The 121,896-nt window shown below is 44.2% G+C and overlaps 1 protein-coding gene and 1 non-coding gene across 3 annotated transcripts; both read right to left on the minus strand.

Annotated features, from left to right (window-relative positions):
- Positions 1-24,073: 24,073 nt before the first annotated feature.
- On the minus strand, positions 24,074-120,491 carry Dcaf5 (DDB1 and CUL4 associated factor 5). Of its 2 annotated transcripts, none has more exons than XM_051148388.1 (9): positions 120,209-120,491; positions 93,629-93,772; positions 89,743-89,779; positions 88,542-88,678; positions 86,649-86,778; positions 67,853-68,066; positions 49,133-49,199; positions 33,878-34,005; positions 24,074-25,942 (listed from the first exon to the last, which is right to left on the minus strand). In XM_051148388.1, the coding sequence occupies exons 1-9, from the start codon at positions 120,420-120,422 to the stop codon at positions 24,194-24,196; spliced, it is 2,820 nt and encodes a 939-aa protein (XP_051004345.1). In that variant the 5' UTR covers positions 120,423-120,491; the 3' UTR covers positions 24,074-24,193. The 2 variants fall into 2 exon arrangements, with proteins under 2 accessions (XP_051004345.1, XP_051004338.1); XM_051148381.1 differs by having other exon boundaries at positions 88,542-88,681; positions 120,209-120,488.
- Positions 78,629-78,767, minus strand: LOC127197596 (small Cajal body-specific RNA 3). Its single transcript, XR_007831699.1, has one exon. It is a non-coding gene; the product is annotated as a small Cajal body-specific RNA 3 (non-coding RNA).
- Positions 120,492-121,896: the final 1,405 nt, after the last annotated feature.

The following is a 121,896-nucleotide window of genomic DNA, read 5'->3' on the forward strand; positions in this document are numbered from 1 at the left end:
GATGATAGCTCAGTGTTTTCTTCCATGTTTGACACCTGCTGGGCATGGTGGTGCACGCCTGTAATCCCAGCACTCGGGGAGGAAGAGGTGGGCAGATCTCTGTGAGTTCGGAGCCAGCCTGGTCTACAAAGCAAGTGCAGGACAGACAAGGCTACACAGAGAAACCCTGTTTCAAAAAACAAAAGATTCAAAAAACAAAACCCTGCAGATATTAATGCAGACCATACAGACACTGAAAACAGAGAAGACAGAAAGGAAGCACAAATGCCTTGAACTATATAAACACCAACGCTTACCCAAGAAGGGACAGAAAAGCCACAGAGCTCAATATCTATTGGAGCGACTGAGCTTGTGGTTAAAACTATTTCTGGAGAAGCTCACACTTGTACCCTCAAATCCGCAAGCATTGCTCAAAGAAATTAAAGAACACTAAGATGACTGGAAAGCTCTCCATGTCCAGGGTGTAAAGAGCTATTGCTGCTCAGTTCACAGTGCTTCCAGAGCCATTTACAGCTCTAGTGTTCCACCCAAGTCACAATGGCCCTTTTGGGCCATTGGGCATTTGGGACAGGATGATCCTCAAAGTCCACATTTAAATGCAAAGGAATCAGAAAAAAAAAAAAAATGCTTCAATTTTGAGGAAAAAGTACAAAGTTGGAAGTAAATACTTACTGAGTTTGAAACTTGGTCTAAAGCAACATATTAGGGGGGTGGGCATGGGAGGAGGTGGATGGAGGAGTGGGAGCAGCTATGACCAGATACATTATATGCATCCATGAAATGCTCAATTTTTTTTTAAACGATCAAAAACCAAAAAAAAAAAAGTAATTTGGCAGGGCATGATGGCACACGCCTTTAATCCCAGCACTTGGGAGGCAGAGGTATCAGATTTCTAGGCCAGTTAGGGCAACACAGAGAGACCTTGTCTCAAAACAAAACAGAGGGAAATCCATACAGGGCAGTCAGTTGTTAACTGTTGTTATCAACTCATCCAAAGAGGTGTTGGGGGATCAGGTGAGGAGGGGTTGGGGGAAGGAACCTGAAAAGTGGCTCAGCTGGTAACAGTGCTTGCCACCAAAACCTGAAATGTGAGTTCATGCTCAGGACACACAAGGTGGCAGGAGAGAATTGTCCTCTGATGCGCGCCCAGTGTGGCACATGCATGCCCACATACAGGAAAAGAAACAAATGTAATTCTCTCTCTCTCTCTCTCTCTCTCTCTCTCTCTCTCTCTGTGTGTGTGTGTGTGTGTGTGTGTGTGTATGTGTGTGTGTGTGTGTTAGCCTTGGCTGTCCTGGAATTGCTTTGTAGACCAGGCTGGCCTCGAAATCACAGCGATCCGCCTGCCTCTGCCTCCTGAGTGCTGAGATTAAAGGTGTGCACCACTGCCACCATCCCACCACGCTACCAGCCAAAATTCCATTCTGTTTTAAAATTTTGCTTACTCTACTTTGTTTATGTGTGGGCATGCAACACACTACAGTGTACATGTGGAGGTCAGAGGACAACTGCTAGAAGTCGTATCTCTGCTTCTAGCATGTGTGTCCCAGGTGTCCAATTCGGGTATTCAGGGTTAGCAGCACATGCCTTCACCCACTGACCCATCTCCATGACCCATAAAGCCATAACATTCATAGCACAAAACATAGGCAATATATTTTTGTGAAATGGGCTAAACTTGTGATATTGGGCTACACTACCCATATGGATATCAGGGTTGTTTTGTTTTAAAAATAGTTTATTCTTTCACAATTATTTGTATGTAAATGAGGTTTTTGCCTGAGTGTTTTGCCTGCATGTACGCCTGTGTATTACATGTGTGCTTTGTGCCCTTGGAGATCAGAAGAGGGTGTTGGAAACTCTGCAACTGGAGTTACAGATGGTTGTGAACCATTTGGGTGGGTGCTGGGAGCTGAACCTGCATCCGCTACAAGAGCGGGAAGCGCTCTTAACCACTGAGCCATCTCTCCAGCCCTAGCCAACAGGGATTTTTGTTGTTGTTGTTGTTTGTTTTTGTTTTTTCGAGACAGGGTCTCTCTGTGTAGCCTTAGCTGTCCTGGACTTGCTTTGTAGACCAGGCTGGCCTCAAAATCACAGTGATCCACCTGCCTCTGCCTCTCAAGTGCTGGGATTAAAGAACTTAGGGGGCCAGGAACCCTAACTATGGGGGAAGTAAAATAAAGTTGGGGATGTAGCTCAGTTGGCAGGTTGTTTTCGTAGCACACACAAGGCTTTCCTGGCACTTTGGTGCTACAGAGGCCTGCAGTCCCAGCTCTTGAGAGGTGGAGGAGAAAGACCAGGAGGTCAAGATCATCTTCAGCTTGACAGAGAGTTTCCCAGGGCCTGGGGTACATGAGGCCCTGCCTCAAAAAAATCAAATCTACCCACCAGTTTGAACAAAGTATTTACAATCGTGCATCTATTAAGGGTCTAGTGTTCGCAATACAGAAGAGCTCAAACAATTCAACCATAAAAGACAAACAGCCCATAGAAAACTGAGCAAAGGGGCTGGAGAGATGGCTCAGAAGTTAAGAGCACTGACTGTTCTTCCAGAGGTCCTGAGTTCAATTCCCAGCAACCACATGGTGGCTCATAACCATCTATAATGTGATCTGATGCCCTCTTCTGACATGCAGACACAGCATTGTACACATAATAAATAAATAAATAAATAAATAAATAATTTTTAAAAATAAAAAATAAAACTGAGCAAAGAAGGTGGGTGAAGTTCCTGCTAAGCGTACCCAGAGCCCTGGGTTCTATCTCAGCACCACAGAGACCAGGTACGACAGGCATGTCTGTAATCCTAGTCCCAGAACTTGGAAGGTGGAAGCAGGAACATCAGAAATCCAAGGTCAACAACTACATAACAAGTTCAAAGCCAGCCTGAGCTACAGGACATACTGTCTGAAAAAACTACTATCACCACTACAAAAACAAAATACAAAACAAAATTGTAAAAACCCACAAACCAAACTTCAGGAAAGAATTTGCATAGATGTTACTCCAAAGAAGATATAAAATAAGCATAACAGGCAAATAAGAAGAGGCTCGGCGACACTGGTCATTACATTAGAGGCATGCAACTAAAAGCCACAGTGCCACACCATTCCACACACAGGAAAATAACCACAGGGCACATACATGGAGTCAGAGTTTTGATATAGAACCCAGCCTGGCCTTTAAGTTGGGATCTGCCTGCCTCTGCCTCTCAAGTGCTGAGAGCTATAATTTATTGAAAGGAAGAAAACAGTGGCTAAGTGATTAAGAGCACTTCCTGCTCCCTCAGAGAACCTGAGTTTGGTTCCCAGCATGCATGCTGTGTGGCTCACAACCATTGGTAATGCCAGCTCCAGGGCATCTGATGCCTTCTTGGGGCCTCCTCAGGGGCGTGCACGCGCGCACACACACACACACACACATGTGCGCACACACATATACACATAAATAAGAAAAGAAATCTTTTAATACAGACAAGTTAAACACAGAGTTATCATATGTGGAATTCCACTTCTTGGTATACATCCAAAACAAATGAAGTCACACAAAAAGTTATATAAAATGCCCATGGTGGCATTATTTATAAGAGACAAAAACAGAAAGAGTTCTAGTTTTCACCAGCTGATGAACAAAGATGCCACGTGTGGGCTATTCACTTACCGAAATATTAGTCAGCAATGCAGGAATGAGGTATCGATGTATGCCACACAGGGATGGGCCTTGCATAACACTGAGTGAAGGAAGCCAGACCCAAGAGCCCCACACCCTGTGTGACTTCCACAGAGGCAGAGTGTTTCACTGGGAGTTGGAGAGATGTGAAGCTTCTTTCTGGCGTGATGGGAATAGATAATGGTGACAGCCAAGCAACAGCATAAGTCTAGTAAAAAACAGAACAAACCTCTGAAGTGGTTAAAATAATGGCTTTTGTGTTATATGAAATTTATTTCAGTTAAAAAAAAAGGTTGTCAGCTGGTGGTGGTGCACGCCTTTAATGCCGGCACTTGGGAGGCAGAGATAGACGGATCTCTTGTGAGTTGGAGGTCAATTTGGTCTCCAGAACTAGCTCTAGGATAGATACGGCAATGCAAAGAAACTCTGTTTCAAAAAATAAACAAAAAGCTGGATATGGTGGCACATGCTTCTAATCCTAGCACTCGGGAGACACAGGCAGGTGGATTGCTGTGAGTCTGAGGCCAGCCTGGTCTACAAAGCAAGTTCAGGACAGCCAGGGCTACCCAGAGAAACCTTGTCTAGAAAAACCAATAAAATAAAATAAAATAAACAAAAAAAGCTTAACTTAATTAAAAAATTAGTCTTCCCTCAGGATTGGAAAGATGGATAAGTGGTTAAGAGCACTGGGTACTCTTCCAAAGGATCTGGGTTCAAGTCCCAGCACCCACATGGCAGCTCACAACTGACTGTAACTCCAGATCCAGGAGCTCTGATACCCTCACACACACACAGTCAAGCAGGCAGAACATCAATGTACATAAAATAAAAATAAAAAAATCATTCAAAAAAAATGTTTTCCCTCAAAGAAAGCTCCAAGTCTATCTGGCTTCAGTGGTAATGTCCACCTAAACATAAGAAAGAAATAGGATCGAAGTCCTTCAGACAACAGAAAGGAACATGGTATGTCTGGTCTCATCTTAAAGGCTAGCCTTCTGTGAATACCCAAATCAGACTAAGCATGTGATTATACAATGACAAGAACAAGTCAGTCTGTAATGAACACAGACACAGGCTACTTAACCACATTTCAGCTAATCAAATTCAGCGTTGGAGAGAAAGGGAAATGAGGCACTACCAAGTCAGGTTTACACTGAGCAGGGATCCTGGTTCACCATGGAGAGTAAGCCATCAGAACTGGCCAGAACGGCACAAGCCTTACAGGCTGTATAACCATCTCATTAGAGCTATGTTAAAAAAAAAAAAAAAAAAAAAAAAAAAGGACCTGACACAATTCACAATTTAAAAGCCCCTCAGCAAACTAAATATAGAAGGGGTTTTATAACCTGCCAAAAGCGTGCTATAACATAATACCTATTACTTTCCCTAAAGACTGAGAAAAGAGAAAGGTAATATATGCCTTTCTTACTTCTTGTCGATTTTTTTTTTTTTTTTAAGACAGGGTTGCTTTGTGTAGCCTTGGCTCTCCTGGACTCTCTTTGTAGACTAGGCTAGCTTGGAACTCAGACATCCACCTGCCTCTGCTTCCCCAAGTGCCCCAGCACTTACAGGAGTGGGCCACCTTGCCCAGCTCTTCTTGTCAATTTGTTGTTGTTGTTGTTTTTGAGACAGGGTTTCTCTGTGTAGTCTTGGCTGTCCTGGACTCACTTTGTAAACCAGGCTGGCCTTGAACTCACAGCAATCTGCCTGCCTCTGTCTCCCGAGTGCTGGGATTAAAGGCGTGCACCACCATGGTCAATTTTTGCTTTTAATGTGCATTGGTGTTTTGCCTGGATGTATGTTTGTATTGGGGTGTTGGATCCCCTGGAGCTGGAATTGAACCTAGGTCCTCTGGAAGATCAGCCAGTGCTCTTAACCGCCGAGTCATCTCTCCAGTCCCTCCTGTCAATATTTTACTGCCATCTCTGATAGCACAAAGGCATAGAAAAGAAACAAAAGATGAAGGAACTGGGGCTGGAGAGATGGCTCAGCGGTTAAGAGCACTGTCTTGCTCTTCCAAAGGTCCTGAGTTCAATTCCCAGCAACCACATGGTGGCTCATAACTATCTATAATGTGATCTGATCCCCTCTTCTGACGGACAGGTGTACATGCAGATAGAGCACTCATATACAAATAAATATTTCAAAAAAAGGGGAAAAAAAAGAGGTGAACAAACTGGAAAGGGAGGTGAGTGAAGAGGTACACGCCTGTCATTCTAACATTTGAGAGCCTAAGGCAGGAGGGTTGTGAGTGCAAGGCTAGCTGAGGCCAGAGCTCTGAGAGAGAAGAGTGTGGGACAGAGAGACTCGCACTAAGTAGCCCTGGCTGGCCTTGACCTAACTTTGTAGACCGAACTATCCTTAAACTCACAGAGATATGCCCACCTCCGCCTGCCTGTCTTGGTTAGGGTTTCTATTGCTGTGAAGAGAAACCATGGCCTTGGCAAGTCTTAGAAAGGGAAGCTTTTAATTGGGGTTGGCTTCCGGTTTCCTGCAGGAGTTGACAGTTCTCCATCTTGATCCACAGGCGGCAGGAGGAGACTGTGTTCCACACTGGGTGTAGCTTGAGCATAGGAGACCTCAAAGACTTCCCAGAGTGACACACCTTCTCCAACAAGGCCACACCCACCCCAACAAGGCCACACCTCCTAATAGAGCCACTCCCCACGGGCCAAGCATTCAAATCGCGAGTGTATGGGGCCATTCCTGTTCAAACCACCACACAGCCTAATGCTGGCATTAAAGGTGTGCACCACCAAGCACAGAAACTTTTTGATTTTTATTGGTATATAAGCACAAACATACTCCATAGTGGGCTTCCTTAGTCACTGTGCCTTGCTCGTGTTTGTCCTTTCCAGGTGCTCAGACTCGGCAGCAAGTGCTCTGAGCTGTCTTCCAGGCCCCTTGGTTTTTGTTTCAATAAAGTTTGAGCAAACTCATTGCTGAGAAGATATATGGAAGAGAAGTATGGGCAAAGATCCTCAGACTCAGTAGACATCAGGAAAACAGTAAATTATAACCACAAGACAGACCACTACCCACCTACTAGAAGCTACCAGCAGCACAAGTTTGGGCAAAGATATGATGCTAGCAGACACAGGAAGTGGTACGGCCACTTCCAAAAAAAAAAAAAAAAAAAAAAAAAGATTTGCAGTTTTCCCATGTGACTTGACAATCCACTGGTACACATTGATCTCAGCGGAAGGGAAGTGTGGGTCCCACTTGTAGCTCTGGATTTAGATTTACTCATAGAAGGCCAAAGTGTAAACACGCAAGGTGCCCATCAACAGACGAGCAGACAAAAAGTGGGATACGTCCGGGTAATGGACAGTAATAAGGACAGAACACTACATATGCTTCTGAAGAAAATCACAATGAGAGAAAGAAGAGAGACAGAGAGGTGCTTATATGGGTGCTCCAACTTACGTCGAACCCCAGAAAAGATAGATCTAACTGAGCAACACGGTGGCAGAGCTAGTAGCTGTACACGTGAGATCCATTGGGAGTACAGGGAGCCCTCCTTCTGGGGTGACGAGGATGCTCCATATTGTGATTGTGCTGGTAGCATGCGTCTACAGGCTCAGAGTCACCGTGCATGGAAGACTGGGCCACACACGTACACCAAGAGCAGGATGCCTGTGTAGCAGGCACAAGGCCGGGTTTAGCCCCCAACACTGAAAAAGCAAAACGAAGTGAAACCAGAGGAATGAATGGATGAATGGATGATGGATGGATGGATGGATGGATGAATTCAATTAAAGTGTTTAAAATGGATCAGAGCACATGCTTAGCAGTGCAGAGCCCTAGGTCCAATCTCCAGTATACACATACATGCACATATACTGAACCCCCTAAAAGTAACATTATTATAGACAACTTAGAAGTTACAGAAACACAAAAGGAAAGGAGAGAGAAAATATAGTACTCATGTATGACATTTTCAAAAAAAAAAAAATCTTAAAAGAAAAGACAGCTCCAGCAAATAGTCTGGGTAGTATTGTTATTATTGCATCATGCTGGAGAACATTTAACTGTGAACGTTTAGGGTGGGCTGGATATGCACGCCTGGTGGAGTGCTAAGTGTTTTGCACCAGGGAACCTCTGACCACACTGTTATTATCTTCAGCGGGGCCTGGAAGCCATTGAGGTATTAGCATCTTTGCCTCCAAATTCACCCACTGCACATACGGTGCAAAGGGACGATAGTGTTTACAGGCAATAGCGCATGTCAAACTCTCTTACATAGTGTTTCCATTACACAAGGCAGACACTATTTCTCTTTTGTGGCAGAAATCTTAGGGTCCCTCAGGGTAAGACTGAAGGGCACAGGGGCTGGGGAGATGGCTCCGTGGTTAAGAGCACTGACTGCTCTTCCAGAGGACCTGGGTTCAATTCCCGGCACCCTCATGGTGGTTTACAATAATATCTAACTCCAGTTTCAAGGGATCTGACACCCTCTTCTGACTTCCCCCACAGGCAATAGGCATGGTGCACATCCACACACACAGGCAAAGCATGCACAGAAAACAGATCTAAAAAAAATTCTTTTAGAGCCAGGTGTGGTGGCACATGCCTGTAATCCCAGCACTTGGGAGGCAGAGGCAGGAGGATCTCTGTGAGTTCGAGGCCAACCTGGTCTACAAAGTGAGTCCAGGACAGCCAAGGCTACACAGGGAAACCCTGTCTCAAAAAGCAGAAAAAAAATTTTTTAAAGAAGATTGAAGGATACAGAATCATAGTTGTTGGTTCAAATTGTAGGTCTATCACTTTCTACTGTTGGTCTAACTCTTGCTATAGGACTTTGGACATGTTACTTAAACTCCTGTGTATTTGAACAATATCTGACAAACAGGACCTATGAAGATTTGTTAAGAGAATTTTCCCCTGAGACAGGGCCTTGTGTAGATTTCACTGTGTAGTTGATCCTCTTTTTTCCATGTCCCAAATCCTGGAATTACAGGCACACACTGCCACGCTTAGCATATTCAACTTTAAGTGCTTTACTAGGTACACAGTGAGCCCTCAATAAATAAAAGCTGCAATTAAAGTAGCGAAGAGGCTGTATCAAGGCCTTTCAGGGGTTCCCAGACAACTTCAGGCCCCTTACTTTGAAGAAGATGACGGTGCTACGGGCCTTTAGTCAGAAACCATTGTAACCTACCCGGATGAGCAGTTCCTGGGCTGCTCCCCTTACAGGATCTGGGAATTTATTATGGTAAGGTAATGGTTCCTTCTGCTTTTATGGCACTTGTGGGATTATAAAGCACTTTGTGTAACTTCTGAAAAAGCTTTCATTATAATGCCAGTTTAGTGAAGAAGACACTGGGAGGGGCGGGAGTGGGGCTGAAGGATGTTTCACAGCTAGTGGAAGACTGAGCTTCTGTGTTCAGTGCTCAGTATGTAAGGGAGGGAGGCCTGGCAGGCCAGGCTCAAGGTCAAGGAAGGCCTTGGTATATATCATCAATATCAGTGGGGACGCTGGTCTCACCAGGCGGTGTCCTTGGGAAGCTCTTGTCTGCACCTCAGGTCGTACTGGGCTCACCTGACCTTAGAGCACAGGGAAGGAGGCTCACATTCTTAGAGAACAGGCTGAAGAACGCTGGCACTGGACATCAGGGCAGAGCCACACTTGCCTGGCAGGCTGGGGTGGGGTGCCAGGTAGGGGCAGGAAAGGACACACGCAGTGCCTTGGCGTGGCAGGAGTGCTCCATGTCTTGGCTTGGTTTCCACAGGCTTGTGATGTAAAAATCACCGGAATTTTTGCTAGAATTCATTGCTAAAGATCATATAGGCTACAACTCCATTTTTGAGCATTCCAGAGAGAGAAACAGGAAGATGACCACAAGTTCAAGGCCAATCTGGTCCATGTAGGGAATTGCAGGCCAGCCAGAGATATATAGTGAGATTCTCTCTCAAAAAGGAAAAGGAGAAAAAAAAAAAAAAATACTATAGCACAAAAACAAACCAAAAGCCACACTTTCTCCAAAGTATCTTCTTGTGTTTTAACTCCAAAGTAAAGAATGTAGCTTTGTTGGGGTGTGGTGGTGCTCGCCTTTAGTCCCAGCACTCAGGAGGCAGAGGCAGGTGGATCTCTGAGTTCAAAGCCAGCCTGGTCTATAGAGTGTGTTCCAGGAATGGCCAGAGCTGCACGGAGGAACCTGTCTCAAAACAAAACAAAACTATAGCTTACACTGACATGAGGACTTAGGGGGGTGGGTGAGTAGGCACAGTGCAGGGAGCCTGGAAACTTCCTGTGTCTCCTGAGTAAAGGGATCTCGCCCCATGGTGTGAAGGGAACTATGCTGTGAGTCCTGAAAGTTCCAGGTGACACTGGTTCCCCCCTCCCCCCACTCCCGATGATGGGTTCAGGCCTATAGTTCTCTTCAGCAAAGGCTGAGACACCGTTTTCTTACTTTCCCTTCCTTGCTGAGGGCTGGTGGTTTTGAGACCAGCACTCTTCGGGCTCTGTTCCCAATCTACAGGTAAATAGGAAGCAGGTTTCCATCAGCAGGTCTGAGGATGAAAGGGGCTTCTCTCTGCATCTATTTCTAAGTGTTCAACAACAACCAGCCTGGAAGCATCCATAAACCTGTGCACCTCGAATAAATAGTGGCTAATAACAGATGACAAAATTCACTAAAAATACAAGGCTAGGTTTGGGGGTGCAAGCCTTTATGGGTTTCAGGCTAGCCTGGTCTACATAAGCACATTCCTGGCCAGATGGGGATACATAATGAGATCAGTTTTGTTTTTGTTTTTTGTTTTTTGAATTTTTCTTGAGACAGGGTTTCTCTGTGTAACTGCTCTGGCTGTCTTGGACTCACTTTTGTTAGACCAGGCTGGTCTTGAACTCACAGAGATCCACCTGCCTCTGCCTCCTGAGTGCTGGGACTAAAGGTTGTCTTTTATTTTGTCGCTGTGACAAAACACCAGAGGAAATAGCTTGAGGGAAGAAAGGTTTGTCTTGGCTCAGAGCTTCAGAGGTCACACACTGGTCAACCAGCTGCATTGTTCCAGGGCCTGTGCCAACACAGAGCATAGTGGAGGGAGGCCAAGGTGGGACAGCAATTCACATAACAGCAGAGAGCAGGAAGAAATATGCTCAGTCCTCTTCTTCCTTCCTATTGAATGGAGGCCCCACAGGATGGGTCTGCCTTTCTTTTTTTTTTTTTTGTTTTTCGAGACAGGGTTTCTCTGTGTAGCCTTGGCCATCCTGGACTCACTTTGTAAACCAGGCTGGCCTCAAACTCACAGCGATCCGCCTGCCTCTGCCTCCCGAGTGCTGGGATTAAAGGTGTGCGCCACCATGCCCGGCTGGGTCTGCCTTTCTTAATCTCCTTGGGAAACACTCTGGCACACACACAGTGAAGTGTGTTTCGCTCATCTCTTATTTATCTTTCAATTCCCATCAAAATGGCAAGGTTAACCATACCAGCCTAATACAGCGTCACACTGTGTAACAGCTGTTACACTGTGCTGTTCGGGGAGTAACAACAAGGGAAGGACGTTGTGAGATTCAGCGGAGATGCACTTGCTTTTTCGGTCTTCAGCTGGCTCAATTAAAGAACGTGGAAATTCCATGTATAAACACGTAATTGTATATGGAAATTAGGGCAAAGTGCTTACCTGGCATTCATGGAGCCCTGGGTTTGATTCCCAGCATCAAATGAAAGCAGACATAAATGATACTCACCTGTAATGCCAGGGCCCAGGAGGCCAGTCTGGGTTACATGAAGCTCTATTAAAAAAAAAAAAAAAAAAAAAAGAGGGGGTCGTGGAGAGGAAGGGGAGCAGGAGGGGGAAGGAAAGAAAAGAAAACAGCAAGAAGCACAGTTAATTCTTGGCTAGAAGAAAAAAATCTGAACTAAAAAGTTACCTAGAAAAAAAGCCGCAGCTGATGTTTTCATCATTTGTTCACTTATCCATTTACCCAACAGGCACGTCTCAAACGCTCCCCCTGTTCCTGGAATTTTGAGAGGTAAAGAGATTCACAGCTGTGCCCACAAAGCTTGCACACTCTTATGACACCTACAGGCAAAACTGGCATCCTCCTCTGTCGGGGTGGTGAGACTTAGGTAGTTGTGGATGAGGCACGGCGGCCAGTACAACCAGAGAGGAAAATCTAGCGCTCAGGAAGAGGGGAGTCAGTGCCCCTCCACCTCAGTCCTGGAGCCTCTGACCTGACTCCAGGCTCAGAGTACAGGGGGCGGGAAGCAGGAGTAGGGGCTGAGTTCTGGCCCATCCCTTGCAAGCATTCAAAGAGGGGTTCAGAGAGGGGTGGGGCTGTCCAGAAACCTAACGTAGGTCACAACTTGGGGGACCCTGGTGGCCTCTGGTGCTAGGCAGCTCCCCCGGGAGCCACTTCATACTCAGGGTTTTTTTTTTTTTTTTTTTTGCTGTTTGTTTGTTTGTTTGTTTGTTTGTTTTGAGGGCAGGGGTTGGTTTTGAGACAGGGTTTCTTTGTGTAACAGCCTTGGCTGTCCTGGACTCAATTTGTAGACCAGGGTGGCCTGGAACTCAGGGAGATTCACCTGTCTCTGCCTCCCTGAGTGCTGGGATTAAAGGCGTGTGCCTGCAAAACTAGCCATCAGCATTTGAGAGGCAGAAGTAGGATCTTGAGTTTAAGGCAAGCCTGGGCTACCTAATAAGTTCAAGGCTAACTGGGATCCATAATGAGAGTGTCTTAAAAATTGGACGAATAGCCCCCTACAAACAACCAAGCTGCCCAAAGATATATATCCATTCAAATAGAGGTAGGTTCCTGTGGCAAGAGAGACCCTTAGCCAAGAGTAGCAGTTTCAACATTAATCCAGAACACCCCTAAGGGGATGCTAAGGTCCCCAGCATTATCCCTTACACACAGTAGGCACTCAGTTACTGACAGCTACTAGTCTAATAAAGACTTAGGTTATTTGGGGCGTGGAGGGAAGGTACAGTGGTTAAGAGCACTGGTCGCTCTTCCAAAGGGCCTGGATTCCCAGCACCTACATGGTGGCTCACAACCATATGTAACTTCAGTCCCAGGGGATCCAATGCCCCCTTCCGGCTTCCACATGTACTGCATGCACATGGCATACAAATAAACATGCTAGCCAAATACCCATGCTCATAAAATTAATTTAAAAAATACTTAACTTACTTATTCAGAAATTGAATTGGAAGCTGAATTTCCCTGTAGGCTGGGCTCTGGAGAGCTCTCCGGGGCTGGCCTGTGGGAACCATAGGAAATCTGTTCATAATGGGGTTCTGTGGAAACTTAGCTAGCCCTTCCTTCTATCCAATTAACAGGCCCAGCGGACACGAGGGAATTGGTTTCTTCCTGAGCCTGGACGCTGCCATTCCTCATCCCTTGGAAATGAGATTATGGGGAGGGCAGGGCCAGGGAGGAAACTGACCTAACTCAATTATCAGCTCTGGTTTGTCCATTTTTAGCCTGGGAATAGGAAAGGAGGAGGTGAGAGCAGAAGGAGAAGCCAGAGCCTCCCAGGAAATGACAAATCTGAAAACATGGCCAGTATAAGCCTACCTCAACTTCCTTGAGGCCCGTCCTGGAATTAACAGGCTCATCTCTGGCTATTCTTAACAAGTACTGGTTGCAAAGGCCCCAGTTGTCCCTTGGAGATCAATGGGGGCGCCCCTTTTATAGCTACAAAGACTCCATCTGCTTTAGCCCTGTCTCCCTCATAATGGGGTGGCGGTTACCAGTCAAGACCTTCGGTGACATTATTGAGAAAGGCAGCTGACTACACTGTTGCTAAGACTGGGAACAGCTGGTCTTGGATTTGTCATAAACCCGATATTGAACTTTGGGAAGTACTTGGCGCCAGTCTCACCTGTAAGTGAGATTTATGGCCCTGTGGTAGACATGGAGGCTGTGTTCTTGGCATCCATTGCTCTTCTGCATGGCAAGTCACCAACTCCAGGTGGGTTGTCACCAGCTCCTGTCAGTCTTGCCTCTTGCCCTCCTAGCCTTGGGAGCTGAAGCCTTGTCCTGGCTGTAGTGGTCCAGGCAGAGCCACCCTCAGACTCAAGAAGGGACTTTAGAAAGTTTCTCTGTCTTGTCCCCAGAACAAGGCAGTGTGTTGTCCAGAATGACAGTGACAGCTATCACAACCCCTCAGAAGAGGCCAGCCAGAGAGCCACAAAGGAAGAGGTAGCACCCTGGGATATGTTGGGGCCACTCCATTCTGGACATTTTCAGCAATAGTGGCAGGAAATAACTCTCCATCATCTTCATGTAGTTTGTGAAAGAAAAGAGAAATAAAACAGAAAAGGAGCAGGGCATGGTGGCGCACGCCTTTAATCCTAGCACTTGGGAGGCAGAAGCAGGCAGATTGCTGTGAGTTCGAGGCCAGCCTGGTCTACAAAGTGAGTCGAGGACAGCCAAGGCTACACAGCGAACCCCTGTCTCAAACAACAACAACAACAAAAACCAGAAAAGGATATGACTAGTCCCAGGTATGGTAGAGGAGAAGGTTTATTGTGTATAAAAGGGAGACATAGCCAGGAGCAGGGACATCTGGGAGAGTCCAGAGTGAACACGACCCTGAGCTGGGTCATGTGAGGAAAGGGGAGAACAGAGCTGAGAGCCAGACCAAGAGGCCAGGAGGGCGAAGGGTAGACGAAAGAGCCAAAAGGACTGTAACAAAACATCTGGAATATATAGGGAAGGGCAGCCCAGCCCCTTGGCTGGAGAAGTTTAGGGTTGTGGGCAGGGTATGCCAGCCATACCCTGTAACAGGTAGGGACTGAGGGATTCAGGAAGAACCTGGCAGCCAGGTCCACTTTCATATGTCAATGGGCTCCTCAGCAAGCCATTTGTCCTGGGTTCCAGCCCTATCCGTTTGCACAGGCATTTTCTGTCACCTGTCATCACCAGCATCTTCATGAAGCAAGATTTCATTCAGACTTCAAAGGCTCCTGAAGGGAAATTGGCTCCTGCTGTCTCTACCCAGAGACTTACAGCTGCACCCCTGGGTGGCACATGGCCACGCCCACTCTGTTTGCACAGGAAGGGTGGTCAGGAATCTTATGGAGCATCTTCTCATCTCTGCTTATGTCAGTAAGTTGCAAAAGATGAGCATTATTGTAGGCTGGATGAAAGAAGCCCATCTACAGATACACCGGGGGAGGCGGGGCCCGTCAGGCAACTGTCAGCGAGCGGCTTCATTTCCTGGCTGACCCCCAGGGTTAAACTGGGTTCCATTCTCTTGGACCCAGGACAGCTGACTCAGAACCATTGTGTTCATCTTTGTTTCTCAGCACCCGTCTCTGAGATACAGGAAGATTTCAACTATGGCTATGAATTTACTTCCATCTTAACCCTTCTGCCTACTTCCCCAAACTCAAGATTGTGTATTTTTGGCTGCCTGCTTTGAGGGGCAGGCGAGGTTGGGGATCCAGCGAACAGCTAGCGGGTTCTATCTATGGGATAGGGATGGTGCTGAGAGTTTTCATGTGCATTTTCTTACTTCCTATCCAAATTGCTCCTGGTGTTTTGTACCCACTTCCTAAAAGGAACAGAGTCACCAAGTGTTCTAAAATCACCCAACCAGTATTGGTGCTGACAAGAAAAAAAAAACATGTGTCTTCTTCCAGATACCACTGACGAACTACTGGCCAGGTGTCTCTGGTGTCTCTCTCTTGTTCCACTGTGATGCCTGCTGAGGCTGGTACGGTCATAAGATCCATCCATAGGCAGTTGAGGAAGTGTTCTGAGAGCAGATGATAGAGGTTGCTAACCAGTACCCCTGCTTCCAGTTCTGAGTTCCTTCCAGGAACCCTTAGCCAGTCTGGTTTTCCCAGGCCTGAAAAGGCCAGAGGCAACCATGTGCCACTGGAGTACAGTGGCCCTTAGGCAGGGTTAACCCAGGTGAACTTTGCGCAGTTCCTGCTTGAAACCAGAAGCGTAAGGAGGAAGTAGCCAAGGCCAGTTCACAGGAGCTTTTTCTTTCCCTTTTGATTTTTCCTTTTAAACATTTTTAGCGATAGCTTGTGTGCCCTGAAATTTACCCATCCAAGGTACACAATTCAGTATTTTGTAGTGCTTTTAATCAGCTATGCTATTTGTATGATGCCCTTTTAAAACTTTTTTTTTTTTTTAAGACAAGATCTCTCTGTGTAGACTTGACTGTCCTGGACTTGCTTTGTAGACCAGGCTGGCCTCGAACTCACAGCAAACCGCCTGCCTCTGCCTCCCAAGTGCTGGGATTATAGGTGTGTGCTACCACCACCCGGTGTCTTTTTTATTCTTGTTCTTTTTTTTATTTTTCAAGACAGTGTTTCTCTGTGCAGTCCTGGCTGTCCTGGAACACTCTGTAGGCCAGGCTGGCCTTGAACTCAGAGATCTACCTACCTCTGCCTCTCTAGTGCTGGGATGTGTGTGCTATAACTGCCAGGTGCTATGGTGCTTTCTTTCTTTCTTTTTTTTTGGTTTTTCGAGACAGTGTTTCTCTATGTAGCCCTGGCTGTGCTGGACTCACATTGTAGGCCAGGCTGGCTTCAAACTCACAGAGATCTGCTTTTCTCTGCTTGGATTAATGGCATGTGCCACCACACTCGGCTCCCCATGGTGCCTCTTTAAAGGCACGCCTTTAATCCCAGCACTCGGGAGCCAGAGGCAGGCAGATCGCTGTGAGTTTTAGGCCAGCCAGGTCTACAAAGCAAGTCCAGGACAGCCAAGGATCCATAGAGAAACCATGTCTTGAAAAACCAAAAAAAAAAAACAAAAAACAAAACAAAAACCCAAACAAAACCAACAAAAAACAAAAGGCAGAAGAGTGTTGCAGAAGTCTTAGAGAATCCACGTGTGTGATGTGTATGGCTTTGTCCTCGTTTTGCTCTCCTCGTAATAGGCTCTTTTTAAAGTGAAAGCAACAACCCTGCTTGACAGACGCCAGCCCTAAGTGAACAGTCGGTCAGTCCTCGGCAATGGCACTGGAGGTCTGCTGGCAGCTGGGGATGGGAGAGTAGCAGCTACGGTGCCTAGGGCTCCCCCAAAGCTGCTGCCATTTCATTCCTTTCAAAGCTTCTGGTTTTCTAGATGCTTCTGTGGCTCGCTTTACTCCGAAGTGTTCAGGAAAAGAAGGGGGCCCTAGCTTTGCAACACTGAACTTCATTTGCGTATGTGCTCCAGTGCATGCTGAGAATAAAGATTGAGACATGACATTTTTAGAGAGTCCACAGGGCACTCTACCTCTATTTCTGGTCAGCATTTTGCTTTATAGCAGTGTCATGGATGATGGTCAACAGGTCATTAGACCTGAAGGAAGACAGGTTTGTGAGCACAAGAAAGGTGGATTTCATAACCAGAGAAGCCTAGGACTACAGTGCTGGAATCCCAACTAGAGCAGATGAGCTGGTATTTTTAAAATGTATTTAATTTTATGTGCATTGGTGTCAAGAGCCCTTGGAACTGGAATTACAGATAGTTGTGAGCTGTCATGTGGGTGCTGGGAATTGAACCTAGGTCCTTTAGAAGAGCAGACAGTGCTCTTAACTACTGAGCCAAAAAAAAAAAAAAAAAAAAAAAAGCTTGACTCCCTCCATCCCCAAATACAGTGTTTCTCTGTGTAGTCCTTGCTGCCCTGGAACTCACTCTGTAGACCAGGCTGGCCTTGAACTCAGAGTTTCACCTGTCTCTGCCTTCCAAGTGCTGGCATTAAAGGTGTGCACTAGCACTGTCTGGCTTTTTTTTTTTTTTTTTTTTTTTTTTTTTTTTTTTTGTGGTGGTGGTGGTGGTGGTAGGGCATTGTTTATTTTAAGACAAGGTCTCACTATGTAGCATTGGCTTTGCACTCCCCATCCCTGCGCCTCCGCCTCCCAGGTGCTGAGATTACAGCACCATCCTAGCTGGGCTTTGTAAACCTGATCCCCAGCAATTTCAGTGTTTTGGGTAAGTCTGACTCTTGTTTAGAAGCTCCTATTGTCTCCCCAGCATCAGCCCAGCCTACCCTTCCTTCACTCCAAGTGGAACCCAAGAGCTTACCTTCTTCTGGATTCCTGGAGGGTGAAGAGGGGTTCATGCAGTGTTTAGCAGGGCTAAACTGTCCCCTCAGGAATAATTTAATCCCCCTGCCTTATGACGCGCTTGTCTACTGGACTTGAAACCCGGGGAAGAGAAGCAGTAGACAGACTGCAGGTGACTAGGCTTAACCATGTTCCTGAGCGACACAAGCAGCACCCCACCGAATCTGTAGGAACTCAAATGATGACATCTTGGTAGGTCTCTCCATGGGAGGTCCAAGCTGGGCAACTGGTGATCCAGGCACTGACCTCTGCCAGCCAGCTGTTTCCCAAGAGATAATCATGTGCAGAATCAGATAAAGCTGAGATCAGCTGCCTGAGTTCAAGCCTCAGCACCACAAAACAAGCAAATCCACCCCAGACCCAGAGGAGGCATGAACTCCAAACTGCTTGTCCCTGCTAGTTGCAGAAGGGAACGATTTGGCTTGCAGTTGGAAGATTCCACTTGAAAGATGCTTTTCCTCATGGGGCCCTTTTGAGTCAGGGTCATTCTATACAGCCTCGGCTGTCCTGGAACTCACTGTGTAGGCCTCCAAAGTGCTGGGATTAAAGGTGTACACCACTACACATAGCTACTAGGACCTTTCTTGAACTTAAGCCCATGCATGCTTTAAACCTGACCAATCAGGCTCTCCCTTACTATTGCTGTATGTTGTGATCCAGCCCCAGTCACACTTGGTAGAGTGAGGCTGTAAGGAACTTCATGAAGGAAGCCAAGCCCCAGGAAGCACATTCAGGAAGCCCTGCAACTGGAACTTGATTTTCCATTTTCATAATGGGACAAAAGCAGCTGGTGAGGGCCTTTCCCCTTATGCTGTATGGTCAGCTCCAAAGCACTGTTGCTGCTGCTGCTGCTGGTCCTCCATTTTTTGTTTTGGCTTTTGTTTTGGCCTACACAGTGAGTTTCTCTGTGTGTAACAGGCCAGGCTGTGCTGGAACTTAGAGATCTCCCTGCCTCTGCCTCCCAAGTGCTAGGATTAAAGGCTTGCACCCGGCTTCCAATGTGCTTTTTAGGCTTTGGCTCTTCGGGGTTTTGTCTGACCCATGATGCTCTGTTCTAGCCTCCTTTCAGGCAGATGTACTTTACTTGGAACCACTTCACCTTTAGTCTAATTCCATTGCCTCTTTGCCACCACCAATGCAAACCCCTCCCCTCTCACATTTCTCTGCCCAACCCGAGAACCACAACCATGTCCCTGTATTGTTAAGTCGGCTCCTTTAATGAGGCAGGTGGTGAACTTCACCTTTCCTTCCTTGGCTAGTCAGACTTCCTTGTTGGTTTAGCTTCTTTTTGGAGGAGCTACTGTGTTATTTTTAATTATTAATATTATTAGTATTATCAGTGTGCCCGGCTAGCAATCAATCAAGACACAAACACCTGTTATATTTTAAAATAGCCTTAGTTAACCTGGGGCAGGGCAGACATTAGTCCTCTAAACTACTTCCCATGGTGGGGCAGGTATGGATACCTGCCCCAATCCCATGACATCTGCTTCTAATAATTTCTACCAAGCTACCTCCCATCCATAATCCCAAATACTTGCTGTTTTCCATCTGGGCCAAATCTCCATCCACACCAGCCACGTGCTTCAGCCATGGCAGCTTTCTCCTCCTCCTCAGTCTTTCTTCTTTCTTCCTCCTCCTTCTTCCCAGGATTCCTCTCTGTCTCCCTCTAAGCCTCGACACCTTAGTTACACCTCTATCTCATTTGCCCTGCCCAGGTGTGTGGCCTTCTATTAATCAAAAAAAGGGGGGGGGGGTTTCACAGAGACAGCAAGTAGTAATTAGCATCAAAATACATCAGACCATCCCCCAACAATAAAGAACACACACACACACACCCTGCATGGAGAACTGGTTAACCCTTCTTTGGCATATGCAGCACTTTTCCATGGCTTTCCCCTTTCCAGGTTCTCTTAGGGTTGGCCCAGAACCAGGTCCAAAAACTCCGCAGAACCCTTCCATACATTATAACGTGAGCTGAGGGACTCCTCCTGCTCTACGTTTCCATTCCAAAAAGCATCTTACCTACTAGCAATAAAATACAATTAGAGTTCAGATGGGTCAGATTATAATTTATACTGTTAGACACAATGGATCTTTGAAGACAATGAAAATTACGTTGTTTATTCAGACTCATGTTTTCTTTTCTTTTTTCCTTTGCAAGATAGGGTTTCTCTGTGTGGCCCTGGCTGTCCTGAAACTCACTTTGTAGACCAGGCTGGCCTTGAACTCATTTGCAGATCCGCCTGTGGGAAAGAATAAGCCTTGTCACAGGTGGGAGCAGTCTTGGCGGGCTTTACCCTTGGGGCACCCCATGAATACCTTGTGACAGACTGAGTGGAGTCATCCTGGGTCTGGAATTCAGGAAGCAGACCTGGGAACCCCACCTGGACTATTGTCTTTCTAATTGACCCTCACCAGGAGAAGGAGATGGTCTTTCCCACGTGACTCAGGGAGTTGGGGAAGAGAGAACAACAGTCAGCTGGGCGAGAGAGCGCGGGGAGAGCAGTGGACCAGCTGGACCAGCACGCAGGCCAGAGAGACACCTAAGGACCCGTCCCATGGTCCCATGGAACGGCTACCGGAAGGTTCACTCTTTTGTCCCTTTAACCTTTTTCCTTCTTGTATAAGCTAGTTGGGTTGTATAATAAAGTTTTATTGTAAAAAAACAGCCAACATCCGCCTGCCTCTGCCTCCTGAGTGCTGGGATTAAAGGACAAATTGATCAAATGCTCAAGGACAAATGACTATTCTGACTGGAATAACCCTACTGGAGAGAGCCACACAGCTTACCAAAGGCCATTACCCTAGAGTTAGGTATGATGGTGTGTGTGTCTGTGTCCATCTGCAATTCTAGTACCCTGGCTGAAGCAGGATTATAAGCTACTTAGTGAATCCCTGTCCTAAAAAGAAAAAAAAAAAGAAAAAAAAAAAAAAAAGATACAGGCGGGAATGGTAGTTTACATTAGCAGCTGAAGGCAGGAGGACTGTCAGTTGAGGACTAGCCTGGGCTATACCACGAGACTGTGATTGTTTTGAAGCAAAACACAATAAATAGAAATAAAACATCTACCGCCCCACCCCCACCCTAAATACCAAACCTAAACTTCCCAACAAAAACCAAGGCCATTATCCAGGGCTCTGGAGTGTGACTGCACCTTAGTGTCTCTCATGGCATACTACACAGTTGTACTCGGGTTGTACGGAAAGAACAGGCTTCCTCTGAAGGGTGTTTTTCTGACAAGCCTTGGTGGGTAGGAATGTTTCAGTTACACATATTTATCAGTCTTATAGGAATGACACGTGTTCTGCTATTTTTTACTCCCCTCTCTCAGTTTTTTTGAGACAGTTTCTCTGTGTAGCCTTGGCTGTCCTGGAACTTATAGAGACCTGCCTGTCTCTGCCTCCCAAGTGCTGGGATCAAAGGCCTGAGCCACGACGCCTGGCCTCTGTTCTCTTTTTAAAGTTTGCAATGGACCTAAGATGTCATGAAAAGCATCATGGTGTTTGGAAGCACCAGAAAACATCTGCTGGGGGATGCTGGGGGTGGTACTTCACTGCAATGTGAAATTCCAACTAACAAAAATGCCAGTTCCAGGATCTCATCATCTTGAGTCCCTGAGTCTGGAGAAGGAGACCAAGTGGACACAGCCTTTCATTGCCAGATGTGACCTTTGTCTCAAAACCTAGAAGTGACATGACCACTGTCAGACATGGTATTTGTCTTCTAGCCTTTAGTGTGGCTTTAACTCAAGTTTTCAACTGGACAGGAATGAAAACGGCCAAGAAATAAAGGAAGAGGGTGTCTAAGCAACCAAGTCTTCCCAGGAAGAGAGGAGGGAGCCGGGGAGAAGTGGTTAATAGGTTTATTTGCATATACACAGAGGAGAGTCAGCATTGCTGGGTGAGAAGAGGCAGGGCTGTGAGGAGGTAAGGCTTCAGCAGAGGAAGGCACCTTGACAGACAACACGAGACTCCTATTAAATCAGCACAGTTGCAAACTTCATTTGCCTCAAGCCAACAACTCACTGGACTCATTTATCGGTTGAGAATCATTTACAAAACCAGGTGAGAAATAAAGGGAGGAGAAAGTTTCACTACCTGGACCTGCCACTTCAACATTATGTACAGGATGCAGGAAGAAAGATGCTTAAGAGGCACTTCCAGGAGGCCTTGGCCTCATCAGTGCCCCGCCTGCAAGGAAAACACCACCATGAAGAATCTAGCACATAGGAGGCCTGGATTCTACAATGGTCTAAGCAAAGGGACCTTTGCAGTTGTTCCTGGCCCTCTGGAAAGGTGTGGAGTGGCTAAAATAAGCGCCCCTTTCTCTTTTGCTCTGGTGGTAATTTCGGGGCCCAGCTCCTGACAACCTGAACCTACGGCGCTGGAGTCTCTTGCAAAGATGGAACACATCCCCCAAAGGGGGACCTTTCTCAGCATCTCCAGTTACAGACCAAATGAACTCAGACTTTCCAATGTTTTTTGAGGACCCACATGAGACAGACAGCTTTTAGCATAGAAGACCACACTTGGCACTTGGAAACTAATTATCAATAGCTAATTTTGTTTTCTTCTTCCTCCAGGAAGATACTGTCAATCTGATTAAAGTAAAACAGAACAGAAGAACCAGGTATGCTGACTAAGGGCAAGAGAGACACACACTGAGTAGTTATAACTTTTTTGTATATAAAGGATTAAAAATTCCAATTTAATAATCTTGGGAAAGCAAATGTAAAATGACTTGGGCTTATAAAACCGGAATTTACAATTATCTGTAAATAGTCAAAAGATAAATCATAGAACCATTTTGATTACAAATCTAAAGTAATTCTAACATTGGTTACAGAAGCACTGTCCCACTCCCCAGGGAGAGTCCAGCTGCTGACTGTATGTGTCCCCACCCTACACAGGCGCCTTCCTCTCCTTCCCAAACCGTGCATGCACACCTCAGCCACATCACTCATCTCCTCTCCACAAGGCTCGGAAAGAGGACATATCTGCCTTTTACCAACCACCTTCCTTTTCTAAGAACCCTGGCTCCCAGCACTGAGCATCATCCATTCTTCAGACTCCACAGGTGGTGGTCTCTTGTTCTGGTCCAGCAGGACAGGTCCTCCTTAGAAAGGAACGCTGGGTCAGTGAGGCCACAGTTGCCGTGTGTAAGTCCTCCCTATGCCAGGTCAGCCAGGCTCCAGCTGTCTAGCACCTTTGCATCCAAAGTCCCACTGTTTTCTTTTCCTCCTGCTTTTAACATCTATACCAACAAGACATCTGGGCATCCGTAGGTCTTCCTGTCTTGTACTACCTTTCACTGACAACTCAGGGACTACAATCACCACTACACACTGGAATTTGATATTTTCTTCTCTCCATTGTTACCTACATCAACAGAACAGAATGTCTTCCAGGAGCCAGGAGACAAACCAGAGTCTTGTCTCTCCACACTGCCTAACAGACATCACTACTCTGTGAAGTTCAGGGGAACTCCACAGCCTCTGACAACTGCAAGCCTAGGGAAGGTGCCAGCCCCAATGGCTGATGGACTAGCACTGGACTAAAATACAGTACCACACTCTGCTCTTCACTACGACTCCTTAGCAGTCCTCCACCAGCCATTTCATTAGAGTACAAAGCCCTCCCAAGAGGTCTTTTCTTCTTTCAGCATGCCTGGACTCCATTACCTGGAGCCAAGGAAGCACCTGCTGGCCTGTTAGGAGCCCTGCACGTAGGTGGTTAAAGTGTGTTGTCCACTAGTCATTGGACGGCACCTCACAGCTCTGCCCCTTCTGCAGTGACACAATCAGGGTCTGAGCTCTAGTGTCAACCTCTCATTAGCATGGACAGTGTTCCACTCAGAGCCACAGTGAATGCCCAGTGATGTGTTAGTTGGAAAAAACATGGAACATTTAAGAAAGGAGCCATGTATTCCTCTTCAGCACGGCCAATGAGCCAAAGGAAGGCCTCTTTCCGCTCACCTCTCCTTCCTGTTAGCATAAATCTACAACTCACCGCAGCACAACCTGACCTAAGAGACACTCTTTGTTAGGACCAGGACACCATGTCATGTGAACAATGAACAGGTGAGATAGCAGAAGCCACAGACCGACAGGCCTTTGCTGATGGACAATTAAAAGAAAGGTCTCCTAAGACAACAAACCCACATGTGCCAGTGGGCACACACACACACACAAGAACAAACTGACTATCCCAAGACGGGCTCACTGTCACAGAACCTGCACCGGAATGCTATGCTCACATCTCACTAGAGAAGGACCATTAGGAGTCTGCCCCACACGGCAGAGCACAAGGCAGTGCCAGCTGCACATTCCAACCACTGGTGAGTGGGGGACAGAAGGGAGCAGCAGCAGACACGTTTCAGGCCCTGGTTTTATGTGCCTTTAATACTTTTTCCTTTCCTCTGTGTTCACTAAACAAGAAAAATTATTTTGTAAGGCTACTTTTTTTGTAGCTTTTTGTTTTCCCTTTGTGTTTATCATGTTTTTAATTTCTTCTCTGAGGAGGAATTCTCAGAATCTGTGTCTTCCAATTCAATTCGGTGCCTTTTGAGGGCACTGTGGCCATGAACAACCTTGCTGCTGTCCGTGGCTGAGGGGTCAGTGGGGTCCTCTCTCATTCCAGCACTTGGGGTCTCACAGGCCACTTCAGACCCACAACAATCTTTGTGTACAAGTGTCCCTGTCAGAGATAGGTTATCATGGTCAGTGTCTGGGTGTCCTGCGGAAGAGTAGGCCACTGTCTCCAGCTCCCCAGAGTTCTGCCCATTGTTGTGGGGGTGAAGGGATCGGGGGTGCAAGCGTCCATTGTTGTGGTTGGCACAGAGGGGTTCAAGGCTCCTCTCCTCACTGTCATCAGACTGGGTCCTGGGACAGTTGCTGGATGCACTGTTGAGAGTGGAACCAGATGGCTTGGGGACAGGAGAGGGTGGCTCCTCAGCCCGACTGCTCAGGGCCTTTCCATTAAGCTTCTTGGTTTCAAAAGAGTGTTCTAGAGGCCCACTGTTAGTGTCCTGAGAGTCACCCTCTGCCGCCTCTGCCCACGGATGGTCACTGTGCTCATGGCTAGTGCCACTGCTGGGATTTCTGGTAGACGTCCCTTCTTTATAGGCATCTCTGCTGCAGCCTTCAGGGGGCAGGTCCTGGTCCCTCTGGGCTGTGTCCATGAGACAGGCTTCCTTACTGGAAGACGGGGCGGGGCTGTCTTTGTGGCTGGTTCCCGCTCTTCCTTCATCTGCCTCCCCTGTCACTAAGGAGGGCTCTCCATCTTTGTTACCTGAGTAAGAGATATAGGAGCAGCGGAGCCATTTGTAAGCTTTATAAATCTTTCGCTCAACTGACTCCATGTTGGCAGCTGGTGGTGCCCGGCTTGGCTGAACATCCAGAGTGGAAGCGCTCCGCTCTGGGGAGGAGTTTGGGGAGGAGGAGAGGTCATCCACCTTGATCTGGGGGTAGTCGTAATTGTCCTCTCCAATGTAGGTATTAGCAGGCTTGACTGGAGCATTGGGTCGCTCTTCCCGGGCTGTCTTCTGTCGCCTCCGCATAGCATTTCGCTGCCGGGTGGTGGCTCGGCGTTGGTTCAGTTCTTCTTCATCCTCGGAACTGCTGGAGCTGCTGGAGCTGCTAGATCCATCCTCAGGGCTGGGTGACCGAGGCCGAGGGAAGAGATCTGTGTCCAGTTCGGCCTCACAGGCATTCTCCTCAGAATCAGACTCATTGGACAAGGCCAGGAGGCGCTTGTCCTGGTAGCGACGCAGAGCAGATAGGCGCTGCTGTCGAGAGCCTGCATCCTCACAAGTGGGTGTTGCTGGGGTTGATACCACTGCATTTGTGGCAGTGACACGTAGAGGCCCCAGGTGGAAGGCGTTGTCAGCAGACTCGTCTACTGTGGGAGGTGGGGAGCGGGGCAGTGAGGCTGAGGATTCGGAGTCAGTGTAGCCAGAGCGTTCACTAACCCCCGCATGTAGCTGAAGGATAGTGCTCTCACTGAGGTCACTGTCTGAGTCGGAGCTCCAGCCCTCAATTTCGCGTCGCACCAAAGAGTCAAAGAAAGCCATCATCCGGGGGTCTTCCTGTACTGACTGGTTAGCATAGTCGTGGGACAGGCCACTCCCACTGTTCAATACAAGGCTGATGTACTCTTCGTGGGTGTAGAGGCAGCGGGAATCATCTTCAATTCGACCATCAAGGTCTCCTGTGCATCCTGGCTGCTTGTATGGGCTCCAGATCTACACAGAAGACGAAAAACAAAGCAACCAGGATTGAGTGGGAAGCGTTTGATAGCTGGCCATGGCAAAGACCACTAAAGAGCTCCTCCCAGATGCCCTGTCATTTTAAAGTCACAAGCAACTTTAAAAGTATTTTCTTTCCAGGTCCAATGGCAGTCTTGTAATACCAGTGCCTGGGAGGCTGAGAAAGGAGGGTCACACAAGGCCAACCTGAGCTATATAGTCAGAACTTGTCTAAAAACAAAACAAACCCCCAGGCCCCCCACTTCTCCCCCCAAACCAACTAAAGCTCTCTAGTAGACTGGCTCTTAATAAATGTCTATCAAAAGTGAGGCTTTTGCAGGTGGGTCAGAGCATAGAATTTGGCATAGAATTAGACTTGTGCCGGGCGTGGTGGCGCACGCTTTTAATCCCAGCACTTGGGAGGCAGAGGCAGGCGGATCGCTGTGAGTTCGAGGCCAGCCTGGTCTACAAAGTGAGTCCAGGATGGCCAAGGCTACACAGAGAAACCCTGTCTCGAAAAACCAAAAAAAAAAAAAAAAAAAAAAAAAAAGAATTAGACTTGTATCCAGAGACCTAAGGACGTCTTTAGGCCAAGGATCTCTTTCCCCTCAAATTTTCTTCTAGTATTTTGGAAATTATAACATTAATCTAAGAGGCAGGATGGAAGATGACTTGAATATTAGGCAATGTGATTTTAAAACTCTCAGAAAATTGAACCTATGCACAGAGTGAAAACACACCTTGCCAGGCATGGTGGTGCACTTGGGAGGCAGAGGCAGGCAGGTCTCTGTGAGTTCAAGGCCAGTCTGCGCTACACAGGGCTACATTGTGAGACCCTGCCTAAAAAACAAAACCAACCAACCACACACCCTAAAAACATTTTAGCCTATAGCTCCACTTCTCCCAAACAGCAATATGCTATTTTTAACCAATAAGAATTACTCACTGGCGCTTGATAAGAATAGATAACTGCCTACACTGCACTTCCCTCTTGGACATGCAGCGTCAGTTACCCAGGAAACCGTGTTCTCTTAAGCAGGGAGTTGCTGGCTTGCTCCAGGAAGAGTTGAGGCACAATGTCCCCAAAGGGGTGACTGCAGTTCCATCCTTTACAGGTCTCGTATCATGTCCCCGCAAGTTTAAAGTCAAGTGTTTCTGACTCAAAAGCTGAGCTGTACAGTCCTGTTAACTTATGCAAATGAGAACAAGTAACTCTGCCTGACTGCCAGACAGGTGCACAAAGCAGCATGATTCAGTTACAAGGCCAGCCCACAGCCATGGCATCTTTATGAAAGTCCAGCCATCGTCCTGCCTAACAGGGTGGTGCCTATCTTTAGATGGTACCCAACTTAGAAAACACTAAGAACAAATTCACGTCCTGAGGCCTACTCCTGACACACAGTCCTTGGTGATCCCCAAGTGGTGGTCTCTCTAAAAGATTCCCAGTTCACAGGAGGCTGACGACACCTAAGGCTAACGCTTCTCCTCAGTCAACCCAGTCAACCCCTTCTTTCAGTTTGTTTCCTGTCTACACTTCTCCAAGTATCCTCCTCTCTCTAGCTTCAGACTCTCGCTCAGGAACTTGAAAGGAAGAGTCTTAAACTTTGGTGTGCCCTCCAGAGGAGGGCTGGCTCTGAAGCCCAACTCTTAAGAGACTATGACTCGTTAAGTCACAGATTACAAGATCATGCATTGTTAACAAGCACTCAAAGGGGTCAGCAGAGGTCAGACAGGTTTAGCAACATATAGTAACATACAATATACGTAAAACAAGTAGCAGGAAGCAAAGGTTTTGTTTGAGGGACACTCAAATTCTTTGTGACAGCCAATGGTTGGAAAACACTTGGGCAGTACAAGGCTCCAACCACAGACAATCATCTGTGCAAACAGATTTCTGAGGAAATAAGAGTTTGGTGTCTTAGGAAGGGAGCTTAAGAGTTCAAAAGCTAATCAGCTTAGGATACTTTCTCAGGTCTTATTCTTAATTCTGAGCCAAGTGTTTCATTTTCCCAGTTTACAAATAACAAAATGCTATTAGCCATCTTCCCTAATATGAAAACAAATCTATCCTTCATAGAAATCCACTCTAATAGAAATGGCTTAACAACTTCACAAGCCACTTTAAAATTAAAATTTTTCTTTTATGTATATGAGTGTTTTGCCCACCTTGGAGGCCAGAAGAGGTAGTCAGGTCCCCTGAAATTGGAGTTACAGAAAGTTAGAGGCCACGATATGGGTGCTTGGAATTGATCCCAGGTCCTTCCAGTGCTCTTAATCACTGACCCATTTCTGCATTAAAGGTCAGTTTTATTTTGGCTCAGGAATGTGTCAAGTTGAGCAGAACTGTATATTCCTGAAGGTTGGGGCAATAGAATAAGACTGGATCAAGAGGCAGGAGACTAGCCAGGCGGTGGTGGCACACGCCTTTAATCCCAGCACTCGGGAGCCAGCGGTAGGTAGATCTCTGTGAGTTCGAGGCCAGTCTGATCTATAAAGTAAGACCAGGACAGCCAAGGCTACACAGAGAAACCTTCTGGGGGTAGGGGAGAAGACCTTCTGGGGGTAGGGGAGAAGAGGCAGGAGTCTTGGGAGTGTAGACTCTGTGCTAACTGGTGACCCTGGGTGAGGCGTAGCTCCTTCATCTAAACAGTCAATTAGATGGCCCCTAATGTAGCCCTAAGATTCAGAGTAAAACAAAGCTTTTTCCTAGAAGTCAATGTTTGCAGGAGCCCAAGTCCCATGACTTCCCACAGTCCTAGGCAAATGTCTTCACCGTGGAAAGCCTCCACTTTTTTTTTTTGATTGTTTTGTTTTGTTTTTGTTTTTTGAGACAGGGTTTCTCTGAGTAGCCTTGGCTGTCCTGGACTAACTTTGTAGACCAGGCTGGCCTCGAACTCACAGTGATCCGCCTGCCTCTGCCTCTTGTGTGCTGGGGTTAAAGGCATGCACCACCATGCCCGGCACCTAAGCCTCCATTTTTCAACCACAGTTGTGAGAGTGATAAAATGACCTATGCCACAATTGCGCACCAACAGGCATGCTGTTTCTCTTTAATTTGGTGGCTGAACCCCACAGTCAGAAAGCTTTATGATCAAAGTGCTTTAGCTGGCCATCGGAATTACTGACTCCCTATTGTCCTGGTACTGAACCATTTCAAACAGTTGTGAAACTATCCATTTCTTTACCCCAAAGTCAACAATTCAAAATTGCAGCAGAGCTGGAGCTAGAGAGATGGCTCAGTGGCTAAGAGCACTTGATGCTCTTCCAGAGGGCCCACGTTTGATTCCTAGCACCCACATGACAGCTCACAAACATCTGTAACTCCAGATCCAGGTAATTCAATGTCCTTCTCTTCTGACCTCTGCAGGCACCAGGAATGCATGTAGTGTGCAAACATACGTGCACGTAAAATGCTTGAACACATAATATATATAAATGTTAAAAATTTTAATTAAGTTAGCTGTGAGGGCTGGAGAGATGGCTCAGAGGTTAAGAGCACTGTCTGCTCTTCCAGAGGTCCTGAGTTCAATTCCCAGTTACCACATGATGGCTCACAACCATCTATAATGTGATCTGATGCTCTCTTCTGATGTGCAGGTATACATGGAGATAGAACACTCATAAACATGAAAAAAATACATATATAAAAGAAAATTGTCTTAATTTTTTTAAATTTAAAGACTTAACAGAGAGTTAATGTAGAAGTCATCAAGGAAAAGTGAGAAAAGAAGTGGGGGGGGGGGTGGCTCTGGAGGTGCCTCCTCTGCCCTTCTCTTTAAGTCTATCATTCTTCCAAATCTAGCTCAGACAGTAACCTCTATTGAGATTATCCCAAAGGAGAAAAATTCCTCTTTCTAAAGTGTTTTCTCAGCTGGTTAGTGGTGGCACACACCTTTAATCCTATCACTCAGCTGAGGATTCTCTGTGAGTTCAAGGCCAGCCTGGTCTACACAGAAAAACCATGTCTTGAAAAAACAAAAACAAAAAACTTTTGTCTCTGTGTCTTGGGAACATTTTTATCTTTATTTCTTCTCTCTCCTCCTGGGTCATCAATTCCTAGGGAGATGTGTGAAATCTTTATCCTTACGTCCCTCATAGGGCCAACCATGAACAGCAGGACACAGTAGGTTTATCTCAATAGAGCTTTGAGGGGAAGAAAAGAATCTGCCCCATCCCCTCATGGTTTATCTATAAAACAAATGCCTTCTTTTGCTATGTGTAGGTCTTCAGGGAAGCGAAGGACCTGTTAGAGGTGGGAAGAGGTCAGCTCTCTCCAAGGAGACTGTTTGCCAAGCTGAAAAGGTGACAAAGGATGAGGACAGGAAGGGGGGAGTAGAGAGGAAATCAGCTCTGATGGAGCCACTGATGTGACTCTGAACAAGCAGTAAGCAGCAAAGTGACATTTCATTAAACAGTAACTGTCAGGTCCAGGTAAACCCCAAGGCAAAGCGGGCAGGCCCTCACTTACAAACAGGAGACACACAGACTGCTGCAAATTAGGGGTCTTCTGGGATGCTGTGGGCTCAACAGAGGATTGTGGCCAGCACTTAGTTTCAACCTTCCCACTGCCTCTCCCACACTTATTTTTCCTTTTTTTTTTTTTTTTTCTTGAGACAAAGTCTCACTGTGTAGCTCAGGCTGACCTGTGAATTGTTATCTTCCTGCCTCAGCCTCTTGAGTGCATACCACCAATCCAACCTATAATGCTTTGCATTCTGTGCTATTCCCAGGCAGATGGCAAATGGAGAAATATCTATGAGAAGCCAAAGCAGAGAGCCCCTTTGTGCTTCTCTCTCACTGTGCACACTTAAGGTTTACAGGGCCAAGTGCGCCTCTCTGTCCCTATGGGAACCTGGGGGCAGTGAGTTCCACTGCTCAGTCTGGATAACCTCACAGAGAAAACATTCTCTTCTCTTTCTTGAGAACTTGGCCAGTTTCCAACCTATGACCTTTAGCGTTAGGACTTCAGTTGACTAAACAGTATCTGGGGAGACTCAGCACAGAAGCATCCAAGTACATGCCAGACAGGAATTTCTCTTCTAAAGGAGATGCCCAAGCAGAGAGCTCTCTGAAGAGAATGACGTCAGCAGGCCTATAAAGGGCACATTACAGTGCCAACCTATTAACCATAGGGCAAAGGAGAGGGGAAAGCACTGTGAGGGACAGGGCTATTTCAGTGACTGTCCAAACGAAAGGTGACTGAAATGGTCCAGTCAGCTGTCTACTCCCTTCCCACTAGCAAGTGAATGTGGTGAGTTAAGGCTCCTACCTGGCTCTCCACACATTAAACATGTGACAGCAATTTGTGATTAAATGTCATCATCTGCAGATATAGGGGACTGCAGAGGACTCTGCCAAATGATGCATCTATATCCTCTCCCTTCTAAAGCTCAGGGATCACTGCAGACAGGGACACTGTAAGATGCAGAGGGGATGGATGATTACAGCAAAACTGCTTCCTGGACACAGCAGGGCAGCGGCACATATGAACTCACAGTCAAAGCCACACAAAATCCTAGTGTGGACAGGGAGTTAGGCACGAAGTCCCAACCCCTACGGCATCTGGTTTCTGATGCAGAAAGTTCTGTTTCATTCAGAGACAGAACACAGGAAGCTACAGCCCCACACACCCCCTCATACACACGCCCTACAGCCCCCCATACACACACTCTACACCTCCCCATACACCTCCCATACACACACTCTACACCTCCCCATACACGCCCCCTACATCTCCCCACACACATGCTGAAAGCACTAAGTGGATTAAGTGGACTTAAAAAAATACAAGGCACTAGAGTGGGAGGGGATAAAAGTGGGAACAGGGATGGATCGTAGGGAGTGAATTTGATCAAAATACACTATATGCATGTGTGAAGCTCTCAAACGAGGAGGGGGCTACAATTGGGATGTAAAATGAACAAATATTTTTAAAATCTCAAACAATAAAATACTAAATCATCACAAATAGTTTTACTTTTCCTCTGAGAATTCTTTCAGGTTTTACTGTTATTTAAAACAAACAAACAAAAAATTCAGCCAAGTGTGGTGGCATACGCCTTTAATCCCAGCACTTGGGAGGCAGAGGCAGGTGGATCACTGTGAGTTCGAGGCCAGCCTGGTCTACAAAGTCAGTCTAGGACAGTCAAGGATATACAGAGAAACACTGTCTTCAAAAATAAAAAAAACAAAAACAAAAAACATTGAGAATTTTAAACTATTGTGGGAAGAATAATCTCTCCTTATTTAAAAGTCAAGTTATCATGCGTCCTAAAGAATTTATCATTTTTAGGGGGCAGGAAGCACTTGCCCATACTTACAAGGCCCTTGTATAATCCCTAGTACTGGGTGAGGTGAGGAGGGAGGGAAACATTTTATACTTTTCCCAAACCTTTATGTCCTCAACATGGAAAAGGGGTATGAGCAGTAGGTTACCCTTCTGCGGCAAGCCAGGCTGCTTCCCTTTGTGTCAGCCACACAAATATTCCTTAGCCAAGGTGAGTCTGTTCAGATGGCATGGTTAGAAGTCACCTCAGTCAAAGCCACATGCCGGTTTTTGTTTTTAAAATGTACTGTGAGACAATTTAGCCATGATTCTGACAACTTTCACTAAACCTGTACTAACCCTGGACACAACAGGTAACAGAAGAGACCATGTTTCTCCCAATCACAAGGTGAAATGGAAAGCAGAACTTACAAGCCAGGACCAGAAGCCAGTACAACACTACAGCAAAGTAGTGCCCAGAATCTCTTTGGGCTTCAGAGCTTGCTGACTGTTTTAAAAGTGGATCTGGAGGTATAGCTCAAGGTCAAAGGGAAGTCAGGGGATGTTGGGCCAGGAGCCCAAAAGTTTGGTTTAAGGTCATAAAATCTAGGCTGAGATGTACATAGGTTCTCCATAGAAACAAGCATGTTTGTTTAGTAGTTACTGAGAAGCACATGAAGGGATATTTATGGAACATATATAATATAGAAGTACATCGGACACATACAAACTAATCAGTTATCTTTATGGAATTATATAACACATATAAGTACAGACAAACAAACAAACAAGCATATAAAAACACGCGTGCACACACACACTTTTTTCTTTTCTTGAAACAGGGTCTCTAGTCCAGGCTGGCCTTGTACTCCCTGGCAGTCAAGCATAACCCTGAACTTCTGATCCTCTTGCCTGTACCTAAGTATTTACACTTAATTAGAGGTGTGTGCCATCACACCCAAACAAATGTACATTTCTGGTAAAAATGAACACATGTTAAACACAGTTTTATAAGTATACTGGTTTGGCCCACCTTTGATCCCAGCACTCGGAGTCAGAGGCGGGCAGATCAGTGAGAGTTCAGAGCCAGCCTGGTCTACCAAGAGAGTCCAGGACAGCCAGAGCTGTCTCAAAAAACCAACAAAACAAGTTTATGATTTATTAATAAACACACTACAATGATTCTTAAAAACAAACAAACAAGAAACCAGGCTTAGTGTGTAGCCCTGCCTGGCCTGGATTCGCTATGTAGACTATGTTATCTTTGGGGTTTTGTTTTGTTTCCTTTTTGTTTTTTTGAGACAGGGTTTCTCTGTGTAGCCTTGGATGTCATGGACTCCCTTTGTAGACCAGGCTAGCCTAGAACTCACAAAGATCTGCCTGCTTCTGCCTCCTGAGAGCAGGGATTAAAAACACGTACCCCCATGCCCTACCTACTTAAAAAATATCAACTTGTAATATTTTAATCCCCTTTAAAGCCAGAGTCTTGGCTCTGCAGCATAGATAGCTTTGGGCTTGTGATTCTCCTAACCTCAGTTTTAAGTGTTAAGATTACAGGTATATACCATCATTCCTGGCACTCACTAAGAATTTTGATAACTATTCAACATATTTAGATAAATCCCTACAAACATTTCCCTAAAAGGACAGAAGGGGAAGTGCCTCACCTTGATAATCTTCTCTACCCCCGAAGAGCAGATCATGTAGGTGTGAGGGTTAAACCGAACCTGGTTAACAATGGACCGATGCCCTTTCAGCACCATGAAGGCTCCATTGACCACCCTGCCAATGCCACCTGGGAAGACAGAAGGAAACAAAATCAAATAATCAGGCAAGGTCCAGTAATGACATATAAACATCTCTGAACAGGAGACAAGTCTTTTTATCAATTGTAGGAGAGCAGAATGCATACTCTTTAGACAGTTGCTATGGGAGAGGGACAGAACACCTCCCAGCATATGTGCTCTTACCAAGAGCCTGTATTTAGCTGTAAGTGATGCCCACACCCACCCACAGCAATTCCACTGTCAATGACCCAAGGCTACTTAAAACTTCAAGCTTCTGGTCTCCAAGTTTGAATCTAAATGTTATATTAGAAAAAGCAACAGAGCAAAATGAGATCAAATGCTTGGGACAAGTCAGAATGCTAAGCCAGGAGCATGCAAAACCAGCACACGTGACGATTTGAATACACAAGATATCTTTAATCTGTTTGGTTTTTGATTTATATGAAGATGACATTAGAGGAACAGAATAATAATGCCAAAAGTCCTTTTTCTGCCCTTGGATAGCACGGAGAGCTGAAGACAAAGGGGATAGGATCACAATCATAATAAGAAAGTGTGAAGAGTTGGAAGAAGGGCCAGGGAGCATGGTGGATAAAAGCACTTGCTGCCAGCTTGACAACCTGAGTTCAATCCTTGGGCCTCATAACCATGGAGGGAGTTGTCCTCTGACTGCCTACAAGCTGTGGCACACGGTTTTCCCTCCCCAAAGTAAATAGATAAGTAAATGTAATTAAAGTAATTTTTAAAAATTGAACTACAGAGTGGACCTTAAAACAACAGGCCAGTGGGCATGGTGGCACACACTTGTAATTCCAGCACTCAGAGGGGCAGAGGCAGGCAGATCTCTGAGTTCAAGGCCAGCCTGGTCTACAAGGTGAGTACAGGACAGCCAGAGCTACACAGAGAAACCCTGTCTGGAAAAACCATAAAACGGCAACAAGCACAACAAAAACCAACCAACCAAACAAACAAAAAACCCACAAAAGGCCACTGCTAGAAAGCTGTCTTAGGGAACATTTTGCAGGCATTCTGTAGAGGATGAGTAAAGTACCAGGGGCCTGGGTTTGTGTTCACAGAGTAAAGGGATTGTCATGAATGAACCTGGGACAGACGCAGAGGCTCAGTACTCTGGCAATGGCATTACACCCACACAAAACATATGCACTGCATTTTGAACAAGGTTGCTCAGAGCAGTCACTCATAACTGAATACACATGAGGTTAATAATGCAGAGTGTGAGGCATCCAAACACATACCAAAGAGTGTTATTCAACCACTGAACACTTTCTTTGTGCCTCTACCATGGAGGCAAAGGACCATTAAGTACTGTGACTGTTCTTTCCCATTCCCAGAAATAACTTTGATCAAAACTCATTCTCAACATTTCCCAGTATTTCAGTGAAGGAATGATGACTACAACAATATGGCTTCCCCAAATTAATCTCTTTCTAAAAAATTTTCCACACTTGACTTCTTGGATAAAGTAGACCAAGACAGTGAAGAATTCTAGGTGTGCCTGACCTGTAACCCATGAGATGCACACATTCCTGGATAAAAGCCTAACACATCATGTCACAGTGTCGAGTACCTGCGGGTGGGATGGAAGGAGGGAAAGATGGCTTGGACCTAGGGACAGGAGAAGGATCCATAGGAACCTAAGGCATACAACAGCTGTCTAGATACAGGGTCACAGCATCCCTCAGGAGCACCCTTTTAGTTTTACCTCAGCTGCTGTGACTTAGGGGAGAAAGGGTTTATGTTAGCTGTGAATTCCACATTATAGTCCATCACTGAGGCAAGTACTGGAGCAGGACATGAGCCATTTGGTCCTAGCACATCCATAGTCAAGAACAGAGAGAATGCAGGTATACATGGTATTCAGCTAGGTTTCACTGGTTTATAGACCAGGGCCCAAATGGTGCTATCCACTTTCAGGTTGGGTCTTCTACATCGATTAAGGTTAAGTAGTCTTCCAGGAGGATGAATCTCTAGGGATTCAAGGCCAGTCTGATTTAAATAGTGAGTTCCAGGAACCAAGGGTCCAAAGTGAGACTGTCTCAAAACAAACAAACAAAACAAAATACAAAACAAAACAAAACAAAAAACTCCCAGGGGAATGTCCACAGGCCAGTCTTATCAGACAGTCCTTCACTTGACTCTTCCTAGGAAATTCTAGGTTGACAAAAACACTAACTAGCATGAGTAGCTGTGTGACTTTCTTTTGTAGAAAAGGTTGGTTTGGTAAGGAGCATATAGTCATGGTTCTTTGAATTCTACTTTTTAAAATCCTGTTCTTGCCCCTACCCCTAAATTGCGGTGGTCACTAGCAAATACAATGGATTAAAGCTAGTGTCAATCTTCTGTTTAATCTTACTGTGGTGGCTTTTTTTTCCCCTCCTTCCTATCCAAACTGGTATCCAGTGATCTGAAGGTCAATAGAGTCAAGGTTCTGATGGTAAAACAGGTAAAACAGGAAGCACTTGTGCCATTTGTCAGTGCAACCAAAGCTGTGTTCCCAGAACCACAACAATGACGGGCAGTCTACGCACTTCCAGTACTTTCCTGAGCACACACATATCAACTTAGCATCAGCATATCTTGGGATTGTATTGGGCTAAAAGGTGTGACTCCAAAACTTGCTGTTATGAATTGCTAACTTGAGTTTCATAAAAAAAATTGTTAAATGATTTTTGCTTGGGATTAGGCCCAACAATTTCTCAGACAGCCCTAAATATAGTCTGCCACTTTATACTTTACATATTTATGTGAAGCAGCATGTTCAACATTGATGATTACAGAATCAAAATATCTATGAGCGCTGGATGATGTCAAAGGTGCTCTCTGTGGACAGCTGGGTGCAGCTCAATGGTGCCCAAAGCCCGGGCCAGTCCCACCTACCACATTAGGATATGAATTTGTTTTTTTTCATACATGCTAAAATTATATGGATACCAAATAATTGTTTAAAGTTTTTATCATTTATTGTCAGTAATTATGTGACCTGTTTACCTATTTGATATGCCTGTATACCCAGGGAAGGTGAAAAAGGACTGCAAGTGGGAAAAGCTCACGATGCCCTGATGTGCAGTATGGCTCTCAGGTTTTACGTGCCTGGATCTAGGTGTGACTTGTAAGGTTTACGTAAATATCTGTTGAGCCAAGTCATGACCTAATTGCTAATAATGACTGTCAACAAATAAACTAGCACATACTCAGGAAAAAGGGCCTGTCTTCCAAAGCTGTTATTTGTTCACAGTTCTGTTAAAATAATCCTATTTTGGCACCATCTGCTCTGGTTGGCTTTGCCAACACGACAGCACTGGTTTATTGTTTGGGAGATGACAGAGATGGTTCAGCGGTTAAGAGCACCTGCTGCTCCTGTGGAGGACCTAGGTTCAGTTCCCAGCACCCGTGTGGTAGGAAACAATAAACAAAGTAAGACCTTGTCTCAAACAAGGTGGAAGGTGAAGACTGACACCTGAGGTTGTCCTGACTCCTACATGTGTATACGTACACACACACACACACACACACACACACACACACACACACACACACACACAAACAGTAAGGTCAGAGTTGAAGTTCTAGTGTAGCCATCTTTCATGAAGTAAGGATGCTAGCGGTGGGAAAGTCTACAAATCCTCTCATCTGTTCTATTAAATACCAGGAAAGAAAGTAAGAGTGGATTATCTCATAGAATCCCATAAATGTTAATTACTCACTACCTTAGGAAACACTGGGATCCAAGTAACTCAGACAAAACCTTTCTAAAATGCTCTGGTAGTTGGTATATTGGGGTCTAAGCCCATAATCCTGGTCCTTGGAAGGTGTAGGCATGACAATTGATACAAGTTTGATGCTAGTCTGGGCTACACAGTGAATTTCAGGCCAGCTAGAACCTTGTCTAAAATAACCAACCAAACAACTGGGCTGTGTGGGAGCAAACTCAGTCACTGGTGTGGCTGAGGCAAGATGATTACAAGCTCAAGGCCAGTCTAGGCAATGTAATGAGACTCTGCTTCAAAATGATATATATGTGGCTGAGGATGTAGCTAAGTGGTAGAGCATTTGCCTAATTCAATTCCTACAACTACAGGAAGGAAGGAAGGAAGGAAGGAAGGAAGGAAGGAAGGAAGGAAGGAAGGAAGGAAGGAGTCAAATTGGCTTTTCCCTCCAAATTGGCCCAAATGTTCCTACAGAGGAGACAATGCGCTAAACATTAAAGCCCTAATCTCTCTCCTCTCTTCTACTTATTCTCTTTTCATGACATGCAGGTAAGTCTCTCAACAGTCAGGCATTACTCTCACTTGTCAGCTTCAGCTACTTGTCTCTTGCCAATGTCATTGGTTTCACAGTCCTTCAGGAACGACTATGCTTTCAATTTAAAAGCTAAAAGCAATGGGGTCAAAATTCCCCCCCCCCCAACCCCACAGGGTTTCTCTGCATAGCCTTGGCTCGAACTCACAGTGGCCCGCCTGCCTCTGCCTCCAGAGTGCTGAGATTAAAGTGCGGGTCAAGATTTCTTGATGCCTTCATCTAGTAGCACCTAATTAGTTACACATAGAAAAAAAATCTGTATTTTGTACCAAAATCAATCCAAAATGGAACCTCATTAAATGCCATTACTGGAACAGGAGAGACGGGGGCTCAGTGATTAAGAACAACGAATGCTTTTCTAGGACCTGGGTTCAATTCCCAGCACCCACATGACAGCTCGCACTTGCCTGTAACTCCAGTTCCAGGGGATCCAACACCCTCCCACGGACACATATGCAGGCAAAACACCAATGCACATAAAATAAAAATAAATACACACTGAGAAAAGATGTCTAAATGGCGTTATTGGTTTTCTTGTTGGAATCTTTGGACTTTTTCCTCTTTTCCAAGAACTCATTAATAGGTAGGCCAAACACCTTTGTGAGAAAAGGAAGGAAGGCCAATTAAATTAACACTAAGATTAGGAAGGCAAAAGTATTGAAACAGTACTGACGGACAGAGACCAGATGACTGGAGGAGGGTGACGGCAAGTTAAGACAGCAGGCTGAGTGTAGCGGTGCAGGCCTGTCGTCCCAGTTCTCAGCAGGCTGATGCAGGAAGGTTCAGAGCTTGAGGCCATGGGCTTTATAGTGAGCCTTTCCTCCAAAACAACAACAAAACAAACTAAAAAGATTAAGGCAGAAAAAAAAAAAAAAATCCGCACTTCCAAGTGAGAGCACAGGCCTCCATGAAGAGAAAAAGAACTTGGATTTTTCAAATTTAGATGCTGATGTACCCAAGAAAGACAGAGCCAGGGACTTACGATGAACGTAACAGGTAACTGCCAGATGAAAATCAGTGAAGAACAACTGTTAGGAGTGGTGCATAACTCCACACTCAGGCAAAATAGATGCTGAATAGAAAATGTTTTAAACAATCACAGAAGAACCTATCACTTTAAATTGACACATCAAAATTCTGCAAAGCATAGCTATGAGCAAATACAAGCAAAGTGACACTATGTTTTAGAAGTTGAAGTATCAGGTAATTCCAATGACACAAGAGATATTAAAAACGTTAAAATTGTTTTCTTGCACTTTGGCAATTCTAGCATAAGACAGCATGTGACACTGTCAAAGAGTCCAATGGTTAAGTCTTCAACCCAACTGATCTTATTTGACTTATGTGAGTCAACACAACCTACTTCATTTTTTTCTCAAGAATTCCTTCTGTCTTTTCTTTCCCCTTCTCTCGCTCTTTTCCTTCTCTTCCTTTCTGCCTCCCCCGCTTCCCTCCCAGCACAGGCTTTCACCATATAATCTGGTCTGGCCATGAATTCATTTTACCTTAGCTACCTGGCAGAGATCACAGGCAACACCAGCACATCTGGACATGGATTACAGGCACACACCAGCACACCTGGCAGGCATCACGGGCTCACACCAGCACACTTGGACATGGATTACAGGCATACACCAGCACACCTGGCAGCGATCACAGGCATACACCAGCACACCTGGCAGCGATCACAGGCATACACCAGCACACCTGGCAGGGATCACAGGCACACACCAGCACACTTGGACATGGATTACAGGCATACACCAGCACACCTGGCAGCGATCACAGGCATACACCAGCACACCTGGCAGGGATCACAGGCACACACCAGCACACCTGGCAGAGATCACAGGCACACACCAGCGCACTTGGCAGGGATCACAGGCGCACACCAGCACACCTGGCAGGGATCACAGGCACACACCAGCACACTTGGACATGGATTACAGGCACACACCAGCACACCTGACAGGGACCACAGGCACACACCAGCACACTTAGGCATGGTCATTCTTTCTTGGTCACTCAAGAAATCCTAATGGTTTTACTTTCTACACGTATTTCTCATCTAACTTTAGGGCCTTGGTTCAAACTACCACCATTCCTCACATGTCTCATGAGACACACAGTAGTTCTCCCCAGTTCTCTCTCCTTGACAGCCCTACTGCTGCCACACACCTTAACTCAGCAGCCAGAGCAGTCCTCTTCACGTAGGCCGTATCACGTCTCCCCTGTTCACTGTGTTCTGACAGCTCCCCCGCTACTCCGTCCATTGGCACAGATGAATATACATCCTCCTTTCTACTTACCTTGTAGCTCATTTCCCGCTGTGTATCCCCTTTGACACCCTTGCTATGTCTGCCTCAATCCATTAGCTTCCGTGTGTGTCAAATCCACCAGGCCTCACACCTGCTATAAGATGTTCCTGCAGGCTCCCTGAAACGTCCTTCCCCACCTATGTCTCTTACCCTCTGAGGTTTTTGCTCAAGTGTGACCTTGTCAATGAAGGCTCTAATGATACCCAGTCAAAAATTGCATCTATTGACTCCTCAAGCCCCACCAATGCCATTCCTACACCTCTTGCTCTGTTCTACTGTTTTCCATTGCACAACTAGACATTCTGTGCTATCCATGTCTACTGTTCCCTCCTTAACAGCAGACTCTGTGAAGGCAGGACCATTTGTCTCTGCGGTGTCTCCAGTCTCTAGAACATGGCCTAGCAGCATGTTTTCAATAAATATCTGATGACCAAACTGAAACATGAATATATTAGACTGTAGAATATAAAGGGAGAAAAAGCTCCACTGGTGGGCTCTATTACCCAGCATATGGATTTAACCAGATGTTTCTTTGTCTCTATGTTCCTGTTACTAATTTTGGATGTTTCTTCTATAGCATTTTCTACTCTAATAAGAGCAAAGAAACAAAAGTAGTTAAAACTCCCACCTATCCTTCATGATGATTTAAAATGTCAAGTCCATGAAAATTTCACCAAAGTCCTGAAGTCTATTCATACTCCTCTTAATAATTATCTTTTTACAGACCTTGGAATCCTCACATGTCTTGAGATACCAATCCAGAATCCACTTTAGGTTGAGTATGTGCACATACAGGCAATACCCCATTGCTTACCCTTCTTATCACAGAAATTCTTATAAGTCAAGAAAGTATTTATTGGCTGGGAATATGGCTCAGTGGTACAGCATTTGCTTGGTATATTCAAGGCCCTGGGCTAAGCTCTGCCAGCACCATAAAGGAAAGGAAATTTTTTCATGATTTGTCCAAACAACTTTGCAATAATGTCTTCTCTAAGATACTCAGTAAGGGAACAAATTCAAGTAAAGCCCCTTGCCATACTCTCTGGAGCAAAGTATGAAAAAGAAAGGTAGAACTATACCCTGCAAAGCTTCAGCTTGGTGAAGAGCTGCAGAGAAAATCAGCCTACTTCCCTCTTGACTCCACCGGAAGAATCAAGAGTTTACAAATACGGATCTAACAGAGCGAGATCCAGGGTGACCAATGCTACACAGAGAAACTCTGTCTCGAAAAACCAAAAAGTTTATGAATATGAAGGGCAAAAGACATTTCTCTTCCTGGCATACTTACAAGAGATGCTCAAAGAAACCTTAACATTTCCAAAAGGCCAGAAGCAGCAGTTGCAGGCTGTAAGTCACAGAGAAGCACAATCAAGGGTACTGACAAGACAGAGGCAGCGGTGGCTCCTGGGGAACACGTAACCACTTAAGAGATGAGAGAAGCCAGATGAGGACAACAGTGCTGTCAGCACAGCTCTGGGACCCGCAGGCAGCAATCCTTAATTTTACAGAGACAATTACCTCAAACTCTTCCTTCATATGTACTTCACATGTGTCTGCAACCAACTACATGTGACCAACTGAAAACAGTTGTTTTTTCCAGTTGTAAGGAAGGAAAAAACCAGATGCTTAAGCCTAACTCACTGAGAGCAAATGTACATCTAGGAATAGGAAGAGAGGGCCAGAGAGATGGCTCGGCAGGTGCAGGCAGCCCCCAAGCCTGGAGGGCAGAGTTTGATCGCTGGGACCCACACAGTAGGAGGAGATAACCAACTTCTGCAGGTTGACCTCTGACCTTTGTGCACATGCACACAAGCACATGTGCTCTCTCTGTCCTCTCTCTGTGTCACCCCCCCCCCACACGTTAAATATAGAAAAAAGGAGCAATACCATCTACACATATATGTAGGTTGACAAATACACCTTACAGCTAGCTGATTCTAGCCTATGCCTGTGGGGTGGCTTATGTGACTTAATCGTGAAATGCATGGTTTTTCCTTCCATTCAGCAAAGAGTTTCTCAAAAAGGGAATCCTTTAGATGATTCCAGTGGTCTTCACATAAGACCACTAGGTCAGTCACTCATGAGGATACGAAGGACAATGTCTCCATCCTGCCTCCCCCAGCCCCACTCTGAGACACAGTTTCTCTGTGCAGCCCTGGCTATCCTCAAACTCAGAGAGGCTCCAGACTCAGCTGGTATTAAGGGTGTGAGCCTTGAGACATGTCCTCAGACTGCTCTTTGACTGTGGCAGCACTGGATCTCAGGCCTGTTGCTCCTTTCCCTGGCTCGCTTTGCCTTATGTTCAGGATTAATACACACAACAGACACCTTTCCTTCCACTCCAGAGGTGTAGGCATTCTCACAAGTGGTTTTTTTTGCCACAGCAAAACTCCAGTTCTATTCCTTCCTCTGACTTGTTCTCAGGGATTTTGGAAGTAAGTTCTATCAACTTAAAAAGGCAACCTACCCCTGCTAGGTAGGAAGTTTGATAGGGGTTTGGGTCTTACAATAGAAATGTTCTCCTCACCCAAGCTCATCTTACATGAATTACCGGCCAAACCATTACATCAGGATTATTTGCATTAAAAAATTTAATTTATTTAGGATTTGTATAGCATTAAAAAAGAAATCACAGGTTCGCGAGATGGCTCAGCAGTTAAGAGCGCTGTCTGCTCTTCCAGAGGTCCTGAGTTTGATTCCCAGCACCCACATGGTGGGTCACAACCCTCTGTACTGAGATATGGTGCCCTCTTCTGGCATGCAGGTGCACATTCAGATAGAGCGCTCATACATAAAATAAATAAAATCTTTTTAAAAAGAAAGAAATCATAGTCAAAACACCCAAAAAGAAAGGTGAGGGGGGAAAAAATGCTCCTGAATGGCTCACGCTCAGGTCTCTCTCAGCATTTGGTCACCACTGTAAAGGACACAGCAGGCATTCAATTTATGTTGATTACTTGCCATTTAGAGTCAGGTATTAATTGTGCCATTAAGATGCATAATATTAAGTCAGCTCCCCTTATTAGCTTATGTTAGCATCTTATATTCAACAAGTATGACTAGAGGGGGAAACTATGCCTTAGTGGAGACTCATCAGTTAATTTAAAAAAGGAGGAGGGCCAGGTGTGGTGGTGTATGCCTTTTTTTTTTTTTTTTTAATTAATTTATTCTTGTTACATCTCAATGTTTATCCCATCCCTTGTATCCTCCCATTCTTCCCTCCCCCCCCCCCCCATTTTCCCATTATTCCCCTCCCCTATGACTGTTCCTGAGGGGGATTACTTCCCCCATGGTGGTGCATGCCTTTAATCCCAGCACTTGGGAGGCAGAGGCAGGTGGATCTCTGTGAATTCGAGGCCAGCCTGGTCTACAAGAGTCCAGGACAGCCAAGATAACACAGAAAAACCCTGTCTCAAAAAACCAAAAGGAAAAAAAAAAAAAATGCAGGAGGATGGATGAGGTCATTTCTCATTGACACAGTCAAAACAAAAACTCAAGGGCCACATTTAGCCCTCGATGTGCTGTTTGCTTCACTGAAACTTCCTGTTGTGTGTGTGTGTGTGTAATATATACATACACACACACATATAAATACATACACACACACACACATACATACATGCTGGAGGTGGAATGTATGTATGTATAAATTTGTTTTTGTTGTTGTTGTTGTTTTTGAGACAGGGTTTCTCTGTGTAGCCTTTGGCTGTCCTGGAACTCAGAAATCTGCCTGCCTCTGCCTCCCAAGTGCTGGGATTAAAGGTGTGCATCCCTTCCCTCTCTCCCAGGGCTGGATATACATGTTTTAAACTTGTGAATTAACTGCTAGCATTTAAAGATTGGAGGGCCAGAAGGATGACTCTGAGAGTAAAGGAATCTGTTGCAAAGTTGGGACCACCTGAATTCAGTCCTGAGGAACCATACAGTAGGAGAGAACAATCTCCCAAAAGTTGTCCCCTGATCTCTACATGTGCACCCAGGCACACGGGTTTGTGTGCTTGAGATGCACATGCATACATAAGTGTGCGGGCACACACATGTGCACACACAGCAAATATAATTTTTAAAAGTAGAGCTATTACATATAAAGAAGAGATGTCAGCATGATGGCACACACCTTTAATCCAGCACTTGGGGGGCAGAGGCAGGTGGATCTCTGTGAGTTCAAGACCAATCTGGTCTACAAAGCAAGTTCAGGACAGCCAAGGCTACACAGAACAACCCTGTTTCAGGGGTGGAAAAGGAGAGAGGGGTGTTGAAGCATTTCTGAAGCCAGTCTGAACAAAGGCGTTACATACCTCTCTGGAGCCTACTTGCTAGGAACCATATACCCTGAATAAACTGAGGTGGGGTGTTATTACTTATGGTGACCTGAAAAGGCTTCACTATGGGGACATAAGCTGGAGGTGGAATTAAAGTAAAATCCAGATCTGGAAGAACCATAGCTCCAGTCTGTTGTACGGCTCTTACAGTCAAGTTTTTTAATTTGTATGTCTTGTTTTATTTTATTTTGTGTGTGCTCCAGTGTGTATGTAACTCTGCACACAAATGTATGATTAAGTGTGGACTTACTCTTGTCACAGCACTCTAGGTAGAAAGGTCAGAAGAAAATTCTGTCTCCTGCCATCTTGTGGGGTCTGAGGATTGAATGCAGGCTTCAGACCTATACACAAGCATATCAGCTGGGCCATCGTGCTGTCCATTGTACTGTGTTTTAATTGTCTAGCAAACAGCTTCCATACAGAAGAATCAAGATACAGAGCAAATTCCAGGCCAGCCAGTTTTATATAGTGAGATCCTGTCTTAAACATAAAAAAGTATGCCTGGCAGTGGGGGCACACGCTTTTAATCCCACCACTCATGAGGCAGAGGCAGGTGGAGCTCTGAGTTTTGAGGCCAGCCTGATCTACAGAGCCAGTTCCAAGACAGCCAGGGCAACACAGAGAAACCCTATCTTGAAAAAAACCAAAACCAAATCCTAATCACCCCCCCAAAACCCAACAACAACAACAAAATTAAATGAACAAATAAATTATAAACTGTTATAGAGCAAGTTCTAAATAATTATTTGAGTTAAAAATTACACACACATAAAAATAACTTAATTACAATAATAGTAGAAGTAGAAAAAAAGTATGCTCAGAAAGAAAAGGAAAGTTCACACATAAAATAAGAGATGTAAGTGGGTTCTATCAGAGTAGTGGCAGCAAGGCTGATTTCCAAATGAGTCAAGGCTTGCTAAAAATAACTGCAAAAGGTACTTTCATTATATGCAGGACCAAGATGTGATTAAAGGAACTGCCTTTCTCTGACATGATGTAATGCTGGAGGGACATACAGAGAAAGCAAAGTTGGTCTCAGCTTCTGAGATCAAAAAGAAGGAAACCATATGGCTCTGCCCTTGAAAACAGAGAAACCCAGACACAGAGGCCAGCCACAGCGGATATGAAACTTGCTATATTTTCTGGTTTGTTGTTATTAATTTTTAAAATGGAGTCTTACTTTTTAATTCTGGTTGATCTGTCTCCCCATTACCACATAGGGCATTTTAAAAGCAACAGGGCAAAGACTTTCACCCAGTCTGACTACATCTGTGGAATTCACTAGTTGGATTAACTGTCACACAGAGGCAGGACAGACTCAGAGTGAAAGCAGCGCAGCAGAAGAGGCAACCTCAGGTCCTTGAGGAAGTACAGAATAAACCATCTCTGAAGACCGTCTCGAAGGGCAGGTGAGATCTACCCTGCTAGAAGAGGAAGACATATCAGGAGCACATGTGCAGAGAGAAGTGGGGACCAAGGAAAAAGATCACCCTCAAGTCAAAGAAAGAAACACAATCTACCTGACCTGTCAGCTTTCAGAAATATGAGGGAATACATCTATGGGGTTTTTGTTTGCTTGCTTTTGTTTTTTGAGATAGGGTCTCTTTATATAGCCCAGACTGTCCTGGAACTATGTACATTAGGCTGACATTGAACTCTACCTCCCGAATGCTGGGATTAAAAGCAAGAGCCACTATGCCTGGCTTTAAAATTTGTATCTTTTAATCCACCTAGCTTGTGCTATTCTGGTATTGCAGTGCTGGTAACTAAGAGGCTCATACCCCAAGGCAGTGCACAGTGCACTTAGGGGGATACCCTGACACAAAGCAAACAGCAGCAAAATCTCCCAAACAAACACAAACCCTCTCACTCTGCTGCTACTTCTCATTTTTCATTATACAAGTGTGAAGAGAGTGTAGATAACAGTTCCAGAAAGCGGAAGGAGTGGGCTACTTTCTACTCTAAAAGGTCCATTGGCTTAATAATCAGAAACACTGCAAGTCCAGGTAAAAGGTATAATTACACCCAAAGGTTACTTCTCAGCTCATCAATCTATGGTCTGTGAGGTGGGAAACCTGAGTTGGAGTCACACTGTTATCCTCTGCTCCGGCAGACTCGCTGCCAGAGAGGGAGCTGCTTCTCCACAAGCCCCAGAAGGGAAGAACTTTATAACTTATTTAGTAACCAGGCTACAGCACCTGGACACACCCACCACCAACGCCACCGGTTCAAAATTTTGGTAGTTACGTTATTCATTCAGCGACAGACAAAGCCTTTTAAAAAATGTCTCAACTCAGCTGGGCACACACCTTTAACCCCAGCACTGGAGGCAGAGAAAGGCAGATTTCTGTGATTTTGAGACCAGTCTGGTTTACAGAGCAGAGTTCCAGGATGGCCAGGGATACACAGAGAAACTTTGTCTTGAAAAACTAAAAAAAAAGTCTCAACTCTGAGTAGTAGACGTGCTCTGTGTGTGTGTGTCTCTCTCTCTCTCTCTCTCTCACACACACACACACACACACACACACACACACACACACAGAGTCCTCTGTGTTCTGATGGCAATGTTCTAGTTTGATGCCATCCATGTATCACCGCGGCAGCAGATGGCTGAGCTGAGCTGTCCGCAAGGAAGTTCTTCTACAAGTAGGTAATATTAAATAGGTAAAGACATTATTGTTTAAAAAATGAGGTTTGCTCAGCAGTTAAGAGCACCTGTTGCTCTTGTAAAACAGAATTCAACATAATGAATAAATCCTAAACAATGAGATGACTTAGACCCAAATTTATAGAAAATACAGGCTTTTGTCAGAACCTATCTAGAGCAGGAGCAGAAATGGTTATTTCATGTCTAGGGTTGTCAAACCTCAAGGAACACACCTGTCCATCAACAGAGAAGCCCTCCTTTAGCTAACATCACCAAGGAGTCCAGCAGAAGGCAAGGCCAATCACATATAAAACAATAAGCAAGATATGTGATGGATAAGGTAAAGGATTTAACAGCAAAAACAAACAAACAAAACACCCTCTAGAGCTGGAGAGAGTTAAGAGCATTTCCTGTTCTTATAGAGGGCTAGAGGTCAGTTCCCAGCCCATATGCTCTCAGCTCCAACAGATCCAAGGCCTCTGGCCTCCTGGGCTACAGACACTCATTTGCGAGCGAGCGAGCGCACACACACCCCTACACACACACACACACACACACACACACACACACACACACACTCACACCCCCCTACACACACACACACACACACACAACTACATATACACAAATACATACATATAGTTTAAGATAAAAAAACTTAAGTATCTTGAGAAAATCCTTTGAAATAAGATATAAAGAAGATTTCTAGGGTCTAAAGAAAAATATTTAGGAATAGGGTGTAGTAGCACACACTTAGAATCTCAGCAATTTGGAAGTTGAGTCAGGAAGATCCAGAAGTAGTCTAGAGCACACAGTGAAACCCTATTTCTAGGAGCTGCCTCCAATCTCTCTCATAAAGAGGGAATGAAAGTAGGAAAGGTTCTGGGACTGAGACGTGGCTTGGGGGGGAAGGACTCTTACTGTCAAGATGGACAACCTGAGTTCATGCCCCTGGTCCTACAAAATACAAAGAGAAAACTGACTCTGGCACATTAATTATTTGCTAACCTCCACACGTGCACCATGGCTAAAGTGCATGCATACAGACTTAAATAAATAAATGTAAACTAAACCTTTAAAAGAGGAGATTCTTAGGAGGAAAATATATTATTTATGCTGGATAAAGATGATGTGTAATCCTTATTTTAAAAATCCCCTTGACACTTTTCTGATAAACTGCTTATATTAAAAGAAAGAAGTATAGGGTACCAGAGAGAAGGCTCAGCAATTAAGAGTACAGTTACTGTTGCTGAGGACCCAGGATTGGCTCCCAGAACACACATGGTGGCTCACAACCATTTGTAACTCCAGTTCCAGGGGATTTCACACCCTAGAGGGTACCAGACATACATTTGGCACATATATATTTATAAACAGGTAAAATATACATACATATAAGATAAAAATCTAAAAAATAATTTCTTAAAGAAGCATATTCATGTCTTGTAACAGTGTTCTCTCAAGGAACTACATGCCACCAGCAAAGAGAGTCACCCAGAGTTGTACATCCACACTGGGACATACTCACCTGCTTCTGGATCTGCAGGAATCTTCCACATATACAGGTTGAAGTCATCAGAGCCGGAAAGGATATACTGTTGGAACAAAAGAGACATTTTATATATTATTTTCTAATTGGAGAGACAATTGTTCAATTACACTTACAATTCAATATATATAACCTTGTGATATCATTTTGTAAAGAGAAATTTTATGAAGAACAGGGCCAGTGAGATGGCTCAGTGGGTAAAAGCAATTGCTGTGTAAGCCTGATGATCTGTGTTTGATGATCCCTAGATCCTACAATAGAGGGAAAGAACAGATCCTGTGCACTGTCGTACTTACACACACACACACACACACACACACACACACACACACACTTTTAAAAACAGTATAAATTATCATATATTTAAGGTGCAAAATATTTATAGATCACAAGGCTTGGCAGCTGAAACTGAGCAACAACAACAAAACTAAATCTTAAAAAATGAGAAAAGGGCTAGGCGATAGGGAGGCAGAGGCAGGTGGAGCTCAGAGTTTGAGGCCAGCCTGGTCTACAAATTGAATCCAGGATAGCCAGAGCAACACAGAGAAAGCTTGTCTCAAACCAACAACAACAACACCACCCCCAAGACCAAGTATGGTGCAGGGTGTGGAGAAAGTGTACTTCTGTTTGCGCTGCTAGTGGGAAGGCAGTTTGTTGCAGGCTGAGGAAAATATTCTGTCAATTCCTCAAAAAGGCAACACACAACTACAAGGCAGCAGTTCTAGTACAAGACGTCTAAGAACTAAACACAAGCACCAACAAACCCCTGTACATGCACAGTCATAGCTGCGAAAAAGTGGAAGCAACCCACGGGCCTGCTCACAAGGGATGGGCAGACAAAGCATGGCGGCACACATAAAGGAAATCACTCAGCCTCTGAAGGGAAGAGATCCTGACACACCGCAGCGTGAATGAACCCCCAAGACAGCTAAGGCAAAATGAGGCAGACACAAAAGAAATGGCAAGTAGAACAGTGTTGCCAGGCTTGGGTAATGAAGAGCTGGCACTTCATGGCTTTTAGGGGTAAGATAAAAACAGCAGTAATAGCTAGACAATGAAAAAGAACAAAATGACACTGACCTGTACACTTAAAAGATTTGTTTGTGCTTACATGTGTGTTACACATCCCAAAGTGTGAGTTATGAGGCATTGTGGGACGCATGGCCTCTGATCCTTATGGTTGTGCAGCAAATACTCTTAGCTACTGAGGTACCTCTCCAGGTACAACTGTACATTTAAAGGGGTTTTTTTAAAAAACCTTTTTATTTATTTATTCTGTGTAACATGCATACCATGTACTTGTGTGGAGGTCAGAACACAACTTGGGGGTGTCTCTTTTACCATGTGGGTCCTGAGGATACCTCAGGACATCAACTTTGGCAGCAACTACCTTTACCTACAGAGACATCTCAACAGCCCTACAACTGCACATGTTTAAATTAAAGGTTTAAGGGACACTGAGTGTTGAACCTAGGGCCTTGTACATGTGACAGATGATACTGAATTACACCCCAGCTCCCTCTGTGTGTGGGGCTGGTGTGGGTGAAATTGGGTATTACGAGGCACCAAGGCTGGCCTCAATCTTGTAATCCTCCTGTCTTACTTTCCTGAGTATTGAGATTACAGGCATGTATGTCTACACCCACCTCAAACCTACTAGTTTTACATGGCAAATCTTAGGTGCTATTTGTTACAATTTTTAAAAGCACAGAAAATAAAAAATAGACTCTTCATAGGGATCTTCTTTGAGGCTAAGCATCCTCAACTTCTCTGCATCTCCCTGACATCCCGGTGCAGCAGACGATTGACAATCCAACCGTGACTCAGCACTGTGGGCATAAGCAATGTCTTTTTATGTGGTAAGGCACCTGGTCTGAAAGAGGCCATTATTGTTAGATCTATTCTAATTCATTAGAATTAGATGTGCTTATGAGTAAACAGCAATAAGTAGAAACTTTAGCAGCTCATTTATTTCCAGATGCTGATAAAAATGTTTTACTGTAACTCGTGGTCAAAGAGATCCTCCTGCCTCTGCCTCTCTGCGTGCTAGGATTACAGGCGTGCACCACTACTATGCCCAGCTTAGAAAATGATTTTTTTTTTTTTTTTGAGACAAGGTTTCTCTATCTGCTCATTTTTTTCCAGAAAAAAAAAAAAAAAAAAGAGGGCCTACCAAATAAATAAATAAAAGGCTTATAGTTTTCTGACAACATTGTGAACTTCTAAATCAATTTAAGTCCAATGGACACACAATTATTTTGGAACCACTTAAAAATCAATGGACAGGGTTGGGATATAGCTCAGTGGTAGAAAGCTTGGTTAGTCTATGAGTCAAGGTTCAATAGGCATCATGGCTTTAAAAAAATCATTTATTAGCTGGGTGCAGCAGCCCATGCCTGTAATCTCAGCACTCTGGAGAGGCTGAGGCAGAGGCCAGCCTGGTCTACAAAGCAAGTCCAGGACAGCCCAGGTTACACAGAGAAACCTTCTCTCTCTCTCCAAAAAAAAAAAAAAAAAATCATTTACTAAGCTGGGCGTGGTGGTGGTGCATGCCTGTAATCCCAGCACTCAGAGAGGCAGAGGCAGGAGGATCTCTTTGAATTCAAGCCGTGTGTGTGTGTGTGTGTGTGTGTGTGTGTGTGTGTGTGTGTGTGTACACGCGTGCGCCCGCGCCACATTTACTAGCCTTCAAAAAACTTAAGGAGCATGAGTGGGAGGCAAAGGTAGGAAATTTTCCTTTTTGGGTTTTTGAGACAGGGTTTCTTTGTGTGACAGCTCTGGCTGTCCTAGAACTCCCACTGTAGACCAGGTTGGCCTTAAACTCACAAAAAAATCTGCCTGCCTCTGCCTCTCAGAGCCGGAGTTAAAGGCGTGCAACACCACCACCTGGCTCAAAAGTAGGAAATTTACAATGACTCTATGTTGTCTTCAAGGGCTAAGGCACTGCAGAGAAAGCACCCACTTACTATCTTCACCTGCTCAGTGACAGAGCCAGGCTGATTGCTGTGCAAGAATGAATGGTGGAACCCAGGCGAGACTTTGACGTTTCTAATCTGCCATCAAAGTGGTCAGAAAATCACCATAAATTTGCTCAGGACCAGGAAACTCAAAGGCAGCATGTTACACTCCAATTGAAAAGTCTGCAGCTTAGAAGCTGGAATTCAGGAGCCCAGGAATTTCACAACAAGTTTAACAGATTTACTCACTATATACTAACCCAGAGCTCAGTTGATATGCTAGCTCTTCTCCTGTTTACAAAGGCACATAAAATGACACCTGGACTTCCAAGGGCTTACAAGTTGAAAATGTAAAACATGTAGGTATACAAGCTGCTAGGTTCCATTCAGAAAACACAGGGCTTGGCAGTTCCCAGAAGAGTCAAGACAAGATCAGTGTGAGAACTAAGCTAACAAGAAAAAGTCATGAGGGCCAAAGACACAGCGATGGATCTCCTGTAGCTACGATTCAACCGGCATAGCTCCCTAGCCTTTGGGCCGCCTTCTGCCTGACTGACAACTACTGAGCACCACATCTCTTTGCCAGAGGCTTTTTCCAGAGTCTGACTGCAGATTGCTCCAAGAAATAAGTGTTTCACAGGGGCAGTCCTCAGCCAAACACTGCTGTGAGCAGCCCTAAGAGCCAGCCCAGCTTCCTGTCCTGACAGGACACTGTTGTTTGTGCTCTACAACTGCTGGCAGCCATGGGCATTGCTATAGTCTTTTCTCCCCTTAGACTTCTCCCCTCTGCTGTTGTTCATTGCATTTCCAAAGAATTAGTTGCACCTGAAAACTGAACCTCTATTAAAACAGAGGGAGCCAGAACACAAAAGAATCATCCACTGATTAGATGAGCGTATGTATGTATGCATGGAATAAAACTTATGAGCCGATACCTCGTTGTTTCATATTCTGTTTAGAAGAGGCTGTAAACCTGACATAGGATCCTGCTTCCCTCCCTCCACAAAACCCCCCAAACTAAATAAACAAGAAATGCATACTAAAAGAAGTGCTGCAAGGCTATACTTATTGGAAGTCTTCCTTACTGAAGGATCAGTACTTTCCTACTTGCTTACAACTCACTGGGACAGAGCACGGGAACGTTAAAGGGGCAGGCAGGCTGTCCCGACAGAACGCTGACTCAGAAGACAGCCTTAGAAGGAAGAAAATGCTCCCTCAGAGTTAAGCCTGTTGGCTTCAATATGGTAGCTTCTCAAACACACAGAAAATGCTTAGAATGCTTTAAATGCTTTTGGGGATAAGGCAAGTTCTGATAGTTCTTCCCCTTAAAACTTCTCTTCCATCTAGCAGGAAAGAACTACTTGGGATAATTTCCAGGGAGGGGGTCTCGGCCCCCCAGCATCTAGTCAGACTGTGTAAGTGCTCACCAACACTGGAATTACAAGATACCCTGAGGAATTCATTTATGGCAGTTAGTGGTTGTCTGCTGGACTCCAGCCAACATTAACAGTTGGCTGCCTGGGATACTGTTAACTGTGAGAGCCTGAAATAAAAATGAGTTCATTCTTTTATTCTTTGAACAAATATTTATCAAATGTCTACTATGTGTTGAGCACTGCCCCAGGGGAGGAAATACAGAAATGGCAAAGAGAGACCTTGTCTCTGCCATCATAGAACTATCATCTTATTGAATGGGGAAAATTATATACATATATAATGTGGGGAAGGAAAACAATGTTAGGAACAAGAAACAGGAAGTCCATACATGATGTTCCCAGTGTGAGTAAACGTTAAATGAAAAGCGAATCATCTGGATAGAGAATCTAGGGAGTGGTGGGCATAGTTTGTTTCCATTTATGTGGAGTGGTCACAGAAGGCCTCTCTGATAAAATGGCATTTTGAGCAAAGCCTTGAAGGAAATGAGGGAGCAAATTATGTGGATATCTGGGAAAAGACTATTCCAGAAAAGGCCAGAGAATGCTAGGATATTTCAAAATATAAAGTGGCCAACAGTGTGTAATGACTCAAACCTGAAGCGTAAGTATTCAGAAGGCTTTGAGGCAAAGGGCTGAATGAGGAAGAGCCTAGCCTCAACTTCACAGAGATCCAGGCCAGCCTGGGCTACACAGTAAGATCTTGTCACAAGAGGAACCAAAATAGCCTCCGAGAACAGGGCTGGGTGAAGCCTCAGGCTGAGTGAGGCCTGCCAGTTGCTGGTGCTCAAGACTGACGTCCTGGTGGGCTCTCTAAAGCATTCTGCCATGGAAACCGAACAAGAAACAAAGACAGAAGAGCTCTAATGCCAATCACTACCAAGAGAAAGCTATAGTACATGATCTCACTAACATTCATAAAACAATCATTTGTACTGAACTTAAGCGGTGAGAACAGAGGTGTAATTTGTCTCTCTTTTCTTGGTATTGGCATCTTTTTCCTATCGATGGGATTACAAGCCTGGGCCACCATGATCCACTTTTCCACGTGGGTGCTGGAGGCTGTGTGTGGGGTGGATAGGGTGGGGTAGCATGTTGAAATCAAGTCCTTGTGCTTACAAGGCATTCTCCTTTATCTTTATACCTAATTTCAATTGAGTTTTTAAAAATTATTTTGGTTTGGTGTATTTTTAAAGAAAGAGTCTTATATACTCCAGGATGCCTGCCTGCAACTTAAAAACAGCCTTTCCCTCCTCATCTTATCTTTATTTAGCCCATCCCTTTTCCCTGACTACCCTCTTCTCCTCACCTGCTGTTTCCCTCTCTCTCCCCGCAGTTTGAGACTGGGTATCCCTACATAGCCTAGACTGGCTTGGAACTCTCAGATCTCCTGCCTCACTCCTCTTGTAGAACTTGACAGTAATTTATGGGACTTTTTCGCAGTGATGTTTATTTATATATTCAAGTGGGGGTGGGATGGTGACCTGTGTCATGGAAGGAGTGTGGAACTCAGAGGAGAACCTCTGGAGAAGGTCATCTCCCTTTATGATGTGGATCAAAGGAGTAGAACACAGGTTGGCAGCCTTGGTAAGCCATGGTGAGCCATGTCACCAGCCTCACAGTGCTGTTTAAAATGTGAACACTTGTTGCAAAGTCCTAAATCATAATAGGGAATGGACACGTTAAACATAGGAATCTGGGGTAACTACTCACGTGCCAAACTTATTGCTACCTAGATCAGAAGTCCCTTACTGTGAATCAGTTTTACATAAAATGGGTTCTCTGGGGTGAGAATGCATAGATGCTGTTTGAAATTAGGTATCAAACTGGGTGTGGTGGCACATGCCACTAATCACAGCACTTTGGGAGATCCAGGCAGGAAAACTGGATGCTTCAGGGAAGTCTTGGCTACAGAATAAGACTGTCTCAAAAAAATAAAAATAAAAATAAAAAAAAGAAGAGTGGAGCAAAGAACTGGACTTTATTAAGGTAAATTTCTTATTTAACCTCATTCAAAACAAATTAAAAACCCAGCTCCAGCCAGGCACAGTGGTACATGCATTTACTCCTAGAATTCAAGAGGCAGAGGCAGGCAGATTTCCATGGGTCTGAGGCCAGCCTAGTCTACATAGAGAATTCCAGGACAACTGGGGCTACAAAGAGAGATCTTGTCTCAAAACAAACAACAAAACCCAAAAATCTTAGTTATTAGGAACCCTAACCTTGTGCAGTGGAGCAGAACAAGGAGATGCCAAAGGAGGAAGACTTCCCACTACTACTGTGTAGGCAGCAGTGACCCCATCTCCCCAAATACTCAGAGCTGAGGAAAGGCAGGAGAACCATACACTACCTTGGTCAAAGAAGACATTGCGTTTGGCTTTTGGGCAAGAATTTTTAAACAAATTTATGTAGTGTTGCTTGGAATCTCAGAGCTGTTTTGATTTGCATTTCCCTGATGACTAAGGACATTGAGCATTTCTTTAAGTGTTTCTCAGCCATTCGATATTCCTCTGTTGAGAATTCTCTGTTTAGTTCTGAACCCCATTTCTCAATTGGGCTATTTGGTTTGGTGGAGTTTAGTTTCTTGAGTTCTTTAGATATTTTGGATATTAGACCTTTGTCAGATGTAGGGTTGGTGAAGATCTTTTCCCAGTCTGTAGGCTGTGGCTTTGTTCTCTTGACAGTGTCTCCTGCCTTACAGAAGCTTCTCAGCCTCATGAGGTCCCATTTATTAATTGTTGACCTTAAGGCCTGGGCTGTTGGTGTTCTGTTCAGGAAGTTGTCACCTGTGCCAATTGTTCCAGGCTCTTCCCCATTTTTTCTTCTAACCGATTTAGTATCTCTGGTTTTATGTTGAGGTCCACATGCTGGGGGGAATGCAAACTAGTACAACCACTTTGGAAATCTATCTGGCACTATCTCAGAAAACTGAGAATAAAGCTTCCTCCAGACCCAGCTATTCCACTCCTTGGAATATACCCAGAAGTTGCTCCAGCACACAATAAGGACATATGCTCAACCATGTTCATAGCGGCCTTATTCATAATGGCCAGAATATGGAAACAGTCTAAGTGTCCCTCAGTAGAAGAATGGATAAAGAAACTGCGGTACATTTACACTATGAAATACTACTTAGCTACTAAAAACAAGGAATTTCTGAAATTTGTGGACAAATGGATTGAACTAGAAATGATCATAATGAGTGAGTTAACCTAGAAGTAGAAAGAGTCAAATAGTATATATTCACTTATATCTGGACACTAGCCCAAGGGGCATGTCCCATGAAAGTCTTCACTTACCAGGAAAGTGGAACAGAGGGAAGGACATCCTATTGGGACTCTAGGTGAGAGAAGCATGGGAGAATGGGGAAATAGAAGGATCCAGAAGGTCCTAGAAACCTACAAGAAGAACATTATGATGGGCAGATCTGGGCCCAGGGGTCCTGCTCAAACTATGGCACCAGCCAAGGACTATACGTGCAGTAAACATCGAACCCCTACCCAGATCTAGCCAATGGACAGGACATTCTCCACAGTTGAGTGTAGAGTGGGGACTGACTTTCACATGAACTCTGGTGTCCCATATCTGACCACGTCCCCTGGATGGGGAGACCTGGTGGCACTTAGAAGAAGGATAGCAGGCTACCAAGAAGAGACTTGATACCCTATGAGCATATACAGGGGGAGGAGGTACTCCTCAGTCACAGTCATAGGGGAGGGGAGTAGGGGGAAAGTGGAGGGAGGGAGGAATGGGAGAATACACGGGATGGGATAACAATTGAGATGTAATATGAATAAATTAATAATATATATATATATTAATTAAAAAGGAAAAAAGAAAAAATGTATACAAATGTTTTACCTGCATGTATGTAAGCACACCACGTACATGGACCTGATCCCCTGGAAGTGAAGTCACAGATGCCTATAGAGCTACCACATGGCTGCTGGGACACAAACCTGGGTCCTGTGCAAGAGCAGTAAGTGCTCTTAACCACTGAGTTATTACTGGTGGTTTGAACAGGAAGAGCCTCCATAGGCTCATATATTTGAACACTTGGTCCCCAGTTGGTATAACTGTTTGGTAAAGATTCAGACGTGTGGCCTTTTTGAAGGAAGTGTGTCACTGTGGGCTTTTTGCACACTCTCTCCCTGCCTCTACTATTTTGTAGATTAGGATGTGAGCTCTCAGCTGTCCCTTCACAACGTCATCATGAACTCTAAGCCTCTGAGACTGTAAGCCAAACTAATCTTTCTTTTATAAATTACCTTTGGTCATGATGTTTTAGTACAGCAATAGAAAAGTAAAAAATGTTCTTCTTCCTCCTTCTCTCTCCTCCCCCCCCCCCCCTTCTCACCCCCCCACCTCGTTGTCCTGGACTCACTTTGTGGACCAGGCTGGCCTCACAGAGATCTTTGTCCTTTCGAGTGCTAGGATTAAAGGTGTGTGCTATAGAGCCCGACTCTTCTACATCTCTAAATACTTTCTCTAGAAATATCTCTTTCCTTTTGCAAGGTGCTTTTACTAGCTGAGAAACTCACCTAAGAATCATAGAAGTCACACATGCCTGTACACACAGGTATGCACATGCATACATACAATTTAGGGACCTGAATGCTCAAAGAAAGATCTAAATTAGGCCTACTACACAAAGGTGACTTCAAATGACTATCTGGAATACAGGCAAATTTCTGGCAACTACACTGTAAATTTTATATAACCTTAGAAATATAATTATCAACAAAAATGACCTATTTGAGCAAAATAAATAAATAAATAAAAAGCAAAAGGTACAAGCCGCCCACCAGACGTAGTCCAATTAATACTTGGAATAGGTCTTAACAGGCCCTTTGGGAAGAGAAAAATCTCTTGCTGCTTTCTTGACAGCTATGTAGATGGATGAATGGAAAGATGAGAGAGAGAGAGAGTGAGTGTGTGTGTGTGTGTGTGTGTGTGTGTGTCAGAGAGAGGGGGGATGTCTGCATGGCTTTCAATACCCTCCAACATCTACTGAAGGAAACATCAATTATTTACTACTCATTGTCTGATCAACTTAAGAGTTCTCTCCAAAGGCTCCTTCCATAGTAATTGATTATTCTCCAGTAAATGGCATGTCTATCTAATTAACTGTATTGACCAGGTTAGAAAAACCAGATGGCTTTGTGGCCAGGACCAGTAATAGAAGAAAAACAGCTCCTTTTATTTAATTAAACATAGCTCTTTAGTTACCCTGACCTTTGTCAGAGGGGAAAAAATAAGATAGTACAATTTTCTGACAGACTCTTTAGAGATCATTTCTAGAAAAAGGTTTGCAAGCTGTATAACATTTGATTATGCCATTTATTCTATTACCTGGCATACATATTATCTAAAGCAATAGAGCAAAATTTCTCCCAAAATGGGCAAGCCACAGATTGAAGTGGACAAACAGAATTGCACTGGCTTAGAATGAAAACATACACATAAGCACACGCAGAGGATGGCAGCACGTGCACTTGTACATCTAGAGAAAGAGTGCATGTGCATGTGCATTCCCATAAGAATAGTACTAGTTCTGCCTGTAACGTTAGATTACTCTTGCTGTTTTGGATCACTTGCCATTTCAGCTCTATTAAGCTCTTGAAATTCTTTGGTTTATTAATAACCAAACTTAATGAGGTCTGAGTAGGGAAAATATGTTAATAAAGAAATATTCCATAACAGCAGCCAGTAATATTCAAATAATCAGTAGGAAAGAAAAATCTTACAAAGCTCTGTCCAAATCACCATCAGCTGCTAATAAGCAAGTAGCCTTCCTTACTTGAAGGCAAGAAATTGTGGAAATTCATTTTAGAAACCCAGCTTTGGGCAGAAGAGTCATTAACCAAATGGCATCAGTACCCAGCCTTCCCTCCACAGGCCTCAGTTTTTATATCTGAGGACTGGATTGTCTCATTCCAAGTATATTCATTATTCAAGGAAAAGCTCTGAGCATCCTTTTTAATTACTTTTTGTTTTTGTCGAGACAGGGTTTCTCCATGTAGCCTTGGCTGTCCTGGACTCACTTTGTAGACCAGGCTGGCTTCAAAATCTCAGCAATCCACCTGCCTCTGCCTCCAAAGTACTGGGATCACAGGCATGTGCCACTGTGTTCAGCTCTAAGCATTCTTAAGGAGATGATTTTCAGTTTTCTTCAAAGTTTAAAGAAGTGTGAAAAAGAGGCAAAGGCACTGGCTGCGCCGTCTGCTGAAGGAGGCTGGGCAGGCTAGCCAAGTGGGCTCCTACTCCTACCTAGGGCTGTGAATTAAAGGAGAACTGTCATATCATGTTACCAGGTCACAGCAATTCTATTTGTTCCTAATCTAAGAATAAATCCAGGTTACCTTGTGTTACTTTTCAGTCAAATAGTTATTAACCTGACCACCTCTAGCTGGCTTTCCAGATTTGTAAGCCCCCCCACCCCAAGACAGAGTTTCTCTCTCTGTAGCCCTGGCTGTCCTGGAACTCTCTTTGTAGAGCAGGCTGGCCTTGTACTCACAGAGAACCATCTGTCTCTGCCTCCCTTGTGCTGGAATTAAAGGCTGTGCCATCACGCCTGGCTATAATTTCTAAGTTCTTAAAACTCAGTGTGTCTGTAAATGAACCTCATCCAACAGAAAAATTCTTTGTTGGAGTTTAGTAGTAGCCTCCAGGTTCCAGGAGTCCTGTAAACCCTTATGATTATCTGCAACACTGAGTGGTTATATGTACTTTCTGACAGTGTTCAGGGCTTCCAGATTTTTTTTTAAAGGCCTAAGGTTCAAAAGAATTCAAAACAGCTAATTTAACATACAGGTCCTCTTCATATACCCTTGGTAGAGAGGTTGAGTCTTACAGCCTCACATATGGAGGGCAAGCACGCCACCGCTGAGCTACACCTTTTCCTGGTCCTCCTCTAGCTTTTCATTTGGGGACGGCAGGATCCTCCTGCCACAGTGTCTGCAGCGGCTACAGCTTCAGGTCTTTACCACTAGACCTGGTTAAAACAAAATCCACTAAAATAGCCATTCATTGGCTGGCACACACCATCATCATCATCATCATCATCATCATCATCATCATCATCACCACCACCACATGCCTTTAATCAGAGGCAAATGGTTCTCTAAGTTTTAGGCCAGCCTAGTCTATAAAGCCAGTTCCGGGTCTCATGGCTACACAATTAAGACCTTGTTTCAAGAAAACAAAACAAACTAACAAATTTATAAAATATTTACTCCTTAGTGGCTAGAAAGATGGCTCAGTGGGTAAAAGCACTTGCCATGCAAGCCTGGTGACTTGAGTTTGAGTCTCCAGCACCCACTTAAAAAGTCACCTGTAATACCCAGTACTCCCCTAGAGGGAGCGGGGAAGTGGAGGCAGAAGACTCCCCTGTCTGAAACTTACAGAGTGAGGATCTATCCCAAACAAGGTGGGAAGGTGAGGAATAACACCTGAAGGTTGTCCACAAATGTGCTCAGGCACATGAGCACACACATAAAAACAAAATTCCTTTCAAGATTCACTCCTTAAGCAATACATACAAGGAATCCATAGGCCATTCGCCATGTATGAGCTTTTCTCATTGGCCCACAAAGGCCACTTCATCTTAGTAACACAGAAGGCAGTGTGCTTATGAAAAAAGGGCACAACCACAGGCAAGGAAGTGAGTTTAATCCCGGGTTAGTCCCACTACTGACACTATCAGCCATTTCAAATCACACTGGGCCTCACTTTCAAGGAGGTTGAAATCAATTACATCTATAGGTCACTATGCAGATTCAAATACACGAGAAGAAAATGAAAGCAAGGAAGTGGAAAAAAGTAACCAAAAGCCAGAACACAAACCAAAGGATGGAACTCGAGAGTTACACTTTCCTGTAAAAAGTGTTTTTATTTCATATGAAAGAGCACATCATATTCAAGGTCCTCAAATGAGTGTCAGCAGTGGGGAACAGTCATAGAAAGGAGTTTTACAGGGCAATTCTGTTTGGTAAATTCATTCCTTCTTTTTTTCCTTCCTTCCTTCCTTTATTTTTCAAACAGGGTTTCTCTGTGTAGCCCAGGCAAGCTTCGAACTCAGAGATCTGCCTGCCTCTGCCTCCTGAGTGCTGGCATTAAAGATGTGCACCACCACTGCCTAGCAGTAAATTTACACAAACATTCTTGCTGCTCACCCTACATACACAGCATCAACAGAGAGAGGGTAAATAGTGATGTCATGTGTAAGGAAAGGCCCCATCTTTAAGGTCATTTTGTTGGATTCATGGATTCATTCACAAAACATGACTTTGGGGGTCCTTGCCAACTGTCAAACCCGCAAGAAAGAGGACCCAATGCTCAGTCACCCTGTTGCCCATCCTTTTCAGGAACACTTGGTTATATTTGTCTTTCCTTCCCCTTCCTCTTTTTAACAAGATGGAGACAAGCAGGCCTCACATTAATTGAGATTTGTAAATATTTAGAATGTCCACTTCTTGGTACACAAGTTGTCAGCATGAAAGATTGGCTTCTGAGAAGCCTGAACATCCTGCTGGACCCAGGGCAGGACAAGAACCACTCAAGGAATCATAAAAGGAGGAATAAAAGGCAAGTGTGTACCAGAAAGCCAGCAGGTAGAATACTAATATTCTTTTTAATATGTTAAGAGCTTTGCTCGCCTGCCCAGCATATACACAGGACTATAAAGCTTAGCAGACAAGATGTAACCACTCCAGCTTCTGGAAGAGAAAACAAAATGTAAGGATGAGTCAAAGAAGAGAGGAGAACTCTTGAGGTCAGGCGGCTTCTCCAGGAGAAATGCTGTTTTGCCGTAAGTCACTCACTAGACTCTAGGATAGAGGCGTACACGTTCGAGGATGGGGCAAGGCCTGTAGCCACACTGCTCAAAGGAGGAAGCTGAAGCTGGGGCTCACTTTAGACCAAAGGTCATGGTCAGCCTGGGCCATAGTGAGACTATGCCTCAAAAGCTCAAATCTTTTGTTAGGGTTTTGTTTCTCCTGATATTCAGCCAACTAAATGCTACTGTCGCTTAATTTAGCAGTGAATACTATTAAATTTGGATAATTCAAATATAATAAAGATAAACAAATCATACAGCACTGGGAGCCTAAAGCAGGGAATGCAGACTACAGAGAGCTTTGAATGAAAACCAAACCATGCAAGGTCATGTGAACTGGTCCACCATAGCATCTGGAGTACAATAAATGTTCAAACACCTGCTTTTTTATTTTAAAAGGCATGAGGTTAGGAAAGATTGTTCTCATTCACCCACTAACACAACACACCATGGGACCAAACGAGCTGAATACCCTGCGGAGTGAGATGGAGAGGTCTCATGGTGGTTACATCAGAATTCAGATAGTACACTGATTCGCTCTATTACTACATCAGAATCAACTTGTTACAGTAATTAAGCACAAGATTTCACAGAAAATCTACCTTTTTTTTTTTTTTTAAAAGCCAGATACTTGGCAACCCAGAGGCTGTCATGGTGGTGAAGGATGAAACAGGCGTGGAAGCTAGCCCACTCTGACAGAATACAAGCTTTGCAGTTAACTAGTTTCCACCGCTCCTTGTTGTATACTCCAGACAAATTCACTCATTTTTACAGTCTGTCTTGCTTCTAAGATCTGAGTTCTTGTCCTTGCTCAGCTATAAATATGCACATGGCGATCTGGGAACCTTTCCTTTCTGAACCTCAGCTTTCTCAAAAGGAAGAGATGGTTTGAATGATCTCACACAGTTCTGGTTAGAACTTAAGACACACTGTGGGCTCAGCATTATTTCATACTTTATTCCTTCAGTCTAATTTATCAAAATATTAATTTCATTTTGAGACAAATAAACTATCTAGTGAACCTAGGATGGTAAGAATTAAAAATAAGAATAAATGCAGGCCCTCTGGCACAGTATCTAGATCCATCCATAGGTCCTGACTAATCTCCTTGTAGTAGAAGCCTTCTAGAAGGCACTCTCAGACAGATGGGCTCATCCATGTTTGTTTACTCCTATTATGGAAATCTCCAAGTTCCTCTCTGGGATGGTTATCCAGCTTATGGCTAGATGAAGATGCAGAGCACAGAGCCCCAGGCTGTGGGAGCCATCAGAGTAGAGACACAGGAATGATGCCAAATACAAAGACTAGTTGGGTACAGTGGCAGATGCCTGTTATCCTACCCACTGAGATGTAAGGCTGAGACATGACTGCAAGTTTGAGGCCAGACTGGGCAATATGTATAGAAGAGCCTGTGTGGACTAGTTAAGAGCTGTGACCTGGCCACTGCTGCATTAGCCTTGACTATGGAAAGTCAGAGCCTATGAGTCACCTTTGAGGGACATGTTCCAAGAGTCTGCTTGGCACTTAAACTGTCTGCACACTTAAAACTATAAGCTTAGTTGACTAGTTTCACTGTAAAGCCATTACTTTTCTTTTTGCTATTTTGCAACTTGCTCTATAGACCTGGTTGGCCTTGAACTCAGAGATCTGCCTGCCTCTGCATCCCAAGTACGGGAATTAAAGGTGTGCACCATCACTACCCAATGTAAATCTATTACTTAATTCATCCTAATCAAGGCTTCTAAAAGTTGGGGGGGGGGATACGATTATCAATCCTGATTTACAGTTACAGAAAGCTAAATACCAAACATTGATCAAAGTGCTCAGGAGTCAGTTCAACAGTATTTATAGTGCTCTTACCACATGCTAGCATGAGAGACAGGACAATGATGAGTTAGCTATCTTCTTAGTCCCTAAGGACTGAACAGACATGTCAAATACAAATCTATTCCTAATCCACTAGGTTAGATGCCTCTGAGAATTTATAAAAGAGGACATGAGCAGACTGAAGATTGACTCAAGGCCAGAGTCAGTAACTTTTAAATCCTTGTTCATCCAAGAAAAACCATTTACTTAATCAAAAAGCAGTATAATTTATCAAAGAGACAATAATGTCTACAAACTCTCCCACAAGGATACAAGTCATAAAAAAAACAACTTTAGTCAAATACGAATAGAGAAAATCAAAAGGCACACAATAAGGCAAAACCAGTTGTATCTTTAACACGCTTTATATGGTTCTGCTCTGGCAATACCAACCCCAGTGCCCCTAGATAATTATAAACTAAGGTGACAGTTTCTCAACCAGAGAATGCATTCCCTTTTTAAAGGGACATTTGGCACTATCTTGCCATTTTTGCCTCTCAGGAGGACAAAAGATGACATTATTGGCATCTAGTGAGGAGAGGCCAGAGATGCTGCTACCCATCTGTCACTGCACAAAACAACCCATCATAGCAAAGACTCACCCAGCTGTTGGGGCACGGTATAGTGCTTTGTATTTCATTGCTAATTATTTCCCCCCCTGAGGTCTGCTTGCTGTCTTTTACGAGCAGACACTCATATACCTCAAAATTACGTTTGTAACCTTGCCTGAGAAATTATTCCTGATTGGCTGATTAAAAGGCCTAAACCTGGGCAAGGCAGAATGGGGTAGATGTGGCCAAAGTTCCTGGGCTTTGAGGAGAGAAGGATCTTGGGAGAAGGAAACAGACAGGTACCAAAGGAGGAAGGAGGAGGATCGCCATGGGATAGGAAAGAGCCTTGTGGGCCCAGAAGATGAACTTTGAAGTTCTATATGGAATAAAATGGCCCAGATGAATGATATTAGCAAGTATTTTGGGATTATGGACGGGAGCCCATATAGAAATTATTAGAAGCAGATGTCATAGGATGGAGGTTGGGATATAATGGAAGGTAGCTTAGGAGTTAATATCTGCCACGCCCCAAGTAAAAATAAGGCTATTCTAAAATATATCAGGTGTCTGTGCCTTTATTGATTGTGAAAGTAGGTTAGATAATACCACCACAATAACTATAAGCCTAATAATAAACATATTTAGGCAATACTTTTAAATTAGCAGCAACATCTAGCCAAAATATTCATAGTGCTAGGACCATGGTCCTACATGCCTCACTTGGCAGAGGCCTTTGATCTGGGTGTTTAGGGATTCTATGAAGACAGGCTCTGGATGCTAATAGAGTCCGAAAAAAAACAGAACATCTACTTTCTCTCACCTCAGCCTATTTCATGGCACTTAGAGAATAAACTATCACATTTATTGCATGTTCTTTAGTAGTCAATGAGATAATAATCCCATGCATAATAAGTTAAAAGAAGACAGAAAAGATCAACAAAAACAAAGGAAAAGGGGAGAAAAAGAGGCCTGGCTGTTGTTTCTAAGACTCAAACCAGATCAATCACTCTACATAGCTGAAAGTGGAATCCCATCACTTCCGATCTGAAACGTCATTTTTTTCTTTCCACTGAAGAAAGACAATTCAGTCTAAAGATGCGCCTCAGTTGATAGTGTTTTCCCATGCACAAAGTCCTGGGTTCAACCCCCAGAGCAGCATTAATTGGGCTTTGTGACTTATGTTTGTAGCCTCAGCCCTTGACTCAGGAAGCAGGGGAAGAAGAGGATTAACAAGTTTAAGGTTTTTCTCTGCTACATGGTGAGCTCCAGGCCAGTCTGAGCCACATGAAACCTGGCTTTTTTTTGGGGGGGGGGGGGGGGAAGGAAGCGGAGAACCAGAGACAGGGCTCGGTGAGTGGTTCAGAGGACTTGCTGCTCTTTTCAAAGGACCTGGGCTTAGTTAGTTTCCAGCACCCGCACGGTGTCTCCAGAGAATCCAATGCCCTTTTCTGGTCTCTGCAGGCTCAAACAAGCATATGGTGCCCACATACTCACGCAGACACACGCATATACCCAATATCACACAGGCAAATAAAAACACAATCATTTAGAGTCTGTTAGGAGACATCCCTTGTATAACCGAGGCCATCTAGCAGTGTTTGATGTGGATCTTAAGTAGGCCCTAGGATTCCAAATTGAGAATAAATCCTACATTTGGACATCTATTCTTTACCTATAAAAGGTGACTATCTTGGAAAACTTAAAAGAATGCTATCATCCATCTGCATGTAACTTTACACACTATGAGTTCACCCTTCCTTCTCCTGGCTCAAATATTAATCTTTACAATATCTGCAACTTTAGCTTAGAGAGAAAACCCTTCTAGATGAAAACTGGGGTCTTTTGAGATTGTCAAAGAATTCTTTCTTTTACATCTCACATCTCTTTCCAAAAGCAAACAATACTCCTAAAGAGATGAGGCACAGCCTATGAAACTAATTTATCAGTGAGGGGTCCACAACATTAGTAAGAAACAAACATTTCTTTTTCTCTAATCTGGATGTAAGGTTCATTATCCTTAAAAAGGAAATGTTATGTTGCTGAAGAATCCCCAGTATAGATTCTTTACATCTGTCTTTGCTCAGATCAATTACTGAGGCCAGTCCAAGTGATCACTGACAAATGTTACTTCAGAACTTTTATGGCCCAGAGAGATTTAAGTGTGCCAAGTCCATTTTTAATCTACCATGTTTTTTACTTCTTATTTATGTGTACATAGTGTGTATATGTATGCTGCACATGTGTGGGTACTCTCAGAGGTGAGAAGAGGGCATAGAATTCCCCTGGAGCTGGAGTTATAAGTGGTTGTCAGCTGACTGATCTGGGTGATGGGAAACCAACTAGGGTCCCCTGGGAGAACAGCAAGTGTTCTTAACTTCTATGCCATCTTTCCAGCCCCTAAACTGCCCCATTAAATCAACCCAGTATCTCCAGTCCCAATATCCAGAAAAGACTACATACAGCTAGGGCAGGGAAATCCCTGTTAATGATGCCAGCTTTTTCTCTGTTTTAAATTTTAAAAATTTTTTCAGGGTTTCTCTGTGTAGCCCTGGCTGTCCTGGACTCGCTTGTGTAGACCAGGCTGGCCTCAAACTCATAGAGATCCGCCTGCCTCTGCCTCCTGAGTGCTGGGATTAAAGTCATGTGCCACCGTGTTTGGCCCCTAAATCTTTCTCAAACAAGGCTGCTGAGGCCATTTCAACTAAGAAAATGATGCCACCCCAAGAAGCCATTCAAGATGCATGTCTTCTGGATGGCATGTGGGTTTTCATTCATCACTGTGCTAGTGAAATGTCTCTCACTGACAGGTCCTTAGAATCTCAGGACCCGTTCACAAATGTGGCAGAACTGGTTTCTTAGAACCGTGCTGTAACTAGCCTTGGTTTACAATGTGTGTCTTGAACTAATGCACCCTTGGCATCCTGGCAAAGACAGTCACTAGGAGGCAAAAATATAAGAACCACTGTTCTCCTCAATAGTTTCTACTTCATGTGGTCCAAAAGAGAACGTGAGAGCGATACAGAAAACCACGGGATCCACACGGCGAAGGTACCCACCTGGTCACGATCCCCTGCAAAACAGCAGCTCTTCATCGTGCACGAGTTGAAGTAACCCTGATTGTCAAACTGGAACACCGGCAGGCGGGAGTGAATGTCATAGAGGACAGGGGGCAGGCGCCGCCGCAGGGCCAGGAGCTGGGTTCCATTGCTGTTGAATCTCACGCTCATGGCACTCTGGAGAGACAGGTTGCCACCATAGCGCAGGAGAGAACTGGAAGGCAAGAGCACAAGGATCCGTCTGAGGCAGACAGGGTAGAAGCCTGTAAAACACACTACAGTTGCTTCTTCACGTGTCCAGGCTGTCCTATAAGGCTTTTACCAGAATTTCAACCAAAGGATACTGAAATGCAAAAGTATCTTCTATTAGAACATAACTATGTTGGAAACAGCTCCTGAAGCAGGACGGTGGTGAAGCATGCCTTTAATCCTAGAACTCTCTGAACTAGAGGCCTGTCTGGTCTACAGAGTGAGTTCCAAGACACGTCGTCAGGACTACATAGAGAAACCCTGTCTCAAAAAACAAGTAATCAAGCAAACAAACACAACAACACAATAAATAGTCCTTGGAAATTGAAGGAAGGAAAGAAGGAAGGAAGGAAGGAAGGCTGGCTGGCTCTTTGGTTACATTAAATAAATTATTTAAATGTCAGCCTCAGCACTAGGGATATGGCTCAGTGGTTAAGAGCACTGGCTGCTCTTCCAGAGGACCTAGGTTCTGTTCCCAGCAACCACATGGCAGCTCACAACTGTCTGCAACTCCAGTTCCAGGAGTGTGATGCCCTCTTCTGGCCTCTGTAGCTACCAGGTACACACATGCACAGACATACATGCAGCAAAGCACACATAAATATTTAAAAATAACTATTTTAATAAAATAAACTGTTAAAGCCAAGTGTGGTGGCACACGCTTTTAATCCCAGCACTTGGGAGGCAGAGGCAGGCAGATCACTGTGAGTTTGAGTTCAGCTTGGTCTACAAAGCAAGTCCAGGACAGCCAAGGCTAACACAGAGAAACCTGTCTTGAAAAACCACAAACAAACAAAAAAAAACCCAAACAAACAAACAAAACAAAAATGTTAGGCCCCTCTTTCAATCTTCAATGGTAAATTTTGAGTAAGTTTTACAAGTAAAGATTATCAAGAGCAAGAAGATAGCTCAGTACGTAAGGGCACTTGCTGCCAAACCTGGGACTTACATGGTGGAAGAACACAGCACCTGAAAGTTGTCCTTTGACCTACACACACACACACACACACACACACACACACACACACACACACACACACACAGCGGCACGAACACTAAAACATACACAAATAAATAAATATAAAAACCAGAAATGGCTCAGCGGTTAAGAGTACTATCGGCTCTTCCAGAGATCCTGAGTTCAATTCCCAGTAACCACATGGTGGCTCACAACCATCTATACTTGGATCTGATGCCCTCTTCTGGCCTGCAGGTGTACATGCAGATAGAGCACTCATATATGTAAAATAAATATTTTTTAAAAATGTAACAGAAAAAGTATCAACACATCTTGCAAAAATAGAGAAATTAAAATAAAGTTATTTTGTTTACACATGCCCAAATAGATACTTGAAAGACCCTGGAAAAGGCAGTAGTGTTTACCCCAAGTGGCCAATAATGGATTTATAAGCAATATATTTCTCTTTTGCAATAGAAATACAAGAATCATCAGTGTGTCTTCGGACAATTTTCAATAATTACACAAGCATAAAAAGCATTTATTTTTAATTTGTTAAAAGATGAGCCAGTAAACCCTCTTCTGGCCTCCATGGACACTAGGCATGCTAGAGGTGCACAGACATATATTGAAGGCAAAATTCATATACATAAGTTTTTCTTTTCATAGCCATCTCTGTTGATGTATGACTTTAGGAGTGAGAGGCAAGTGGCTCTCTATTGTGGGGGCCGGGTCAGCTAAGGGAACACAGTGAGACAAACAAATACAACTACAAATAACCAAACAAAAGAAAGAAAAAAATTATATTATACATGGCACAACCAAACAAATAACACTAAATAAAAACTTAAATGTACAGCACATCACCTAATGCAATGGAAGATTACACCTGCATCCTCTACTTTAAAACAAAGGTTTTGATTTTGGCCATTTATTCACTTGTGGGGTGAGGGGCATGCACCATGGTGCATGTGTGGAGGTCAGAAGCAATTTGTGGGATGTGGTTCTCTCCTTCCACCATCCAGATCCATCCAGAGATCAAACTTAGGCTGTGAGGCTTGGCAGCAATGCCCTTACCTTCTGTGCCATCTCACCAGCCCTTGCGTCTCAGCTTTTCTTTCTTTTTCTTCCTAAAGATTTTATTTTATTGGCATATACATTTATATTATTGCACATAAATAAAAAAATTACAAACAGCAAGAAGAACCACGAAACACTCAGGGATTATATGACTGTTACATTCATGGTGTTTTGGCTAATTGTATTTGGTAACCTTGTAGAAAGCATCTTTCCTATCTTGGTGATTCTAAAATTCTGAATGAGAACCTATATCTATCTTATCTCATCTCTGTCTCTTAACTCTAAACAACTAAGGTTAACTTTAAGATTAAATTATCTGTTCTTCAACCCCATCAGAGACTTGAGAAGGAATGAAACCTAATTACTTTAGTGCAGGTTAGCAGCTTCCAAAATGAGAGGAAAAAAAAATGACAGAGACAGTTTGCCACATCAAGATGGAGCATCATCTTCAGCCTTCTAGCCCAATATATCTGACAGCCATATTTGTGAGGACTTGCTTAGCCTGTCATTTTCAATTCTCAAGTTTATGTTTAGCTTTTAAATATGCTTACATTAATATATGCAATCACATTTATTTAGTGGTCTTAAACAGTGCTATATTCAGACTCACTTAGTATGCTTTAGTGTGTGTGTGTGTGTGTTGTGTATGCGTGAACGTGTGAATGTCTGTGTCTATATGCCTGGTGCCAACAGAGGCCAGAAGAGGGCACTGTATCTCTTCGAAGTGAGGTTACAGACAGCCACCAGACAAATGCTGGGAACCTCAAACACAGATGGTTTGCAAGAGCTCTTAACCCCTGAGTCATCTCTCCAGCCCTCAACAGAATTCTTGATTACTTGGATCTTATCTTACAGAGGGATGACTGCTCACGATACAACCATGTTCTCTTTTGTATCTCAGATTCGCTTTTTGGAGTACTGTATTACCATTAGAAAAGTCAGGCTAAACTGGGCACAGTGGCGCACGCCTTTAATCCCAGCACTCAAAGAGGCAAAGGCAGGTGGATCTCTGTGAGTTCAAGGCCAGCCTGGTCTACAAAGCAAATCCAAGACAGCCAGGGCTACACAGGAAAACCCTACCTCAAAAATCCAAAAAGGTCAGGGTATGTGTGTCAGTGATACTGGAAAAGAATGCCACGTCAAAGCTAATAACCTGTTTCACACAGACAATGTTGCCACATAAAGAAAAAGTGAACTCAGTCTGAGGAATGGTGTGGAGACGGTAGAGTCCTTGCCTAACATTTACGAGCCCGGGGTTCCACCCGGAGCACTGAGTGAGCTGGGCGTGTGATGCATGCCTACGGTCCCAGCATTGGGCAGTAGATGCAGGAGGATCAGAAGTTCAATTATCATTGGCTACACAGCAAGTTGAAGGACAGCCTGAGCTAAATGAAACCCTGTCTTAAAAAATACAGAAAGAAGAAACAATCTGGATATAATCTGAATAAATTATTTCTTAAAAAGAAAAAGAAAAAAGAGAGAAAAGGCAGGGACAGAAGAGAGGGGAGAAATTCCAATAGTTTTAGAGGAAAACAAATTTAAGTTATAAAAATCAATTAAGAGACCTAAACTGGAGGCACATCTTTAATCCTAGTACAAGGGGCTGGATGAAGGGGGAGGGAGAGGACTGGACAAGACATGGATGTCTGTGAGTTCAAGCCAGAACTCTAGATAGCGAGTGCCAGGACCATGTAGAGAGACCCGTCTAAAAAGAAAAACAAAACAAAACAAAACAAAAAAACAGAACCAACCAAACAAAAGAGAGACCTAAATTGATGCCTATTTAAATTTTTGATAAGGTCAATGAAGTTCAGGCTGGCCTTAAAGTGACCTTGATTCTTTATTCCTCCTCCTCCTTCTGTTTTTTTTTTGAGACAGCCTTTCTCTGTGTTGCCTGTTCTGGACTCTGTAAGCCAAGCTGCCCTCTGCCTCACAGAGTGCACCACCACACCCACCTTTGACCTTGAACTTCTTAAAAGTTTTTACCCTTTGTTTATCAGTTTATCGTGTGTGTGTGTGTGTGTGTGTGTGTGTGTGTGTGTGTGTGTGTGTGTTTTCAAATGCATACAGACACATGTACATTATGTGAGAGGGCCACAGCCACCTGAGTGGAGCTCAGGATAACCTGTCCCTGTGAGAGCTGGTTTACTCCTTTCACCATGTGGCTACCAAGAATTAAATGAGTCATCAGGCTCTGTGGCCAGTACCTTGACCTGCTGAGCATCTCTCTAGCTCTTGCTGCCTTTTTCTTTCTTTTCTTTTCTTTTTTTTAAACTTCTTTTTTCAATTCCCAGATTTATAGTTAGCTTTGAAATATACTTTGCTTAATACATATAATTTTACTTGTTTAGCTTCACTAAGGAGCCATATGTTCTTGTTTCATTTTTCTGTAGTTTCATGTTTATAACATTTTTAAAGTCACACAATATGCTTCTAAATAACTTTTGATGACGAGGTCCTGACTTGCCTTTCTGATCCTCATCTCTCCACCTCCTGAGTGCTGGTATTACAGGTGTGTGCCATCACAGGTTCATATGTGATGCTGACTGAACCTAGGGCTTCATGCATGCTAGGCAAACAATGCCAAATGAACTACATACCCAGCACAGATTTAGATTTTTTAAAAAATTACATTAATTTACTTATGTGTATGTATGTTTTACCTGCAAGTAAGTATGTGACTCTAGTGCCCAAGTAGGTCAAAAAGAGGGTGTCAGCCCCCCTGAACTAGAGCGGCAGATGGCTAGAGTTACTAGAGCCACCAAGTTGGTGCTGGGAGACTCACCTGGATGTTCTGCAAGTGTAGTAAGTACTCTTAACCACTGAGCCATCCGAGTGCAAGCTTTTAGGGCAGGAGAGTGATGAGGAAGAATAAGGGGACAATAAAGATGGCCTATGGGAAGAATGGCCCTGGAAACGCCAGTGCAGGGGCAGCTGCCAACCTGGCATGGTCATAAAAGCAACTTGCCAACACCAGCCACAGTCATGCTGACTTCACCCTCCCAAAGCGATCTCCTTACCAAGGGGAGGAATGCTGTGGTGCTGGGCTGCATGCAGAAAAAAGGCTTAAATAAAACAGCTTGCAATCCTCCTGGGTGGAATGGATGGGAAAAGAGGAAAGACTAAAAACCATTTCCAGAACTTGTTTTTAGCTTAGAATCCCTCAAGTCCCCAAGTAATAAACCCTGCAAAGAAATAAATGATCTTATAATGTCCTGAACACAAGCCACACTCAGGAGAGGGAGGGGGGAGGGAGGGAGGGAGGGAGGGAGGAGAGAGAGAGAGAGAGAGAGAGAGAGAGAGAGAGAGAGAGAGAGAGAGAGAGAGATTGGGCTGTTGGAGCCCAGGCATTTCCTTTATAAGGTGCCCAGGCCACCACAGGCATGTGGTGTTATCTAAACACTGAGTTCAAAAACAATGAGAGGCTTTCAATCTACAGTCAGCATGGAGCTTGCAAATAAGCCAGCATCTGTGGAACTGAGGGTGGGGGAGGGGTGGAACAAGACTCAACAGAAACAAACTTGGCCAGCACCACCAGCACAGCAGTAGGGCTGCATCAGCTCAAGTCCCTGACAGCAAGCCAAGGTCTCCGCCAGACTCCCTTCCACCAGTTAATAGCAGCCCTCCAGTCATTCTAGTCAGACCTGAAGAGGATCATGCCCAGAACCGGCTGGTGGATCTATTCTATTCCCACCCAAGAAACTTGCTCTGCCATTTGTAGTTTGGTTACAGAGCAGGTGTCTGTGGCTCCACTTTTCTTCTCCCTGCACTTCTGGGTAGGAACATTAATCTCCCACACAGAGGGGCATGAGAATCTGCTGTGGCTAGGGGTGTTTCACAGATAGAGAACAAAATGTGATTCCTTCCAGAGGGATAGAATGATACCTTACATCTCAGCAGTTTAGACAGGGGGCCTTTGCCTTCGTCGTCAGGATACAGTAATGTCAGATTCTATAGAGCTCAGGTCTGAAGTGATGGCTCGGTGGTTAAGAGCATGCACTGCTCTTCCAGAGGTCCTGAATTTGGTTCCCACCATACAGGTTGGGTAGCTCACAACCACGTGTAACTTCTGCTCCAGGGGACCTCTGGCTTCCAGCGTACAAGTCCCTTCCCTCTCTCCCACACTTAAAAATCCTGTTACATAAAATGAAAAAATAACTCCCCAATATTTAAAAGATTCTATGGTTCATAGTTCCAAGTGCAACACATACACACACACACACACACACACACGAGAGAGAGAGAGAGAGAGAGAGAGAGAGAGAGAGAGAGATCCAGAAACCAAGTACAATGATGAATGATGTGCACCTACAATCCCAAAACTCAAGAGTCACTAGTTGAAGGTTAGCATGAGCTACATGCCAAGACCCTGTGGAAGGGCTAGAGGGGGAATATCTACAACTCTTTAAAATTTTTATGAAAATCATTTGTTTGTTAGGAAGGTCATAGGCTCTAGGGAAGAATACATTACTATCCTCTGCTAAATGGATATGTTGTCAGCTGGCCTTTTAAATAGTTGCGATTATTACATTTTCTCTCTCCTCTGTGTGCATGTATATGGGTACTTGAATGTGGGACTTGGTTTTTCTCTTACCATGTGGATCCTGAGGACTGGACTTAGATCATTAGACTTTGTGGCAAGTGACTTTACCCATTGAACCATCTTGACAGCCCTAAGTATTTATGTTTATACTCACAGGTGAGAGCACGACTCTTAGCCTTAGTCAAAGAAGTTTTTTACAGTGGGCAGCAGTTAATGTAAACTCATAACTGTCAAAATGCTGAGAATAAGTGAATGTTGAGTGCCTAGCCTTAGTAGGGCATGACTACCACCCCTACAAGGCTCAGGGGACACTGCTGAAGAGATGATGAGTCTGGCGTGGTGGCACATGTCTTTAATCGGAGCACTTGGGAGGCAGATGCAGGAAGATCTCTGAGTTTGAGACCAGCCTGGTCTACAAAGTGAGTCCAGGACAGCCAAGGCTACACAGAGAAACCCTGTCTCAAGAAAGAAAGAAAGAAAGAAAGAAAGAAAGAAAGAAAGAAAGAAAGAAAGAAAGAAAGAGGGAGGGAGGGGAGAAAAAGAAAACCAAGTAAGCAAGCAAGCTAAGAGAATTTTGTCCAGTAGTTCAAGGCTGGCCAGGGAGAGGCAGAGGCTTCAGGGAAGCATTGTGGTAAAGGCCTAAGATCCCAACACTGAACAAATAAGGCAAGAAGATCATAAGGTCAAGGCCACTGAATACATAAAGAGATCTTGTCTCAAACAAAACTAAAATCACCTTCCCACCCACAAAAATAAAGTAGGGAGGGGGCTAGAGAGCTGCTATGGTGAGGCATAATTGTAGCTCTTGCTGAGGACCTGGATTCAGTTTCCAATACCCATAAAGTGGCTCACAAACACCAGTAACACTCACAAATAACTCTAGTTCCAGAGGACTTGATGTCCTCTTCTGCCGTCCACCAGCACCAGGCATGTAAGTGCAGACCAAACACACACACAAAAAATAAACCTTTAAGAGAGACCATAGAGACGTCAGTGCTGCTGTGTAAGCCTGAGGACCTGAGCTGCATCCCTGGGACCCATATAGGTGTAGGAAGAGAAAGCCAACTCACAATGTTGTCCCCTGCCCTATGGCCCAAAGAGTATGGGTATTAGTAAACTTGGTAGCAAGCTCACACAGACCTCTCTAGCTGACCATAGATGCCTTCCACTGTTGGAGAAAAGCCAAGTTGCTAAAATTGCTTATAGGGGATACTTAAAACCAGCAGCTCATAGGTCTTGCTCTAGACAAATGGTTCTCAACCCCTTTGACAAGCTTCTAGCTCTAAAGAATATTTGCATTACAATTTATAACAATAACAAGCTTAGTTATGACATAGCAAGGAAAATAATCTTATGGTTGGGGGTCACCACAACATAAGACACTAAATTAAAGGATCACAGTATTAGGAAGGTTGAGAACCACTGCTCTAGACCAACAATCCAACCTCTGGACACAAATTTCATTAACAAGCAACCAGGTGATTGTGGTATCTGATGATCATGAGATGGGGAGGCCATGTGAGGCTGTAGTTCATCAATGGGCAAAACTGATTTCACAGTGCCACCTTGTGTCTGAAAGCTAGAAAGCAACTTTACTAGAAAACCTGGCTGCCTCTTTAACATTCAAAGCCCAAAGAGAATGAGCATACCCCCTGCTAAGGAGTTACTCCTTAGATACAAGATTTCTGTCTGTATCTAATAATGCAGGATTATTACACTTTGAAAGTACAGGCTGCTAGGCAGGAGAGGCTGAGACAATAAGATTAGACGCTATTGAGGTTTGAGTGTAACATTATGCATTCATTCAACATTTACTACGTTCCCATAACATCCCAAGTTCTATGCTACCTACTAGAGATTTAAAGCTGAATAAAACAGTCTTGTCCTTTAGTTCAGAGAAAAATCAACAACTATAGAGCAAGTTAACATGTCTCTTTCTGGTAAGGACAGATAAACTGGTTTCACTGACACAAAACACTAGTAGTCAATGGCAGCAACAGAAGTGACTGACTGGTGCAACATAAATGGTGCACGCCTTAAGTACTCTACAGAGACTTGGAATAGAGAAAGCCCCTCAGAGTAAGGGGACATCTGACCACTAGATCCATACTTCGTGGCAATACCATGAGAGGTGCTGAGAGCACAAGGAGCAAGTTTTCAAGGAAATGCCAGGGAGGTCTGGTGAGGGTTAATGACTTGATCGTGGTGACTAGGAACTAAATGGATAAAGAACAATCAAGAACAGAGAGCACTGTGTGATAGAACTGTAATTCCAGCACTGGGAGGCTGAGGCGTGAGGACTGAGTTCCAGGCCAGTCTGGACTATAACATGAGACCCTGTAACAAAAACCAGAAAGAAGGGGATGGAGAAATGGGCCAGCAGGTAAGAGCACTGGCTGTTTCTACAGAGGACCTGAGTAAGATTTGCAGCACGCATGGTGGCTGGCTCACAACCAGCTCTAACTCCAGCTCCAGGGGATCCAGTGACTTCTCCTGGCCTCTACGGGAGCAAAGCACATACATGATGCACATGCAGACAAAATACCCTTATCTTTAAAACAAAATTTTTAGTAAATAGAAAATGAAGACGATATATGGGAACAAAGTATCTAGGAAGGAGAAAGACTGCACAGAAGGGCAGACTGCTTAAGCAGTTTTCTTTTCTTTTCTTTCTTTTTTGGGGTTTTCTCTGAGCTTTGGCTATCCTGGACTTGCTTTTTGTAGACCAGGCTAGGCTCGAACTCAGCAATCTGCCTGCCTCTACCTCCCTAGTGCTGGGATTAAAGGTGTGTGCCACCACACCCAACCCCAGTTTTCATTTTTTATCCAGTGAAATAGATTATTCATTTAAAAAAGTGTTTACATTTTATAGCATCCTACACAATATAGCTTCTGGGCCATGAATATGAACAAAGACAACCCAAGCAAGGTGTAAGACAACAGTAAAAGGTGAGGTTTAAGGATCTGCTCTAAACCCAGCAGGCCAAGTGAGGAGCCAGTAGGGACAGCACCTTGAAAAGAAGGCAATGGCTATGAGGTGGAAACAGGGTTTTAGAACTCAAGAGGTTCCAGGTATACTCAAAGGATGAGTAAAGGCAGGAAACTTACCCAGGACTCCAGGATTTCACCCAGAAAAACTCCAAGAGTGAGGTCAGCAAAGAAGAATGGAACACAGCACTGGGGAAGCAGGCCTTTAGCAATTGTTCCAGTGGGTGGAACACTTATATAAGTATTGTGTATAAAGATAAGTGGGAGATGTGAAGGGCTAGCTAAGCCAGGTATGGTGGCTCACCCTTGGAGTAAGGCTATCTTGGGCTCCACAGTGATACCTTGTCTCAAAATACAAAGACAATAAGAGAAGGGAAGGAAGAAGGGATTGGAAGGGGAGGGGTGCTGGAGAGATGACTCAGAGGTTAATTAAGAGTACTGGCTGCTCTTCCTGAGGTCCTGAGTTCAATTCCCAGCAACCACAGGGTACCTCATAACCATCCATAATGAGATCTGGTGCCCTCTTCTGGCGGCCAGGCACATATGCGGGTAGAACATTGTATACATAATAAATCTTTTAAAAAAAGAAGGACAGAGGAGCTAACCAGTTGGGCTCTGACTAGAGCTAATGGATCTGACAACTAAACTCCAATGAGGCTTAATTTTCTGCTGTAGTTTTCTACTGTGCCATCTAAACTTCTGGGCCCTCTTCAGTCTGCCCTCTCTTTGTCCCTTGAAGTCACACCTCTATAGAGTCAATGAGGTTGTTACCAACACCGGATCATAGGGAATAAAGTAAAAATACTCATTGAAGCAACAGCAGCCTTGAGTTACTTTCCGCTTTTTTTTAATGGAGTGGTTTCCTTTCTGTTTGCTTTTGTAATATATTCACTTTATCAGCAGAAACAGTGAACAAGGAGATAAGGAGAAAAATATTTAGAGTGACAGCCTAAAGGAGGTTGTATGGAGGCGAACGATCAGACTTAACCAGCTATCCTAAGTCAGACAGAGACCTCCATGTTCATGTAGGACGGCTGCCTTCTGCAGACAAAGACACTTTCTCCTTTGTCTACATGGTTGGTTCTGCAGCTTCCAGTTTGTATTCCTTTTTGTCAAACTTATTTTAAGATACAACATAAGTTAGGGATGCACCGCACTGGCAGAGTGTGAAGCCAGGGTCTGATCCTCAGCTCCCACCCCTACACCTAACATGATACAGTACTATGCACTAACTCTACATGTGTGTGGTTCAATATGGTATTTCATAAGTGGATCGAGATATGATGTCAAGTTCAGTCAATAACCAACCCTGGGGTAACCACTATTCTAAAACACCTATAATCTGCCTCTCCTTAAAACACCAGGATCCTTTGTAGCTGAACTGTCTTCCTTTACTCAAAATTATAACCACAAGGCTCATCCACATCAGTCAACAGTCTGCTCTTTTCATGTTTGTCCACTGTACACTTTGGTTACCCACTTTCCTTTAGTGGACACTTAAGCTTGCTCTAGCTTTTGACTGACTAAAGACAACTGGGATACTCCTGTGTGTATCTACGTGTTATAATGGAGAGACACAATCCTATCTCTTAGGTAGATCTAAGAGTGAGGTTTCTAGATCATATGCTCAGCATCAGCAGACACTGACAGTTTCCCCTCACAGCTGTACCTACTTAGATTTGCCTAAAATATGACAGCTTCACCAGTGTCACTAGTCAACACTATCAGTCTCTTCCCACTGTAACCATTCTGAGCATTTTCAGTTACCTCATGAATAATTAAGTTGAACAGCTTTAACTTTTCTTCCTTGTTTTTCCTCCTAATAGTCTCAGTAACCAGGCTGGCCTCGAACTTGCCATCCAGGTGAAGATGACCTTTAACTCCTGATCCTCTTTGCTTCCACCTCTCAAGTCCTGGGCTGGAAACTTTAAACTTTCAAATGTTTATTGTCTGATTTTTGTTTTTAATTCTTTTTTTTCTTTCTTTCTTTTTTGAGACAGGCTTTCTCTGTGTAGCCTTGGCTGTCCTGGACTCGTTTTGTAGACCAGGCTGGCCTTGAACTCACAGCGATCCGCCTGCCTCTGCCTCCTGAGTGCTGGTTTAAGGGGAACCTAGAAGCAGGAACTGAAGCAGAGGGCTGCTGCTTACCGGACTGCTCAAGGGCACCTTTATTAAACCTCTCCCCAGGACCACCTGCACAGGGTGGCAGCACCCGGAGGGCCAGGCCCTCCCACAGCAAGCAGCAATCAAGAAAATGTCCTACAGACACCCAGTCTGATGAAGGCAATGCCTTAGCTGAGAGTCCTTCTTCCCAGATGTCAAACTGACAAAAACTAGCCACACAAGTGCAAATCTGTACTCGACCACCACCTAAAATATCATCTAATGAGGCAAATCTTCATAGGAATCCCTGACCTGCCTAGCTTTATTATTGAGAGGGAAAGAACCATTTCTCTATTATCCTTGTCAAAGCTGGAGACTGCTGCTTGACATAGAACTAACAGTTCCTGACAGAAAGTAAAGAGTGAAAGGGAAGGACACGGTGAGTGAGGACTGAGGCAGGCAGAGAACTATGGGGAAGCCTTGCTTCTCTCAGGTTCCTGGACAGTGAGGACCTCAGCTCCAACAACTGTTCCAAGGCTATTGCAACAGCCCGAACATGACGTAAGTGGGGGTTGGCACTGACAAAGGAGGATGGCTGTGAGCATACACCAGAAATTACCCAAAGGGCATCTTGTTTGAATATGTGAAATATATTTGTAGGTGTGAAGGTCTCTCTTTTAGTCAATTATATGCATGTTTCACCTCTCTATGACCCAACCGTCACCACCCGAACTCCTAAAGCTAAACCTTCCAACTTTTAAGTCTATTGAACCAGGCAAGTTACCTGAGGATTTAAGATAATATCAAGCCTTCAGTAAGTGGTGGGACCCTGACTACACAAAGATGTCTAAAGTAGTACCTGTAAGTTTTAGTTGTTACTGTGAAAAAGGTCCAATGATATATAAGATCTTTTGGCTTTTCAAAGTGGTACACATACATATATGTAGGCAAAACATCCATATACAGAAAATAATTTTTTAAAAGGACAATATTTTTTTAAAAAGACAGACACTTAGGACCTAGTCACATGTGGTGGCACAGGCCTATAATGAAGCAGAGGCAGGAGGATCTACTGAGTTCAAGGTCATCCACAATGATGTAGCAGGCTTGAGGCCATCTTGGACTGGAAGACCCTGTCTCAGAAAACAGAAAACAAAAAGAGCCTACCTCACAGGAAGTAAAGGTGGTAATTACTTGTAATTGTCATTATCCCTGGTAATGAAATGTGGCACAGCTCTGCTCAGGGTCACATGGCCCTAACATGTGCCACCTTGATCTACACTGCTGTGTTTAGGCTTCAGACAAGAACTCAAGCTCCTCAGCCTCTTCCCGTATAGTTCCCTCCAGTCAGACCAGATGCTAACCCACGTCCTTTCCATCACTAAGTTTTTATTCTGCCAACCAACCCTCTCATCGGTTTATTTCAGGGCAGCAGTGGAACAGAATGGCTGTGCTCATACACCTACAAGCTTCAAGCTAAAGTAGAGCAGTTTGGTTTAGGAGAAGGCAATAGCAAATGTTCAACACCTTAATACCCATAAATTGGGGAAGAGAGGTACTCAGTGAGAGGGCCTCCTCATGGCTCTTAAGGGGATCATAGCTCTAAGAGCCCAATAGCTCTTCAGAGTAGATCCTGAATTCACCCACATCCCATGCTATTATAAACCGGAGATAATTTATAAACTTAGTACAGAATCACAGCAGACTAAACCCAGAATCCTCAGGACCCCAAGCAACTCATCTTTCTTGGTTGAGGTCTCCATGAAACCTAATAAAAAGATTTCTTTTTTTCTTTTTCTTTAAAACAACAAATGCCAGGCATGGCGGTGCACTCCTTTAATCCCAGCACTCGGGAGGCAGAGGCAGGTGGATCACTGTGAGTTTGAGGCCAGCCTGGTCTACAAAGTGAGTCTAGGGCAGCCAAGGCTACACAGAGAAACCCTGTCTCGAAAAAAAATCCAAAAACAAAAACAAAAGGGCCGGGTGTGGTGGCACACGCCCGTAATCCCAGCACTCAGATGCAGAGGCAGGTGGATCTCCGTGAGTTCTTCTGTGAGGCCAGCCTGGTTTACAAAGTGAGTCCAAAACAGCCAGAACTAAAAGAGAAACCCTGTCTCGAAAAACCAACAACAAAAGCAAAACTAGGGTCTCCCTATGTAACCTTGGTTGTCCTGGAGCGCCTTATGTAGACCAAGCTGACCTCCAACGCAGAGATTCACCGCCTCTGCCTCCCAAGTGCTGAGGTTAAAGCTGTGTACCACCACACCCTGCCAAACATCACTTAACTCTTGTTTGATTTTCCAAGACAGGGTCTCTGTGTAGCCCTGGCTGTACTGGAACTCACTCTGTAGACTAGGCTGGCACTGAACTCAAGAGATCTGCCTGCCTCTGCCTCCTGACTGTAGGCATGCACTATGGCACCAAGTAAAATATTTTTGTCCTTGAGGAAAAAATACTGCAGGTCCTCTCTCAGATTAGTTATAGTTTTATTTGCAATTATAAGGGGCTTACAAGACCCCTAATATCTCTTTCTGTGAGTAACCCTGAAATAGATCTATTTCTGTTCAAGCCTCGTCCCCCTAAGGACTCCAAACTATCCTAAGATCTGGGCTGGGGTTTCTAGGGAGCTGTACTCAGGAAATAAATCTCTGCTGCAGCTCAGCATAATTAATCTACACGGAAAAGACTGACAGCCCTATTGCCATCCTCTAGACCAACTTGTACTGAGGGAATTCAAACAGAGACGAGCTGTAACTGAGTCCCTTAATCAGGCATGTGAAGTTAGGAAGGCTCTAATACTACTCCATGTCACCTGTGAGAACATTAAAAGAGCTGAAATAACAAGACAGAGATCTCGCCGGGCGTGGTGGCGCACGCCTTTAATCCCAGCACTCGGGAGGCAGAGGCAGGCGGATCGCTGTGAGTTCGAGGCCACTCTACAAAGTGAGTCCAGGATGGCCAAGGCTACACAGAGAAACCCTGTCTCGAAAAACCAAAAAAAAAAAAAAAAAAAAAAAAAACCAAAAAAACAAGACAGAGATCTCACTCCAATGGGCCTGTGTTCCACTTATCCCAGAACCAGAATCAGTCCAGACAGCCACTGGTCTTAGTAGATGCTTTTTTTTCGAATGTGTTTAAAAAACTACAGGTTACCAAAGAAAACACAAAATTCCACTCATAACTGAAGAAAATGTTAAAACAATAATACAATTTCCCCCCAGAAGACTAGCATCAGTTTGTTGGTACAGGTCTGAATACAGTTAGTAGACTTGTAAGTCAATGTAGCCTTTAGTGGTGAGGGTACAGTTTGACTTGAACCCAGGTCCTCTCACAGTGTCTTAAGTTTAAAGTCTTAAGTAGCCCTGGCTGTCCTGGAACTCACTTTATAGACCAGGCTGGCCTCAAACACAGAGATCTGCCTGCCTCTGCCTCCTCAGGTGCTGGGATTAAAGGTGTGTGTCACCACACTTGGCTACAATTTGACTTTATCAAAAATTCATAAACACCTTCCTTAGGTATGGTGACATACATTTGCAATCACTTGGGAGGTGGAGACAGGAAGATCAAAGTTCAAGGCTTAGGGAGGCAAGATGGCCAGTGGGTTAAAACCTCTTGCAATGTAATACAAGCTTAAAGACTAGAGCTCAATCCCCAGATCCCACGGCAGAAAGAAAGAAATGACTCTTAAAAGTTGTCACTGGCCCTCCCTGCACATGTCATGATACAAGTATACCCCCCACAATAATGAAAAAAGTAGTGGGAATATGAAAAAAATAGTATATATATTTTTTAAACTTCAGGGCCAGTCTAGGCTATACAGTAAGTTCTTGATGAAAGAAAGCATAGGGAAAGGGAAGGAAGGAGGGAGGGACAAAGGGAGCAGAGAGTGACAATCCTACTGCTTCAAGAACAGAATAAAAGAGAATCAGGAACTCAAGTTCAGTCTGGGTTGCAAGGACTACATGAAATCCAGTCTCAAAACAGAAAAAAAGAAAAAAGAATGGGGCTGGAGAGATGGTTCAGTGGTTAAGAGCACTAATTGCTCTTCCAGAGGATTGGAGTTGAATTCCCAGCACCCACATGGCAGCTCATAGCTGTCTGTAACTCCAAGATCTAACCACAGACATAGATGCAGGCAAAACACCAATGCACATAAAAGATAAAGAAAAAGTAAAGGAAGGAAGGAACAAAGAAGAAAAAGAGAGAGGGAGAGTTAAATACCACACCCTACATCCAGGTGGTTCAGGGGATACAGGCGCTTGCTACCAAGCCTGATGACCTGTCCTGACCTGAGTTTGATCCTTTGGATCCACATGGTGAAGGAGAAAACCAACTTGTGCACACTGTTCTCTGACCCCACATGCTTTCTATAGCACCCACCCCCTCACTTCACACACATACACACAAAAAGGCACAAATAAACAATTTTAAAGTAAAACACACCCTTTATGCACCAATTCTTCACAGGCATTTTGCAAAAGGAGGTCAAAACAGATATGCAACCACAAGGTTCAACATAGTTGTGTTTTGTTTTTTGTTTTCTGTGTAGTCTTGGTTGTCCTGGAACTAGCTCTGTAGACCAGGCTGGCCTCAAACTCACAGAGATCCGCCTACCTCTGCCTCCTGAGTGCTGCGATTAGAAACAAGAGGTTTCAGCTTTCAGGTATATACTATTAATGGAATATGTACCCCTTGAATAATGTGCCAGATCTTTAAGTGCTAATTTGACAGGATCTCTAACATACTGTTAACTGAAAAAAGATACTGAGCTGGGTGTGGTACCACACACTTAACCCCAGTTCTTGGGAAGCAGAGGCAGAAGCAGGCAAATAGATATCTGTGAATGTAAGGTCTTCTAGGCCATCCAGAGCTACAAACTCAGACACTGCCTCAAATAAACAAACAAACAAAAGAAAAAGGTGAGGGCCAGGAGTAGACTAAGAGGTTTAGGGTACTTGCTGAGAGCCAAGCCTAGGGACTTCAGTTTGACCCATGAGATCCATATGGTAGAGGGGGAGAGTTTTCTTCTCCCACACACGTCCTGTGGAACATGAATGTGTGTGCATAGTCACATGCACACAGACACACTCACTCACTCCCATATGCGCCATAAATAAATGGGGGAAGTTGAGCATGGGTATTCTTTCATGTTTCCTTCATTCATACATACTTACTTGTATCAGCATTAAATTATATTTTAAAAAGACAGACACATAAACTGTTCACTGTATTTACTGTGACTTTAGAGTAACTACAAACTAAGAAGAAATGGAATGGATTTTTCCTCTTTTCTCTCTACACTTTTCTATGTAAAAGCTCTAAATTCAATATATATTACTGTATGAATAAAATGGTAATCATCAGTGAGGGGCCTGGGCTCCTCCGACAGAGGCAGGCCCTGTTCTTCCTTTGCACAGCACCCTTCCACAAGGACCTGCAACTGCACCCGAACATCACTTCACCTTCTTCCTACCACTTAGCAAACACGAAAATGTTGACTGTCTTAGACATTTAAAAAGAAACCACATTTAGTGAGGAGCCAAGGGAAAAAGGGATGAAGGGCAGCCAGTACACAGCAGGAAACTGGCTGGGGAGTGGAGGAAGATGAGAATGAAGAAGCCAGCAACTCTTCTCAAGACCCTGCTGTGACATCATAAACCACTCAAGCCTTCTACAACCTCAGCACGCCACCCCAGTTGCCAGTTGTCATTGCAATTCTAAGTAGAGCAGGCGATAAGCTGGGAGGAGGCTGCCATAGCTGGTCCAAATTCTGCCTTTTAGACAGAATCATTGTTCTGAACCAATGGCGAACCTAAGAGACTGTCTTCTTCGCAGCCAGCGCCCGCCTTAGGCACACAGTACAGAAGGGAACAAGGGGCCTGCCACTATGTGCACTAGAAGAGCGGGGGGGGGGGGGGGGGGGGGCAGTGAGGGAATGTGCAATGGAGTACAGAGGCAATCTCCTCAGTCCTGTAGAGCCTCAGGGAACCCTGCTCACATAGACACTCTGCTGCAACAGTTCCAACTCCCTGAACTGCCCTGTGAAGAGAACCAGCCAGTACTGAAAATCAAGGAAGGTAACCCTCTATTTAATGCCTGTTTCATCCAAGGTCCATTAATAAATGAGAACCTTGCTTACTTTGCATAGCATTCTGCAATATTGCTTCACAGAGTATTTTATTTCCACACAGATTTCCAGAGAAGTTGATTGCCTTTTATAAATAAGGCAAGTTTTCAGTACAAGTGCCAAAAAGAGGCCTTGCCTCACTGTGGGACTTAAGGAACATGAAAGGGCCTCCTGTATACTCCATCCCCACCACTTTTAATGATTCCCGAAATTCCCTAGTTAGTGCTTCATACGATCAAGTCAGGACTGTGCCAGTGTACTTAGTTTAAAAAAAAACAAAAAACAAAAAAGAAAAAAACAACCAAATGGAGAAACAAATTAGCTGCCCACAGAACTAGCTGTTAACTTGTAGTCACTAGTCCTTTTGAGGATTTTGTGTCAAAAACTATACATGATTAGATAACACATTTAATTTTGGGAGTTAGGTAGGAGGGTCATCCTGTGGCCTGAAGAAACCCTAGCTTGGAACACAAGGCCCCGCCTCTTCCCCCATCAGAGCTCCTGAGCAAGCAGGGAGGGAGCTAGGCCGGCTTTCAACTCTTCACACATGCCCATCTATCGAGTCCAGTCGACACCTCACTCCACGGAAGCAGGTTTGCTCTCTTGTCTGGCTGGTACTTAGCTGTAGGCTCTCTTGGCTTTGGAGGAGCAGAGTATGTTAAGAGGAGCCCAACTGAGCTCAGCACTCACTTACTCTACTCCCCGAGAAATGAAGAAGGCAAGTCTGAGGTCCTTGACAGGGACTTACCTCTGAGGCTTTCTAATGTCCCACAGTCCCACTCCTTCTTTTGAATTGGCTGTGGCCAACAAGCGGGGCTCCACGGGGTTAAACATGACACTGTGAAAGGCTGATGGGTAGTTTGCCAGGCAGAAGGGCTCTGTGAAAACAGAAATTACAATCACGTCACTCTCTCACGGGCAGGTGGCCAGGCAGGAGTGTGGACGCAAACAAGCGTACTTTTGACCACCACCCCAGGGGTGGTACCGCTGCTGTATAGATCATACCCCATGAGGCACCCCACCTTTGTGTATTCTTGTGCACCCCCAATACCAATCAAACCCATTTAGCTTCAAAGGGAAAAAAGTAAGCTGTTTATAGATCTAAAAATGAATTTCACTAAAAATATTTCACAACCAACTCCTGGTAAAGTTATTATACCTTTAATATTTATAAAACCACAAGTTTTATACAAATAAATTTAATGAAGACAAAGTGAAACAGTGAAAAATTAAGACAAGGTAAAACAACAGTACAGTTTCCCTTCTGGGTCATAATGCTTCCTAACTAAATGGTTAGGGCAGAACTGCACACTTGACTCCCAGTATTTTTTTAAAAAAAGCCTGGAGGCCCCTTTTCTGTAATTGAGGGAGAAGGATTATGAGTTCAAGGCCAGCCTGAGTTACATAGCAGGACTCAAATTTTATTCTTTTAATCTTTTTTTTTTTTTCCATTGGTGTTTTGCCTACATGTATGTCTGTGAGAGGGTGTCAGATCCTCTGGAACTGGAGTTATAGGCTGTTGTGAGCTGCCGTGTGGGTGCCAGGAATTGAACTCAGGCCCTCTGGAAGGGCAGCCAGTGCTCTCAACCACTGAGCCATATCTATGGCCCCCTTTGTTCTTGTTTTAAGTTTAACACTTGAGCTGTCCTTAAATCCAGACAGTCCCTAATCAACTTGACCTGGAACTCCTGCACCCTTTTGCTCCATCACTTTGCTACCTCAAAGAATGTACTCTTCTGGGATCTGTTACACTCAATAAAGACAAAACCACCCCACCTCTTCCTCTATCTTTGTAAATACAGTGTGGAGCCCTGGGCAGGGAAGCTTTCAGTCACCTTGGCCATCAGACAACACAGAACAGGAAACAGTCTACATGCAAGCACCAGAGGTGCAGCCACAGATGCAGTCTGTTGCGAGCTGCTCTGCTGACCCCAAGGACAGGCTTCTTTGATATCCAGAACTGAGACGGCTATCACTATAAAGGTCTGATATATGAGGAAATACAGACCGAGGTCCTGCCAGACAAAGGCAGCAGGATAGTAACCATGGCCTCACAAGTTACTAGTTTGATCTCTACAGAGGTGGCTATGGTGGCAGGATTAAAAGAAACAGCCTTTGGTGACAGAGAGAAACCCCTCTGCAGGAAATAAGCTAAGACAACACATTTCCTGAGGGGCTTCAGGGTCAATAAAACAAGTCCTCCAGTCAGAAACTGGGAACGCACCATGGAGAAGGTATTCGCTGAATATTCCCAGGGGCGGGATGTACGTGTAACCACTTTACAACCCCAGGTGCAGATAAGGTAAGGATCTGTGTTTTTTAAACAAAAGAACAAGCCTAAAATTGTGTCTGCAAGAAGTACACAGTGCCTGCCCCTCTTCTCGTGTGGGACAGCACCACATGAGAAGAGCCTTGGGTGGCCCCACCCACAGTGAAGCATCACATCTGCTCCTGTAGGGTTTGCAGAGTCACGGGTAGCTCCACTTCTGACTACTCAGGGCAGGATGGGACCTCCAGTGTCACGTGTGCTACATGTGAGGGTCCTAGGGTTCTATAATCTCTCTACTTACAGAGATTATAGAAATGAACTTGATATCAGGCTGTTCAGCACAATTCAACAACTTTGTACACAGTCACCTACCTCCATGGGGAGACTCCCGGATGTCCCAAATGAGAACCCGGCCATCATCTGAAGAGCTGGCAAAAATGTTGTCATTCACTGGGCTGACCGACAAGCCATATACTGCATCTTCGTGAGCAAACACATCCAGGGTCTCACTGCTGAGAAACAGAGAGCAAGAGAAAAGCACATAGGCACAAGCATGGTGCAGAGGCCCAGCCTATGGTACCTAGCTAGGGTTCAGTTTCTTTCATGCCCAGGAGAAATTTAACCTAGGTAAACCAACAAGATAATTAGCTAAAGACAATGTTCAATGTTCAACATATGTGTGCATAAAATGTGTATATATATATGTATGTTTAAAAGTATTACACTTTTATAAATTTCATAATTTTGAAACGAAGCATACTTAAAAGTGACTAGGGCTGGGCGTGGCGGCACATGCCTTTAATCCCAGCACTTGAGAGGCAGAGGCAGGTGGATCTTTATGAGTTCAAGGCCAGCCTGGTCTACAAAGAGAGCCCAGGACAGTCAAGGCTGTTACACGAAGAAACCCTGTCTCAAAAAACAAAACAACAACAAAGTGACTCGGTAGCTGAGTTTTGTATTGCTATTTATCACTTGTATGGAGCTCTGAGGGTGATACTAGACTTCCAAAAACAAAGGGGTGGGAGGGTTAAAGTAGCCAGACCTAGTAACAGCAGAAGCGGAGAGGGCTCACAGCACACCAGCATGGCCATCAGCAGCACAGCTCTGAGCTACACAGAACCCGGTGCACAGGTCCTGGCATCACACGACCTTAAGTTACCTAACAGCTCTGGGCCTCCGTTCTCTCTTGTCATGGATATCACAGCATCCCTCACAAAAGCACTGTGATGGTTAAATTAACCAATTCATAAAAATCCCTTAGAATAGCGTCTTAGCACATGATAGTGAAAACTCAACAAATGTTATTAACTATTAATCTTTATTATGAATTAATAATAAAGAAGAAAATCCTTCCCTCTTCTTATCTCTAACTGTATGACAACTTGGCAAATCTTTCTCATTTTCTTAAAATAAAACTGAAACGAGATATTATAGGAATTGTTTTCTTTTTTCAGAAAACTAACATTGATTCCATATTATTTTCTTCAAAAGCTAAAATACATGTCTATGGAGATATTTGCCTCTATTCACCTAAAAGCAGTCAGTCACCTTCACACACCGATAATCTATTTACCTTTCAACATCATGGAGGATGACTTGCTCATCATTTCCTACAAAGGAAAAAGAAAGACATTTCACAATTCCTGTAAGGTGGTTCCTTCCACATGACAATACGGAATTTTAAAGTTTCCAAGAAAAAAAAACAAAAACATAAATTGGCAAATTGGTTCAGCAGATGGAAGGTTGAAAACCTGATTTCCTGACCTTGATTCCCAGAACCCATGGTAGAAGGAGAAAACTAATTACTGAAAGTTGCCCTACGCATGTACTGTGATGTATGTGCGTGTACGCTTGTGTGCGCACACACACACACACACACACACACTAAATACAAGACACTCAAAATACAACATAATACAAAATACAAAGTAGTTGTGTTAAGTTAGAAAATACTATGAAGACACTTTAAGAAGCCAGGCACAGTTAGTGGTTCCTGCTTATAATCCCAACACATAAAGGAGATGAAGGCAGAAGGATCAGGAGGCTCAGGGCCAGGCTAGGATACAGGAGAACCTGGCTCCAAAAGCCGCATATTTTCTGTAAGAAAATTAAGCACAGAGCCATCTTTTGGCTTTGTTTTGGTTTTTTTGTTTGTTTGGTTCTTGAGACAGAGCTTCTTTGTGTAGCCTTGACTGTCTTCCACTCTCTTTGTAGACCAGGCTGGCCTTGAACTCACACCAATCCACCTGCCTCTGCCTCCTGAGTACTGGGATTAAAGCATCTTTTGTTTTGTTGTTGTTGTTTGTTTGTTTGTTTTGGTTTTTCGAGACAGGGTTTCTCTGTGTAGCCTTGGCCATCCTGGACTCACTTTGTAGACCAGGCTGGCCTCGAACACACAGCGATCCGCCTACCTCTGCCTCCCGAGTGCTGGGATTAAAGGCATGCGCCACCATGCCCGGCTGCGCATCTTTTGTTTTTAAAAAGCAGTAAAGTATAACCTGGTAACAGTTCTGAGGGACCAACTGTTGCCATTCAGGAAAAGTGAATGTGCAATCAGTCACTCATCCAGACTAACCCAGCCACGCCCATCAAAGCAACCATGACTGTAAGACTTGGAGTAAGAGCTCTTAGCATCCCTAGGCTTTGGCTGTCTAAGTGGACATAGGATGATAGCTATCTACTTTACAAGGATACAAGCCCGTAAAAGCATTCAAAATAGGGCTGAGTACTTGATAGGCCCCCAGTGAATGTCTGTTATTTCTACCTCGGCCTTCATTGCATTCAAATCTGACGGACACTAAATGATGGTATGGCTTTCTTCCACAACTTTCTCTAATGTCCTTATTCTAAGAATCTAAAGGCACTATATTCATGATATGCCTTCAAACGGCTTATAAAGCCAAAAACAATTAGAACTTGTGAAGATACAGCACACTCTCAAATGCTAGCCCAAGGCCATCTAAATGGAAGGCAAAGCTATCAGTAAGGGCATGGTCTAAGTAATCTCAATTTTCTAAGTCCTAGCTATAAATTCTCCAGAGGGTACATACTAAAGACAAATGAACTCAAGCTAATACCTCCCAGGCCTGACACAGTGAGGACTGGGGACATGAGAAAAGACTCTGTCCCATCCATTAAGAACTAAGAGTCCAACTACACGAACAGTAGGAGGGGGACGGCCAGCTATGGGAAATGAGACTTCTGGCTTTAAGAACAATTATCCCCTTCATGTTCAGAGAGAAAGAATTAGACATCAAAGCTGCTTAAGCAACTCTAAACTCCTGCCAATGGGACAAGGATAGGCTGCATGTGTGGCTCAGAACTAGAAACCCAGTACTCAGGAAGCAGAGTCAGGATGATTGCCTCAAGTTCATGGCCAGCCTGAGCTACATAAAGAGGAACCCTGTCTCAGAAAACAAAAACAAAAACTAACCAAACAAAAAATAATGTGTAAACAATGACTTCAGGAAGAGTTAGAGATATGAATATACATATAAAAGGCAGGTTGGAGGATGAATTCTAGATAATTAGAAAAGTGAGTTAAGCATAGTGGCTCACTTCCATAATCCCAAATTTAGAAGTCGGGATATGAAAAACAGGAATTCAAGGCCACAATTAAGATGAACCATGTAATTAGGTTTGGTGACATATGCCTGGATTCATGCTTAAGGCCAACTTGGGCTACATAAGGAGATCTTATTGCAAAACAAAATCAAACAAACCAAAAAGACAAAATTTGTAAAAATTATGTTTGACAAGTGAAAGTGCATATTCAGCAGTTTCTTTTACTTTGATGCTTAAAGTTGTTGTCCCCTCCACCCCTAATTTGGCCAGGTCAACAGGACTCAAGGCCTTGAATGACCTAGGCAAATGTGCTACACAGAATTATATCCTCTATCCAGACATGTGCTTTTAAAATGCTTCTGAAACACAGGAGATAACCAAGGGGAAAATCTGCAGTTTCACGAAAGTCAGGACTAGAAATTCTGTAGTCAGAAACACAGTGGCTAATGAAGTAGCCATCACCAAGAAGTTGGCTTGCATATCAGCCAGTCCAACAACAGCCTGACACGATGTTTTGCAAATCAGGGTCACCTATAGGTCAGGACATCAAGTTGAGTCACAACCAGTATCTTGAAAAATGAATCAGTGGGGGCTATCAGCAGCTAAGAGTGCTTGCTATAGGAACATGAGATCTGGACCTCACATCCTAGCACTTACATCACAACTAGGCATCCCTTAAAAGCTCACAGATTCAGCTCTGAAGGAGGAGCTGGTGGTCTCCTGTGGCCTCTCACACGTACAAGTCCATGGGCATATGTACACACATACACTCATGTAGACATACGCACACATACTTTATTCCCCAGACCCATATGGTGAAAAGAAAGAACCATTAGCAAAGTGTCCTTGACCTCCCCGCATGCTTGCCATGGCATGCTCCCTGAATAAATAAGTGTAATTTTAAAAAAGGTTTTTATTGTTGTTGTCTGCTTTTTAAAATCAAGCCCGATTGTTAGCAATGGACCTACAATCCCAGTGCTTCATTCAAGAAGGAATTTAAGGCTACCCTGGGCTACTTGAGACCCTTTGTCATCAACCAAGCAAAAGTAGCAGCAGCAGCAACAGCAGCAGCAGCACAGAGATGGAAAGAGGGAAGGCAGGAAATACCTATCATGCCAGCACTGGGGAGCCAGACACAGAAGTCGTAATACAAGGTCATCCTCTGCTTTGGCTATATGAAGCCTTGTCTCAAAAAATAGCATGGTCAAATCTTTCTTTCTAGATGAAAATTTATAGCTGGAAAGATGAGTTAGGAGGTAAAGGTGCTTGTTGCACAAGCCTGGTGACTCAAGTTTGATTCCTGAAGTTATGTAAAGATGGAAGGAGTGTACATACCTACACATACAATAATTAAAATAAATACAATAGAACAAAAATAAAATCTCAGAAGAGACAACAGAATAGAAAGCAAAACCAGTGTACCATATATACTAAGGTTATTGCTTCCGTTTTCTCTCCCTCTCTGCATGCGTGCATGCGTGCGTGTAACAAATTACAACATGAAGGCCAGGCAGTGGTGATGCACACCTTTAATCCTAGCGATCGGGAAGCAGAGGCAGGTGGATCGCTGTGAGTTCGAGGCCAGCCTGGTCTACAAAGTGAGTCCAGAGCAGCCAAGGCTACACAGAGAAACCCTGTCTCGAAAAAAACAAAAACAAAACCAAAAAAGAACATGAAAAATTTTCAACCAAAGAAAAAGACAGAGGAAGGAAGGGGAGAATGGGGACAGGAAGAAAGGACAATGGAATCCTATTTCACATGTCTAAAATGCTATAATATACAGAAGAAAGATGATAGGAAGCCAGTGATTCTACAGCTCAGTAAGACACAGAGGAAGCACACATTCTCTTACGACTCTCTTTACTAACCTCCTATGGTATAATGTCTCTTCTTACCTCCAGAGAAGACTTTGGTGTTTCCACTGTTGAAAGCCAGGCAGAAAATGTTGGAATGGTGTTCCCCTTTCAGCTGTATGGGTTTGACCCTGGAATGGATAGCTTGTTCCATGTGCCATAGCAGAACTCGGCGATCATCTCCTCCTTTAGTGGGGGACAAGAACCTAGGGTTAAAACAGTTCATACTGCAAGGCCAACACTGGGCTTTGCCACCTCAACTCCCATTTTTTCTGAATCTACATCTTGCCAACTGCAGAAGATTCTGAGGGCACACAAATCTAGGAATTTTACCCATGAGACACATGAACTCTACAGCAGCCACACTCTCCCAGGAATTGTTTGGGTTTTATTTTTGTTGTTTGGTTGGGTGTTTTATGTTAGTGGTGATAGAGATGGAACTCAGAGTCTTATGCATACTAGGCAAGTGCTCTACCATCGGGCTACCATGTTGTTGGTAGGTTTGTTTGTTTTTGAGACGGGGTTTCTCTGTGTAGTCTTGGCTGTTCTGGAACTTTCTCTGGAACTCACAGAGATTGGCGTACCTCTGCCTCCCAAGGGCTGGGATTAAAGGCCTGTACCACCAAGCCCAGCCAAGTTTTGTCTCTCTCTTTTTTTTTTTTCCCCCAGACAGGGTTTCTCCGCAAAGTCTTGGCTGTCCTGGACTCACTTTGTAGACCAGGTTGGCCTCAACTCACAGTGATCCTCCTGCCTCTGCCTCCCAAGTGCTGGGATTAAAGGTGTGCACCACCACACCTGACCCTTAAATAGATAATACAGAAATTAAAATGGATAAACACTGACACTGATAACATATGCCTCACCAAATACTATTTTGTTCACCCCGTCTTGTTTCAGACCTAGTGTTTAAATATTTATTTGCTTATTACCTTGAGTCTTTCTAGTAAAGTCTTTTTGAGGGGAGCAGGAAATAGCCAATAGAACTAGAACTGGTTTTTACTACTTGCAATCAAAGAACTCTCAAGTAGTATTTCTAGCATAAGTTTTCAAAGCAATCTTTGTTCTGGTCTTAGAGACTATGGGACAGTGTACAGACAACAACTAAGGGCCTGCAAGCCCTAACATTCCTATTATGGTTGATATAACCCAGTTCTCATGGGAGCCCAGCTCTTACCTCTGTGTAATTTTCAGTGGTTTGAATCACAAAAGCAATAGCACACTGCATGAGCTAGCTCCCAGAGAATGAGAGAATATGTGTTCTATATATTTGCAGATGTGTTCAAAAGTGTCTGGAAGGAGGAACAAACTATTAACAAGGATTACTCACCTCACCACTAAACTGTTTGTTACATCCATTCCTATCTGACTTTAAAAATGAGGGGGGGGTGTGGATATGTGCAGCTTCCTGCAGAGGCAGAGATGTTGGATCCCTCCTGGAGGTGGAGTTACAGATACTTGTGAGTTGCCTGACATAGGTGCTGAGAACTAAACTTGGGTCCTCTTGAAGAGCAGTCAATGCTCTTAACTGCTTTGCCATCCCTCCCACACCTCCTGTTTGAATTTTATAACAAGCCAATAACATACCCTTTAAAAAAAAAGCTGTAAGAGCAGCAAATCACAGCAGCTCTCAGTCTCCACCTACACACAACTAAAAGATACAATGAATGGAGCTGGAGAGATGGCTCAGTGATTGGGAGCACTGGTTGTTCCTCTAGAGGACCTGGGTTCAATTCCCAGTACCTACATAACAGTTTGTAACTCTGGTTCCAAGGGATATGCATATGCATGCAGGCAAAATATGTAAAATAAATAAATCTTTCAAAAAAATACAATGAATGGACTAACCAAGCTAGTGATGAAGCTGTGCTGTGCGATGCAAACTATGTCCTTAGGACCATTTACCTACACAAGACCATGCCACAGACCACCAAGTCAGTGGGTTTATGAGAGCCAATACAGAGGTACCCAAAGGTCTTTGCTAGGGACAATATTGGGTATAAAAGAGAATGGGGTCACTGGGTGGTGGCGCATGCCTGTAATCCTAGCATTTGGGAGGTAGAAGCAGGTGGATCTCTGTGAGTTCAAGGCCAGCCTGGTCTACAAAGTGAATCCAGGATAGCCAAGGCTACACAGAGAAACCCTGTCTCAAAAAACAAACAAAAACAAAACAAAAGGGTATGGGTTCTAATGTCCATTTATGTAAAACACTGTTTTTTGAGACAAAGTTTCTCTGTGTAGCCTTTGCTGCTCTGGACTTACTTTGTAAGCCAGGCTGGCCTTGAACTCACAGAGATCCACCTGGCTCTGCCTCCTGAGTACTGGGATTAAAGGCATGTGTTCCACTACACCTGGCTTGTAAAACATTTTTTAAAGCGACATAATATCAGTAATTTTGGCAGTTTTGTTCTCTGTAGAATTTCTGGCACCTGAATGAACCAAAAAGTGAGCTGAGCGCTGGGGCTAGGAGCTAGCCCAGCAGTTAAGAAAGAGCAGGTACTGCTCTTACAGAGAACAGTAAGAGTTCAGTGCTCAGCACTCCTATCAGGGGGCTCAGGAGCACCATCTGTAACTCCAGTTCCAAGAGGATTCACTGCCCTCTTGTGGCCTCCCAGGGCAATGCCCTCATGTACAACAGCATAAAGAAACACACACACACAAACACACACACACACACACACACACACACACACACACACACACACACAAATAAAAATCTTGAGCTGGAGAGATGATCCAGAGATTAAGAGAGGATTCACTGCCCTCTTGTGGCCTCCCAGGGCAATGCCCTCATGTACAACAGCACAAACACACAAACACAAACACACACACACACACACACACACACACACACACACACACACACACACACACACACACACATCTTGAGCTGGAGAGATGATCCAGAGATTAAGAGCACTGATTGCTCCTCTAGAGGTCCTGAATTCAATTCCCAGCAACTACATGGTAGCTCACAACCATCTACGATGTGATCTGATGCCCTCTTCTGGCCTGCAGGTGTACATGAAGGCAGAATACTGTAAATATAATAAACAAATAAATCTTTTTAAAAAATAAAAAAAATTTTTGAAAGTAAACTCTGAGCCAGACGTGATGCGTGAAGGCACTCAGGGAGACAGGGGCAAGAGGATTGCTGTGCGTTTGAGACCAGTCTGGTCCACAAAGTGAGTTCAAGACAGCCAAGGCTACACAGAGAAATCCTGTCTTGAAAAACAAAAATAAAAAAGAGAAAGTAGCACTGAACATGATTATCTTGCATGTCTTTGCTTACACACCTGCACAGCCATGCACAGTAGGTGACTGTGTGGGAAATTATTACAGTGCCCACTCTATCAGGCTGGTATTGGGGCACTTCAATGTGATAAGAATGGAAAAATGGAAAAGAACTACATATTCAAGAGAACAAGTCACAAAGCAGGGAAAAGATTGCAGATGCTATCTAATATGCTATTCAAATGATATAAAGGACCACTAAACCTAGACAATGAGAAATAATCTGAATTTCTGAAGTGGGTGGTGCTGAACAAGCATTTACTGCTCTTCTCTTGACTGTGGTGCCATGTGACCAACTGCTTCACGCTCCTGCCACCTTGCTTTCCCCTCCAGGAGGGATTGTATCCTTGAACTCTAAACCTAAATACACTTTCTACCTTAAAAAAAAAAAAAAAGATTAACAAAAATTTGACTTTAAAATGACAAATATTAAGCCCCACCAGAGCCATGAGAGCAACACTGTCTTGGCACCCATAGGATCTGTCTAATAAGTACTAAGACCAGGATTCAAGTTCATCCTATTGTCCTGCAGTGGCTTAGTGGGACTAGATGGGTGTGCTTGTGTGTTTTCTGTTTCCTTTTGAATAGAGTGAACTGGTTTGGTTAATAGGCAGTTGGTGCTTTTGTCTTCCTGGATACTAAAACAAGCCTCACTTTTCTCAAAATAAATAAATAAATAAATAAATAAATAAATATTACATCAAGAAAGATAAACAAAGGGGAAATATACAACACATCACTGGGGAAATGAAAACAAAAATAATCAGGTACTACCAAATATACTTAAGTGGTCAAATATGGGTAACACCAACATGTACTGATGGAAGGTTAAATGGGACAGGACAGCCACTTAAGAAGATACTGTGATGGTTCCTTACAAAACTTAAAGACATTCTTATTATCCTATCTAAAAATTGTGTGTTCTTTTGCATTTACCCCGAACTGCAAGATCAAGTGTGCATGGGGGGGGGCAGGTAATGAGGTGGTGGGAGAGCAAGCAGGCAGAGATGGGTAGAATTGGTGGGCTTTTGGGGGGTAGTGTGGAAACCTACTGCAGGGGAATCTATGAAGGCGACCCTAATGAGAACTCCTACTAATGGGTGATAGGCATCTTAACTGACCAACTCTTGCTGCCAGTGAGGATTCCAGAGGTGAGACTGGGTCACATTCAGCTGAGTTGTTGGCCAAGAAAGTCGCAGAGACATTCCCAAATACCTAGGCTGTTGATGAGATGAAGGGTTGCTCTCAGCAAACTTACAATGTGTGTGGTGTAGCATTGTCAAGAACAACACCTACACAACTCATTGAACATGGAAAAGTTGAGCTGGTGCCTACATGGAGCCTTCACTCCTATATTTCAAGTGGTTTTGGGGCAGGAAGGCACTCTGCAGGCTACCATAGCAAGAGAATTGTGGATACCAACTCAGTTACAAAATTAAGACCTACAGTTTGTTCTGCCTACAAAATATGCTTAGGGCAACATGGCACAGAACCTGTGGGAGTAGCCAATCAGTGTCTGATTTGACCTAAGGCCCACTCCATGAGAAGGAACTCATACCCAATACTGCTTGGGGTAATCAAGAACCAGAGACTAGGCCCAGAGATCCAGAGTAAAACCAAACACTACCGGTAAAAAAAAAAAAAAAAGATCCTGGGCAGTGGTGGCCTTTAATCCCAGCACTTGGGAGGCAGAGGCAGGTGGATTGCTATGAGTTCAAGGCCAGCCTGGTCTGCAATGAAAGTCTAGGACAGCCAAGGCTTCACTGAGAGACTGTCTAGAAGTGGGAAGGATCAATAAAATGACTCCTAATGATAGTCTGATAGTCTCATAGATCAGTGCTTTATCTAGTTATCATCAGAAAGACATCCTCAGGCAGCAGATGGGAACAGATCAGAGACCTGAAGCCAAACATTAGGTGCAAAGAGAGTCTAAATGGGAGGTCTCCATCAAATCCCTCCCCTCAGAGCTCAGGGAATCCCTCAGAGATTGTTAAGAGACAGTGGGGAAAGGAGGGCACCAGAAGAAGAAGGCCCTTCGAGTCAACAAGGTGTTTCTGAGCTTACAGAGTGAAGCAGCAAGTACAGGGCCTGCATGCGTCTGCACCAGGTCCTCTGTGTACATACCATGGCTTTTAAGATTGATGTGTCTGACTCTTGTACCTGCTCTTGGGACTCTTTTCCTCCTATCGGGTTGATGTTTCCAACTTCCATTTGATAGTTTTTGTTTCATCTTACTGTATTTTATCAAGTTCAGTTACTATCTCTTAGAAGCCTGTTGTTTTCTAATGAGAGACAGAAAGGGAGAGAAGAGATCTAGAGAGGAGAGGAGAGTGGGCGGAACTGAGAGGAATAAAGGGAGGGCAAACTATAATCAGGGTATTTATGAGAAAAGAATCTACTCTCAATAAAGGAAAACCACCCAACAAACAAACATTAAGAGTAAATTTAACAAGTTATCAACATTTTGTCAAATCTGTTTGTATTTATAGTTCCTTACATTTAAATAAGGAATTATTGTGTCTTATAGAAACAATGATGCTGTGGAGACTAGGGCAGGAAGATTACCATGAGTTTGAGGCTGGAGAAACGGCTCAGCAGCTAAAAGCACTTATTGCTTAGGTTCCAGCAACCACTTCAGGTGGCACAATCTCATACAACGTTAGGGGATCTGACCCTCTCTTCTGTTCTCTGAGGGTACTGCATGTAAGGTACACATACATATATGCATGTGTGAGCACAGACAAACACACATAATTTTAAGCTGAGTCAAGCATGATGGCATATATCTTTAATACTAGCACTTGGGAGGCAGAGGAAGGTGGATCTCTGTGACTCTGAGGCCAACCTGGTCTACACTGAGTAGATGGGGCTATGACGAGAGACCCAGTCTCAATAACAACAACCACCATCTAAATAGTAAAGTGATAATAAAAAGTAAACATACCTCAAAACACCCTAATTTCTATTAAGAACTTGCCCCATCTTTCAAATTCTCTTAGGTAATATAAGACTATGAATCACATGATATCCATTTTAAAAGCAAAAATATTAGTTGGGTGTGGTGGCAGACACCTGCAGTCCTAGCAGTTGGCAAGTAGAAGCAGGATGATCAGGAATTCAAGGCCACTAAAAAACCAGTGATCTGAATGCAGATGATCAGGCTCCAGACTGCTCCTTTACCCCAATGCAGCCTACTGGCAAGGAAGAGGGACTGGCCAGATTAAATGGCCAGATTTTTTTTTTTTTTTAAATGGCCAGATTTTTAAAAATTGAAATGACCCTGAACTCCTGATCATCTTGTCTCAGTTACGTGACCAACAAGACACCAGGTTTTGTGTGGAGCTAGGTACTAGGGCATTAGGCAAGCACTCTACCAGCTGAGCTACATCACCTGCCCAAGTTTTTGTAGACTAATGGCTGCACTTTGTCCATAGGTAAGCTAGGTTGGGTGATTTGCCAAGGCACACAGCTGGCATTCAATGGCATTTTTTAAGTCAGGAGTATTGGTCAGGGAATTAAATGGCAAGTACAGGCAGGAGTGAAAACATATGGGTTTCATCTGGACTTCGCTGTTTGCAGAGGTGGAGCCAGGCCTTGCTGCACAGTCCTATAATTAGAACTACTCTGGAACTGAGGCAGGAAGATAAAAACTTTAAAGCATTCCTAGGCTACAAACTAAGCCTGGGGTAGAATAACATTACAGGTACTAACTTCTGCCAGCATCCTATCTTTACCTAGTATGTTTTGGAAGATAAATGTATTTAATTTTATTTCATATCCCCCAACTAGGTAAGAGAGCAACATCATTCCCATTTCAAAGGGGTAAGAAATAAGGGCTAGGCATGGTGACATATACCTATAATCCTGTATTCAGGAGGCAGGAGGACTGAGGAAAATTTGAAGCCAGCCTAGGCTACAGACTGAGATTCTCACTCAGCTCAGGAAGGAGAAAACAGAGTGAGGCTTGCCTTGTCCTGGAGCACTGCTAGCAGTGGGTATGGAAGACAGCAACACTACAGCTTTACAACCCAAACCCCACCCAGTCCTAGACAATGTCTAATCCCTGGATAGAAACAAAAGAAACCTACAGTGCTCAAATGTTCTTCCTCCTCACACCAGTCACAGAACAGGGTTGGAGGGATCCCTGGGAGATCATTTTCTCCAATGGCCCCATTTTGCTCATGAGGAAACATAAAAAAGAGGCCAAGCTAGGTAGTCCCACCAATTAGAGGAAAAGGGGGGAATTGAAGTCCAATATGTCCCTGCTTTTTCTAAGGAACACTGACTGGATGATTCTAGACAGTGGGGAAATTGTTATTGTAGTTTAAGCTGTAGTAAGAAAAAAAAAAAAAAAAAAAAAAAAAAAGACAACCAGGCAGGAGCGATGCACACCTATAATCCCAGCACTCAGGAGGCAGAGGCAGGTGAATCTCTTGTGAGTTTGAGGCCAGCCTGGTCTACAAAGTGAGCCCAGGACAGTCAAGGCTATACAGAGAAACCCTGTCTTGAAAAACCAAAACCAAAACCAAACAAAGACTAGCACAACAAAACTCACAGCTTCATAGACTTTATAGCAATACAAGATTTCCTTTCAGGTACTACTTTAAAGGGAATAAACTTAGAGAGCTTGGAGAGATGGTTCTGTCAGCAGAGTCCTTGCCAGCAGGAGGACCTGAGCTCAATCCCCAGCACCTACATTAAAAAAATAAAAATAAAAATAGCCAATAGCTGGGCAGTTGATGGCGCACACCTTTAATCGCAGCACTAGGGAAACAGAGGCAGGCAGATCTCTTGAGTTTGAGGCCAGCCTCGTCTACAGAGCTAGTTCCAGGACAGCCAGGGCTACACAGAGAAACTGTCTCAAAAAAGCAAAATAAATAAAAATAAACAAAAAATTTAAAAAAGCATCAGCCAAGGGAATGAAAGGAAGGCTATGTCCCAAGAGGGTCTCCAACAGATTCCAGGGTGGCTAGAGGTCTACTTGGAATTCTAATCCGTGTAGTGTTTTTGTCATCACAAAACCAGATGTTTACAGGAGCCCAGCTCCAGATACCTACACAGTTTTGTGAGAAGTCAGCATTAAAGATTTATCTCAGTACCTACAGTTGGCAACTGCTGACAGACAAGGTTAAAGTGTTTTAGACATTCAAGAAAACAGACTCCCAACTGCACAAAATGAGAAAATGGTTGCTGTTAACAGATGTGGAAGTTAAATACAGATTTGGTCAAGTCGCAAGTAAAGGTGTTGAATGCAAAGGCCATGCCAGCTCTGAAAAAGCAACAATGGGGATCCTATAAATGCTATTATGGAATTAACAATGTCACTCTCTTAAAACAAGGACTCCTTTGTTCCACTTTTCAAAAGGAAAATTACAAACCAGGAGTGTGGTGTACGCCTTTAATGCCAGGCAAAGACAGATGGATCTCTGAATTCAAGGCTAACCTGATCTACAACAGTGTGTGCATTCCAGGCTCCAGACAGGGCTACACAGTGAGACCCTGCCAAGGAGGGTAGGAGAGTGGAATTATAGCTTGGTTTGAAATGTGCACTATTTATACCACCAATAAAGTTATGGCTTGTGGGGTTGGGGCTAGGAGCACATACAGTGGCATACACTTGTAATCCCAGTGCCCAGCAGGTGGAGATAGGACAATTCTGGGGTTTGCTGGCCAGCCTAGCATTGTCAAGTTGGTAAGCTTAGGTTCAGTAGAAGATTCTCTCAAACAATAAGGTGGAGAGTGATTAGGAAATACACCCAACATGGACTTCTGGTCTCCACAGGCACAAGCACTCATGCAATTGCAGCTCCATATATGCAGGTGCACATGAGCACTCACACATGTGTATACACAAATGGGATAAACAGGGTAAATTTTGAAGAAAAGGCTAAATAACAGAATGAGTGACATCCTTTAAATACGATAAAAATTTAAAATGCAGAGTTTAAACTTCTGGAATTTAAAATTACCAGCCAGCTTCACTACCTCAAGAGAGAGCCTCTAATCGAAGGCAGAGACTCCCAAATGCAAACACTTTAAGTACGAGATAGTCTCAGAAGGCACAGGAAAACTATTTTCACAAAGTTAACGGTTACAAAATAATAAGGTGCACACAGTTATCAGACTAAAGGAAAACTACACAACAGCCAAAGTTTAAGATTAAAAAAAAAAAATTGTGGGCCCTCACTGGTAACCAAGGGCAGTTGCTAGGGAATGTAAGCAACAACGCACTTATTAAATAGCATCGTTTTCCACACGCTGGTTGCATAGGTGCATATAAAATAATGCCCAGCAACAGGCATGCTGGAGTCTCAGAATAAAATAGACATAAAGTAGTTCAAACATCTTTGGAGGACTAGTTGGTAATATATATCAAATGTATTTTATTTTTCTGGTTCTTTGAGACAAAATCTCGCATATCCCAGATTAGCTTCAAACTGAGTATGCAGCTAAAGCTAGTTTTGGACTCCTGATGTTCCTGCCTCCACCTGTCAAGGACAAAGATTACAGACGTACCCCACCTTACCGAACTATACAATGTTTTGTTTTTTTTAAATATATTTATTGAATATTATGTATACAGTGTTTTGCCTGCATGTATACCTACAGGCCAGAAGAGGACATTAGATCACATTATAGATGATTATGAGCCACCATGTGGTTGCTGGGAATTGAACTCGGGACCTCTGGAAGAGCAGTCAGTGCTCTTAACCTCTGAGCCACCTTTCCAGCCCTATACAATGTATTTTTAAAATACAAAATTATTCATACTTACTGGTTCAAAATTACATTTCTAAAGATATGTTCTAAAGGAAAAATTCATTCCTAAGATGATCTAGCTACAAGGAATATACAAAAAAAGATAAGTTAAGCAGAACAAGAATTGACCAATTTTTTTGTTATTGTTGTATTTGAGGCAGGGTTTCTCTGTGTAGCCTTGGCTGTCCTGGAATCACTCTGTAGACCAGGCTGGTCTCAAACTCACAGAGATCTGCCTGTCTCTGCCTCCTGAGTGTTAATATAGATGTTTAACAACATATAATGCTATCATAATGTGCTTCAGGACAGCTGGTTTCAAAGTGTCTGTCGGGTGGACTTCAGAAAATCTGTAAAGCCAAAATAGTTTTTCTTTCTTCCTTTTGGGTATAATAGTTTTTCTTTCTTCCTTTTGGGTATTCTAAAGGTTGAACCCAAGGCCTGAGGATGTTAGACAAACAACTCACCACTAAGCTACGTCATCAGCTCTTTTGTACTTGACAGGGTCTCACTAAGACGACTGGCCTAGAGAACTCTTAGAAATCTTCCTGCCTCACCCTCTAAAATAGCTGATAATATAAGTAATGTTTCAATAAGCCTGCCATTTTAGTATGCTTTTTTGTTTTGTTTTGTTTTGTTTTGTTTTTCCAGACAGGGCTTCTCTGTGTGGCCTTGGCTGTCCTGGACTCACTTTGTAGACCAGGCTGGCCTCGAACTCACAGTGATCCGCCTGCCTCTGCCTCCCAAGTGCTAGGATCATAGGTGTGCGCCACCATGCCCGGCTTTAGTATGCTTTTTTAAAAAGTTGTATGTGAGTAGCATTCAAGAGTATAGTGGGCTGTCTTAGTTACTGTTCTATTGCTAGGAAGAGACACCATGAGGCATGTTATAAAAAACATTATTTGGTGACTTGATTACAGTTTCAGAGGGTGAGGCCTTGACCATCATGGTGAGGAAGGTGGAAACAGGCAGGCAGGCATGACTCTGAAGCAGAAACTGAAAGCTAACATCTAATCCTCAAGCCCAAGGCAGAGATTGACTGAACCTGACATGGGCTTCCTCAAAGCCCACTCCCAGTGACACACCTCCTCCAACAAGGCCACACCTCCTAATCCTTCCTAAACAGTCCACCAACTGGGAACCAAACATTGAAATATATGAGCCTATGAGACCATTCTCATTCAAGCCAATACATTGCAGTTCCTGGCCCCCATAGGCCAATAGCCATACCATACGCAATAACATAAAACACATTCAGTGCAACTCCCAAATTCTGCATGCTCTTTTACAGTCTCAAAACTATTGACAAGTCCTAAGTCTTCTGAGACTCAAGGCAAACTCTTTTCTCCCCCTATGAGGTACATCCCTGGCTGTCCTAGAACTCTATAGACCAGGCCGGCCTTGAACTCACAGAAATCTGCCTGCCTCTGCCTCCTGAGTGCACCAAGGCAAACTCTTAACTGTTACACCTAGGGGAAAAAAAATTATATACTTCCAACACATAGTGGCACAGAATATACATTACCATTCTAAAAGGGAAAATGGGGAAGGAAAAATGGGGCACAGGTAGGAAATACTGGACCAAAGCAAGACTGAAATCTATCTGGTCAAACTCCAAGTCCTGAACACCTCCACCACCCACCCCCACCCTGTGTGTCTGTGATCAAAGGGCTTATTAGATGGGTCTTCAGCTATCCCACTCCTTTCAGCTTTGTTGGCTGCAGCACACTTCTCTCTCTCGGGCTCCTCCCACACCCTGACTGCAGTTCTCCTGGTCAGGTATCCCATAGCTCTGGCATCTCCAACATCTTGGTCCCCCCAGTGAAATCCAGACTTCACCTTCACTCAATGGTCTCTCTGGGCCTCTACGCAGGGATACCCCTGCCTCACACCTAGCCCCAGCAGTCTCCCTGAACTGTGAAATGAGACTCCATAACTCCTTTAGGCCTGCTTCCTTGGCTTCACACTCAAGAGGCACTCAGGTCAAAGCCGCCAAGTTCTTCTGTTTGTTTGGCATGGAAGCTAGACCCCTGGAGGAATTACATTCGCATAGTTCTGACTTGTTGATGCTGTCCTTTGTTGAGTAACTGTCCTTGCTTTAGGAGATTCCTTAGGCATTTCAGCTGGGTGGGGCCTTGACAGAGATCACCATTTCCTTTATTCCATTTAGTTAATAGGCCTTTCTTTAAACTTCTCGTCTCTTTGAGCTCAGGACTTGGCTCTAACATTGGGGGGGGGGGTGTTTTGTTTTATTTTTTGTTTTGTGTAGATCAGGCTGGCCTCGAACTGTTTCCTGGTGCTCACCAGGCGTGGTGGCGCACACCTCAGGAGGCAGAGGCAGGTGGATCTTTGTGAGTTCCAGGCTAGCCTGGTCTACAAAGGTAGTCCTGGACAGCCAAGGCTACACAGAGAAACCCTGTCTGGAAAAAAAAACAAAAACAAACAAACAAACAAACATTTCCTGGTGCTCTTTTTCTCCTAAACTGTGCATTTATCATTTTTTGCCCTACTAGTTCTCTTTCATTACAGACTTGCATAAGAGTGATTATTAATAACCACAGGGCTCAGCTCATACTAGGCTGTGTTGAAATCTCCTCTGCCAATGACATTAGTCCAAAACTCTTCTTCAGTTTAACACCTGGCAGGTCAAGGGCAAAAACCAGCCATATTATTTACCCAATCATCACAAGAATAGTCTCCTGCCCAGATGCTAAGATCTTTCCACTCTGAAATCTTGAACTTGGCCTTTGTAGTCTATTGCTGTCAGCACCACTGTCTTCCACGCTAGGACAGCTCAGTAAGCCCCATTTACTGCACTCAACCACTTTCCTAAACCAAAGTCTACACTGCACCACAGAGTGTGTGTGTGTGTGTGTGTGTGTGTGTGTGTGTGTGTGTGTGTGTGTGTATGTGTGTGTGTGTGTCTAGGCCTGGAAAAGCAACAGGTACCAACTCCTGTCTTAAGTTACTGTTCTAGTTCTATTGCTGTGACATCATGGCCAAAGCAATGAAGCCATTCTCACTCAAACTACCACAAGGTCAGAGGACAGCTTTTGGGATTTTGGTTTTCTCTATCCACTGTGGTTTCCAGGAATCAAATTAAGGACACCAGGCCTGTACAGCAAGGGCTTTTAGCCACTGAGCCACTTCACCAGCAAATTTTCTTTTTAAATTGTGTTGACACTGTGAAAGTAACGATGGGTAATAAATCCACTGCTACCCAAGTGCTGATTGGAGCAATGACACAAATTTTACTGGTCATCAATGTATTTTTTTTTTAAGATTTATTATTTATTATGTACACAGTGTTCTGCCTGTATGTACATCTGCAGGCCAGAAGAGGGCATCAGATCTCATTATAGATGGTTGTGAGCCACCATGTGGTTGCTGGGAATTGAACTTGACCTCGGGAAGAGCAATCAGTGCTCTTAACCATTGAGCCATCTCTCCAGCCCCCATCAATGTATTCTTTTTTTTTTCCATCAACGTATTCTTTATCATATTTTATGCTTATCTAATTTTATATGTATGAGTCTTTTTCCTAGAGGTATGTATGAGTACCATGTGTGTGGTCTGGTGCCCTTCAGAGGTAAGAAGATGTCAGATCCCTTGTAACTAGAGTTATAGATGATAGTAAGTCCACAGGTGGTGCTAGAAACCAAACCCTGGTCCTCTGCAAGAACAGTAAGTGCTCTCAGCCGAAGGCACCTGTCCAATCCCTCATTAGTTTATTAATTAACTGATAATCACTTGCAATAAAATGAAAATTTTAAAAATGCCATCTTCATTTAACATGCCCTTGATGAAACAGTAAAAATAATGAAATCAAATTTCAACCACAGGATTGAACCCTAATACTATGCTATTACTCCAAGTACTCAATAATACACAAGTACATATAACAGTGAGTTCCACATCATATGCTCACCTGGGTGTCTTTTTATTTCTAACATTTTTTTTTTTAATCTGCAACAGACAAACTATTGTTTTCAATACTCAAGGACTTGTCAGTATTTTCTCAAAATGTACAAGACAAGCCTGCAACCTCAAAATAACAGGCAGTTATCTATAGCCAGTGATAACATTCAAATTTTTAAGTGAAAAGAACTTCCAAAAGTTTGTATTGCGCTGAGTGTGGTGGCGCACGCCTTTAATCCCAGCACTCAGGAGTCAGAGGCAGGCGGATCTCTGTGAGTTCGAGGCCAGCCTGGTCTACAAAGAGTCCAGGACAGCCAAGGCTATTACACAGAGAAACCCTGTCTCAAAAAACAACAAAACTTGTGTTTGCCACAGTGAACTCAACTACTTGTTAATGTTTTAAAAAACAGTTCTGATGAAATTTGTGGCAATACTAATAAAGTGATTTAAATGTTTTAGTTTAAGGAGCCCGTGAACTGGCTCAGTGGATAAAGGCACTTGCTAATAAGCCTGACAGTGAGAGGGGAGAATCAAGTCCTACAAGTTGTCTTTACTCTGGAAAAAAAAAAAAAAGTAAATAATTTTTGCAAAAATTTTTCAAGGCTAGCAGCGTGGTTCAGTTGATAGAGTGCTTGTTTAGTATACGTGAAGCCCTGGGTTTAATTCCCAGCATAAACGTGGTATGGTGGCTCATCTCTGTAATGCTAATACTCAGGAGGTAGAAGCAAAAGATGAAAAGTTTAAGGTCATCCTAGGCCAGCTTGGGACACATGAGAGTCTAATTTAAAAAGAAAAAAGTTAGCTGGGTGGTGGTGGTGGCTCATGCCTTGAATCCCGTTACTTGACAGGCAGAGGCAGATGGTTCAAGGCCAGCCTGGTCTACAGAGAGAGTCCCAGGTGAATCAAAGCTACAAAAAGAAAGCCCTGACTGGAAAAACAAAACAAATTAAAGTTAAGATTGAGTAATTGGGGGGGGGGGCTGTAGAAATAGCTCAGAGGTTAAGAGCACTGGCTGTTCTTCCAGAGGTCCTGGGTTCAATCCCTAGCAACCACATGGTGGCTCACAACCATCTATAATGAGATCTGATACCCTCTTCTGGTGTGCACAAAGACAGGGTACTCATAGACATTAAAAAAAAAAAAAAAGACTGAGTAATGACAAGGCACATATCTATAATCCCAGCACTCAGGGAGCTAAAGTGGGAGGACCTGAGTTCAAGGCCAGCCTATGGGAATAAAAAGTGAGGCTTTAGATTAGCCTGGGCTACATACCAAGAGCTTAAAAATAGCTCCAAGATAAATAAGTAGAATCTCACTCACTCACATACACGTTTATTAATACTTGTTCTAAATGAGTATCTAAACTTTCTCATTTTCTATTCTAATACAATAAAATCATAAGGTGATAACTCAAACTGTAGTTTTTCTGAGACCTTCAATGATTTCAATGTAAAAAAGTCTTGAGACCAAAAATTTGAGAATTTTGTTTTATAGCAATTTTTTTTTAATCCAAGGGATTTTTGCCTCTGTAAGCAGGCACTGCAAGGAAACCTATCTACAGACATTTTTTAGTTATTACAATTGGGAACTATAGTTACCAAGGCAATAAAAGCTAGGAAGACTGCTACTGTGCACAGGATAACCCACCATCAGTCTCCAAACAGCAACAGTGCTAAATGAAAAGAAAAATATTCTTCAGAATAGTCAATTACATATGAAAAAAAATATTTAATTAGAAAAATGTTATTAAATAGAGTTGACCTCATTCCAATTTTTAAAAGCATACATAATCTGGGCATGGTGATATATGCCTGTAATCCCAGTCCTGAGGAAATAGAGATTAGGAGTTCAAGACCCAGCTTTAGCTATATAGTGAGCTCAAAGCCAGAATGAGCTTCATGAGACCTCCCCTAAAAATAAAAAAATTTTAAATAGAACTGGCATGGTGGCACACACCTATATATGAGCACTAGGGAGGCTGACAGGAAAAAATAAGAGTATGAGGTCAACCTGGGCTGCATAATGAGACCCTGCCCCAAATGAAGGGCATAGTGGGCAGCCGTGATGCCTATCTGTACGCACATGTCCTACTTTATAAAAGAAAGCATTGGTTTGGCTTACAGTTTCAGAGCCCAGGATGACAGAGCAAAGAAACAGCAGAGCGCTGACATCTTGATCCACAACCACAAGGCAGTGAGAGGGAGACTGGGAATCACAAGCTACCCAGGTGACACACTCTTCCTCACTCTTCCCAAACTGGGAACTAAATATTCAAATACATGGTAAGTCTGTGGGGACTATTCATGTTCAAGCCACTACACAATCCACTCCTCGCACTCAGGAGATGAGAGCAAGAGGATCAGGAATTTAAGGCCAACCTCAGCTATAAATATAGTCTGAAGGCAGCCTGGGCTACACAAGATGCTGGTTAAAAAAAAAAAAAAAAGTGCACACACATTATCAAAAAAAACCCTAAAATATGTCCAGCCATTAACATTACTCATCCAAAGCAGGAAGAACTTTTCTCTCTATTTTATTCTTATTTAAGTGCTGTGTGTGCATTTGCACGCCACATTATGCAGGTGCTAGCAGAAGCCAGAAGAGAGAGTCAGGTCCTCTTGAGCTGGACTTACAGGGGGTTGGAAGCTGCCTGATGTGGGTGTCGGAAACTGAACTCAGTCCTAACCACTGGGCCTTCATGCCAGCCAGCCCCAAAGAATTACATTTTCTTTAAATCAGACTTTCTATGATTAGCAAATATTTGCAAAAATTATAACTAAAGCAGGTAGGGCTCAATGAAAGAATCCTTGCCAGGCATACATGAGACAGTGGCTTCAACCCCCAACCCCACTCCTGCCCCCAACACACACACACACACACACACACACACACACACACACACCAAACAAAATATAAGGGTGGGCAAGGTGGTTCAGCAAGTAAAAACGCTTTCACAAAAACCTGATGACAACTGAGTTCAATCACCAAATCCTCAAAAGTAGCAGGAAAGAACTGATTTCCAAGAGACGTTTTCTGCCCTCTGCATGCATGTCATGACACTTGGGTGCCCACATTCACATATGCACACAATTTTTTTGGGGGGAGGGGTCAAGACAGAGTTTACCTGTGTAGCTCTGGCTGTCCTGAAACTCACTCTGTAGACCAGGCTGGCCTTGAACTTATATCAATCCCCCTGCCTCTGCCTCCCAAGTGCTAGGATTAAAGCCCTGTACTACCACACACACAAAAAAAATTTTTTTAAGGCACACAGATTTAGTCCCAGCATTCAAGAGGCAGGGGCAGCTAGATACATATGAGTCCAAGACCAACCCAGGCAACAAAGTGAGACTGTCTCACAATACAAAAAAACAAGAGGTGGATGGGAGGATTCTCTGAACTGTCATATTCTGATAACTACTGAAAATATCTTTTTTAATTACACAAGTGAAGCATAGAGTCGTTAACATTCAGCAGAACAAAAGCTAGACACAGAAAAGAGTTTTTTCGGTGCCTAAACAGTAAGGATTCACGGAGGAGTTATTAAGATGGCGGCTGCTGCAGTGTCAGCACTCCCAGACCACAAGGCCATTGTTCTTTCTAGTCTCAACACTTCTAATGTAGGGAACTAAGTCCTTCTGATTATACCAGATACTCCATCCACACCTTGTGAGCAGTTTATGGTTTTACTTCTGTGTATAAGATCGCTGCCTGCCCACATTTTCACAAAACTCTTTGCAAAGGAAAGTTTAGCACCATAAAGTTTGCTTAGAAGAGCACTGATTGTTCTTCCAGAGGTCCTGAGTTCAATTCCCAGCAGCCAACCACCTGGTGGCTCACAAACATCTCTAACGTGCTCTCTTGTGGCACGCAGGTGTACATACAGACAGAGCACTGTATACATAATAAACAAACAAACAAACAAATAAATCTTTAAGACAAAAACACCAGAATCCCTCTGTGTCTGTCTGTCACTGGAGGACTAGCTGGTAACTGTATTAATTAATGTAGGAAGAATAAACAGTATTTCAACACTCTGAGACTAAACCAAAGCTGCCAAACATGCAAATTTCAATTGTTTTTATCAGAACTCGTTATAGTAAAAAGTAATAAAGTGCGATAGGAGATGGATCCATGGGTAAAGATACTTGTTGCACAAGCCTGGAGACATGAGTTCAATCCCCGGGAACCATATAGAGGTGGAAAGAGAAAAACCAACTCCACAAAAATTGCCCTCTGACCCTGACACACATTTTGAGACCCACACTCAAGCATCATGCCTGCACATGCACACATGCATGCACATGTGCAAAATAACTTTTACTTTTCTTTTTTGGTTTTTCGAGACAGAGCCTCTCTGTGCAGACTTGGCTCCTGGACTTGCTTTGTAGACCAGGCTGGCCTTGAACTCAAAGCAATCTGGCTGCTGCTGCCTCCCTGAATGCTGAGATTAAAGGCATGCATGAACATGCCCGGCTGCAAAATAACTTTTCTTTCTTTCTTTCCTTTTTTTTTTTTTTGGTTATCTAGACATGGTTCCTCCATGCGACAACCTCACTAGCTATCCTGGAACTTGCTCTGTAGACCTGCTTCTGCCTCCCAAGTGTTGGGATTAAAGGCATGCACCAACCACTGTGCAGCTTGCAAAATAACTCTTAAAGTATTTTTACTAAGCCATCAAATTCAGTCAACTTATCTAAGGCTAAGAAAGGCAATCCTCAGGGGTTCAAATTAAGTGTGAGGCCAAGTGAAACAACTAGAATTTCGATAAAGACTTGAAAGGGATTTAAAAAAAAAAAAAAAAGCTTTGTAGCATAATTTTGGCAGCCATGTATATTTAAAAAAACAAACAAACAAAGAACCCTGAGCAATGTGTGATGGCCTGTATCTATAATCCGAGCACTTATGAGGTAAGAGGAGGGGCATATATTCAAGGCCATTCTCAGCTACATAGTGAGTTCAATGCTTACCTGGACTTCATAAAATCAGCCTTAAGAATGAAAACAAATTCCTCTTCTTGAGTAATAGTCTAGGAAGGAAACAAGACCTTCCAAAGAAAGAAGTATAGCTCAGTTTCACACTGGAGACTCAGTTGGAGAGACTTCCCAATCCTGTAAAATCTCCCGTTATGGGGCACCACCAATTTAATACAAACAATTATGTTTAGGACAATGAAACTACAGATAGACTACACTGGCAAAGTAACCCACTTAGAGAGCTTGACACTCCTTGAACAGGTCTTTGTTTTTGCTCATTGTGAGGGTCAAATGAAACAGCAACTGTAGTAGCAGCAAGACCCCTAGACAAGAGCCAGGACTATGGCCCTGTGTCAGCTCATCCAGTCTTCATCCCAACCCCACAAGATACTGCTGACCTCACTACATGGATGAGGAGGGATACAGCACAAATGACATCATCAAAGGCAACTCAGTCTCTCTCTGTAACTACAGATTCCTATAACCGATGGTGCTGGCAGTCCATGTAAATGAATAGCTATCTCCCTTTACAACATGTTATGACTAAACAACTAAATGTCTCTCCCCATTCACAACTCTTCACTTTCGAACAGCATAGCTGCTACATGAAAAGCTTCTGAAAGTACTTTTCTTAACATTTAGTCATAAGTAGCAGAACGAAATAATAATAAACTCACTGAAATATAAAACTTAATACATATGAGCTACTAATGTGCTAGCTCTACAGAGTCCAATGCCTCAGACGTCAATGAAGGGAAAATAATATTACAGTAAACTCTCATTAGCAAAGAACAGAAACCCTTTTTTTCAACTGCTAAGATTCTGTTTACATAAACCTTTACAGTTATAAACTATAAGAGACGCTAGAGAGGTGCTCAGCAGTTATGAGCACAGGATGATCTTCCAGAGGACTATGTTTATTTCTCAGCACCTACAGGTGGCTCACAGCATCTGTACCTCCAGTTGAGGAGAGCTGACTCCCTCTTCTGGCCTATGTGCACCAGGCACAAGTGGTACAGCCACATACATGCAGCAAAACACCCATACACATAAAATTAATAAAAGTAAGATATAAGCTAGGAGTGGTGGCACATGCCTTTAATTCCAACACTTGGGAGGCAGAGGCAGGTGGATCAATGTGAATTCAAGGCCAGCCTGGTCTACAGAAGAGTCCAGGACAGCCAAGGCTGCACAGAGACCCTGTCTCAAAAACATACTGTATATGTATGTGTATAATATATATATTATATACATATATACATACATATAATAGCAATTATATAATCCATGCCAGACACAGATTGGTCTTCCAAAAAGTCTCAAAGACGTTCAAGTTGGAAGCTACTCACATCATCCAGAGTTGTGAACAATTCTAAGTAGCCATGTGGGTACTAGGAACTGAACCCAGGTTTTCTGCAAAGAGCAGACAGTGTTTTTAATCACTGAACCATCTATCCAGCTGTAAACCTTACTTTCTAAAGTCTAGCTTATGCTTTATTATTAGTTTTTTTTTGTGTGTGTGTGTGTGTTTTATTAAAGGGATAAGTGTAAAGAATTCTAGTGATATAAATAAGGCTAGAGTACTAAGAAGGGAATATCCTAGCCTTTAACTATGTGGGTGCGCTTTGATGTAGCTTATTTACTTGCAGTTGTGGGGCTTGAACTCATGCCTGCTAGGTTTACCAGAACTACATTTCCAGTTTCAGTACATTTTCACAAATACTTCATTTTTTCCTTTTTCCTATTGTGTGCTCTTTTACCGGTTTGCTTTTTTCCTTTTGCAAACATGAGCCTAGATTGGCCTCCATTTCACTGTGTAGCCTTAAGTTTCTGATCCTCCTGCCTCTCTTTCTCAAGTACTAGGATCACAGGCATGAACCACCGTAACAGCTTTTTGTTGTAGTTGTTTGGTTTTTTTGAGACAGGGTTTTTTCTCTGTGTGTAGCCCTGGCTGTGCTGGACTCACTTTGTAGACCAGGCTGGCCTTGAACTCACAGCGATACACCTGCCTCTGCCTCCTGAGTGCTGGAATTAGAGGTGTGTGCCACCACTGCTGGCTTATATATTATTTTGTCCAGTGCCAGGTTTATGTGGTACTGGTGATCACAGCCAAGGCTCAGTGACTGCTAACAAGCCTCTGGTCTGTCAACTGAAGTACATCCCCAGCCTCCGCTCTTTCATGCACAGCAATATCACTGACCATTCATTACCATCTGCCTTACAGTTAGGGCAATCTATTACCCTTATTTCATGAATGAATAATGAAGCAATTTACCTAAACTCACACAATCTGTGACTGCTAAGACTTCTAACTTCAAATCACATCTCACCCTATACCTGGTGCTTTTCATATCACACTGCCTCTTCATTTCACAAAGTCATAAACTAGTCACATTTGTAATTCCAGCACTTTGGAGGCAAGGCAGAAGGATCCAGAGTTTAAGGCCAGTGTGGGAGCGATGTATCTCAAAAATAAATACTAAAGGCTGCCAGGCATGGTGGCACACGACATTAATCCCAGCACTCAAGAGGCAGAGGAAGGTAGATCTTTGCAAGCTCAGCCAGCTTGGTCTAGGTAATAGTTCAAGGCCGGCCAAGGCTACATGTTGAGACCCTGTCTCAAAAAACAAAACAATCCACTAAAGGCTAAGGACACAGTTCAGTGGTAAGACACTTGCCTGGAGTGCCCAGAACTTGAGTTCAATCTGGAGCACAGCAACAACAATAACAACAATGTCACAAAACCATACCATCTGCCCAATTTGCAGAGGTCTATTACCAATAATGTCAGAACAAATTGACAACAACAGCGACACCATATAAGCACCAAAAAGTTAAGAAAACAAATATGTCTTATTATCCAATGCTTGCATTCTGTTCAACATCCCACATCTACTTTGCATCAAGTCTCCCAACAATCCTTCAGGTCGGCCCTGGTATTCCCACTGTACAGAGCAGGAAATCAGAGGCACAGATGCTCAGTGTTGTAAATCACAGGTCCAAGTGGCCTAGCAATGATTTTTAACTACATGTCCCTCAATACACACTGCTTGCATGCTATCATAGTAATACTGTTTCCTGGTCAATAATAAAGAGTAATAAAAGTAACTTTTTTGATGACAATATTTTAATTTTCCTTAAGACCAGTCATGGTTGAAGCACACAGCTGTAATCCTAGCATTGGGGAGGTAGAGACAGAAGATAAGACTTGAACAGTGATCTCAAGAAACTAGGCTAATCACCCTATATATGTACATATAGCTAAATCTTTATTTTTTTCCATTTTTTTAGGTAAAGGCTCTTGCTAAATTACCTAAACTGTCCACTTTCAGTCTCCTACTTTAACCTCCCAAGCAGATGAAATTTCAAGTGTGTATCCCCATGGCCACTTTCCACCACTACAAGTGTCAAATAAGACTAGACAATGGGGGATAGAGAGATGGCTCAGAGGTTAAGAGCACTGACTGCTCTTCCAAAGGTCATGAGTTCAATTCCCAGCAACCACATGGTGTCTCACAATCATCTCTTCTGGCCTGCAGGCAGAATGCTGTATACATAATAAATAAATAAATCTTTAAAAAAAAAAAAAGACTAGACAGATGTCTCAGCAGTTAAGAGCACTGGCTTCTCTTCCAAGGAACCTGGGTCCTATTCCTAGCACCACATAGTGGCTCACAACCACCTGTAACTCCAATCCAAAGAGCTCTGAGGGTACCAGACATAGACATGGTATATAGACATACATGCACACAAACCAACTATATACATTAAAACAAATAAATAAAAATTTGGGCTAGAGAGATAGCTCAGCGGTTAAGAGCACTGACTGTTCAATGCCCAGTACCCACAGGGCAGCTCACAATTGTCTGTAACTCCAAGATCGAACACCATCACCCAGATACACATGCAAGCAAAAACACCAATGTACATAAATAAAAATATATTACTAAAAAAAATTTAATGAAATGTCAAATAATTTAAAGTATCAACCAGTATCTCCCTTGCTATCAGAGCAGAGCACTTTTTTCATCCTGATTTCCTCAAATCTACATTTGTAACTGGAAGCCTCACCACACCCTGGAATACTAACTATTAGGACAAGAGAGTGATGTGTCCTTAAGCAATAACTCTTCATATGGTCACAGGAATCACACAAATATTCCTGTCCTAGGTCTTAATTCTGTCAAATCCTGTGTGTCAGTTACAAAATGTGGGCCTGCCCAAACTATTGGCAAATGAAAACAATCAACTACAGACACTCTGTCAGGGATATCACTTCGTGCTAGGGGCTTTCACCAAGCCAAAACAAGGCACAAAACCAAAATGCGCAAGAGAACTCCTAGAGTCTGATATCCCACCATACTGGGAAGAGATCACCAGGCTCACACTAGTGTGTGATTACCCCTCAGGTGATAACTGTTTTAGTAAGGGACAGTCACAGGTAGGAATATATCACCAAGGGGTGCGTTCTCACGGCTGTAATCCCAGAACCCCTGAGGTGGAAGCAGGAGCAACAAGGAGTTAGGTCACAGGTCAACCTCAGCTACAGCCTGGGCTATGTGACCCTGTCTCAACAATCTAGAGGAAAAAAGCATGTAAAAACAACACTATAAATAGTTTTAAATCTGAAAAGATCACTGAAGGCTCAAGGGAAAACTTATTTTTTAATTAGCTTTAACAAGTTACGGTGTCTTATGAATCCCCAAGGGAACTTCCTTGTCAAAAGCAAGCAGGAAGAATTGTGTTAACACAAGCTGTTCTCATAACGAACGCAAGGTGAGTTGCCTTTAACCAAAATTTGTGTTCTGGGAATAAATCATATCTGTCTCAATTGAAGGGCCAATAGAACTGACTGCTGGAAAGACTAAGAGCAAAGGCAGGAGATTAAAAAAAAAAAAAAAAAAAAACAGGAAGAAGAGAGCTAGGAGGAGTGATGGGCGAGGGCAGTGGAGCTGGGACCCAGGAAGTACTGACTGTGACAGATGGATAACTTGGGACGAGAAAAGGAACCGGACACCTAAAACCAGAACTTGTGCTATGCAACCAGTCCTCCTTTTCTACAGTATAAACTCAAAGTAAGAGCCTGGCATGATGGCTCCCCCACCTACAGTCCCAACACTCCAGAAGCTAAGGCACCTGGGGCCAGCCAAAACGTCAGTGTGGGTCCCACAATAGCCTGGGATATTACATATATGTATATGTGTACGTACACACACACACACACACACTATAGTGTGTATGTATATGTATGTGTGTGCATATATGGATATAGATAGATAAGATACACACACACACACACACACACACACACACACTAGTAACAGTTGTGAGGCCCTCCGTGTCTCTTAAAACCAAAAAGAAACAAAGCTCAGATCAGGGAGGTAGAGATAGCAGGGTTAGGAGTTCAAGGTCATTCTTGGTGGAGTACTAAGTTCAGGCCCAACTGAAGTACATCGACTCAAACAAAAATTAAAAAGAAACTGGCCAAGACTAGAGATAAGATATAGAGGATGTATAGGAGGGCATGGCTTACACAGCAAGACCCTGTGGCCAAAGCAAAAGCGAAAGGCCCTTCAGGTAAGGATCACAGAACTCAACGCTGCGAGTACACACTGCTCAGTGGCCCTTCTGACGTATTTTTTAAAAATGTATTAACTATTACTTCTCTACTTCTCTGCCTTTTGGTTAAGATTAAGTATACAATGTACAGGGTGGTGCTGGAGTACACCTTTAATCTGAGTGGAGGCAGGAGGATCACTGAGTTGGAGGCCAGTCTGGTCTACAAACAACAAAAAAAGTAAAATGCATTAACTTTAAACGGGAGAACGTTGTGGCATGTACATTATATTTCATGTTTATGTTGAAGGTGTGTTAAGCTGGGGCAATGCCTGATCATTTATGATTAATTAGCTCATTGTAAGGGTATCCTCATTCCCTCACTCCGTTGGTACAGACTGTGTCTCGGGGCCTCTGTTGTAATACATTAATCTCAAGAGAGAGTTGTATTACAAACACAAACAGCCTTCAAAGAAGGGTTCTTTCTCCATTTTTGTACTTGAAATTTATTAGATAAAATTCAACGCCGTGGTTGATGGAAGGAAGCTTCCTTTTTAAAGTAAGGTCTGCCAGGTTTCTTTGGGGGGGGGGGGCGGTCAGCTAGGGTCCAAGCTCTGCAAGGGGAAAACGATCTGCTGTGAAAAGGTGAGGCCAGTGGCCAGTTGTGGAGAAATATCCGGTTTGTCGTGAAATAATCACAGACCTCTCATCTCTGCTACCTACAAACTGGACCATACTGATGGTGTCACTTCCGCCTGTTACTTTCGAAGACAGAGGCTTTGGCCGAAGTTTCTGGAGAGCAGCCCACTGACGCAAATTAGGAAAGCATTCCGGGGATCCACCTGGATGAAGTTAAGCGCCACGTCCAGTGCTGGGCTCCCCTTCAACCCTCTCAGCGTAGGAAAAGCAGTGGAGGGAGGAGGCAGGCCCGGACGGCCCGAACTGGTCTAGGCCCTTCGCGGTGCAGCCCGGTTTCTGGGAGCCGCCCCATCCCCAGCAAGAGCCCGACCCCACCCGCCCTCACCCGGGGCCACGACCCCAGGGAGGAGCCGGCCGCAGCCAGCGACCCGGGCCGCGGTTTACACGCAGGCGCCGCCGCCACCACCGCCGCTCCGGCCGGGCCTCCCCGGAGCAATAGGCTATCGATTCAGTTGCCTGTCGCTAAGAGCCCCGGGAGAGCAAGGCCTACAACGCCCGGCCGGAGCCCCGGCCTCGATTGCACCACTTGCCCCACCCCGGCGGGGATACCCTGGAGGCAAGTAGGCCCGGGGTGGGGGAGGCGAACAGCCCTGCAACAGGAGCCGCGGACGTTAAGGGGTGCTGGGCCCGCCTCCCGCAAGCGAGTCTCTCGGGGGTCGTCCCTTGCCTCTGGAGCAGCGCACCCAAGTTCAGGCTGGGGTCCCCTCCCCCGCCCCGGTCTCCACAGCCCTCGCCGCTCTCGGAACCATAATAAAAACAAGACGCGGAAGAGGCTGCGTGAAGGGAGATGGGACTGGGCCCTAAGAGAGGCCGGCGGGGGGAGGGGGGGAGACGCCTCCCAGCCGCCTCTCACCACCCGCCCAAGCCTGCTGGCCCCCCCGGTGTCCCGCCCTGTCACCACCGGCCTTCGGCTCCCAGGCCCCTTTTTTCTCCAAGACACGGAGGACTGGGGCTCGAGCTTCCCCTGGCCTCTGGCGCGCCTCGGCCTCTCCCCGCTGCGAGCCCCCCCAATGCCCCCCACACCTTTTAAACTACGCAGAGGAAGAGTTTGCCATCCAACTTAGTCAAGCCGTAACCTCGCCCCCCTCCCCGACCCACACTTGTGGGCCAGGCATCTGGAGGGACCACTTTGCACTTGGGATAAAGCGCATTAAAGACCTGTCAACCATTTTAGGTCTTTATATATATATATATATATATATACACACACACATATATGACATCCTTTCCTTCCCTCCTCCTCCCTCCATCCCTCCCTCCCTCCCCCTGCAATGGTATTAATTTCACACCAAATCTTCCCACCGCTGGAGAGGGGTTGAGAAGGGCGGGGGTGGGGACGCGGGGCAGCAGGCGGGTGGCGGGGAAGGGCAGGGGGCAGCTGGAAGGGGATCGGGAGGCGCGGGGAGGGGAAGGAAGTGGGTTGATTTACCTGAGACCAGCCACTGGCCTCCATTGTTGGAGAATTCAATGGCATTGACACAGCCGAAGTGGCCGAGAAGGTCCTTCTTGTAGAGGTTTCTGCAGCCCCGCAGGCGTCTCCTCTGAAAGTCCTGAGTGAGCAGGGGGTCCCCATGCAAGCCCCGCTGGGACAAGAAGCCCACCACTGACCTCATGCTGCCCCCCAGGCCAGCTCTCCTCTTCATGCTGGAACCGCCGCCGCCGCAGCTCGCGCCGCCGCCCCTCCCTCGGCCGCACGCCCGGCCGTCGCTCCCCTCCCGTCCCTCCCCGCGCGCGGCGAGCCGGAGGCTTCTTTAACCAGCCATGGCAGACGGAGCGAGGTGTGCAGACGGTCGGCGGCGGCGGCGGCGTTCGCGGTTTCCTCACTGCCGCGTCCCTCCCTCCCCTTCCCCCCGAGGCTCCGCCTCCTCCAGCAGCTGATCTCGTCCCCCCCCCCTTCTCCTCCTCCCTCCCCCCCGCCCTCCCCAGCTGCGGTCGCGCTTCCGCGGTGCGGGGCCCTTCCGCCGGCCGCCGGGCCTGAGAACGCGGGCGCCGGCCGCCCCTCCCCCGCGGACGGCTGCCGGGAGACGGCGGGCGGCGGCTCGCAGCGGCTGCTGCCCGCGCCGAGTCGCGGTTGGCGCTGGACGGCGGCCTCGGTGCACCCCGACGCGCCACACTCTGTGAAGTTGGACACGCGTAACAATCACAGTGGCAGCCGGGCTGCCGGTTTACCCTCCTTCTGGGGAGGGGGCAGCGGCTCGCCCAGCGCCGCTCGCAGCCTCCTAGGGCACCCAGTCCCTGTCCAAGTGAGGGAACCCGGGATTGGACTGGACGTCTTGAAGGAGGTTGTCTGTGAAGTTTTTTTGTTAGTGCACCTGCCCCCCTCCAAAAATTTATCACTACCCTTCTCCCCAATTCAGTTTTCTAATTCACCCTCAACCTATCACCTATGAGTTAAAAAAAAAATTGTTCAGGCTGATAGGACACTTGGTATTAGGTGTTGAGGGAGAGAAAGGAGCTGATATTGTAGCTCTGTGGTAGAGCACATGCTTTTAGCATGCTTCAAGCCCTGGGTTCAACCCCTAGTGCTAGCAGTCCCCTCCCCCCACAAAAGAAAGTGAGAAGAAAATTGCCAAAATCAAATTGAGAAAGTTCTCTGTCCATTGGTTCCAGATGCATTTGCAAGCCACAAGAAACATTATTAGAACATAGCAGTATCTTATTTCACTGGAGTGGTGAGGCCAGAGGTCCTAAGCAGGGAGCCCTGAGGATGCACAGCTGTTAACCAGCAGCAACAGCACAGTCCAGAAGTAGCTCCTTGCCTTTCAGTAGTGCCAGGAGTCCCGAAGTTGACCCCAATGAGCATTGGAATTTCACCAGGTACAGTTGAAAGTCCCCCTTTCAATGTGGTGCTTTTCCAAGAAACTATCCTCTGTCATTGGTGGTAATTAACTCCTGAAGTAGGCAGGTGTCGGGTTTGCCCTTTCAATTTAGCAGGAATTACATCCTCAGGACAAGAGACGGCACAGAAGTGGTTGAATACAACCATTGATGGAAGATAGACTGAAGAAATTCCTAAGATAAAGGAAAAAAAACAGATAAAGATGGGCTAAAAATGGGAAAGATTCACCTATCAAGCAAAATTATGGCATTTAGCAACTAGTTAATTTGAAAGTTCAT

This window comes from Acomys russatus, chromosome 1, assembly GCF_903995435.1.
Source record: "Acomys russatus chromosome 1, mAcoRus1.1, whole genome shotgun sequence".
NCBI classification, from domain to species: Eukaryota; Metazoa; Chordata; class Mammalia; order Rodentia; family Muridae; genus Acomys; species Acomys russatus.

Excerpts from the sequence above, each read along its gene's own strand:
- Dcaf5 (XM_051148381.1), bottom strand. The coding sequence starts at position 120,422 with ATGAAGAGGAGAGCTGGCCTGGGGGGCAGCATGAGGTCAGTGGTGGGC. Across the intron at positions 93,773-120,208 it reads AGGCCAGTGGCTGGTCTCAG|GAGGAGATGATCGCCGAGTT; the intron begins GTAAATCAACCC and ends CCCCCACTAAAG. Across the intron at positions 25,943-33,877 it reads GGGTAGAGAAGATTATCAAG|ATCTGGAGCCCATACAAGCA; the intron begins GTGAGGCACTTC and ends TCTTCTGTGTAG.